The 144179-nt window shown below is 37.3% G+C and overlaps 1 long non-coding RNA gene across 1 annotated transcript; it reads left to right on the top strand.

Moving 5' to 3' along the window:
- Positions 1-37942: 37942 nt before the first annotated feature.
- On the top strand, positions 37943-39982 carry LOC117667193 (uncharacterized). Its single transcript, XR_004591985.2, has 2 exons — positions 37943-38068; positions 39781-39982. It is a non-coding gene; the product is annotated as an uncharacterized LOC117667193 (long non-coding RNA).
- The last annotated feature ends 104197 nt before the right edge of the window (positions 39983-144179 follow it).

Genomic DNA, 144179 nt, shown 5'->3' with positions numbered 1-144179 from the left:
ACTACCATTTGACCTATAAGACCAGCACTGTCTGACAGTTTTCACGTATCAAAGCAGCAGTAGTAGACCTCAAGCCAACTCTATCAGTCCTCAAGAAGGAAAAAATAAAATCTGACGGTTTTGAAAAGTAAACTCTTATTACTTAGTTGTGATTTTAGCTTGTTCAGAGGTTATTGGTGAACTAGTTCTTAATCATTACATGAGGCTGCTATGCTCAACAATAGGCATCAATAATCCTGGCATAATATTTTTATGTTGATAATTATAATGGCAGCTGATAGTATTTCCCTTTATTTCATTGTTATTATTATTTTTTTAATCAGAGTATCCTAGAAAAGTGTAAAAATATGACCCAGCATTTTCAAGCACTTTTATCACCAACACCTATTGCAATACTGACAAATCCTGTTTAGTGTTCCTTCATGGCACCTACAGAGCATCAAAGGTCATCCCAATTAATTATGTTATGAAAACCATTCTTTATATTTTTAATCTTTTGTTCTACTAAATGGCTAAATGGCTGACCTCTTCTAGTATATCATTAGATGATAACAATTCACATCGATTTTTATTATGTGCTTTCCCTTTTATTTATTTATTTTTTTAATGTAGGGGCAAAGAAAGTTCACTTCATGCCAATGGCAGTCTGCTTCCTCCTCAGCAAACATGTGGGGGTGCTTTGTCTGGACTTGCATATTGTTCATTTCACCCACATCTGATAACAGCATCATACATACAAAGAGATGTTTTCGAATGTACGTCAGTGGAAGTGAATGGACCCAAATTTAGAAGTTTCATGAATACATTGAACTAGACATAAAGCCACCTGAGAATTGGTGAATATTTTGCGATTCACATTTATCATAGCTGACAAAAACATTTTTGACAAAGCCTTCAAGGTTCTAGTGTCTACTTTCATTATGATCATTTAACACCACCATGATAAATTGAAGGAAGCAACAAGAAGCCCAGCGAAACCTGTGATCTAGCAAAGCTTATGTGTGCCCAAGAATTGTGCAGGCATGCCTCTGGCTTTTGCATTTTTTTTTGGTAGATGTACTTTTGTGACTTGAGTGTGTGAGAGCACAGGTGAATTACAGCAGAACACATTGTCGCAGGATTCATACCTAGTGTTAAGCTGAAGCTGAAAATGCAAAACTGTGGCTTAGTATGATGTCTGAAGTCTATTATTTATACGCCAAACCTAATAATTTGTTTAGACAAGTAGTAATTCCCTAGATCAATCTCATAATGCCTGAAGGAATGCTAGTGGAAGACCACAAGCAAATCCGTGTGTGCATGGGTGAAAGTCCAACTTCAGCCCGTTTTAAAAATAATCCTGTCCTTTTAATGAAGAACAGCTAGAAAAAGACGGATTAAACTCTCTAAAAACTCTGGACTTACTGGAGTCTAAACCAGGGGTGAAATGCTCCCGGTTTAGACCGGATCACCCGATCCGGTAGAGATCGTGGCAGGTGGTTCAGAGAACTGGTAGCGATCGTGGTGTGAGGCTCTGCCCACCCGCCCAGTTGTCATTTTAACCAGGAAGTAATGTGTTTTGTCCCCTCTGTATACATGCAGAAGGTTTTGCTTTTTTGCTTTTAAAAGTAAGAAAAAGGCTCTGACGATCATAGCTGAGCTGTGCAATCGTCAGAGCCTTTTTTTAACCTTTTAAAAGCATTTTTTTTACAACCGAAATAGGTTGTAAAAAAAATGCTTTTAAAAGTAAAAAAAAAGATCGCGCACCACAGCTGATCACCTCCCCATGCGGGCTTTTCTACTTACCCCATGCCACTGCGCACGCATGCACCTTGCATTTGGTGCATGGTGCGCATGCACATGCATGTGCACAGTACATGTTTGGTGTGCAGCGTGCATGCGCAGCCAGCAAACTGGTAGTAAACCAGTTCAGATTTCACCATTGGTCTGAACACTCTGCGGATAGCACCACTTGCATTTGCTTTGAGTTTGAAGATCGCTGGAGAGAGTCTAAGGAAGTGCCAAGGGTGGCAACTTACAATATTATTTGAGAAAAATTTGAATTTGTTGAGATAGGCAAGACCCCGAAACAAGATGCAGTAAGAATTCCAGGAAGAGAGTTTATTGTTTTCAAGTAGAATAATAGAATGTCAAGTAGCTGGCAGAGTTTCTGTCTGTTCCATCTTATATTACTCAAAAGGACATTAGAGTTTTTGAGCTTATTTTTAATGCTCTCTTTTCTATCAGTATTGAACTATCTGTCCTGAAAGTCACCCTTTAACAGACCTTTTAATCCTTCCCTGTGCCCATGGTCAGGTCTACATTCTTCACACTAGAAGCATGGCCAGGGGCCTTAATGAGAAGAGCCATGCCACCTCTAAGCTTGATCCCTACTTTACATGGCTTGTATATAAGGCCAGGGAATGGACAGGAGGTTTTTCATAGTATCATAGATCTGGAAGGGGCCTTGTAGGTCTTCTAGTCCAACCCCTTGCCCAAGGCAGATATTGAAAATGCAATCATTTTGAAAATGACTCACTGCAGGAGGAGAATTGTAGTTTAAGTTATGTTTAAAGAGCATATTGGTACACCCTTTAAAGTGACCAATCTTGGACCCAACAATATTAGACAACTATCTTGTTAGGAAAAGTCACTGAAAGATTTCCACTAAAGGACTTTGGAAGAAATAGATTACCGGAATTTTTTTTTTCATCGTTTCAGCCTTGGCAATGGGAAGAAATTACAGGTCCAATCACTGGCCTAGATAAAGCCTAGTTAGGTGGGGCATGAACTTATTATTTCTGCTATACCTCTGGACAGTCTTTTATACCACTGATCATATAACAAATTGATGTGGAATTTAGGAGTACTCCAGGATCCTCACCTCTCAGTGGGAACAGCAGGTAGAAGTGTGGCTAGATGGCCTTTGTCCATTGATGCCTGGTCTAACAGCTGCAGCCATTCCTGGAAAAGGGAGCATTAGCAACCATGTTCTTGTCATCTTATGCATGGTATCCTTTATCTTATGTATCCTTGGTTAGTAAATACAGACTTTACTTCAAAGATTTTTGGGACTTGATTCTGACTCACCATTTTACAGATGCAGAACATATCCTTTGAGTATTCATCCCTCCACCAATCAACCAGTGATCTCAGCCCTGATGTTTCTTCTGCACCTTCTGCTTTCCTTCCCACTTCTCACTAACTTGCTCAGCCCCAGTCAGTCTTCCTATTACACCCCTCCAATCTTTGGACCACCTTTTTGGTAATGTCCAAGATCCTAATTCTCCAATTATCATAGACTTAATGTCTCCCAACCTTTGTTGTAGGCTGGTGCAAAATCTCTTCAAATAATGAGGGCCACCTCTATTAGAGAAAAGCTGCACATCTGTACATTATTTTTTTCTACTTTACATTTACTTGATATACTTATAAGTGTATATCTCATGAAAAGCATGCATTTTGCAGTCCGCAGCCAAATTCAATATGAGAACTAGTTTTGATAAAGCCCAGTGAGAATCCCCCTTTTGAGTTTTTCTCAAGAAATATTGTTGTCTTTTTTTCTTGTTCTATAAATAAGTTACCTAATTGAGTCATATATTTTGGAGATCGTACCTAAGACGGTATATCTCACATGGTATACCATTCAACCATGTTGGAAAACAATGGTCTATTTTGGAATCATTTTGGGGTGTGGAAAGATAAAGAAGGATTAGAGGAACAATCAGTAAGAATGTTTATATGAACCAGATTAAACACACAACTGCTAATTTAATGATGTGATGATTTAGCAAACCCAGCAACTGTTGTTCGGTGCAGTTTAGACTGGAATGTTCACTCAGCTCCTTTCATTGTTGCTGCAGGCAGGATAAACTTGTTACTTATGACATTTCAAACTGCATTTGACCAGCTATTGCTTCCATTTTCCCCCTAGATCATTTTAGAGTATGGTATTTTATGGAAGGCACACTAGACAGCCTGGTGACAGTCACAGAAACAAGGGGTCATTCTAATGTGAATTGATCGAATGTGGTGTGAAAATGAGCTTGGAGATGTTTCATTATCAAACCAGGTAACATCATCAGTACACATCATCAGTGCAGTGATAATATTACCTAGTTTGGTAATGAAACATCTGCAAGAAAACAACCAAGTTCTGAGAGCATCAGGCAATCCTGACAAAACAGTGAGAATACACAGGTGAGTAAGATAGAGATATATCAAATAGCCTCAATCTAAAAATGAATAATTGAGCATCTATAAGCAGTATATGAGTACTGGGAAAGATGACTATCAAATTAGTTTCAAACTCCTTCTCCTGCAGTATACCCCTGCTTGATGTATATGAGCGATTTGCAAATTTCCAGGAAGTCAAGATAGATAGAATATGTGAAGGGAATTTAAATGCACATTTTTATTGTAGCACAAATCTGGAATGAAAGGGGAGTGGGTGGAAAGTTAAGTCAATGTAGGTTCTATGTGCTGCTTCATTTCTGGCATTTTAAGAAATGCTTCTGATATTAGCAGGAATGTCTTTTGACATGCCAACAGCACCTTTTAAAAGCTCCTTCTTGAAACACAGCATCACTGAACAGCTATCTGAAAACACCATTTGATCTGCTATAAATATAATACAGCACTATCTCTCAACTTTGGGAACTTTAAGATGCTACTGGGGAATTCTGGGAATTGAAGTCCACACATTTTAAACTTCCCATGGTTGAGAAACACTGCTCTACAATTTCTATGATCAATGATTTCAATTACTTCAAACTCACTGCTCTATAACTTCTATGGGCAATGACTTCAAAATGCTTTTGTCAACATTCAAGGACCACAGTACAATACATGACTTGTGCATGGAGGCTTTCAGAATCTCCTTGCTATCTACAGAGAAGGCTGAGAAATACCCTACTTGAAACCCTGGTAAGACTGAATGGCTTTGGGTACATGGGGGCTCCGGGATCTGGGACTTTGTCATCTTTGACTCTGGATCGGAGTCAAAGACCCAGAAAGACCCAGTCTGCAACTTGGGGGCTCTTCTGGACTTGTGACTCCTGTTTAAGGAACTGTTGGCAGTCGCAGCTAGGAGAGCCTTTCCACAACTTTGTATTGTGCAGCAGTTGCAGCCTTTCCTGGACCAGGATTCCCTGCATTCAGTTGTTCAGTCCCTAGTCATCTCACAAATGGACTACTATAATGAGCTCTATAGAGGGCTACTCTTGAAGAGCATTTAGAATCTATAGCTGGTGCAGAGTGCAGCAGTGTGGGTAGTTTTGGGGCCTCCAAAAATATTCCCTGTAACATCACTGCTCCACAAGCTGCACTGGTTACCAGTCTGCTTCCAGGTACAATTCAACGTGTTGGTGATCACCTTTAAAGCCCTTCATGGCATGGGTCCAGGTCAGGGGTGAAATCCAGCAGTTCTGACAGGTTCTGGAGAACTGGTAGCGGAAGTTTTGAGTAGTTCAGAGAACCGGTAGCGGAAATTTTGAATAGTCCGGAGAACCAGCAAATACCACTTCTGGCCCCAGAGAGGTGTGGGAATGGAGATTTTGCAATATCCTTCCCCTGGAATGGGGTCCGAATGGAGATTTTGCAGTATCCTTCCCCTGCCATGCCCATCAAGCCACACCACGCCCACCAAGCCACGCCCACAGAACCGGTAGTAAAAAAATTTGGATTTCACCATTGGTCATTTGATATTGAGGGACTAATGGAGGTGGTTGATTGAGTAATAACAGATCCTACCTCATGCCCACTCTGTTTCCAACCTCCCCATGTATCTTTGGTTTTAATATTTGTTTTTAACTTTTTATGTTTAGCTTATATATGATTGCAAGCCATCCCAAGTTACCCTATGATAAGATGAGCAGCTAAGATGAGATTGTTGGGGGCAATATGCTGACTCTGTAAACCGCTTAGAGAGGGCTGAAAAGCACCATGAAGCGGTATATAGTTTATTTTGATTTGTATACCGCCCTACTCCCGAAGGACTCAGGGCCATGAACACCCACAAGATAAAAACACATAAATACAAAATTTAAAAACAGAATAAAACCGAATTAAACAATTTGGCCGAAGACAGATTTAAAAACACCCCAATAAATTAAAAACAAATTAAAATTTGCATTTTAAAAGGGAAAAAGGGAAAAATTAGACCAGGCCAGCCTGATAGAATAAAAAGGTTTTAAGAGCGTGGCGGAAAGTGCGTAGATCCGGGATCCTCCGTATCTCCGGGGGAGCTCATTCCAGATAGTAGGTGCCCCCACAGAGAAGGCTCTCCCCCTGGGGGCCGCCAGTCAACATTGTTTGGCTGACGGCACCCGGAGGAGCCCCTCTCTATGAGAGCGTACCGGCCGGTGGGAGGCTACTGGTGGCAGCAGGCGGTCCTATATACAAGTCTAAATGCTATTGCTATTGCAATATGCCTTGTTGCAGATCTGGAGAGGGTGACATTCACAACCTGGGAATGAGGCTCTATTTAAAAATGGAAGGCTTCAGGCCTCTGTTGCTTCCATGCTTCTGCTACAGGCAGCATTCTAAGATGAAGAGTAAACTCCTAATTCTCAGGAAACCTCAGCATTGCAAATCCCCTTCAGTGAGCCCATGAGTGGAGCAGATGGCATGCTTTTTATTGAACTGGCAGCACTCGCAAACAAAAAGATTTAAGGTTCACCTTGGGGAGATGAATAATTTCAGGAAAAGACCTAGGATATTTTGATTGGGTCTAATGGGGACTCAGGGACGATATTCAGAACAGTTGGGAGAGAACAATGTAAAGGACAGAACTATAACCTATTGTGTCCTTTGACTTGTCTGTCTGCTTTTAAATAAATAAACACCTAGAAAGTATTAGGAATCGATGTTTTCCACACACGTTTGGAAATGAGATAGATTTACTCTAAGGCTACATGTATAGTAATATTTTCTAATCTGGTGCCCTAAAAATGCATCTGTGCCCCCATGGCAATTTTTTTTTAATTCCTATGGACTAGTAATATTGCTAATCTAACTTTTCTCTTACTACACTGTGTAAGAGTGAAGTGGAGACTACAGCTATTGACAGATACAAATTTTTGACTGATTTAAGTCATCTTCATATTCCTAATTCCAACCTGGAGACATGGGAGAACTTAATTACAATTTAATGCAAGCATGCATTTCACACTTTAAACTTTACACAAGAATCTGAACCTTCAGGAAAAGTGACAATCTAGGAACACAACTTTTATGCCAACCGTCCTCCAGCTCATGCTCTTCCAAACATGATTTGATAGTTGTGGAAGGAACTCCTCAGAACTCGGAACTAGTTTGATTTGTGCAAGACAGGGCATTTTGGATAAAGCAAGTCTGTTTTGAAGCCAGGATATTTCAAATCACTTCTAATTTAAATTTCATTCTGGAAACCACTGAAATATTTCTGGAATGATATGTTGCAGAGAGATTAAGTTCTCTGAAAAGACCTGTTTCCAAATTACCAAGTTTTGTATATCCTCTCATAGAACCATAGAATCAGAAAGGGACAGTAACCCACTGAATCCAGCTGCCTGGATTCAGTGGGTTACTGACCACAATTGAGCCCAAAATTCCTTTTGCTAAGTGAGGTAGTTGTTAAGTGAATTTTGCCCCATTTTAGATTTTTCTTCCCACAGTTGTTAAGTGAATCACTGCAGTTCTTAAGTTAGTATCAGAGTTGTTAAGTGAATCTGACTTTCCCATTGACTTTGCTTGTCAAAAGGTGATCACATGTCCCCAGGACACTGTAACCATCATAAATATGAGCCAGTTGTTTAGCATGCACATTTTGATCATGTGACCATGGGGATCCTGCAATGGTTGTGTGAAAAATTGTCATGTCATTTTTTTTCAGTAACCTTGTAACTTTGAATGATCACTAAATGAACTGTTGTAAGTCAAGGATTTCCTGCACAAATGTAAGTATTCCAGGCAGATAGGAATCTATGTCCCAGTGGAACATACTCACCATCTGTAAAATGGGAAAATTGCTCTCCCTGTAAAACTCTTGTTACTCTTAGGACTTTAAAAAACAAACAAACATTCACTCAGACTCTGACTTTATGAGCTCATGCTGGCAAATATTTATTAGAACTCTTTTTATCATTAATTATGATAAATTGCCATGACTCTTTTCTTTGACTTTGTATATGGTACAGTTACACATCTGAGATCAGCAAAAGTTTAGCCCGTATAATTGTAGACCGATGGTATCAATGGCTATAGAGCTCAACTGTTCTGTCTCCATTATTCAATCTTTCTTCTACTTTCTCTGAATTCTCAGAATCTTTTTTATCAGCATGGTATAAAATTTCCTCTGTGTCTCTTGATTCTGGTTGTCATTTTCACCCAGTGTGTTTTCTAATATGTTTGAATGTCTTTTTGAGTTGCTTCTGATGTCAGCTTCTGAAGTAGCACCTTCTAAATAAGGATTAATAAATCCTTATTCCTACTCATCGACTGATTTGTTACTCCAGTCTTTTGAATTTTTTCCAGCAAGGACTGCTGTGAGCTTACTTTTGCTGCATATATACTACAATTGTTTTTAAGTGGCTCACTACAGCAGAATCCTGTCTCTTAATCTTCATTTTTATTTCTTATATACAACAGTTAAAAGACTTTCATTTCCTCTTGTTCTCCTGAAAGGGAGTCATTAGCCAACAGTTCACTGTTGAATATTTTTCAGGAACTCTCCCTTAAATTCCTTTGCTAAAGTCCTTTGTTAACTTTCTCTGCTTGCTCACTCATGGAAGTTTCATCCTGAACTCTGACTGCCGTATATTCTTTTGACAATCTCTACTAACTCAGCAGGAAGATGTCACTAGTTACCAACACTGGGCAATTGGCAACTCTTAGAACACAGTCCTTGCAGTCAGTAGCTATTCAGAAGATGACTTTTTCATCTTTCTCATCATAGCACAAAATCCCTCAGAACCAAGTTGCTTTCTTATCTCTCCCCTCTTTTTTCCTGTTGACTTGCTCATGTTAATTCTATTTGCTCACTCAGCAGAAAACTGCCCATGTTGTGATGAATTTAAATTGCTGAGACCGGCATTGTAAAATGTAAAACATAGTATATAACATACATTATTTCACAGGTGTGCATTTGCTCCATTTTGTACAAGAAATAGGAAATAATTAAATTTTGGGAGAAATTCTAATATATATTGCCACATTAGAAATTATAGAAAATAATTGGTAGATGTTGGTGCTGGTTGATCTCCAAGCTTGCTGTTTAGCTTCCAAACATTTCATCACCGGGCTAGGTGACATCTTCAGCAGGACTTCAGTTGAAGCATCTTGTTTCAGTTCTTCACCGTTTTTATTGATCTCATGTTATCAGTGGGTCATATGACCAGCTAGTCATGCCATGTGACCTGTCATGTGTCCAGCTGATCATTGTGAGTGAAGGCTACCAAGTAAAGAGGTAGTTGGTGCCATCATTGGTTGGTCATTTGATTGATATGGCTGCTTATGTGTTCATATGCTGGCTCCAAATCAACATGTTTGTTGATAGATCTGTTGGTTGAATACCATGCTTCGATAAATTCATGTGTGTGGATATATTTTGACATTCCATAGAATAGCAAAAATGAGAAAATAGCAGCTACTGAATATAAAATGTATATAGTTTGTGGGGAGAGGAATGTGGCCCTTGTTCATTCTATCATCTCATTAATTTTTATGACATGCTAAACAGTTCCACACAACTTCAAAGTGTTCCCTACGGTATAGGTGAACAATTATTAATTCTTAAATTGTAGGCAATTAAAAAAAAGGACAAGGAAAATAGCCTATAAATAATGACAAATAAAGCCAAACTCTTTTTATTCTATTTCATTTCAGACTAGACTAGGTCACTGCACACTTGATATAAAACCTAATTATTCCCAGTTGAAAAGTTCAATGTCACTATTACATTCTGACCTACTTTTTTCTGCAGTCCTTGAAATTTTTGGCTGAGTTAATAGCTGGATCTGTTTAATATTGTCACTAGGCATTATGCCTGCAAATTGTTTCACATATACCCAATGTAATACAAAATGAGAAGTGTTTGTTTAAGTAAATTAAGAATAACTATTATTAGCCAGAATGATGGATCATCTCTGCTGAAGTTGTCCAATGAGGCCTTTTATATTTATCTCAGGTTACGTTGGATGCATACTCAGTATTACAATGAAATGTAAATGAAGTTGAACGGATAACATAAACCAGAAATAATATCTTTAAGGGGTTGAATTGATTATTCTAATGAAGTAAATGTGGCATTCACCATTAATTCTGTAAGCAGTATTTATGAAGTTTGCATTTCTTCATTGTGTTCCTAATGTTCTTACTCTTTTAAAATTTGATTTGGGCATGACTGCTTCCATTGCCCATTAGTTTTTTCTGAAAGTGAGAGTATGCCAGCATGTGAAAAATGAACATTATTAAGTGAGTTTGTTAGACTGTTCCAAATGGAGATTATAAAATTAAATTAACTATGTGGCAGTTTTGGGATTTATTTTGCTCCAATATTTTATCAGGAGAGACTATTATTGAAACACCTGCATCATTTCAGATACAAAAGGCTAGAAATTGGAAGGACCTGGAATAGTTCTGTTCTCATACTTCTTTTTGTGCAGGGACATGCCCTATTTTTTTGAAACAGAGTGATACTCTTGATACTCTCTAAATTTTAGAGACAGATGGAAGCAAGATATTTGTAGGCTGAGACAAGCAATTTATATCCCCATAGCATAATGGGTACGGTATTTAAATAGCTCAGATGAACATTTGATATAAAAAAGACTATGAATGTGTCTTCCAGATCTTGTTTTAAGTAATTAAGTGTTCATACATCCCCAAATACCATTAATACAGGCAGAGCTAGCTGATTTTGCAAGATACCCTAGCAAAAATTGCAAATGGCTGCTTCTGAAAATACCTGAAGAAATAACTGGTTCAGCAATATATATGTTTGTGAGTAAGGAACATAGAGGATGCTGCCATATTTATGAAACGTAATTTTTTCTTAGGGCTCGACATTGATTGGCTTCAAAGAGGACGATATAATTGTAAATACCTGTGGACATGAACATAACCCTTGTAAGGAACCAAAAAAGGAACCTTTCCTAAGGCCAGGTGTCAACTTGGAGGGCAGCTGTGCAAATTCAAGAAAATTTGTAGTTGCTTTATGGTGTTCCTTGCAAGTGATGTGTATATGCGTATGCAACGCCAAATCACCTTTTTATCCTTTTTGAATCAAGATCTCTCATAATTTTCTCAATCTCCAGAGAAATAGTCCATTTCTGGATCACAGAGAATGGATCAAATCCATTCTCCTAAAAGCATGTAGGCCACAGTCTCTTTTGGCCTGAAAGACTGAGAAAAAGATCAGTATGTAGGACCCTAAACTTAACGTAGGTATTAATATTATACTCTTTCCCACAGTGATAGTTAGCAAATGTATGTTTCTTGACAAACCAGGTAAGTTACTCCAGCAGATGTTCCATTAGTTTCATTCATTTAGAATCAACTCAAATTTGTAGATGCACCAAGGCTATGTAATTTACAGTGTTGCAGAAATAAAAAGCTATACAGACTTTACCCCTGAAAGGAACTAGTGTGGTTTTTTTTTTTTAAAATATATTCTCCTCTTACATTTTGAAAGGTATAATATAAGGATGGCAATGATATAGGGGAAAAAAAGGCTGCTTTGCTTTCTTAAAAGTTTATGTGCCAGAAAGAATCAATAAATGCTTAGTTTAACAGAGGTAGGCTTAGAATACTTTGGATACTTTTTGTTTCACCCAGATAGATTTGCCTGTTATTTGGGGAACCAATTTGGAGAATGGTTGCTGCTTTCCCTAAAAAGCAGACCCTTTGCATAAATCCATTTTATGCACCAGTTGGGCCTATTTCTGATCAAGAAGCTCACAAACAGTTATACCGTAGTTATGCCTAGTTTGGATTACTGCAATGCACTATACATGGGGCTGCTGTTTAAGATCATATGGAATATGCAACTGGTCCAGAATATGACCGTGTAGGCAATTTCACAACTGCAAAATGTTTGTGTAACACCTCTGCTATGCAAGCAACACTGGGTTCCCTATGCTTCTGGATGCAAATCAAGATGTTGGACATTTCCTATAAAACTCTACATGGCACAGAACCAAGATATTTGCAGGATTGCCTGTTTTTGACTCCTTCTGCAACCATATTTAACAGGATGTAGATTTCTTCTACGAAGTACTTACATTTAGCAGAAATCAGCAGAAGTTTCTCTGTTATGGGATCTGCCTTAGAGAACATTATTAACTCCAGGTTCTGAATGGCCTTAACCCGTTATCTTTCTTTAAAGCTTTAAAGACCTAGATTTCTCTCAATAACTACCCCTTGGTATTAGCAAACTGGATTTGCCTGTTTTTCTGGGCTATTAATTGATTTCTCCATGAAAATAAATGTTGACACCTTTGTATAGTCAGTTGAGTTTTAGTGATGGATCAGAGTTCATCTAGAGAACTTCATCATTTCCCTGTATTATAACCCATCTTAAAGAATCATGATGAGTCTACAATCATAGCTTCCATGCAAAGGAAACTACAATCATAATATGAAGAAGTTTAATATTAATTCTGGTCAGATATAAAGCAAATTGAAAGCCTGACAGTCTTCTTATAAGAGTGAGTGAGAAGAGGGTAGGTTGTAATCCTTATTTAATTTTAAAAAAACTTGCCTTAAGGTGCTTTCTATAAAAATGAATCACCCTATATATTTGACAGATTATGTAGTTAGCAAGGGAAAATGTTCTGCGATGAATTTTCAGCTTTTTGTGCAGTAATGATCCCATGCCTTTTATGTTATTATTGATCACAATCCAGTAAAAAAGGATTAACTTATTAACAAGGCGTGAGCGTGGAAATGTTTATGCGTGCATGTATGTTTGTACTGAAGTGTTTTCACCTTCTGCTTTAGTAGTTCTTTTTTTCTTCTCAACCATCCATTCTGAATTATCTCTCTAGCTAAGGACTGTCAATGACAGTTGAAGAAGGTGATCCTTGAACTGCAAACTAGAAAGATAAATTGGGTGTGTTGGATACAATTGGTGAGAACATAGAACTCTTAACTGATTGATACAGTGACTATTTAATCACCAGTAAAAACAAAGCAAAAGAGACACCCTATTCTTCTTCATTTCCACCAAAATGGATGCAATAACTCTTATCAGTTTGGTTAAGGGTTTGGCTTATTGAGGCCAAGGTGGTCTGAAATTATTACCACTGCTAACAGATTATGATTTTAATACCATAATTTTGTTTTCTAGATAAGCAACCCTGGTTTTGTGGTGGGAAAATGGGGCGGGTTGACCAATTACCCCAATCCCTTTAGATTTTTTTTTAATGGAATAGATTATGCTCATAAATCTGTCTGAAATACAGTATATGGTGTTGATTTGGAGAACTTTAATTTACTGAATATGAGTGTGCAATATTGAGATTTTTCATTGTAAAACTGTCTCAAATGATTTTATTTTGATTCATCTACAGATGGATGGTGATCTGGCAAAAGTGGAGATTATAAATATTTCTTTGTTATGGAAGATTAATCCTGAAAGCTTTTGATTTTGTAGGCTCTCTAAGTTTAGGTATGCAAGCACTTTTCCTTTCGCCCCCATACAGTCATGTCCAATTACCTAAATAAGTCCCTGCAGTTTTCTTGGCAAGGGTTTTTCAGAAGTGGTTTGCCATTGCATTCTTCTTAGGGCTGAGAGAAAGTCACCTAATTGACTTTAAGTCCAAAATGGGACTAGAACTCATGGTCTCCTGGTTTCAATCTTGATGCCTTAATTACTACACCAATTGCACTCCGATGCAAGAATTGGGAACCTATTAATCAGACTAATGTCCACTTTCTAGTGGCCATGAAATCTTCATTTACATGCCAGTGTAAGGACCAAGAGTTTCAACAGTGATAGACAAATAGTTTTATTATGTATACATGATGTGCATGTATACATACATACACTTTTCTAATGTAAAATAAGAATTGGACTTCTATCCTTAGATTCCAGTTTCCTGTAAATAAAAGTTTATTTGTAAGAGAGTAAAGTTCATAGAATGTTATCTCTAAACCAACAGTGAGCAGCATTCATTTTATCTCTTCCTTGAAAAAAGAATGAGTTTTTTAAAAATAAATTCTACATTTCACCCCTTTCTCTTACTTGTTGAATATGTTAAACAAATGTTAGACCTATAAATAGCACATAAAGCCAACCCAAACAAAGACTATGTAGGACAGCATCTAGTGAGAAAGGAAATGCCAAGTTTATCTGATATGTGGATAATGTATAATTTCCAGGGCTGGAAACAATTATTCTTCCATGATTTAAGTTGCTATGGTAAGACAAATCCTGCTGATCCCTTCTCTTTACCCTTTTTTACAGAAACAAAAGTGTTGGTTTTTATTTACTAGCGAATAGACAGAGAATATCTTCTGTAACTTCTGTTCGGAAAAATAAATACAGTTAAAGTATGCTATTGATAATTTTGTTTTTCTCTTTTTTTTATGTACTGCAGAATATACATTAGCAAACTGTATCCCAAGCTTCAATTCTGCCAGAAGAGTTAATGTAAGTCAGCCTTTTCCAAAATAAGTTGGACTTCATCACCTGTAATGCATAGACAACAGACACAGCAACTGAAGCTCAAGGCATGTAGAAAGAACCTTGAAAGAAGTTCAAAAAGACATTCCATAGTCTACATTCCCCTCCACCCACACACCATTTACCATTTATTAATATTCAAGTAATACTTAATATGTTAGTGATTATGGGTACACTCAATCGTCATCAAGGGGCTTTTTAAAAAATATGTATTATATTTCCAGATGACAGATTTCTTCTCTCTAGATCAGTAGCAATTTAGACTTGGCAACCTTAATATGTGTGGTCTTCAATTACCAGAATTCCTCAACTAGCACTGAGAAATTTCTTCATGAATTTATAATTTGTTCATGAGTTTATTCTGGCTTTGATCCAGAAATTATCAGTTGGAATTTATCACATAATGGGGCTTTCTACTTTCTGTTTTCATGGCAGTGCCAAAAAAAAAAAAAAAAAAAGGAGTGAGATTCTCTCCTCCCAGAGGGGAATCCTGAGAGATTTTCATTTTCTTCACTGTCAGCTACCTACCTTATTTTCCAAATTCTCAGGAGCAACTTTGTGTTATCACACTTTCTTCAGTTCACCAACGGTACAGAGGCTGCCAACACCTATCCTTGGTCTCATTCTTCATTACTGCAATTGCTTTTTTGAAGGAGGGGGAAAAAATGAAAGAATCTAACCTACCAGTCTGCTGGGCCTGGTGGCTCAGCAGACTAAAAGCATTGTGATTAACACCAGCTGTCTGCAATTACTGTAAGTTCGAATCTCACCAGGCTCAAGGTTGACTCAGCCTTCCATCCTTTCTAAGGGTAGGCAAAATGAGGAGCCAGTTTGTGGGGGCAATAAGCTGACTTTGTATAAATATACAAAAGTATGAAGGCTATTGCTTAATGCATTGTAAGCTGCCCTGAGTCTCCGGAGAAGGGCAGCATATAAATCAAATTAAAAAAAAACCAAAAACCATGCCAGTGTACGGATGGAGTAACTAAGACTTCTCTAAGAATGACTGGGGCAAGTCACCAAAGGACAAACTGTCTTTGCAGAGTTTCCTCTGAAGCAGAAATTATTCAGGACTTAAGTTCTGAAGTTCAGTTCATACAACATCATGAACCCAGACCTAGGATGTTCCTGATCTCAGATTGCACAGGCAATAGAAGAATCACTAAATAAGGTGCCTCTAGTGTTGTGACTAGCCTCTAGTGTTGTGACTTGCCACATGGTTGTGAGTCTTAATTTCGTTTGTAGGGCATGTTGAGGAAGAGGATTGGTGGATTCCTGCAGCTTTGTTTTCCTCCCCTGAAACAGGGCTTGTGCAGGAGAATGAGTTTTGATAAATGGTTAGACTAATTCTTGGCTGGATATAATTTATAAGCTAACTGGCAATATGGGCACAAAGAAATGGCACAGAGAGCTGGGTTTCATCTTGCACCAATCTGACATCCTTCCAATTCCAGTCAGCTGATATTGAATGGAATTTAGAACACATTGCAGAACTGGATGGAACTGTAAAGATCTTTCAGGGAATGGATGAATGGTGTGGATAATTACTTGAAACAATCCATTGACACCATGCTGATCCCATCCGTAATAGACACAAGCATGATGATAAGCGGAGCACACTACGTTTTATATACCTAAAAGAGCCAGGGCTCACTGTATGTTTAAGGGGGAAAACCCTATTTTAAAACAGAACTAAGAATGACTGAACAATCATTCAGATGTGGGTTGTGGTGAGATTAAAACAACTGTGTCATGAAGACATAGCACATAGAAGATGTTAAGAGCCGTGGTGGTACAGTGATTAGAATACAGTACTGCAGGCTACTTCTGCCTAATACCAGCTGCCAGCAGTTTGGCATTTTGATTCTCACTGGCTCAAGGTTGACTCAGCTCCCCATCCTTCCAAGGTCAGTAAAATGGGGACCCAGATTACTAGAGGCAATAGGCTGGCTCTGTAAAATCGTTTAGAGAGGGCTGCAAAGTACCGTGAAGCAGTATATAAGTCTAAGTGCTATTGCTATTATAGAGCCGTGTTGGTTCTGGACATGGCCTCAGGAGTATCAGGGATATATAAGCAATACGATCTGCTCATAATGAGGACCTTCTGTCATATTCTGTATTTGCACATAATTTCAAATACATCATCATCATCATCATCATCATTATTATTGTTATTATTATTTGTATTATTTGTTAAATTTATTTGCTACTTATCTCACTCTGGGGCTGCTCTATGCAGTTTACAACAATAAAAAGGAAGAAATAAAAGAGTGTAAACAGAAGTAAAATAATAAAAAAATAAAATAAACAGTGAAAAAGACACAATAGAAATACATCAATGTGATAACCAAAAACATGGTCAGGTGGAAAGTAGTGTGTGTGTGGGGGGAGGGGGAGCAGTCTGCCATCAATCCAGCAGCCACCTCCAGGGTGGAACTCCCTTATCTGGTCCCCAGGCCAACCAGTAGAGCCAGGTCTTCAGGCTCTTTTGGAAGGATAGGAGGGTGGGGGCAGATCTTATGATGTTCAAAAGGGTGCATACTACAGTAGAGAAGACTCTTCTTCTGGATTCTGATAGTTAGAATTCTTTTACTGATGGGATCCAAAGTAGATCCTTTCTGCAAAAATGACTCGGATGGGCTAGTTCTAGTGGAATGAGATGGTTCATCAGGTAGCCTGGACCTATGCCATTAAGAGTTTTAAAGGTCATAACTAACACCTTGAACTGTAGTCAGAAGCAGACTAGTTGCCAGTGAAGTTCATGGGACAGAGTTGTAATAGGGGTCTCCCTGCTGCACTTTGCTCCAGTTGAAGCTTCTGAATAGATTTCAAGATTTCAGCACATTGTAGAAGACGAGATGAAAGATGACTAAGACTTGAGTAACTGAGTGCAAGGAGTCACAATACAGGAAAAATTGCAGCTGGTGCACAAACCAAAGCTGTGCAAAAGATCTCCTAGTCATACCCACCACCTGCTTTTCAAGCAGAAGACACAAATCCAGGAGAACCTCTAGATTGTGAACTGGGTCTGAACAGGATAGTTCAACCCTGGCCAGAACTAAGGATGACAAAAACTCAGATCCCAAGGCTCCATGCACCCAAGGCCACTCAGTCTTGCCACATTCATGAAGTCTATTGTCCCTCATCTTTCCTACAGCTTCCAGGCACTTGAGTCACCATTATTGCAATGCTAGTGACAAATGACCTACTATACATTAAAAAAAAACCTGAACAAAGATTATAGACTACCTCAGTGATACATAAAACATGTATGTCATTCTCCCAAATCACATCAAGAATGCATTCCAACCTGTGAGGGCTGAAGAGGAAAGGGAATTCATTTTATCATTTCACTGGTAGATGAATATCCTTGGAAATATTACTCTACCCTACACTAAAGGTTGCAGTTTACTGATTTTCCTCTCCCACCTTATATTCATTTTGCATTGTCTTTTAGATTGTAACTCGATGGGGAGGAACAACTTATCTTAATCAGAGTACAGTGCTAAACAACAACATTTGATAAATGATTACATTAAAAAAAATCTGAATGGATTATCTTTATTGCACACAGCCTTTTGCAAGGCACAGGAGAGGGTACCAAATGTGTGAATTTTAGCTCTGTAGTAGGAATGTTTTATTACATTTATTTTCTTTGACATGAATTCTATAATAAGATGAGAGGGAGAGGGAGTAGAGGGATGGGCAATAAGGATTACTTGTTTATGTAGAATATAAAACAAAATACTAAACACTGAAGATAATAACATCTAAAATTCACAAGAGTCACTGAAGTTATTGTAAAAATAGATGCTAAATATTATGTTCTCTGCTGACAAAATTTTCTAGCTTTGCAGGGAGGACAATGCAGGACTTGGCTCATTGCTTTACATAATGTATTCACTGTTGGGGATAGGGAAGTTTTTGGTGTTTCAGCATATATTACAGAATTTCTAATTTGGCCTGGGGAAAAATAGCACAGTTGAGCTTATTACAATTGCTGCTGAAGAGACCTCATTGGTGATAAGATCCTCTAATTGCCTCAGATGCCTTTGTTTGGAAAGAATATATTTGTATCCATCATCTGAAAGGCTGGCCAAAGATGACTTGGACATCAGTAGCACTACTTTTGTGTACACTGGCTTTTGTAGCATTCTGTCAAGGTTCATGAGGTAACCGTGATATTTATCTTGAATATCTGTTGCTCTTTTAAGGATCCTAACCATTTTTAACTAGTGTGAATGGAAAGAGTGATCTGTTTTTGTGTTTGCATAATGCTGTTTGTGTTTGCATAATGCAAAGTCTGCCCCTGTAGTGAAATCATGAGACTTCCTCCATATTGATTCTGGTGGGCCTATTCATTCTGCCCATAGTGTCCAAGAGTGAACATTATGAGTCCTGTCAGGTGAAGGAGGTGGGTGCTTGGAGGCAAAACGTTTCTGTTGACATCCCAACACTTTGAAACAAGCTCCATCTTAAAATCCAGATGATTTCAGTTGCTCATGTTCAGGAAAGCTGTTAAAATTCATCTGGTCCAGCAAGCTTTTGCAGACTAATATCCTATAATGTGGTTGTTCTCTTTATTTTAATTTGATTTTTTCCCTTATTATTATACCCTGTTTTCCCCAAAATAAGACATCCCTTGATAATAAGCCCAATTGGGCTTTTGAGCGCATGGCAATAAGGCCAAGTGCTTATTTCAAGGTTCAAGAAAAATATATAAGACAGGGTCTTATTATCATGGAATCATGGTAGTTAATAAGAGGCTTTATTACTACATTTATGGTTGTTTTTAATGAAACATCTAATTTTTAAATAATGTGGCAGAATATAATTGCTGGAAATCAATAAACCACTAAACAATATTCTCAACTTTCACAATGAACAAGGATGTCAGTGTTTCTGCCCCAAACTTTGTATCCTCTGTATTGAATCACCCAACTCTGCTGCCTAATGGGAGGAAATGGGAATGACTGTGTTCACTTTGATTCAGCCTATCTGTTTTGAAGTGAGATGGTTGTTTCATAAAGAAATGTTCATAAGAATCTCAGTTGTTCTAATTAGTCCTTAAAATGGAAGATAAGAGACCCCATACATGGGAAAGTGTATAAGAATATTGGCAATATCCAAGTTCTGAATAATGCATTTCATTCATCTCTGATGAAATGATAAGAAGCTGAGAGTTTAAGTGCTTATGAAGTTGTGTTTCAGCTCTACCATGATTAGATCATGTAGCTCAACAGAAGCTACTTTATGTAAAATGAAAATCTGCATGTTAACTAGTAGTGTACAATTACCCAATCATAATTTCCCAAAGAGCTAGAATATTCGTCTGAGATTTTATTTTTCTGGATGATATGCACAAAGATGGTATCTGATTTTTATCTACCTACCTACCTGCCCAGCTATCTATCTATCTATCTATCTATCTATCTATCTATCTATCTATCTATCTATCTATCTATCTATCTATCTATCTATCTATCTATCTATCTATCTATCTATCTATCTATCTATCTATCTACCTACCTACCTACCTACCTACCTACCTACCTACCTACCTACCTACCTACCTATCTATCTATCTATCTATCTATCTATCTATCTATCTATCTATCTATCTATCTATCTATCTAATTTAGTTGTCTATACCATCTATTGTCTACAAGGGTAAAAGTTCTCCCTTTCCAGTTGTATCTGACTCTAGGGACCAGTGCTATTTGTCTATAGTGCTCAAAATAGGTCTCAAGATGTATCTTGGCCTCAAGACAAACTCTTGAGTTGCCAAGTAAGAGAATTTAAATTAGAACTGGTTGATGAAATGTGCAGCTAAGAAGAAATTGTGCAGTTCAAAGTATGGGTTATCATCCGTAAAGCCCTAAATGGCACAGGACCAGGTTACATCTGGAACTACCTGTGGCTGAGGGCATTTTGACATTCTACCAGGTTAGATAAGATTGGTGTGCTCCATGGTCCCCTTTCTTAAATGTTGATGACGGCATCTCAAAGATGTGCTTTTTTGGTAGCTTTTTGGAACAGCCTCCCATTTGAAATCTCTCCCCCCCCCACCCTTTAACTTTTCAGAGGTCTATGAAAACTTGGATCTTCCCTCAAGAGTTGGACTGGAATGGCAGATTGAACCAGATTGGGGGGAGTTTGGAATGGTGCCTGGGGGCACTAATGGGAAGGGTACTTTTATTTTTAGCCATGTTTTATGGTTTCCTGTGAGCCACCAGAATCATTATATGAAATAGATAGCCATGTAAGTCCTGTAAATAAATAAAATAGTCTTGTGCATACTCTTTCATTTCACAAAGAGGATACATTTCATTCGGTAGGACTTTTTATATACTTGGCTCTTTGTAAAGTCAATATTAAGTGCTAAACAAATAGCAAAATAGCCGCAAGAGTGACTAATAGTCTGCTTCAGTGAGAGATATTAATGCTATAAACCTAGATATAGATGCCAGCTCATTGTTTTAGCTTGAAGGATAGAGAGGTCAAATTTACGAGAAAGTATTTTATTCTTTCTTCAAAGAAAGATGAAGGGGGAAGCCCTTCAGCTACAAGGAAGGCAAAACAATATACTGAAGCTACAGCCTCACCCAAATGAATTGCCTTTCATTGTGAGTGCTAAACTTAGACATTAACTTTGTAAAGGATAATTGAGTTTATTAAGCTGAATAAATTAGCGTCAAATGAGACATTTGATGAGGTGACAACAGTTGCATCAATAGAAAAGAATGACCAGAGTGGTATCAGTTTTGTTCTCTGCCTTGTTATGAAGAGACCCTAAATTGCATTTCTGTGCTATAAGATTAAAACATCGTGTGACACAGAGGTGTTCAGTTTCTAATCTTGGTTTCCCTCATTGATTTATAATCTTTCCCTACTTGCATCTAACTGTGGCAGAAACATGGCCTGACAACCTCTTTTATCTGTTGTGTTCTCAAGAGGTTGCCTTTATTCGATTCCCAAGCCACACCTGAGATACTCTTAATCATCCTCAGCTTTACCAGTGTAAAAATAGTGTTTTCCCCTTTATTCCAATCTAGGCATTGCTATGGATACAATGAGATCCATTGTGTTGACAGTGGTGGAGTCAGATGATTCCTGGGGTGAAATCAATCAAAACAAGCTGGATACCTTATTGGTTTGGTTCCCTCTAATTCTTTGTCTCTATTTTCTAAGGCTGCAACCATAATCCTTAACATATCTTTTTATGTTATAATTAAGGGCAACACCAGTCCTTGGCATTGTGCCTGTTGCATGATAGAAAACAGCAAATTTTTGTTTCTACCTTATTGAGCTATTAGAAACTATTCAGCATTATAACTTCACTAGAACTTTAGTACTGTATTGGCTAATGAATCAAATGTCATGCTGATACTTTTCTACCATTGCATGTATTTAATTGTTTATTGTAGCAGCATAGAATACCCTATTTCAATAAAAATTACATAGTAAATTACATAGATAGTAAAAATGAAATTGAAAAAAAAAGATTTTTAAATAATAAAAATTACAAATAGTAGATAATTATGTCCTTAAAGATTAAAAAAAACCCTTATTTGCTGCAATATATGTAGGCTACTGCATGATCAATATCTCTCTTTATGTCTACCTGTATATGTACAGTATGTGTGTAGGTGTGTAAGGAGGTTCAGGATAATTACTTTTTTTTGAGGATAACTGCTTATAGTTATCAGTCCGATAGCTTCCTTCTATCATCTAGATCTGAATTTTATGCTGTCAAATTTATCATATCTGAAATTTCTGTGAAATTCTTATGTCTTCTTGCCAGTCAAGGTATTATTCATATAATTCAGGTGTGGGGGTTGTTCCTATAAGATACATGTTTTGCAACTTGGAAAATATCAGACAGAATTAATATTTAGGATGCCAGTCAAATTTGACTGGATTTTTATTTTTATAAATTACCGTTAAAATTTTGGAACTCTATTCAGACAACGCACATGTACAAAATGTAGGTGGATATCTTGTTTGATAAGCAATGGAACATGATGGCATTCAAGCCAGTAGCTTTTAATGGGAATTAAATACAGGCAATTTTTAGGTGGATTGGATTAATAATATATGTGAGTTAATATACAATACAGTTACAATAAAGACTATTATTTAATGTTGATTTAGTATTAATGTTTATAGTATTGGCCCAATATTTAAAGGTAAATGTCTTTAAAAGTTTGGACATATCCTTCCAATTTCAGTGCTACAGAATCAACAGCAAAGAGATGTCACTTTGATCATATTAGTACAGAGAGAGTGGGCAGGATTCTCGGGGCTATTAGTATAACCACCTATGTCTCAGTTTTATGTCCCTTCTGGTTGGTTAAAGCCTTCAGGGAGAGAGTGGGGTTGTCACTGGAAAGAATTTGGTATGAATTGAACCAAAGGGATGTTCAATTGCTTATCAATTTGGGTAACTTCAATACTTCTCTATGCATGACTATAACTTTTGGTCATCTATCTTTTATTTCTGTTTTCAGGTATGATGATTTTGGTCATTGACTGTAGAATACAATTAAATAAACTGTATCTAGGTTTGTGGAAGGGGACACTACTAAGCTCTCAATAAACTAAAGGAAAACAATAAGGAAAATGGGAATATATGTTCTTGTTGGCACCAGAAATCCATCAAGTTCATTCTCAGCTGCTCGACATGCTCTCACCGACATTTATTTCTCCTCCATCAGTGCTGTCATAAAGAAAGCCAGTGCAAACTAAATCAAACTTCTGCAGACTTGGAGAGGGATTTCTAGAATCTATCATGCACAGTTCACACCATTTGAAGATTTAGTAATAATTAGAATGGTCAATAATTAAAACAAAATTGAAATCCACAAAAGGAAGATATTTATTTTTCCATGAAGTCAAAATGAGCTTCTCTGCCTTTGTTGAAATCAGGATTTCAACTTTCAACTTTCAACTATATTATTATATGATCTATGTTTGCCTTCATGTATATGAGGAATCGCCATTTATTTAAATTATTGGAAAATCAACTGAAACTAAAAATGTATATTTGTAAGAACTAATATCCTCCAACCCAGTATGAAAAAAAGTTTTTCTTCTACCCAGTGAAATGATCTTACATAACTATTCAATGCATTTATTTATTGATAGATTCTGCATTTTTACTAACATGAGATACAAGTACAAATTAGGCAAAACCTGACTCAAAAAGACTAACTGTGAGAGTGTTGTGGCTCTGACCCCCGAGGCCGACTTATCGGAGGGAGAAGGCTCCGAACATGAAGGAGAGGAGTTGGCCAGGCATCCCTCTCCAGGACCCTCCTCTCTGACAATGCCTCAGGTGTCTCCCGTAGGAGAAGAGATTGGCCAGGAGCCAGATATCTCCTCACAGTTGGACAGTGAAGGAGATAAGTCTTGGCTGGATCCACACCAGCGTCGGAGAGACAAGCGCACGCAACAGAAAAGGAGGCGTGCCAGAGATTAAGCTGAGTCATTGGACCACACCCCACAGGGGATATAAGGGGGTGAGGTGGCCATTCAGACTCTGTGACGGACAAAACTAACTACTATCGAGTCACATTGCATCTTTGGAAACAACATTATCTGCCTTGGATTTAATTGTGGACTGGACTTGACAATTCTTGAACTGTGTGTATCTTGTTTATGAGTAAAGTTCTTGGCAAGCAGCTACTGGGTTGCTTCCAATCCTCTTATCGAAATAATTTGGTTGTCTACCAGTTTATTTAACCCCCGGCTGTCTGTTTGTGTGCGTGTGTGAGACGGGGACAGAACAGAGAGGTACCTTGGAATCCTAATGGATGATCACTGAAATATGTGCCAGCATGGCTAGTCTAGAGAAAAGAAAGACTAGAGGTGACATGATAGCAGTATTCCAGTATTTGAGGGGCTGCCACAAAGAAGATTTTCAAAAGCATCAGAAAGCAGGACAAGAAACAATGGATGGAAACTAATCAAGAAGAGAAGCGGCCTAGAACTAAGGAGAAATTTCCTGATGGTGAGAACAATTAATCAATGGAACCAGCTTGCCTTCATAAGTTTTTGGTACTCCATCATTGGAGTCCCCAAAGTGCTTTTTCAATAGGCAATTGGACTTTCTGGTTTTTCTTTGAAGATGTTTTGCTTCTCCTCCAACAAACTTCTTCAGCTCTAAAGCTTGCCTCCAGAAGGTGCGGGTGCTTAATCACTGGAGGTTTTTAAGAAGAGACTGGACAGCCACTTGTCTCAAATTGTATATGGTCTCCTGCTTGAGCTGGGGGTTGGACTAGAAGACCTCCAAGGTCCCTTCCAGCTCTATTCTCATTGATTGAGAGATTGATGGGCACAAGTATTATTTCACTCAGTTCAAAATAGAGGTAAGCCAACCTTGCTGTGAAGAGAAGCACTCTCACTTAGATTGCTGACTCTTGATGACTGCAACAGATCCTATTATAGAATAATGTTTGTCCTCACAAGAATCCAACAAACAATTGAGAATCAAGAATTCATTCTGCAACTCTTCAATTCCTTCACTGTCTCTATTTCTGGTTCCCTAACAGCATTAAACCTCCTAGTTTCTTCCAAATTCTGCTAACTTGAGATCATACTGTGTTTTTATGCCAGCTCTGTGCTTTGTGTGTGCCTCCAGAAACACACCTTGGAGATTTTTTCTCTTTTCTTCTCCTTTCTGTTTGCATCTTAGGTGAGGAGAAAGGTTTTCTTTTTCTGGCTCACAGTCAAGAAAATTGATGATCTAATTCATACATTTCACTTTTTTTCTACCAGAGATTTCATTTTTTTTGCCCAGTATTGGTTTTGAACAAATTGAACTTCTGCTACTTGCAGGTGCACCTACTTTGTACTACTGCCAAACAATTTTTGAGACATTTCTGGTGTCACTGTTGTATCAAATGAAAGAGCCCATGTACCTGTCTTTTTAACACATTGATTTGGATGTTATTACAGGTTGGAACTAGCTGCATGCTGAAGTTTTACTTAGATTTAGATTTAGATTTTAGATTTTATTGAACTTCTATACCGCCCTTCTCCCAAAGGACTCAAGGCGGTGTACAGCCATATTAAAACACATATAAACTTACAAAATTTAAAAAACAATTTAAAAACGAATATATAAAAATTTGGCCCACAAAATTAAAAACTAACATACACCCATTTTAAAATTCATATTAGGCCAGCCCGGCTTGTTGGAACAAAAGGGTATTCAGGGCGCGGCGAAAGGTACGCAGGTCGGGGATCATACGAACCTCTAGGGGCAGTTCATTCCAGAGGGCTGGTGCCCCCACAGAGAAGGCTTTCCCCCTGGGTGTCGCCAGTCGGCATTGTTTGGCCGATGGCACCCTGAGGAGCCCGTCTCTGTGGGAGCGTTCTTCTTTTATTTTATTTAAAAAAAGAGATGATATAACTGATAAGCAGTAATAAATAACTTAAAATTGAAGCAGTGTTTGAATCCAGGTTCATCAATGATAGGGTATGGATGGAAGGGATGGAAGAAAAGTAGTTTGTAGGGGAAGATCATGGGGAAGGATTCTTCCCCTTCCTGCTTTTCACCTTTGATATCTGTTTTGGCTTGGTGTTGGTATTAGTATACATTCATCTTTTTTAGTTTTTTATTAATAAGTCTATTACGAGCTGCCATAATTCATCCTCCACATGAATAACAGAATAATAGAGTTGGAAGGGACCTTGGAAGTCTTTTAGTTGAACCTCCAACTCAAGGAGACTCTATACTTTATCATTTTTGACAAATTGATTGTCTAGTCCCTTCTTAAAAGCCTCCAGTGTTGGAGCGCCTATTACTTCTGAAGGCAAGTTTTTCCACTGGTTGATTGTTCTTACTGTCAGGAAGTTTCTCCTTAGTTCTAGGTTATTTGTCTCTTAGTTCAGTTTCCATTCATCTTCTTGTCTTGCCTTCTGCAGCTTTGGGCAATTAATTGACTCCTTCTTTTTTGTGGCAGCCGCTCAAATATTGGAGCACTGCTATCATATCAATCCTAGTTCTTTTTTTTTTTTTCACTAGACCATACATATCCAATTCCTGCAAATTCTTCATATGTTTTAACTTTCAACCCCCCAATCAACTTGTCACTCTTTTCTGCACTCTTTCTAGAGTGTCAGCATCTTGGCATACAGTATGCCAAGTGTGATCTTACCAAGGCATTATAAAGCGGTAGTATCACTTCTCGTGATCTTGATTCTAGCCCTCTGTTAATTCAACCTAAGATTGTGTGGGCATTTATGACAGCTGTCTCATATTTAAGTGATTGTCAAATAGGACTCCAAAACTTGTCTTGCAGTTACTGTGGTTGAACCAAGTTTCACCTAGTCTGTACCTGGGTGAAATGCTCCCGGTTCAGACTGGATCACCCGATCCGGTAGCAATGGAGGCGGGTGGTTCGGAGAACGGGTAGCAGAAATCCCTGCCCCTTTTTAAAAGCATTTTTTCTACAACCTCTTTGGTCGAAAAAAATGCTTTTTTAAGTAAAAAAAAAAAGCCTCTGATGATTGCACAGCTCAGCTGGGATCATCAGAGGCTTTTTTTTAAAAAAAGAAAGCCTCTGCCGATCAGGCAAGTCAGCTGGGATCGTCAGAGGCTTTAAAAGCATTTTTTTTACAACTTATTCAGCCGAAGAGGTTGTAGAAAAAATGTTTTTAAAAGTTAAAAAAAAAAAGTTGGCCACGCCCACTCAGTCATATTAACACCCCCCCAACTAAGCCATGCCCACAGAACCAGTAGTAACAAATTTTACATATCACCACTGGTCTGTACCTGTACATTTGGTTTTCTTTGCCTAAGGGTAAAGCCTAACTTTCTTCTATATTTAATTACATTTTGTTAGATAGGGCCCCGTGTTCAAGCCTATTGAGATCCATCTAGATTTTTGATCTTATCTTATGGGGCTATTCCTGCTAGTTTGGTGTCATCTGCAAATTCGATGAGTTTTCCTTCTATACCCTCATCTAAATTGTTTACAATATTGAAGAGTTATTTAATAACATGAAACTATCCTTTTTTTTCACATGCAGGAGAAAGGTTCCCCCCTTCCCCAATCAAGCAGCATTAAAAGAATGCAGTCTATGTCATGGAAGACAAATTGGATGCCAGAAGTACTTTTAAATAAACAGCTCCTAAAACAACCACTCAGAAGCTATTTGATCTTGTCTTCCTTAATAGTTTTTTCCTGGGATTTGGAACAAATGATAAGAAGAACCTGGACAAGGTTCTGCACAAGATGTTGTAGTCCTGTTTCCCAGGAAAATTGTGTGCCTAAAATCTAATTCAATAATGAATAATTACTGATTGCTCAATAAACCCTTTTTAGATCACAGTTTTGGTAGCATTTGATAAGAAACATCCTATATAAGGTGGGACAATGTGACATTTGTGCTCTGACAGACTTAACTCTTCTAAATGATGTACAAAGAGATAAATGCGATGCTATCATTCGCACGCTAAAAAAAATTAGCTTTTGCAATGTTGTATTTAAAGTCTCATTTCAAGTGAGAAAAGGCAGACAGGTTCATTTTAGCATCTTTTCCATGCAAACATAACAGATAGAAAAATAGATAGAAGATCGGTAGATAGGTAGAGCATTATTTTATGTATAGTTTAAGAAGCTTTCTAGAGGAATGGAAGGATAGATTTATCTCTCAAAGTGCCAATTTCTGGAGAAATATTATTTTACACTAACATGCTATAATCATAATGCTTCTTTTACCTGAATTCTAGACTTGCTTTCTCAAAAGAAAAGTTCTCTGAATTCAATCTAGCTTATTCCTAGGTAAGTGGATGTAACACAGCCTTAGAAACTTTAATGTCTGACATTAAGACTTGGAATAAATTACTCTGGAAGGATTTGGTGTGCTATTGCTACTGGGGATATATAGCTGGCATTCTCTGTATGACTGAAGGGCAGACTGTCAGCTATGTTCTTAAATTTCTCATCATTAGCTGGCTCGTGACAAATATGAACAGCATTAAATGCCATTTTTATAGCTAGCATTTTTTTTCTAATGTGGCAGGGTTATACTTCCAAAATGTCAGCCTTCTTGATAAAACAATCCAGAGTTTTTAGAACACATTCTTCCAAATTAACTTACTAGAAGTTTTTTTTTTCTTTTTTTAAATCCTCCTCTATGTAACTTTGAAAATTTTCAACAGCCTCTTGCTATACCGTACTGCCTTTCTGACATTCTTGGGCAATGCAGTTAGATGTTTGATTTTTTTTTTTTTTTAATGTTGAGATTTTATTACCACTGGCCATTTATGGTGTTTATGACTTTGCATATATGTATTCGCATTAGTTGTTCTCTGATTAGGTAGATATCTTGTCTTTTTGATGTAAAGAAATATCTGATGCATTTTGAAATAATACATTAATTAATGATGCTAACATTTTAATTATAGTGTGAAAAACATACATTTCTTTGAACATTTCAGCTTTATAAATGGATCCCAGCCCACTGTATGTAATATGGTTAAGAATTTTTAGTTTTGTTCTTAAATCTTAGAAAGCAGACATACTAAACTCAGATGTGCCACTTTCTAATACTCTTTTATAGCAACCAAATTACCGTATTTTCCGGTGTATAAGACGACTGGGCGTATAAGACGACCCCCAACTTTTCCTGTTAAAATATAGGGTTTGGGCTATACTCGCCATATAAGACTACCCCTCTTCCAATGCACACCAAATAAAAATTAAAAAAAATCAACTGGCTCACCCACAATGTAAAAGCAGCTGTGCTAGACCCAAAATGGCCCCTGCAACAAGCAGGAACCTCACACAGCCACAAAAAGCCCCCCCAAAAAAACTTTCACACTCTAAACACACACAACACAACACAACTGGCTCACCCACAATGTAAAAGCAGCTGTGCTAGACCCAAAATGGCCCCTGCAACAAGCAGGAACCTCACACAGCCACAAAAAGTCCAAAAAACCAACTTTCACACTTTACACACACAAAATTCCACATACAGCTTTGTGAGATTTTGTGTGTTTGTGTAGTTAGAGTGAAACACTACAGAAACACACTAAATCTCAGAAAGCTGCACAAATATTATTTTATTTTATTTTATTTTTATTTTTATATGAAAGCTAAATTTAAAACTTCCTAAACTTTAAATGGCTAGGTCTAAAAAAGAACAAATAAAAAAACCCCAATTGACTATTTTTTTTAAAGTTCCCAAAGGGGAAAAAAACTTACCCAATAGAACAGGGGTCTCCAACCTTGGCAACTTTAAGACTTGTAGACTTCAACTCCCAGAATTCCTCAGCCTTTGCTGGCTGAGGAATTCTGGGAGTTGAAGTCCACAACTCCCTGCTTGCTTGATTGCAGGCAGGGAGTTGTTTCCTGATGGAATAGATTCAGGCAAGCGAAGCAAGGCAAGCGTTGCGACTAGCAGCTGAGGTAAGCAAGCTGGAGGAGGAAAACTTTTTTTACATGGCTCTGGCCATCCCAGCTGAGTTGCAGGGAACTCAGCTGGGATCGTCAGAGCTGGGATCGTCAGAGTAAAAGGGAAAAAAACTTTTTTTTCTTTTACATGGTTTCTGGCGATCCCAGCTGAGTTGCAGGGAACTCAGCTGGGATCGCCAGAGCCATTTAAGGCTTGTCAGAGCCTTTCGGGCTGGTCTGCCTGGTTACAGGAGAACGACACCCGGCGTATAAGACGACCCCCGACTTTTGAGAAGATTTTCATGTGTTGAAAAGTCGTCTTATACGCCAGAAAATACGGTAATAAATTGGTCATTCTCAAAAGGAGTAAAAAAGCTAAACTTCACATACATTTTGAATGTACAATACAAAGTGCAACATTTTATAATCATGTAGTGCAAACCAGTGGTGAAATCCAATTTTTTTTACTACCGGTTCTGTGGACATGGCTTGGTGAGCGTGATGTGGCTAGCTGGGTGTGGCTTGGTGGTGTGGCAGGGGAAGGATATTGCAAAATCTCCATTCCCAGCCCACTCCAGGGGAAGGATACTGCAAAATCCCCATTTCCTCCCTACTCCTGGGGAAGGTTATTGCAAAATCTTCATTCCCACCCCACTTTGGGGCCAGCCAGAGATGGCATTTGCCGGTTCTCCAAATTACTCAAAATTTCCGCTACCGGGAACCTGTCCAGAACCTGTCAGAACCTGCTGGATTTCACCCCTGGTGCAACCTCTAAATGATACCCTTTTAAAAATAAAAAATAAGCAAGCTGCCCTTCTAACTTCTGTTTTCAGAAATCCCCCCAAGCTATGAAAAACAGCACCTAATGCTTTTCTCTACATATTGGTTCTGTATCACGCTCCAATCTGTGATTTCACATTGCAGTACATTGATTTTTAATGTTCTTCTAATTTAAGCCAAAGATATAGAAGTCTTAGCTCTCTTACAATGCCTGCTGACCTGAATTTGAACTTCCTTCCAGTCCCTACTATGTCCTACAAGCAGTCTGTGTATGCGTGTTTAAAAAAAAAAAAAACACAGAAGAGGAGAAAAAGGGGGGAAGCCACAATAAGAAAAAGGAACTCAGAAAATGATAGGATCAACTGGCTTTAATTATGTTTTAATATTGTTGCATTGTCAGTGTACTTCAGAATTGGTGGGGTGGGCTTAAGCAGATGGAACAGTCTCACTCACCCCTGTCTCTTTCCCTCTTTAGATCTCTTACTGTTATCTGATTTACTTAGACACAGCAGCTGGTATGCCTTGATTGGGTGAGCTTTGCAAGATTAAATTCTGCCACCTTGACCTACCATACTGAGCAACCACAGAGCTCGGGCTCACCCTGTGTTCTGGTGCATGAAATTAGTACTAGAAAGGAGGATAATATAGTGCCATAACATGGTGTGTCAGTCAGGATCATTCTGGAATTCTGAAAAGGAGGAAAAGTTCAGCCCTGCTGCCATGCCCTATTTAATAGTATCCAAAGGGGATGGGAGAACGATTACATAGGCCAACTGTTTTGAGTAGATTGGGGTGGAGTGGGGGTGGAGAACATCAGGGCAGTGGGATTTCAAAATGTAGTCCTCTTTAAAAGATGAATAGTGTCCTTGTAAGTGTACTACACTCATCTTGCCTATGCCTCATTATGAATTTCTGTTTGTTCAATTAGCAAAGGAGACGCTGAATTAAAATACTCCCTACTGAGCTGCAGTGGTGAAGTGGAGACTCAAACTGGCAGCTTTTGTTCAACTAAGCTGTTCTGGATGTCAGCGGAAAGCCTGTCAAAGTACTAAATGCCAAATTGGAACCTGGCTTTTTGGACTACTGAACCCGATTTTACAAACCAGTGTATCTTTCTGAAGCTAAAATTATTTTGGAAACTTGTGGCAGAGTTATGATGGTTCCCCAGTAGAGCCTACAGATTCCTATTTAAAAATTAAAACAGTAATACACGATGAAATTTCTAGATAACAGGAATCTATAACCTTTATATAGAAATTTTTGGCTTTCTATACCCATAAATAATCAGTATGTATAAGTATCATATTTATAACGCAGAGCAGCTAAAGGTCTGGCCTATCTGGGTTTTTGGGATGCTGAGCAACCCACTTCCCAAACCCTGGAGCCACTCTTCGGTTTTTTTACTCTCTATTCATCTCTTCAAGAGATGAGAAAAGAAGGATACAGGTTCATCTGGCAAAAGCTAGTTCTGACTCCTATTTTTGCAGAGGTCCAAACAAGGTTACTTCCAATTCACCTGCTCCCATCCTTCTTGTGGGAGGTGAGATGTGGCAAAATTTTGGATCATCTAGGATTCAAAGTTTTCTCTGAGTGAGGACAACAAAGGGAAATTTCTCCACCTCATTTCATCACTAGGAAAAATCATTCATGAAAACAAACTGCATTAAGAGATGAGTCTTCCTTTCTTCACCAGGGGAAATTCCCTGGAGCCACAGTTGGTGCCTCTAATTTGCTTGACCTCCTCCGTAGGGAAAAGGTTCATTAGATGACCTGTCAATAGATATTGTTCTAAGCCTTATTCATAAGCAAAATCCTAAATTACGGCTCAAGAAATATTTTGTTTGTAAAGTCCATGTAGGATGCTAAGTTGGAGATTTGGTATCACAATACGTTTAAGAAATTCTCACTTGTTTACTTACAGTTCATGGATCATCCTGAAGTTATTCCTGGACATGTGATTTCCAAATACACTGTTTCTGTCTCATAAAAGACTGGAAACAACTTCCATATGCAGTTGGAAAGGGAAGTGACCCTTCTTTTATCTGCATATATTCACATAACTTGTGATTCAGGCAACAAGGTTACAAATTTTACAAGACGGGCTTGGTGTCATTAATTAATTGCATGTGTAAAGAATTCTCATATTACTTTTCTGTAGCCCACTGTAGTGAATTATTAAATGACATCGCAATCGGCATCTTCAGGATTAAGTCAATAAAACAAGGAATACTCCTTCTACTGTCCTTTGTTTTGCAACTTTTTTCCTTTGTGCTATATTACAGCGGTCACCAACTGGTGGTCCGCGGACAACTAGTGGTCCATGAGAAAATGTTGGTGGTCTGCAGAAAAATTATTTGCAATTTTTATATTGCACTAAATACTATTTTTTTTAAAAAAAACATATTAGTGGTCTTCAGGATTTAAAATTATGAATTTAGTGGTCCCTGAGGTTCGAAAGGTTGGCGACCCCTGCTATATAAGACCACAATAGTATAATGATGATGGTAATGATGATAGGGTAAACAGTTGAAGACATTTGACAATGTAAGACACATAAAACACTAGCTCAAATCTTTTATAATTGCAAAAATGTAAGCCATTATATAAATACTGGAATGTGATTGGAAAAAAATCAAAACAGGTTATGAAATAAAAATATGGTGATCAACCAGAATCTACAGTTTATGGGTGATCTGAAATTCTGAAGGAAACTATGTATCTAAAAAGGAAAAAAAAATCATCTGGTTGTACATGTATGTATTTTAAAGCCCATACATTAACAGATGCTCCAGCAGAACATATGGCTAGGAATTAAAAGATAACGTGTACATGAGAATGTCAGATAAATAAGATAATGGTTAAATTCCCTTCCTTTTCTGTCCTATTTGCTAAACACATGAAAGCAAGATGAACTGAACATAGCTCTGTATCTAGCAAAAATATTCAATATTATTCATTCAGTGCCATGCTGCAAAAATTAAATGTTAACCTACACTATGTACACTTTTCTACATTATCTTCAACTGAACTTAATTGTCCTTTAAATACTGAGTCATTTCATAGGTTACAGAATAGGACTTAGAACTCTGTATTCATTGCAGATTAATAGTCAGTTGTGTTTATGGTCACAGTTATTACGGTTAGTGAGAATGCTGCTGCCAATATTGCTTGGCTAACATAACCAGTGGTGGTTCAGCCTATGTTTCCAAGTTCTTGGCATCCACAAATAAGACTGGGGGAAAAAAAACTTACCTGAAACCTTAGGGAACTAGTCCTGTTTAAGACACCTTTTTATATCTCCAGTTATCTCATGTTCAGATAACTTCAGATGAGATTATTTATCCAATTATTATTCTTTATTCCGCCTGATTCAGGTTCTCCACTATGGGAGCAGCTGGATCCTTAAAAATAGCATAAAGAATATTCTCTGCAAAACTTTAAGTGTCCTCGCAATGCTGAGGAAGCTTCAGTGTAAATATCTAATTAATTTGATTCTTTTTCAAGGAGAATTGTTTTCAGAATATGAATATTGCTTTGGTAAGTATGTCTTATGCATCCCAACAGTCTTATTTTAGACTCAGAAGTTGCTTTCAAAATTGCTTTATTCAAAAGCTAATTTTTTTTTTAATTGAAATTCTCCTAAATGGGTATGTGGTTCTGCACTCACTTCTGTTGTGAGGTGAACAAAGAGAAGGAACGCATATTAGATCTGTTTTTCAAATCTCTCTGGATAAGCAGACTTCCTGGTTTCCCAGCTTCAGTTAAATCTCAAGGGAAGATGCCATGAGCTGCTTCCCATTTGGGTTTGTTAAGGTCAAGGAGTTCTAAGGGAATTGAGGAGAAATGAAAGATGGGCGGCAGGTATAAAAAAAGCAGCAGCAATTCTTCACTCTCTCACGAGAATTTAAAATAATAAGAGTAAGAATAACCTAATCATGGAGGTGACTCTTTCACAAGACAAAAAATGTTAGCGTATCAAATGTCAAATGTTAACATATTAGTAGTCATAGCTACAGTTGAAAGAGGAAACATTTTCAATTCCTTTGTTTAAATAAAAAGAATGTTCACCAACATTTTCACCCAATGTAAAAAATCCAACCAACATTTGTGAGTAGAGTTTTTGGTAAAATACCAGATGATTTGGAGACATGAACAAGGCTATCTGCATACTTTAGGATGTATCTCTACATCACTGGATATTGATGGTTTGGGTTTGAAATAAAAAGGAAAACTAATATTGCATTTTAAATGGCTTAACTCATGCAATAACATCAAAATAATTTATTTTTGGAAAGTCAGAGGAATTGCAATTAGATATTGAAGAACACTTTTAACAGGAACATCTTCAGAGAACAAGGAATTGTAAGTCTCTTTAGAAATATAAGGTATTTCTGAAATTAATTACAGTAAATCACTATCTCACATGAATCCAAGTTCAGAGGCACCTGGGGATGGGAGAGGAAGTAGGTCTGAGTTTAAAGAATCTTCCTTCCTGAAAAAAGTATCAGTAGCTGACATGTTTTGACTGATTCATTGTATTTCTAATCTAGCTAATTACAAGAGTTATAAATAACTCACAAAGTTATTTGGGGCACCTGAAATCAGCAGTTCAAAATAATACAGCACTAAACCATATTAATAAGCAGCATGTAAGGATATAAAACTTTCCAAAGACCATGGTTTAATTCATATTTCATTATTAATTGAACAATTCAATCAATATTTCAATTTCTGCCAGTGAAAAGCTATTGTCTCCGGTAATAATTGTAATTAAAAACCAAACCAAACCAGAATATTACAGAAGGTTTTGGAAACATGAGAAGGATTCTTATTCTTTGTTCCACCCCATCAGTTGGAGTCACTGAAAGACATGTAGCAGATTATGCAACCTATTGATTATTGACAATTAAAAATCCTATTCAATTTGGCTGACTTGCTGAGTCTCTATGAAAGATATTTCATAATATCTCAATGAAAATCAGTTTGGAGAAAGCTAGGAATGGGGAAACGGAGCACTGGGAGGGAAGGTGTGAGTCTGATCTCATCCTTAGTTCCATTTACTAAATTATTATACTGCCCAGCAGTATAATAAACAATCATGGGACCACTACTTTATACAAAAGCAGAAATCATCGCTGGGTCAACAGTGCCTATATGATTAAACTTGCAAATTAGTGTAAGAACATACTGCTGCTTTTGTGTGATGTATTGGGAAAAAATGATAGAGATGAAATACTGATTCACTTTCAGCGCTCAAATATCTGCACATGTTTACCATTTCTCAGAATATATTCAGAAATAAGACAAGAAGCTTACTGTTTGCAGCTCTCTGTTTTGGGATTCATACAATAACAGTACAATCAGTAGGGCACCTACTGAACTTAATAAAAGTTGTCAGTACTAAGGTTGTTTCCATATTTCTTCTTCTCAGATCATAAATTGATTATGAGTGGAAATGTATTCTCAAAGTATTTTTAGCTCAGGATATTACTTTGCATGAATACAGAACAGCAATGCAATATTCATACTTTGTTCTGCTAAAATAGGCAGCATTATTTTCTTTTTAAAAATAGTACATTCTTTATTTTAAATTGAGGCTTTGAATAATAATATTTGAATAATAATATTTATATTTGTCTCAATTAAAGAATATATTACAAGTAATCATAACAATAATAAAATTGAACATAATGAATATAATAAATATACAGTACAATACAATGTAATTTAATAAACATTATATAATATCCTTATTTGGTTCATAACCTGCAGAGAATTTTTTTGCATTTTTAATTTTAAAATAAGGTTATGAATTAGATTAAATTTATTTTTGCTGAATTTAGTTCCCATTTAAATCAATGGAACCATCATTAGTATTTGATTTTAAGGAGCCCAAATATAAATATAGTTGTATTGCTATATTGATTAATTTGACAGCAAATTCAGTTGAACATATAGTACATGTGTCATGTGTTCATATGTGCTTATGGACAAATATATAAACATGAAAATTTACTATATAGTATGGAATTTATTTTTTTAACCTGTTTAGAATAAACATAAAAAAATATTTTTTAGAAACAGTGTAGGTTATCCTATTAGAAAAAAAATCATATGAACTGTAAACGCATAAAAATGAAAATATGAGATCAAACTATACAGCGGCTGAAAAATGTGGCTTATTTATAGAATAATTTACAATTCTATCCAAGTTAGAATGTTTGGTCATATCACACATTTCTGAATAAGAATTGCTAATGAAAGTGATGTAGCTGGTTGCTTACAATATTTCTCAACATGTTTAATAAATTGGGGCATAGTTCAATGAGAGTGTTTCATTTTTCCCAGTTTAAAAAAAGACTAGGATTTTCAAGGGCTGATCTTTCAGGATATTAATCTCTTGAAAATTTGTTTTATTGGTGTTGCATATTATATGCTATTTTTCTGTCTAAAGTATTTTTGCTAAATGTTTCTGCTTGCGGCAATTAAAAGACTTGTTGGCTTAGAGTGCATTGAAAAAGACATTAAACCGTTCATGGCAAACGGATAATTATTATTTTTTAATTAATAATGATTTTAAAAAATCAAATAAAAGAATACATGAAAACTTCTGCAGTAATGAGAAAAAACAAATTGCACAATAAGTTGATGGAGATATTTCATATGTGAAATGTGCTTCTAAATAACTGTATTTTCAGTCATTTATCAAACAGTCATTTGTATTTTCAGCCTACCAATTATCTGAATTTCGGAGTGGGGGAGAGAGAGGGTTTTCCAAAGCACAAGCTCAGCAAGAGAAAATGGGTTTCTTCGTATATTTCAGGAAACAAGGAAATACAGGTCCTCTGATCTCCCTTAATAAATTCAGAATATTTTATCAGTAGCAATAGTTAGGAATTTGAGTTCGACCAACTCATTCTATATTCTCTCCTGAGCATCACTTCTTCGCTGTTGTCGTTTTTTTTTTTTTTTTTTTTTTACTTAATGTCTCTAATTGTAGATGTGAGAGATCTTTGTTTCTCAAAAGGAGAAAAGATGGGCAAAAGCTAAACTTAACTTGAAGGCTATCCAGGAGTCACATGCTATAATCCACAGTGTGAATGTTGGAGTTGAAGAGTTCATCGCAGGGCCTTGAGCAATGAATCATTCGTAGGTTGGAGAAAATAATCCATACATTTTGCACATTAAGGAGTTAACTTAAAATTTGATGGCCAATTCACGAAGCTGCAGAAAGGTAAGCATCTTTTATTTTTCATTCTGTGCTAGGGGCTTCAGTGAAAGTAATCAAATATCTAGACAATTGCTTCTGTTAGAGCTGTTAAAAGCAAACATCCTTTGTCGTAGCAGAGAAAACCTGAATGGATGCAGTATTTCCTTCGATGAAAGGCAGATAACAAAACACAATCTTTAACAAAACACAATAGACAAGACTAATAAAGGTGCCTGGATGAACTGCTGGGTTTGTCTTCCTCGAATGAACACAGAATAATGACTATCATCATCAGAAGCAATATCCAATATTCAACACGCATATTGTAGAAAATGTACCTTTGTTTTTCAGAGCATTTCCAGTGCAACTTCAATTTGACAATTTATTGAAATCAAATGAAATTATTTTTTAGTAAGGAGTGTTTATTTGCATGTGTTTGCACACGCATATGCAGTTTTACTATGTGCTAGAAATTATTGTTCCAAAAGTTTCCTGATTATAAGATCGTTTAGATATTACAGCAATATGTTGTATCAATTTTTAAACAAGCTGTGCATGAATTCCCTTCCAATAACTTTTCATATGATTTTAGCTATTGTTAATAAATCTATTCACTTCGGCTGAAGCACTGTGCTATTTTGATATTTACAAAACAAAGCAGAATAATCTGAAATCCTACTGATAGAACATCCATATGATATGCATTTTCCATTTTTTTTAAAAAAAACTGACTTTTCCTTTTCAAATATTAAATAAGTCAGTTGATATGATAAAGCTTTATTAGTATATTTCAAGACCAGTTACACAGATCTGAAAGAACTTATGTGATACAATATGAGGAATAAATTATAGTTTTTTAAGAATAAATCTTTCTGTAATTAAGTATTTAGCCTGATTTAATGTTCTCTCCACAGCTGTTTTGGAAGGGAAGTATAGGAAACCCCCTTATGAAATTTAATACTGACACAGGTGCTATAAAAACTACTTCCCCTATTATTTTGTACTGTCAGTTCTATAGGGACATTTGCCATCAATTGATTGCCCTTTTTTAATCTAAATTTCTGGGGCACTCTGATAATTTTTATTTGCATTGTTAGACAATCAAATCTATTTCTCTAAAAGTAGGCATCTGCTACATTATATATACTGTAAGCTTTGCCCCCAAATGGTTGCCAACAATCATTGATGTTTTGATTGTTTTACTGAATGTATTATTATTGATCAATCACTGAAATAAAGTTTCTGTTTGTCTGCCTGCCTGCCTGCTTGCTGTCTGAGAGAAAAGTGCATAATAGACAATGGTTGTTAGAACAATTGAAAGTCTATGATGCAGCATCACACCATAATATGACAAGCAGCTCATTTTATTAAGTCCAAATTATCTCTGTACTTGGATATATTTTTAAAACTGGATGTAAATATTTTAGGTTATTAGAACTGGAGATACTGTCTATGAACTGTACGCAGATACATCTGTTTCAGGATTTTAGGACTGATATAGAAGTTTAAAATGGATCCTATATGACTTCTTTTTCCTGTAAAACATTGATAAGAACGGATATTTATCTGTCTGTTAGAGGAAGATATTGTCACAAGAAGAAAATGACTTGAGAATTACCAAGGAAAGTGGTGGGTGGAAATCAGAGTCCAAAGTGCTCAAGACTATCCATTCTCCTTTGTTCTTACTCATTTTCTCTCTTTTTTTCCAGCAATCTCTTTCTCCTCTTCTTTTTCAGATAACAGGCTTCTGGATAATAGCCAGATTACTTTCCCCAAAGAAAGCCCTTAAGTCTTGGATATGTTGTCAGGCCTGGGTCTCACAGGCAACTGGAGATCTTTTCAGATGGCTCCATTGTTGAGGTTACCATTTTCATAATCCCTATCTTTTGGGTTGTAATTTTGCTTTTATGATATTTGTTAATAAAATATTGTATACTTTTTTGTTCTTATTGATTCTTGTTTATTGCTCAGAGTCATGTTGGATGAGATGAATGGGTCTATAAATTTGATTAACTAACTAACTAAATAAATAAATACTTTCCAATTAAACTGAGGCTACATGAGATTAATTGAAGGCTACATGAGAACAGGAAGAAAGGAGGAGAAATTTCAGAAAGTAAAATAAACAATGACAAAAGTGAATGGTTTATTTGTTTGCTTGTTTAGTGCCTTGAAGTAATTCTTGACTCCTACCAACTGTATGGACAAGTAATGCAGTTTTCTTAGCAAGTTTATTTACCATTGATTTTATTTATTCCTAGAGCTGAGGAATGGTTTAGCTGGCTTTATGGCAAAAGCTGAACTCAAATTCACAGTCTCCAAAGTTCTAATGTATTACCTTTAACCCGGACTATATCAAACCGGCCTTCAATGGTTTGCTTTAATACCCTCCTCCAGGTAAATGTATAGGTAAATATATATACCATTACTCACTAGATTATTTACTGGCTGTACACAATTTGAGATGTTTACTTGAGGGCTATTTAACATTATTTCCTTTTAATGTCTGTCCTGTTTGCTAATTCAACATATGGTATAATTATATATTTAACTTCATCGTTTTAAAAGGTGTAAAGATCCATGTAATGTACAACAGAATTATTAATGCATGATAGTTCAGTGAGGATGAAAAACTAAACCCATCAGAATTATTCTACCAGAAACGCAGCATATATTTGACAATGTACAATACTTAAAAGTTAACACCCAGGTATGGGGTTGGAATTAGGAACTGATCACTCCCCAGAACACTGTGTATTTTTCATTTTAGATTTGGAGGATAGCAGCAAATAGGAAGAGGCAGAATTGCGTCAATTTTTAGAACATAAACCCAATGGAACTGTGTCAGCACAAAAATGCTCCGATTGGCCCCAGTAATCATTTTATTCACTGAATGTGAATAATTTGCTGTGTCAGCAAATTTAAAAATGCAGATTTTATAATTATAACATCTACTAAAGATTAAAAAATAATGAATACGGTTTAATCATAACTACACAAAAGAGCTCTGGACAGGTGACTGCCTGTGTATATAATTCCTCTATGCAACTGAAAATATACCGTCCCATACAGTTGCCACGATTTTTAAAATATATTATATACTATTTGTTTAGTAATTTCTCTCTGTGTAGTAAACCTTAGCCTGGGGGCCTTCATGTCTATTGAGCCTCATCTCCCATAATCCCTAGCTTGGAAATTCATTATTCTTGATAGAGTTTACAGCCTTCAGCGTCTGATACATCTGCAGAACCCCAGGTTCTGGAAAGCTGCAATAAACCCTTCATTTTTCATTTGTTGGTGGTTCTTGTTTGCAATACGTTCTGTTACTGAAATTTATGCATATCTATGAATAATTATGCAAAATGCTTTTATTCACTCATTTGAAACTTTCTTTAGGATACAAAGCTCTATGCATCTCACAAACTGAATGTTCTGCCAAACGAGTTTTCTTCAGGATTTTTTATCCCCTATAGTAGCTGAAGATTTCAAAATATCTCCCATCATTGCAATGTAGCTATGGAAACCTGTGACTCTCCAGATGTTGATGCATTAGAGCTCTCAGTATCTCTCACCATTAGTTCAGTCTTCTGGGACTTTTGAATGTTGTATTTCAATAACACGTAGAGGCTGTAAATATCCTAATATCCTGTACAAATAGGAGAGAAAAAAGTGAATAGTAGAAAAAGAAGTGAGGATTTTTATTAATGACCGCTGAGCTGTGAAATAACACTGTTTTTTAAAAAATCCTATTGTTCTTTATGTTCTTCACTCTCAGCTTAGTAGAAATACTCCTTATCTTTCATTAACTCAGGTCAGACTTTGTAATTTCAAAAAGTCACTTGTTTTTCTTGTCCTAGTGAAGAGTGGGCTGATGTGTTCAGAAGTTGATTTTTCTCCTTATATCGTAGGAAATCTCACAAGAAATTTATTCAAGTTATTTTCTCTAAGCAAAATAGTTAATTTCACCATCTCAGTTATCTGAGATGGCGAAGTCTCAATTTCAAATTCTTCCATTCTTCAAATTTCATTCTTCCATTATAGGTATATTGTTCTGTTTCCCTCTTTAGGCATATAACAACCTTGCAGCCAGTGGTGGGATTCAACCAGTTCTCACCACTTCGGGAGAACCGATTGTTAATTTCTGAGCAGTTTGGCAAACTGGTTGTTGGAAGAAATCATTAGGGCAGAGAACTGGTTGTTAAATTACTTGAATCCCACCACTGCTTGCAGCCAATGCATATATAAAAACAAAGTCCCATATTTTCTTTCCAATTGTTCATCTGCCATCTCTAAAAGAAAGCTGAAGATTTGATTTTTATGTTCATTTTCAAACTTTTCAGAAAGTATTTTTCCAATTCCAGAATTTCTTAACTGTATTATATGCCCATCAAAGTAATTTCAGACAGATTATGTTTCCACTATTTATAATTTTTTAAATTATTTGAAATACCTTAAAGTGGACATCATTTCTAATATTTCTGTTTAAATTTTCCATAAATAGAATAAACAGCAGTGGTGATAGAGGACAATGTTGTCGTGTTCAATTCTGTGCCTCATAGGGTTTGGTTAACTCATCACTTACATGGTTCTGAGCTTTCTGTGGTGTATAAATCACCTATATCTCCTGGAATTTTTTCCCCCAAGTTCTGTTTTTTCTACCACTTAAAATATAAAGTCCCAGTTCAAATTGTCAAAAGCTTTCTCTGCTTCTAAAAAAGATATATACAGCTGGTTTTTCATTATGCTGTTGAAAGTATTCTATTATATCAACCATGTTGTCTGTTAACTGCTGACTTAACACAGATTGTTAAAAAAAAATCCACGTTGATCCTCATGTGTAAAGTTCTATAAAATCTTTTTTAGTCACTCAGTTAATATAATTGAAAACAATTTATAATCATTATTCCAAAGGGAAACCCGTCAATCGTTCTCAGCAGAGGTTGGATCTTGACCTTTTTTAGAATTATGTTTAGGTATAACAGATCCTTGCATAATTGAGTTCATCAAATTCTTAAATGGAATTAATAGTTGGTCTTCAACATTTTTATAGTAAGTATTTGGCCCAGATGCCTTCCCTATTTGGGTTTTTTAAAAAATAGCTTGAGATATTTTCATTTTGAAAGTTGTTATTGGACTTTTCACAAATTGCTTTTGTGCTTTTGTGAGATAGTTTTGGCACCTTCTGATCAACATGTGCATTCCAGCCACTCCTTGTATCGAACTGTTAAGAATTAAATTGGTAGCCGGCAGCATGTGCTTTGATTAAAAGTAATATATATTTCCAAGAAAATGAAATATATTTTTGTGTGTACTAAATAGGAAATATTGGTGTTTCTTTTCTCCTCAGCAAAATCATGGCTATTTTTTTAAAAACAGAAAAGCTTTTATGGTAATGTTATTAAATTCACTGGTTTTATCAGAAATATTTAAAATCAGCTTAAAGTCAACTGAACTGACTTTCTTAATATCATAATATCTTTCTTGCCTTTATGTGGACAGTACTAATTTTATTTATTTCGTATCCATAATCCATTTCTTACTATCAATAATGTTGGGTGTTTTGTTTAATAGCTTTTTGTATAGACCTTCAATATCTTTAGGAGAAAAAAATATGGCATCAAATTATAGTATAACAGGGAGTTGTATTAAGTCACTCAATCATCTTTCACTGATTTAGTCCATAACAATTGACTTCAGTCACTGACAATAAGAGAAATATATATCTTGACAAGAAGCATATGGAATTATTAATTATAAATTTTCTAGTGGTATAATTCTTGGTAGGACAATAATATTACCCTTCATAACCATTGTTTTAAACTTGGATTAAGGGCACTAGCTTTTCACTTAATACAGAATCTCTCTTGAATAGTTTGAGCTAATTGCTTTCTTGTTACCTCAGAAAGTTGCTGTGGATATAAAATATGAGGAAAATCTGAAAATCTGAGATATACATACATACACACACACACACGTGTGTGTGTGTGTGTGTGTGTGTGTGTGTAGGTCTTTGGTTATTCGGGTTTTCTCTCGCGTAGAATTGGAGACGTGTCTTGGCCACGTTTTGACGAAGTCTCATTTGTCATCTTCAGACTGGTGTTTTCAGCTTCGTGCTTCTAGGAGCAATGTGTGATCGCAGCTGTTTCTTCCTTTTAACTGCTAGTGGGGTGTGAACTGATTGGGTGGGAACTTGGCTGTGTTCTGATTGGGTGGAGGTGTGTTCTGATTGGTTGGGGGTTGGCTGTGCTCTGATTGGATGGGGGTGTGTTCTGTTTGGGTGGGGGCTTGGTTGTGCTCGGGTTAGTCTGAGTTGCAGGGGGATTTGAGCTGGTGAGCTGCGTTGCTGTTGTTTGGCTTCATGTTCGTGGTTGTGCCACATCTTCATGGTGGGTATCAGTCTGCTTCATGTATGGATTGGAGGGGTTTAAAGTGGCTAATGATGCAGCTGCTGTCTGGCTTCTGGTCCGTGGTCATGCCTCACCATCGGTGTGGGTTTGAGTCTGATTTCTGCGTGGATGTGTGGTGGTGACATCCTGTGTGGCCCTCGTGAGTGTGGGTCTGGTGTCATTCCTCGTGTTAGGGACTCGTTTGTCAATAAGGGCGGGTTTCCAAATGGCTGGTAGGCAGGAGGTATCATCTCATTTATTCATGCTGTGTGGGCATTTTTCTATCTCGATGGCTTCCCTGATTATTCTGTTGTTAAAGTGTTCAGTTTTGGTGATAGTTCTGGTCTTTTTAAAGTCAATTTCATGTCCTGTGGCTCTAAGGTGCTGGACCAGGGAAGAAGTTGGTTCCTCTTTTCTGACTGAGTTCTTGTGTTCTTCAATGCATCCACTTATTCTTCTGTTGGTTTGTCCGATGTATGTGGTGGGGCAGGCGGTGCATGGGATTTCATATACTCCTTGATTTTCTAACTCAATTTTGTCTTTGGGATTTCTTAGGATGGTGGATATTTTTCGGTTTGTGCAGAATGCTGTCTTGCTGATTCTGTCTGTGGTGCCTTTTATGTATGGGAGGAGGGCTTTGCCGTTCTCTTGTTCTCTGTCTTGGATTTAGTGGGGGGTTCTTTTTGGATTAGGTTGCTAATCTTATTTCTTTGGAATCCGTTGGATGTGAGTACGTTAGTGAGGGTGTGTAGTTCGGTTTTTAAGTGTTGTTCGTCACCTAAGCATTTTGTTCTGGAGATGAGTGTCTTGGCTATGGAGTTGATCTGGGCAGGGTGGTGGTGTGAGAGTGCGTGCAGATAGCGGTTTGTGTGTGTTTTCTTCTGGTAGATGGTGTGTCCTAGGGAGCCATTGGATTTCTTGTAGACTAAGACATCCAGGAAGGGAAGTTGGTTGTTCACTTCTGTTTCCATGGTGAACTGTATTTTGGGGTGTAGGCTGTTGAGGTGTGTGAGGAAGTTGTCCAGTTTTTCTTTCCCATGTGGCCAGATTATGAAGGTGTCATCTACGTATCTGAGCCAGAGTTTGGGTTTGTGATCAGATTTTTCTAGAGCTTGGGTTTCAAAGTGTTCCATGTAGAGGTTTGCAATGACAGGTGAGAGGGGTGATCCCATGGGTGCTCCTTCTGTTTGTTTGTATTTTTGTCCATTATAGATGAAGTATGTGTTGGATAGGCAGTGGTTGGTCAGATCTAGGATGTGCTTGGGGGGGTTATATTTGTTTTGGATAGCTGAAAAACTAAACACACAGCATGAATAAACGAGATGATACCTCCCGCCTACCAGCCATTTGGAAACCCGCCCTTATTGACAAACGAGTCCCTAACATGAGGAATGACACCAGATCCACACTCACGAGGGCCACACAGGATGTCACCACCACACATCCACGCAGAAAGCAGACTCAAACCCACACCGATGGTGAGGCACGACCACAGACCAGAAGCCAGACAGCAGCTGCATCATTAGCCACTTTAAACCCCTCCAATCCATACATGAAGCAGACTGGCACAACCACGAACACGAAGCCAAACAACAGCAACGCAGCTCACCAGCTCAAATCCCCCTGCAACTCAGACTAACCCAAGCACAACCAAGCCCCCACCCAAACAGAACACACTCCCATCCAATCAGAGCACAGCCAACCCCCATCCAATCAGAGCACAGCCAAGCCTCCAACCAATCAGAACACACTTCCACCCAATCAGAATACAGCAAAGCTCCCACCCAATTAGTTCACACCCCATTGTGAACACATTGTGTTCTGTCCCCAACCACATGCACACACACCAACAGACGTTCAAGAGTTAAAGACCAAACCAGCTGGCAAAATCCTTTTCCTTATGATAACAGAACTTGGCAACAACCTAGTGGCTGCCTGCCAAGAGTTTATTATTTACGAAGAGGAGAGATAACTTCTCCCAACTCCTGGTACATCAAAAGAAACAGTTCAATAATTACGGAATCAATCAAGTCCAGAGATAATCCAGCAAAGTCTATAGAAAAAAGTCCAGCAATGCAGAATGGCATGGAAGCTTTCAGCTTTGTTTGTCACAAGGTTTGACTGGCCACCACGCTCCTTTTATATCCTGTGGGGTGTGGTCCAGTGACTCAGCCTAATCTCGGGCACGTCTTTTCTTCTGTTGCACGTGCTTATCTCTGCGACACTGGCGTGGATCCAGCCAAGACTCATTACCCTCATCACTGTCCATCTGTGGCTGCGTGGACGTGCTTGGCCCTGGCCCTATCTCTTGCCCTTCGGCGGACACCGAAGGCATTGCCAGAGAGGAGGGTCCTGGAGAGGGAGGCCTTGCCAACTCCTCTCCTTCACTCTTGGAGTCCTCTCCTGCCGATGACACAGGCTCAGTTAATGGAGCCACAACACATTGCTCCTAGAAGCACGAAGCCGGAGAATAAGTGAATGGAAAAACAGTTGGAGGTAAATATGCATGAAATTTCTCATTACCCACATTCAAAAGTAAAATTGTCAACATTTGAATTTTTTGTTTTCTTTGACACCAGGATGTTTTTTGTTATAGAAAAATAAAATTATAAATTGTAATATTTTGAAGCCGATTCTTGACTGCTCAGTTGTAAAGATACTCAATTTAGACTTCTTCGTTGAGAATAGATTACTTATGGTAGTTATTAAAACCTCACAATATACTTTTACCCTACAAGATTATTGCTGAATTAATTAGCTAGAGAAATTTATCCATATATTCTTCCTCATTATAAATAATACTGGTCCATGGTCTTCTAAGCAATCAAATTACTTCATTCTATTTCAACTCCATCATTCTACATTTTAACGGAGCTGCAACCTTTGCTTCTTATAATTATTATTTTTATTACATTTATTATTAAGCAGCTGAAAATGGCCAGAATCTTAAAAAAGTGGGTTGAGAGGAGTGCAGAAGGGAAATGTTTTGAAAATTAGTAGTAAAGTTCAATGAATTTCTGGGGTAGGTTATATACATTCAGAATGGAATTGATGCCAAAGAAAGGAAAAAGTAAACTCCTGACTGGCTGAGAAGACTCATCATCAAGGTTTGGGAAGTATATCATTAATATCATGGGTTAATTTTTTTATACAGTGAACTTCTGCTTGTTTTCAACTGTTTTAAAAAAAATCTTCCTGCCATGTTTGGCAACTTGAAGAAAACATATGAACCGATTTAGTAATGCTATAAAAAATAATTTAAGGGAAAAATGTGAAAACTTCTATCCTCCTGAGCAGGGCCAGATTTTCCTATAGGCTAACTAGGCTTCAGCCTAGGACCTCAAGATCAAAAGGGACCTACATTCAAATTGTTAGCAAAATTAAAATTACACTTTCACTATAGGTGAAAGGGCCTCATAAGTGGAATAGCCTAGGGCCTCTTTTCATCTAAATCCGGCCCTGCTCCTGAGTTTAGATAAGCTTTCCATTAACCATTTCTGATCTCTCTCTCTCTCTCTCTCTCCCTCCCTCCCTTCCTCATCTCTTTTCCTATTTACCTGTGAGATGACCAAATGACAGATACATCATCACTACAGCAAAATCCATTTTACCCCAAGTTTAAAATGGATTTTGGAGGAGGCCACATTTATTTTTAAACAACAAAGAGCATTTCTTTTATTTCTTTTTCTTTTGTTTTAAAACATGTTTCTGTTATTTTTTTCTTTGCCCTCTTAAAGCAGTGCTTGAAGCAGATGTTAATATTTTATACACAGTTTTCCTTAACCCATAATTGGCAATAAAGACAAAATAATTTAATGTTTCAAGATTTCTTAGTGTTAACTAATTAAAGCAGCAGCAGGCCTGGAGCCTGGGACAATGGCAAACTTTCAGATGAATTAATTTTATGGAAGACCAGCTGAGTAATTGGACGCCAATTACAGGCTGTTTAGCTCCTTCATCACCTTCATATATAATTAAATTCAATTGGTTGATACAGCTTCTATTTTTATGAGGGCACTTACAAGCTTTTTGAACCCCACTGTGACTTTGGAGCTAAGCCAATCAATTATTACTCATTTTGCTTTCAAATGGAAATTCTCTAGATTAGTCATATCTTCCATAATGCATTGCTCACATTTAAAAGAACTGTATGTGATGCTCTGTACTGTACAACTGAGATAGAGATAAAAAGAAATATTTATCAATTGTTGTTATGACTACTCATGCTACATTCAGTACATGAAATATAATTTGCATGTGTTTTGGATATTAATGTAGACATTGAAGCTACAGGGCTCTTAATGCATTACCAAGGGGCAAAAATAGGACTTTAATATTAGAAGTTTGACGATTTTCTATTTTATTATATAATACCATGTGGAAATTATTAGCTAGTGATGAAGGTATTGTAATTGTTGCACACATTATTATAAGGGCATCATCAACTTACCTTCATGATTCATTTATTGCCTAAGCTTCTTTGTGAAAATTCATTTTAAATGAGAATTGAGCTACATAGTTGTGGGCAAATGACTTTTTACTGCTTTTTTTAATCTTTTGAGTAACTTAGGAAGGTTAGTAATTTCAGGTTCATTTTTAGAAGATTTCCAAGTTGTGCGGAGGGATTAAAAGGATCACTCTCTGCCTCAAGCACTGAAGGTTTTTAGCTGCTTTATTTGGCAAATGTGGATGCATTTCCATGTGCAAATTGACAATGAATTATTAATGTTGCTTAATGACCTCTTGCCCATTGATGATCCATGAAAAATGTAGAAAAAATCCACCTAAAATTCATATGGTACCAATAAAATATTCGTTCCCCAGTGTTTATATCCAAACACATAATCCTCTGTGGGCAAGCAGGAAGTGATGATGATACTATCAATAGATTTTTCGCCACCTGCACTATGAATAATCAATAAAAAGATTACAGCATGAGTCATTTTTTTCCCCTTAAGTGCACGTTTCACAAGGAGCAATTTTCTTTCACTTAAATGCATGTTTCACAGATAGACATAGGCTAATGGGAAGAGAAACATCAGAAAGTATCATTCTGGAGTGGAGAGGATGACAAATTTCATTTTTTTAAAAAAAAAAAGAAGATTGCACATCAAATTCTTTCTGTTTAGTAGTCAAGGCAGCACCTACTATATGCTTAAAATATTCATCTCACTCTTGCATGTGATTGTAGAATGGGATAATAAACATAGTTTTCCCTACTAGTACAGGGTCCAGTTCTGAATGTTATTAAAATACAGTGGAGTCACTGCTCCACTAGTGGCTTAAGGTACTTTCACTACCCAATTTCACAGCAATATAAAGTTGGCTATTTACTGAACCCCCTTTGACTCTGTAACTTCTGTAGGGATTGGATGCTCAATTGTGCTATCTTCCTTGGAGAGTGTGTCTAATATCCACTGTCTTTTTATAGACTTTCTAATATCCTTTTGCTTTTTGTAAGTGTCATCTACTTGTGAGAAACTTACACAAAATGAGATATATAATAGAGAAAAGGAAGACTACTCTATCTATTCTGACAGCATTTCCAAGATTTCAACTTTGTCTTTTGATTTTGTCCAAAATGTAACTCATTCACACTTCAGTTTAATTGTCCAGATAACTGTCTTCTGTTTTATTTTTGGGGTTTTGTCAGCCCAAAATTTTGAACATTCAACTGCTAATCAAAATTGACTAGATCATATGAAGGCAGGTGTTCTGCAACTCTGGGTAAGGAACCCCTACGAGGTCACAAATGAATTTGCAAATGGAAAGAACTTATGCATATAAAGTAGGATCACTGTTAGAAACTGCTCCCATTCTTTCTAGGGAAGATGATGTCATCCTGTCAAGTACAATCCAAAGTGAATTCTTGCAAGGATGGGGTTAGAATTCTCCCGCTGTCCATAGAATACGAGATTAGAAAGATTGAGTTAGAGTGAAAATGCAGAATCTTTAATTTCACTTCATTCATGATTTTTCCTAAACTTGAGTCATCATTTATTGTGTGCTGATTATAGTAGATGGATTGCATCACATTATATTTTTTTCTGTATGGATTATGTGTGTCTGTATGGATTAAATTGTGTGTGCAGTAGTTGAAAGCATTAAATATTGAGTGGTTATTGTCTACTATAGGTATAATGTGGTCATTGTACCGTGTTTCCCTGAAAATAAGACCCTGTCTTATTTTTTTAAACTCTGAAATAAGGGCTTGGCTTTATTGCCATGTGCTCAAAAGCCCGATTGGGTTTATTATCAGGGGATGTCTTATTTTGGAGGAAATAGTGTAAGCAGATGAGGTAGTCTGTTTGTTACAAGAGAGGAACAGAAGGATGAACTGTGGTGGTTTCCTCCCTTTTTTCCTTTGTGAGAGTAGACATCTTAATCTAAATGTGGTGCTATTGACTGCCAAGTCTGTTAATGAAAAAAAAATGGCCTGAGAATTAGATCCCAGATGAGGAAATTGATCTGAGGTATACAATAGAGAAGTAGCCAGAGGAAGGAATAGGGCAGTGCCTTCCTTATGTTTTGGACTGCTTTCCATAAATTACCATATTTACAATCCAAAGGACTATAAGGAACAAGGAAAAATCTTGTTCTGATATGATTGTTTCCCATGTAAAGGTGGATATTACAGGGTCAATGTAGAGGTAGAATTAATGGTTTTATCAGTTTCATCAATACAGAAGTCTAAGTCATTTGATTGGCTAGAATATACACCCTATCAATTATTACTGAGGTTCATACAAATACTTAAATACAAACTGGAAAGCCCTCATTTGTATGAAATATTGATAGAAACAAAAAGAGTTTTGTAAACCTGACAATTCTATTTATTATTCATATTTCTATGCCGGCCACTCTCCAAGGACTCTGGGTGGCTTACACCAAAGACAGTATACTAAATAGCATATTAACAATCTGGGTCCTCATTTTACTCACCTCGGAAGGATGAAAAACTGAGTCAACCTTGAGCCAGTGAGATTTGATCTGCTGATCTGTTGAACTAGCAGTCAGCTGAAGTAGCTGCAGTACTGCACCCTAACCACTGCGCCACCTCGGCTCTTCTAAGCATCCTTGATAGTGATGGAATAAAAATACTTCTCTCAAAGCTGTTTAATTTCGAATAGCATGACAAATAATTTAGCTCATGCCATATATTAGATGTTATAATGATATTTATATCCCTGGACAAGTTAGTGGAGGTACTTTTATAAAGAAGACATTTCCCATATAAACAACTTGGGTCTGCCCACTTGCATATAGCTCCTTCATAGTTGGAATGTCACATTCACAGAAGATGGAATATTTTTTTCCCCATGAGTTTTAAGATGAGGAGGCTGAAATAGCTGTCATCCCAGAAAAGAGTTTTAGATCTCATTCTGCCACTGGTGTTAGTTTCAACAATTGCCAAATTGACTGATCAGTTCAAATCTGGAGATGTAGTAGAAATAGATTTGATCTGGATTGGTAGATCTCAATTTTGGCCTTATTATTTACTTTTATAGATCAAACAGCCAGACTTCCAAAATATTGGTAACCTTTTAAAGGAGGCAAGAAAGGTTTGTCTAATACTGATCAATCATCAGTTTATTAAATTTACACTTAAATTGAAAAGTTGCAGACTGGATTGAGGCAGAAAATACTTTTGCATCCATCAAGTAGACATTAGAAAACAGAACTGGATTAAGTTATTTGGTGTAGAAATACATTGCAATCAGGGGTAGGTCTACTTACCTTTACTACCAGTTTGCAGAAGCAATAGAAGCTTCTGCACATGCGCAGATCATCTATTATAATGTCCGGATGGGTGGGCGGAGCCTCCTGCCGCTTTTACTACCGGTTCGCAAGAACCGGACAGAACCGGGAGCAACCCACCACTGATTGCAATGTGGGCATCTGTCCTATATGTTACATTCCTGGATTACAAGAAATGATATTGGTAGAATGAAATTATGACAAAACTCAGAGATGTATCAGTTGTGCTTTCTCTCTCTCTCAACTATTTCTTGAGCAACAAGGGTTCTACATAAGCTCTACTTTTAATTATCTCAAAAGCAATTAAAATATGGCATTTTCAGCACAGTTGAGAATATGAATGGGATGGTTCTACTGTGAAGTCAATTCATATGAAGGGGAAGAAGGAGAAGACAGAAAAACGTTCATGCTTCAATGATCTGTTTAAATACATACTCATCTAACATGGAAACTGTCAGGCTTTCCCAGTTTCTATCATTATTTTGTAAGTAGATTTAAAAGCACACTTAGTCCCATGAGAAATAGTGAAAAGAGGGACATTTCACAAGGAACTAGATTTCTTTTATTTCAGTCTTGTTATTGATTCAAGATCCTGTGAGATACAGCTGGTCATAGTCACTATATATTTCAGTGATTGGCAGTTGTAATAGTAAGTTTTGCTATACAAAGAATATACCAATCTCCTAAAAAACAAAATGATGAAAGAAAGGCCAGTAAATATTTTTTGTTTGCATGGACATGCTTTCATGTGTACATTTATATAATTTGCATGTATTAACTTTTACTAGTGATTTGGGAAGCAAGAACATGTTGATAACTTTATGAGCTGCTTACCATTTCCATTAACTAATACAACACTAAACCTCTAAGCAGCAATACACACTTTCCTGAAGGTTCAAAAACACAATGAAGCATGCAAAATGACAACATAACATTGTAGGCACTAGGTACATATTATGCATTATAGCTTCGTTTTTTATTTTCACAAATTAAAATCCTCTAGCAAAATGTATCATGGATTGCGACTTCACTTATGCATAGTGGATATTTCTCAAGACATTTTCTTGGAAACATTTTTTTGAGATTTCTTTCTTTTTCTCTATGCATACTCCAAGGTAAAAAGGGAAAAGAAAAGAAGAAAAGGAAAAAGAAAACAGTTTGGAACAATATATTCCAAAATGTGTCTCTCAATGGTTGACCATTCCCCATGATGCTGTGGAATGATGGAAACATGGGACAGAATGGAAAAAGTTATACATTTCACAGACTTCTGAGAAAGATTGATTTCAGCCCTACATTTAGAGTGGCATGCAATTGCATCCCCAAACTGAAAAAGATGTTTTGGATTACTTAAAATTTGATTTTTTTTTTAAAAAAAATATATAAATATTTTTAAAAATGATTTTTTTTGGTCTTTCCTGAGTTGCCTGCCCATAGGTCAAAATTTGTTACAGAGTGTCTGAAGAAAGTTTAAGGTTCAGGGAGAAAAATGAGGCCAGGAGTGATTCTTTGGGTGGAAGTCTGCCCCAAATGTAGCCTGAAAGCTTAAAACAAGTTTGATCGGTCACCTTGGACAAGCTCGGAGTGGGTTGCATATAAAAACAATCGCCATCATTCATAGGCTTCAACTTTCACTAATTCAATCCTGTTGTGAGAAAATGAGCTAACTGCCTTTTTATAGAATTATTCATTATTGTCCCCCTGTCGATAAGAGCTGCATCAACGTGAGAAAGTAACAAGCAATAATTAAAATAAATGGGAAGGCTTCCAGGGGGATAAAATGGCTAAAGCTCACACTAAATAGCTCTCTTGCAGAGCTAGTTTTCCAGAGAAGGTCTTTATTGGTTTCTCACAAATTATATTGGTTGAGAACAGGGGTGAAATCCAAAATTTTTCCCTACCGGTTCTGTGGGTGTGGCTTGGTGCGCGTGGCAGTGGAAGGATACTGCAAAATCTCCATTCCCTCCCCTCCTGGGGGAAGATATTGCAAAATCTCCATTCCCACCCCACTTTGGGTCCAGCCAGAGGTGGTATTTGCTGGTTCTCTGAACTACTCAAAATTTCCGCTACCGGTTCTCCAGAACCTGTTAGAACCTGCTGGATTTCACCCCTGGTCGAGAAAGGATTGTTATACCTTTAAAAGGAAAGATCCATCTGGTTCTTCCTTTTTTCTCATTATACACTAGTGGCTCACAGCCTTAAATCTCATGTCATCTGCTTACATGGACTGTTGAATATTGCCTAAATAGGAAGCCTATTTTTCCACATCAACCCAAAAAGCTGTTCTGCCTTCTACTAAGTGTGGCAGAAGAAGAAAAGGAGTGGGAGAGAGAAAAGAAAATTCATCCCATTTCCAATATTCTTTTCTCTCCATGTCAAAACTCTAGAGGGAGAGTTTGTGTATTGAAATTTTTACGCATTACAATTATTTTTGCAATTTGCACTTCTGCTGCGCACTGAAACAGCATGACCAAGCATGTTTGTTTTAAGGGTGAAGAAATGATCATCACAAAGTTGCTACATCGGACTTGCAGAGGAAACAGAAACGGGAGACTGGCATTCAGTTATGAGCTTTGCAGTGCACTCTTCCAGCACAGGTAGAAAGATGGCAGGTTTGTGCAATGTTTCCCCTTCCATTTTATTTCTATTTCAACTACTTCTTGAATTCTGTTCAAATGGTGGCAAGTCATTCTTATACTTAGAGGGGATTTCCAAAGAAACTGGGGCACTTTTTAAAAGCTGCTACAGTCAATGCCATGGAAGCTTTCACTGTTTTCTTGGAAATTTGTCCAGTAAAACTCCTGGCAATGCATTTCTGGGAAAACACACGGATTGAGCTATTATATTGGTCAAAGAAGAATGCCCACACAGGGACATTTTATAAATCCAGTTCCCTGCTATCCTTGCTTAAATCATAATGGTCTCCAAAAACTGTCCATTCATATGATTCAAGTGGCTTCAAGGTAGACATTTTGCAGGGATAATAGGGGTTCCAGATTTGGTTTGCAAAAGTCCAGATGACCAGTAGAGACAAATGACAGAAATGCCAAAAAATTGCTCCTTTCCCCACTTTCTTGTTATTTTTCAGACTCTTGCATTCCAGATACAATAGCCTTAAAATATGATCACACATTAATCAGCTTGTAGGACTATGCACTCTTTTAAAAAGATTTCAAAAAAATATACTTCAAACCATGCATGCTTTGTTATTCTTCAAAGCAACTTTTTTAGATTTCTGTGCGGGCTCAAAAAAATGCTGCTGCTTTAATAAACATGCTAACTTCAATGAATAATTCCTTAAAACCCTTTCTGTAGAGTTTCTCAATCATCCAGGTCATGGTTGTCCCAAAGGTGCTTTTCAAAAGGCATCTTCAAGGGAAAAAAAATCAAGAAAGTCCAGCTGCATTTTGCAAAGCACCTTTGGGACATCCTTAAAACATTGGCATCCCTTCTTCACCCCCGAACTTGCATAGAACCTGGAAAAACTATAGGCTGCTTTAATGAAGAGCAGAAAATAGTTATACTCTTGTGATGTCTGAAGGAATTCTTCCAAACCGACCCAGATTATTAGACTTGGGCAGTCAATATATTTAAATGAAATAATAATAATAATAATAATAATAATAATAATAATAATAATAATAATAATAATGCATAATAAAGTCAAGGAATTAACTTCAGCCAAATACATTTGGCGAATTCGTAAGATATTAATGTCCAAATTGAGTGGAGGAAACATCATAAAAGCCATAAATACCTGGGCTATACCTGTGATTAGATACTCTGCAGGAATAATTGACTGGACCCAGATGGAGTTAGACAATTTGGACAGAAAAACAAGGAAGCTTATGACAATGAATCATGCCTTGCACCCTAAAAGTGATGTTGACCGATTATATTTACCAAGAGCAGAGGGTGGTCGAGGACTCCTACAAGTAAAGCAGACTGTGGAAGAAGAAAAATGCAGCTTGAATGATTACATCCAGAAAAGTGAAGAACCAATGATTAAGGAAGTAAATAAAGGAGGCCTTTTAAAGACAACTAAAACAAAAGCAGAATATAAGAAAGAAGTAATTGAGCAGCGAACTGAAAATTGGAAACACAAAGCTCTGCATGGCCAATACTTGAAAAGTATTGAAGACAAAGCTGACCAGAAACTAACTTGGAACTGGTTAAGATCAGGAGTACTGAAAAAAGAAACAGAAAGCTTTATTTTGGCAGCTCAAGAACAAGCCCTAGCCACAAACTGCATGAAGGCAAAAATTCAACATGTTACCACCAACAGCAAATGCCGCCTCTGCAATGAGAAAGAGGAGACAGTTGACCACCTGATCAGTGGGTGCAGCAAAATTTCACAAACTGACTACCTACAACGCCATGACCGTATTGCTAAGATCATTCACTGGAAATTGTGCCAGAAGTTTGGATTTGAGTACAGCAAAAACCACAGGGAACATCAGGTTGAGAAAGTTTTAGAGAATGAGAAACTCTAGATCTTGTGGGACTTTAGGATTCAGACTGACAGGCACTTGGTCCACAACACACCTGACATAACAATAGTTGAAAAGAAAAAAGTATGGTTCATTGACATTGCAATACCTGGTGATGCACAGATTGAAGATAAGCAGCAAGAAAAAATCACAAAGTACCAGGATTTGCAAATTGAAGTTGAGCGACTGTGGAAAAAGAAATCGTGTGTTGTCCCGATTATAATTGGAGCCCTTGGAGCAATACCCAAAGGGCTACCCCGCTATTTAGAAATTCTAAATTTGCCGGACTTGAACATTTTGACTCTACAAAAAACCACCCTACTCGGAACAGCTTACATCCTCCGATGATACCTTAACAGTTCCTAGGTCCTTGGTTAGGACTCGAGCTGCTGAGCTATTAACCAGCCTCAAAGGCTGTGAATCTCACTAAAGATTAACTAATAATAATAATAATAATAATAATAATAATAATAATAATAATAATAATAATAATAATAAACTTGAAACATGCACAGTGTAGCTGGCTTACCCACAAACAAGAATCCCACCGTATAGGAATCTTGATGTATGAGTGTGCTTAGGTTGTATTTCTAATGGGGGCTTATTTTGGGTGGCCATGTGCTTCTGGCTCTTAACTGCCAGAACAGAAATGATCTGCTTTCAGATTAATTCCTGGTTCAAACACAACCCACATATAAGCAGAACTTCAAGAGAATGTATTCTTAGAGGCCTTTCATATCTTTAATTTAATTTAATTTAATTAACCCACTAACTTTGCCTCCTAAAGTTGCTTTACTACGTACAGTAGTACAGTACCTTCAACAAAATCCCTCTTAGCTAGCCAGTCCTGGGCAATGATTAAAGCCCCCAGCCCACCCCCACAGGCAAACAATTATTTATACTGAAATTAATACACATACACACACACCAGTTCAGAGCATCAAGAAACTATGAAGGGAAGCACCGCAGTTTCACAGTGGAGTGGTTCCTTGTGGGAAAGAGAAATCCAGGGCACCAGAAAGGAGGATGAGGTGATGGTTTTATCCAATAAGAAATCACCTCCCTTAGAGCTCCAGAAGAAAGGTTCTAAAAAATCTTACTGCAGTGTTCCTTTTGAAACTAAAGCCAAAGCTGACGAACTTGTAGCAACGCACAATCTTTAATTGTGCTGGTCTTAAATATCTTGTTTCTTGTTTGGGGAAGGACATCTGACTCAGTTACTCTATCCTTTATTCTGTAGCTTTCTAACAGATTTAATTTCATTTATTGTTTAATGGCCATGTTCTTTAAGTACAGGTTTTGCATAAGGAAAAAGAGGCAGTATAATTGAAAATTAAGAGTTGCAAGAAAATTAATGCAGCTCCACTGACAATTTCTGGTGGGGTAGCAAGGATGCTGACAGAGGATAGTTCTTCTCCAGGGACTGACAGTTCCAACTTCCAAGTTGGAATTGATTCTGTGTGAGTGATTTCTATTCAGGAGAACGTCCACATGCAGGAATATTGAACTAAAATATATAATGCTTAACTTAAAAAAGAAGATCCATATTCATTTGGATCAATGCCAGTTGACCATCTGGGGTTAGGAGCACAATGATGAGAAAGGCTAGCATCACCACCTGCGCTCTGGATCCTTGCCTATCCTAGCTTGGAAAAAGCTGGTGCAGAAGATTTACAACATGACTTATTGTATTATTTATCTAAAAGATAGAAGTAAAACTTCTTTTGCTATCTTCTTTCCTCTGTGAAAGGGAATAATTTGTCTGGGCATGGTCTTTTTCAGCCTGGGCCATGACGTGACAATGAAAAAGAACAGAACAATTGCACATTTTTCTCCTCATTAGGGGCGTTGGAGTTTGATATCCATTCACTGACTTTTCCTTCCAGGCAGCTCCTCAGCATACTATTATTTGATTTGGCAGCCGTGTCTTAAAAGAAGCAGATTAAACAATGTGTTTAGAGGAAGTCAGCCTATTTGAAAAGTTACATAAGCAGCAAGGTGCTGCAACTAACATGTGCAAGCTGTTGGATGATCTAAGAGTTGGCCCGAGCAAGGAATGGCTTGCTAACTGAAGTCTAAAAGCCGAGTCAGCCTGAGTTGGTATCACCTGGAATATCACACTGGATTCTTTTCCATATGTAAAATTGGTCAGAGAAAAAAACAACAACCCAAAAACATAATTGGTAAAATGTGGAAGCATGAATAAATAACCCAAACTGAATCTGTCTTTTCTTATAAGGCTTATGCCATCTGAACCTGTCAACTCCAAGCCTCTGTAACTTTTCTTTTGCTAAACAATCTGGAGATGGTCTAACCTGCAGATGGGACAGACATTAGCATTGACAAACAGTATGCAGCATATTTACACTGGTTTACATTTAAACAAGTTGTCATTGCTGCAGCGTTTTCAAATTAGCCATTTGTGAAAGCAGGGAAGAGAAGTAAGAACTCCGAGTTGTATTAACTATCAATTCTGAAATTCTGTTTCCATCCAAAATCTACAACAGTTATTAAAATTATTTTGTTCCATTGAGTCCAATGGCTTTCTCATCTCAGCCTCCCTCATCTCACAAAAACAGGACACTTTCAGATGCTTCCCTGGGAGGAGCTCTTTGAATGGATAATCACTGGTTGAGTAAGTGGTTATACAAGTGCCTTGAACCCATGTATTAGAATCCATAATAAATCAAAACTACTCCTCTGAATTGCAGCCAAATCCTATTAGGAATAGTGCAAAACCAACAAGATTAGACTAATGTCATCATAGCATCTAGTGCCAATCAACAAATGAGCCGCTATATTTTTTACTTTTGCTTATTTTTATTTCTATTTCAGGGCCACCTAACTCCACAAGGATTCAAGGCAGCTTACACATAAAAAATAAAACTAAAAACAAGAGAACCAGAAGACAAAACCCAAAATACCTAAGAACAAAAAACCAAATCAAAGGAGCTTAACCACCATCCTAATCCAAGGCATGAGAGAACAACCAAATTTTATGCAGTTTGTTCAATGTTGAGTGGGAGTGTTATAAATTTATAGGGGGCATTTTTCCTCAAGGCAAGAGCCATGACCGAGAAGGCACTGTTCCTAAATCATGCAACATGTGCCCAGAAAATAGCCAGCAACTGGGATGCTGTAATTTTGTCTCTTTAAACCAGGGTCCCAAATGCGAGTCGTTGCAGCAGCGTCACCAGAGATGGGTTTCAGCAGGTTCTGATCAGTTCTGGAGAACCGGTAGCAGAAATTTTGAGTAGTTCGGAGAACCGGTAGTAAAAATTCTGACTGGCCCCACCTCCATCTATTCTCTGCCTCCCAAGTCCCATCTGATTGGGAGAAAATGGGGATTTCGCAGTAACCTTCCCCTGGAGTGGGGTGGGAATGGAGATTTTACAGTATCCTTCCCCTGCCATGCCCACCAAGCCACGCCCACCAAGCCATGCCACATCCACCAAGCCACACCCACAGAATCAGTAGTAAAAAATTTTGAAACCCACCACTGAGCATCACGTGACATATCGGTACTTTTCCCCCCTTCACTAAACTGGCATGGGCATGGCCAGCACATGATGGATCCACCCCGTGGGCCGCGAGTTTGACAGCCCTGCTTTAAACCCTCTCCGCATCCAGCATGGCAATGCTGTGCGGGGTGGGGGTGGAGAAGAAGGTGTATCAGTGGTGGGTTGCTACTGGTTCACCCTGGATCAGGCAAACTGGTAGTGGCAGCAGCGGGAGGCTCCACTCACCCGCTCAGATGTTTCTGTGCATGCGCAGAAGTGTTGCACGCACCCACGAGCAAACCGGTAGCGGCCAAAATTGAAACCCATTACTGAGATGCATGTTTGTGTGTAGGAATAAAGCAGCCAGAAAGTGTTAATTTTCTCTAGCAGCACTCACAAAGAGTAGGAGTAATGGGACTCATAAGGAGTAGTAGAAGCAGCATTGAGGAAGAGTAAAGTAGTGCGGAATAATTATCTCACCTCTGTCCCAGATCATTAAGAAATGTGATAAAAACTGCTTCTATACCAAAACCTATCCTGAAATAATCTGTTTTCTCTAGGGTCCTCTGGGACTGAAGCCAAATTAACTTCTCTACCATCTTCCCCAGAAAATTGGAAAATTGGAAACTGGAAGGAAATTGTTCAGGATAGTTGGGTCCATTTTGCAGTACCTATAGTTTCTAGATGGTCTGCAAAGACAGCCTCAAGTAGGCCAAGAACTTTCACAAGAGCATGCGTCACTGTAGTCAAAGCTCCCACTCCAGAAATGGCCACAACTGACAAATCAAATGAAACCAGAGGGAAATCCTCCTGATCACCTCCACTTGTCCATTCACAGTAGCACAGATCCAGAAGGATATCAATTTGTGGATGGACAAGTGCCATTCCTTCACTGGACACCATTGGAGGAATGTGATTAGCCGACAGTTATTCTATTTTCCTTCAATTTAGCTTTAGCCTGTTTTGACCCATAGAAATCCTGACAGCCTCTAGGCACCAGGGCAGCACTTTAACAGCATTCTAGCTGGGACTGAGTATCACCATTATAGAGATGCTCAATATGATCTGATGACTTCAGCAGCACCTTAACCTGGGAGTCGTTACTGATCTGATCTCTGCAGCACTAACTGGAACTGCTCACTGAAATAGGAATGGAAACATTGCAGTCTGGGTGGCTATTGTGGTCCCTGTTATTGCTGGATTTCCAACACCTGCTCAACAGATTCCCCAGATTTGTTTAGATGGATCACATCCTTTTTCACACTGAGGTTTGCACACAGAGTTGTACTTCAGGTAGATTTATCCAGGAGATAAAAATAAAATTAAGCTAAGAATTCCTCTGAGTCCCACTGAAGTCCTACAGATTTCACGAGCACCTCAATTTAATTTTTTTAAGTAATAAGGGTATGCCATAGCCTTGAGCTCTCATTCCTTTTTTGCCAGCTGAAAGTTCTTGCCCACCAATCAATGGCATCTGTTTATTTTGGCTGCCTTGTGTTCCCCTTACACACCAAATAGGTTAAAGTTAGCTTTATTGATTGATGATTGAGAGTGACCTCCTAAAATTTATGCACTAGTACTAGATTTTACCATGCCACAATCATAAAGGACACTAGTAACTGGTTATGTTTTTGCTGGGCCAAAAATGATAGACATAAGATTTTAACACAGGTGACAGACAAAAAAATAAGTCCCCAACTTTCTTCTGGATTTTTTTTTTTAAACTGCCAGATTTTGCTTATAGTTGTGAGATTTCCTGGTGATCCTCGTTTACCTCCTCAAGAACATCCAAGGGAGCTAAATGTTTCCACCCAGCTAAGGGAAAATTCATTTCATTTCATGATGGTTACTCTGATTACTGCCATGCATCACATAATTTTCTCCTAAAAGAACAATTCAACAGCCACTTTTGTAGAGGCTTTTGGAGGCTATTCAAACTGTGAGTTTCTTATTTAAATGAAATGGCTGTTAAAGGCATGTGAACAAGGTCATTGAAATGAACTCCATTGATGAAATGCCACTCAAACTCATATCATGTACTAGTCACTCTTCTGTTTAAATAGTAATATGAAATAGTAATATGAAAATATTCATATGCTTTTGATGCATATTATCCAATCCTTCCATTATGTACTATGAGCTTGAAGCAAAGAACTGTTATGTATGCTACTGTTTAACCAAAATATCCATGTACTTTTGGGTAACAGCTTTTATGCAATAGAACAAGTTATTTTAAATTTAAGTAAGGTGTAAAGTGAGTACTTCATTTCAACACTTTTCTTATTAACTAAAACTCTAAAAGAGCTTGTCTTTCAATGGTGAGTAATTATTAGCAGTGTGCTTCAGCATTGCTTGGAGCACGGACATATAGTTTGAGAAAGCTGGATAGCTTGATTTGCTATTATTGGTTTACTTGCCCAAGAAGTGCTTTCTGCATTGTTTTGCTCTGATTCCATGCCAAATAACAGTACCAGGCTACTATGTTTGTTAATTCCCACTCTCAGGATACTCGTTAGCTGGTGTCATACTTGCTCAAGTGAAACATTGAGGTTTAATTAGGTCTACATTCTCCTTAGTTTCATTTTGCAATATAGCTTGGTTTATACAGGTAAACCTTTTATTTCTGTAAAAATTTTACATTAGTCAAGTAACATTTCACCTATCTGATGTGCAGATCCAATGGAGTCATGCTGCTAGGACATGACATCTGTCCAAAGCCTCTGGAGGCCCTGCTTCAGTTCCCTACAGCTTCTAAAAAGAGAAATTTATTTAGCAGTAGTAGTCCTTTTCTGCCCCACTTCTTTTTCACCCCTCTAGAGTCTAGAAATCCTTTGGAGAAACTAAAATGCCGAGAATAACCATGGCTTTGATCTAAATCACATCTCAGAATTCTTCAAAATAAATCAGTTTGGCTGATTTGTACGAGAAAAAAACGGAGGGAGAGAAAAAGTGAAAGGTATTTTAGTTGGTGAGAGAAAGACAAAAGTAAGAAGACAAAAGAAGGAAACCAGGAGAGAGAGAAAGTGGGAGGCGTGTCTTTGCCTGTAGCATCCAGAAATAGACTCTTGAGGGCAAGCAACCTGTAATCACTTATCCAGTAAAAGCTTTACATTTTGACCCATGTTCTGCTTTAAATCTGACACTGTAGAGCAAACCAGGTGGTGTGATTTCCCTAATGTGGCCAGAGAGGCCAATAACAATCATCCTTAACTATTTGCAAAGTAAGTTCATTTTCAATTAAGTAAAAGCCAAGACAGTGTAGACATTGTTTGTGGAAAACCCACCAGGGATCCTACACAATGTCAGAAGAAAAGCAGAGTTAACCACTGAAACAAACGAACAAAAGAACAGGAGTGGCTTCCGGCATCTGGCATGTACCCCCTATGGACTTTGATAATGAGAATATTGGTGAGAATTGAGCTCAGCAGAGGAAGCTCATTGAGCTAATATTTGTAGGCCCAGAGGCAAATAAGAGAAGAACAAAAGGTAGCATTGTTCCAAATCCTCACTGGGTAGAAAGGCAGGGGTAGCTACAGAACCTGGGGTGTTGATGGCAAGCTATCTATCTGCAAAAACACAGAAGGAGAACCATAGTAACATTAGGAATGCTTGAAATGTATTATTTCCCCAGGATGAGAAATTCTCTCTATGGCACAGAACCGTTCATGAACGCGACGGGTGCAGAATCAGTGGATGGTTGGATAACATAACACTAATTATCTTGCCATGCAATCCTGCGTGACTCAAGTAGCAAACAAAATAAGCTACCCAATACCTCAATATTGATCTCTGGGGCTCCATAAATACAACTGTACACAATTAATTTCCAATAGTGTATAAGTACATCTTTACAAGTATCAAATTACCATCTTTATTTCTCAAGGAAAAGACAATAGACTCAAAGGACATCGTCTTGCTTTCACCAGCATGGTTTATTTGTGGAACTGAAGGCACATAATGCTCTCCAGGTTGTGTTCATGACAACTGGCATTTTCCCCCTGCCAAAATACAATCAATAGAATCTTTATTTACAATAAAGAAAAGTAATTCACAATGGTATATTAAAGATCAACCTGTTATGCAAGAAAATAATAAATCCTAATCAGATAGCGATGCTGCTGGAGGGGGCACCAATTATTTGAAGAGGATATCATAATCTAGATGCTACCTTGCAAAAGGTCCTCTTCATTTTTCATCATATAGAGTGGAAGAAGTGGTTTAGAAGCTGGATATGGTTCCAGCATAGATTCAGACTAGAGTAGTTGCTTCTTTAGTTGGCTTTCTGCCAAAGCTAAAATCCTGAAATCAATGCAGAAACAAATTAATAACAAGTGGAGGTGGCACCCACTGTACATATAGAAAGTGAATGAATGAATGAATGAATATTATTAGCTCTTTCAAATACTGGAGATTTGAGGTCTTACAAAATAACAGAGCTGGAAGGGTCTGTGTCTTTAGTCCAACCCATTGCTCAAGCAGGAGATCCTATGCCATTTCAGACAAATTGCTGTCCAATCTCTTCTTAAAAATCTCCAGTGTTGGAGCACCCACAACCTCTGAAGACAAGCCGTTCCACTGATTGATTGTTCTGACTGTCAGTAAACCTTATTTCTAGGCTGGTTCTCTCCTTGATTGTTCCCATTCATTGCTTCTTGTCCTTCAGGTAATTTAGAAAATTGGTTGGCCTCCTTTTCTTTATGGCAGTCCCTCAAATATTGAAACACTACTACCATGTCACTCTCTAGTGTTTCTTTTAATTAGACTAGTTAAATTCCTGTAACCATTCTTCATATACTTTAGTCTCCAGTCCCTCAATATCTTTTTTATATTGTGGCAACCAAAACTGGATGCAATATTCCAAGTGTGGTCTTAACCAAGGCATTATAAAGTTGTACTAATGCTTTGTGTGATCTTGATTCTATCCCTCTCTTAATGCAGATTAGTATTGCTGGTTCATATTTAAGTGGTTGCTCACTAGGACTCCTAGATTTCTCTTCCAGTTACTGCTTGTTGAGCCAGATATTTACCTTCTCTATCCTTGTGCATTTGTTTTTTCTTGCCTAATTGTAAAACTTGACTCTTCTCACTATTGAATTTCATTTGGTTGGATAGAGCTCAGTGTTCAGGTCTACCAAGATCCTCCTGGATCTTGAGCCTATCTTCTGGAGTGTTGGCTATTCCTGCCAGCATGGTGTTGTCTGCAAATTTGATGAGTTTCCCTTTTATCCCCTCATGTAAATAATTTATGAAGATGTTGAAGAGTATTGGGCCTAAGAAAGAATCTTGGGGTACCTCACTGCATGCTTTCCTCCATATAGCGGTAGTTCCATTAAGGACTACACATTGAGTGCAGTTGGTCAGCCAGTTACTAATCCATCTGGTGGTGATGCTATCTAATCCAGATTTTGAAATTCCTTGAAATTTCCTAGCCTAGTGTGCATTCTAATATTCTAGCACGAAGTAACCACAAGACAAATTACATTTTTTAAAAAATCAGTGCACATATCAAAGAAGTGCAAAAGTACTTAATATTTACAGGCAATCTTTCAAATTCTTTTATTCGTCATCTCATCAAAGAAGATAAAGGAGTACCTGCTTCAGAAGGAGAAAAAAATGACCAGGGCTAACGTAATTGCAAACAGAAAAAGGACATCTCAGTCGCCAGGTAAGGGTTGAAGAGCATCAGATTAAAAAGCAGAGGAGTAAAACGTCATCCTGTAAATAGCCTGAAGCAAATAAATGATTCAAAAACCCTTTATCTGTGAAGGAGATGAATAAATAGAAAATCATACAAAATGGAATGCAGAGGGTGACCAATATGGGGAAAGATTAGTTACAGCCCCAACCAGACAAATCCATATTGAAATGGGATTTTGTATTCCTTCATAGTGCAGCTATGCATTCTATGCAAAGTATTCAGTAACACCTGTACAATAGTGCTTACTACTAATAGTGCCTTTGGGAATTTTGGGGAAGTTAATTCAGATGAGGAGCAGAGCTCTCTGGTGCAAAACTGCAGTGCTTGCAAAGGGATATAATTTTTCAGGAATTTTTGTGGACATAGAAGGCCAATTACTCTATAGACAGACTATTTTGCCTTTTCTTTGGGGAAAAATGTTTCATTTCTAAGTATTTATATATTCCACTTTAAAAATGCAAAGCATTAAAGAACAGAATTAAAAACCCAGCCAAGAAATCTAAGAGATGAGCATAAAAGAAGAAAATCTAATATTACTATTGTATTCTGACCTGCTAAAATGAAAATCAGTGCAGTGTAACACATTTTTGTTTGTCGCTAATGGAGAAAACAATCATATTTAATCACAAAGAGGACCTGAGCACCTGGAATTCTATCATATACTCTCTTGCATATTTAATTAAATAAACACTAGGATGTAAATTGATCTACATAGCTATGGTTGCTGAATAATCTGTTACATAAGCAATGTTTCAAAAACATTCATTTACTCCCAGCATCTGCATATCTACACAAGATTTTTTTTTTTGCTTTCCAAACAGTTTTCTTAAGATTTCCTTACTACTATCTCAGTATTCTGTATAAGATGTTTCAATTTATGTATAGTTATAACCTGATGCACCTATCTGGGTTCTAAAAGAAGTGTAAAGTCTTTCCTCACGGGTGGGAAATTTGCCTGAGACCTTGGTTGTAGTCTGATCCAAGATGCACCTGGTTTTCTGAGGAGCTCTGGAACATGAAGTAGAAGAAGAGATGCCTAGAATACACTTGGAAGAAGAGAAAAAGTAAATAGAACTGGACAAGAATAAAAGCCTATATTCAGTTCTACACTGTGGTGATAAAAAGTAATGTATTTTATTATCTGTGTCAATAGAATGGATTGGAACAGAAGGAAAGGAAAGGAAAGGGAAGGGAAGGGAAGGGAAGGGAAGGGAAGGGAAGGGAAGGGAAGGGAAGGGAAGGGAAGATTCTAAGTACTTTTATTGCAGTTTACTTTAAATGATCACTGTGATTTCCCTAAACTCAACAATCTAAATTATCTGTAATATAAAATTTGTTCTCAAGATTGATGTGTCTGCCTGCCGTCCATCCATCCATCCATCCATCCATCCATCCATCCATCCATCTATCTATCTATCTATCTATCTATCTATCTATCTATCTATCTATCTATCTTTCTATCTTTCTATCTTTCTATCTTTCTATCTTTCTATCTATCATCACCAATAAATAAATATTGTTTCTCATTGAATTCACAAGAAGCTTTGTGCTTACAAATGCAGTCTAATGCAATAGCATGAATTTGCTCCTGCAGAAATCCTGTGTGATTGTGTTTTTGTACATAACAATGAAATGTTATAATACACATCAGAGAGAAGACAGAGTTCTTCAGTTTTCATTTTTTAAACTTGTCAACAAATGTCTGAACCCTCCTAACAATATATCCAGCTTCTAAGTAGATTAGTAAATATCATCATAATCAAATGAGAGTAAAGAGCCACTGTTTGCTTTAGTACTTCCTGTTTCCTCATTGTGTGATAATGTAAATCACTTTAAATGAGAGTGGCAAACTAACTCTGCCTCTTGTTGAAATGTCTTTTTCAAGCAGCTATGACAACTGCAACTTATTAGACACATATGAGAATATCCAGATTTAGGCAATTCTTCACTGACTCACTGTGATGTTTTACCTAGCAGAAGAAAAATTCAAGGAGACTCTTAGAAGAATTGATTATGACCTTGATGTAGGAGAAGAAGAGGCAGAGCCTGAGGGGGTGGAGTCAAGAGAGGCTCTGCCTAGAACTGTTAAGTGTCCAAAAATATTCCAAATCCAGCTCCTCTTGAATTCCATTGACTCTTACCTAGTGCCAATTTAGTGCTGTTGGTTAGTTGACTAGATTCTAGTGCCAATTTAGTGCTGTTGGTTAGTTGACTAAATCTTCTTTATTGCTTAATGTATGCTCCTGATTCTTTGTGCCTGACATGCAGAGGTACCCTTAAACCAGGGGTGAAATCCAGCAGGTTCTGGCAGGTTCTGGAGAACTGGTAGCGGAAATTTTGAGTAGGTTGGAGAACCGGCAAATACCACCTCTGGCTGGCCCCAGAGTGGGGTGGGAATGGAGATTTTACAGTATCCTTCCCCTGGAGTGGGGTGGGAATGGAGATTTTGCAGTCTCCTCCCTGCCATACCCACCAAGCCACACCATGCCCACCAAGCCATGCTGACAGAACCAGTAGTAAAAAAAATTGGATTTCACCACTGCCTTAATTTCACCAATGCTTTAATATATTGTCTCTCTTTAGTCTATAAATTAACTAAACAAAACAAACTGTGATTCAGTGTCATATTCAATGTTTTGTTCATTTCTAATATAAGTGGAATAAGTGGAATATAGTTAAATTCATGGTTGAGATGACTGGAATATTTTTTTTGAGGGAAATAGCATATTCGGTTAGAGGGAACCTTTCCTTACCTTAAAATTCAACTTAATCAACATGGTTGTTTTTCTACCTATCATACATTTTATTGTACTATGTGAATTTTCCCCTATTTCTTTTCTAAAATAGTTCACTTCAGAATATTGAACTAATAATGTTTTATTAGACAGATAACATTTGACTAGTTTGATGGTATATAGACACAAACATTTTTCAACTTAGCTTGATGAAATTTATACACTGATTGGCCTGCTAAAGAAAACCTCTTCATTTGAAGAGCATCTAGGGATATATTTTGAGATGAACTTTAAATATCAGCCTTTCTTCTGCCAGCCATATCCAGAGGAGTATGCACAAAATGGCTCCAACCATATAAAATGAAAATAAACTTTAGTATTCAGATACAGTACACATGATCATAAATAGCCATCAAAGAAATCTGTGAGCATATCATAGCCATAATGATTTAGACATTGACTAAAATAATGTAGATCATCATCATTGAATATCATATACAGGAAAGATAATAAAGCCTAAAAACAAAGATGATAAATAAGTTTCATGTCAGGCCAAATAGATTTGTCTGCTAGGCAGACCAATTGTTCTGCAGTTTTCTCTATCAGTTCTCATTCTCAGAAAGGAAATAATTTGGAAGTAATGTTTCTTGCAATGTTTTGCAGTTAATTAATTTAGAGGAGAATGAGAGAGAGATGTGTATGAATCTCCAGGTTTTTTTTTTCTCCAAAATCATTTCTCCAGCAATCTGTAATCCCCCTGTTTTTCAGGGTTCAGTGAAATCCCAAGGGAAAACTTGCTGAGAGAACATTTTCCATTGTCTTCTGAATCCAACAGGAGAACTCTGTCCTGGCAAGAACTTTGAAGAGGTTCTCCTGGAGAAGTTCAGGAAAATCATTCACCCAACCCAGTGAACAGAAATTTGTTAAAGTTATATACATTTCTATGCACAAACTGGGAATATAGTACTTTTAGTTCCCAGTGGAATTTTCTGGCATTTTCAGGGGAAATGATGGCAAGCTCTGTTTCCATGAAGCCTGATACTTAATTAACAACATTCCAAGGAACTGGAGGAATCCTTAGAATATGATTTGTAAAATTCTGACATTATAACATTCAAAATTTTAAATTCAAAATAAATTACTCATGGATTTTTTTTTTATGCCTAGCACAATATTTGACATAAAGTGTTACAAACTATACATATTTTAGACCAAAGCTTTATACAGACTACAGCAAAATAGATAATTGCCTGCTTAGTAAATATATAAATGATGGTTTGGTTCTTGTTTGACTAGATCATAATGAGTCTGGATGTTTTGTGAGTCCTCTTTGATTGTTCTAATTCTTTGAATCACTTCTGATACAATTGTTTAGCATATTTTGTTGATTACTATTGGTTATTTCTTTTAAGAATGGTTTTCATGTCAAATGAACAGCCATATAAGTAGAATTTATTTATTTATTTATCCAATTTATATAGCCCACCCATTTTGCCAAAACTGACTCTGGGTGACATGCAACAGAGCTAAAAACAATGAATAAGTATCTAAAAATTCCAATAAAAACATTTTTTTTAAAAAAAAAATAAAGAACAAACAAGGGAATAATAGACAAAGGGATGCCAATAATAATGGAGCCGCCTCACAAGTTCACCTATCACCCAAATAAATGAATAAATAAAGTTACAGGAAAAGATTATAAACATTTTGTCAAATTAAAACACCAATGAAATCAGTGGCCTATTTCAGAGTTCCCCAACGTTGTCGGCTTTGCAGACCGGCGTGTGTGTGTGTGAGAGAGAGAGAAAGAGAGAGAGAGAGATAGAGGGAGAGGGAGGGAGGGAGGGTGGGAGGGAGGGGATGGTTCCACATGAGTAGCTGATGAGCGCATGTGCACACAGCTCCATTTGCACAAGTGGCATGTATAAGCACTTGCCGCTCACATAAATAGAGCACACGCACATGTGCTTACCCGCTGGTCACGCAAGTGAGGATGCGCATGTATGCGTGGTTGATGGCCATTTCCATGGCCTGGTTGCAATCCCCTGACAGCCCACTAGTGGTCTGCGGCCCATAGGTTGGGAACCCCTGGCCTATTTCATCCTAGACTTCTCAAGGATTGTAGCATTTTGGGATTTATCTCTTCTGAATGTTTAATAGAGTTGGTTGTGCACTTTGTGACTCTGCAGGGTCATCTGCAGAAGGGGGTCAAAAATATCAAGATGGTAACCGCAAACATATGATGAAAATCCCATCAAATTGTAAGTGCTTCATGACGCACTATACAAAAATAGTCAGGGCTTTTGCCATTTTGACTTTTTTTTTTACCCTTTTTGCAGATGCCTCATGTTTATGCTTAAAATATATGCACATTCCCTGATGAACGGCTTGTCTAGAAATGCTGACTAAATCATGCAAATCTATGCATAAATTCCAGGCAGGAGAAATAGATCCTAAGGCATTTGACTCATTGCTGCAACTTTTACAAAATAGTATCATAAGAGAATAAAGACCTACAACACAAGAATGTTTCTTTATACTCAGCAGTTCAGGACTCAAGTGAACAACTGCTCTAAAACAGTTGTTATCCTGAGACATAATCTTTCAAGATTTTTCAGAACTGCTTTTTTTTCCTTGCTCACAACTATTTTTTTTTATTTGCTCATATCTTTTGCTTCCTACCAGAATTGCATCAGACTTGCAAGTAAAATCTTATTATCTTTACCATCTATCATTTATCTACTATATCTGTTCTCTCTCTCTCTCTCTTTCTCATCTCTCTATCATTTATCTATGGGTTTCCAATTAAACGTCTCCTTTACGTACATTTGCATTGTCCCCTGGTTTATGTATTACTGATTCAGGGTCAATTTCCTTGCTAAAATGCAGCTTTGTCTTTGCTGCAGGCATCCACACTCCATTTTAATGAATGATAAAATAAATTACATACATGTAAGCTTAATTAAAACATTGGCATCTTTATTATAATTTTGTAGAGGTCTTCATTTGAGGATTATTTTCTCTGCCATTAATAGTAATGCACAAAGTAATTTCCAAGCTTCCTACATGAAAAATGAGACAGATAACCTTATTACTCTTAGGTCTTTAACCTCAAAAGTAAAGATACCAATCTGTGTTGTCCTATTCTGACATTTTAAGATTTCCCTTTACTACTTAAAAACCTTCTCTAACATTTCATCAGCTCTGTTTGCCATATCATTTGTCTGGGGAAATCATAGATTCAACACGCTAGAGAAAATAGCATCATAACAGTAGCACTTTTTTGCAGACATTTTGGCCTCTGACAAAATGTTGTTGACACACTTTCAATTTCGTCCAGTGAATTATATCATATGAATACAGAACATCTTTGACCTGAGGTGCCCTTTACTTTGATAATGTACAATTATATGTCCTTTTAAAAAAAGTATTTTTCCATTTTTCCATTATAAAAGACCAACTTGTTTTTTGTTCTTGCTCTTCAGTTCCTTAACTGGAGCCTGGATAGCTCTGCAGACAAGGCACTGTAATTTAACACTTTAATTTACTTTGTAATTTAAAGTAAGTTCGAATCTTGCCAGGCTCAAGGTTGACTCAGTCTTCCATCCTTTCTAAGGTAGGTAAATTGAGGACCCAGTTTGTGGGGGCAATAATCTGACTTTGTATACAATATACAAAAGTATGAAGGCTATTGCTTAATGCACTGTAAGCCGCCCTGAGTCTCTGGAGAAGGGCGGCATATAAATCAAATTTAAAAAAAAACAAAAACTGCTATACTGTTTAGAGCAATGCATCAAATTGTGATAAAAGCTACAGATGGTGTACCAAATACTGTTCTGCTTGATCTGTAATGAAATTATCTACCTAATGAAAAAGGTATTATTATGATTATTACTAGCATTATTTGCAAAAACAAAGACTTGCAAATAGAAACAGAACAATTATGGCAAAAGAAAGCAAAGATAGTGCCAATAGTAATAGGCACTTTGGGTGCAATCCAAAAACAACTGGAACACCCCATTTGAATAGCACCGGCATTGATAGCATCACCACCGATCAATTGAAAAGATAGCTTTACTTGGTTGGAACAATTGTTATTATGACATGTGGATAATCTATAGTTAGATTTACAGAGTAAGACTGGTGAAAACATAACAATTCAAGTTCTAACCAAAGATCAAAGAATAATTACTGTTATTATTATTTATATCTCATTTTTCTCAGACAGATCCCAAGTTTCATTTCTTCACTGTGACCATTAAGGTTTCAAATTACAAATAAAAAAAATATGATTCTCTACATAACTACATCTAAAAAACAAATAAATTGGAACTTGAACCTTTATAATATCCTTTAGAAACCCTCCTTTATTTGATTTCTGAACCAGATATCCAGCTTGGCTCATTTTGGAAGTAGAGATGCAAATCTAGAAATGATTATCCTATTTTAAACAGAACTTCAACACTGACATAGGGAAGGTCAGTGTCAGATGATCTAGATGCCAATTTGATGGGTATGTGCAGGTACTCAACTTGCCAGTCTAGAATTGGGAACAAAATCTTAGTTATTGAGAGCAGCGATTGTTAAGCAAGACGGCTTCAGGTTTGCTTTATACAATGTCTGTAATCCTGGTATTCCCAACTGAGATGGTTAAGCAATCTCATGAGTCATTAATTAGATGAAGTGAAAGGGCTGCCTGCCAAAGGAATCTCAGCTCCATCTGAGTTTCCTTCCCAGCAGGCAGCACTTTCACTCCCCTTTTGAGTTTTCTATTAAGTATTTTAAGTGTTCTATTCTGTTCTGTTCTGCTGTGTTCTGTTCTATTCTATTCTTTCAGCTCCAACTTTTCTCCTTTCACTCCCCTTTCAGCTCAGAGATTCCCTTCTGGCAGGCAGCCATTTCAGCCAGCTCCCAGAGATGAGAGGGAGTTGATTTTCTGGGAAAAGTGGCAGAGAAGATTGCAAATGATAATCATATGATTGTGTGGCACTTGACAACTGATTGTAAGAGTGTACAGGTTGCCAAGCACCCAGATCAAGATCATGTGACAACAGGAGGTGGTGGATTAATGTTTTCCAACAGCTACAAGTGTTTTATGGGCCATAAAGGAAACTTTCCAAGACCGTCATAATTTAAGACTATTGTTAAACAAATGGTTGTAAGTTGAGGACTACCTGTAACATTTAGAATACAGTCATAGGTCCTATACATAATATTTTTAGTTTCTCTTCTGATGTCACATCACAGTTACTTCTACAAAGTTTGGAAAATCAAAGAACGGTTGCGCCAAACTTTATTAAAAATTCCATAATTGATGCCACATATAAGCATCACAGAACCACAATTCTCTGTGCATTCACTTGTGGTATACAGTATTTGAGTCCCTAGTTTAATTATAGATCTGCTTCCCACATATGTATGGGTAAGACCAACAAAAGAAAACAAATAATTAAATTTTCCTCAAACAGCACTCTGTTTGAAATGTACTAATTTAAATCTACCGAGCAAATAATTGTTAGTGTTTAGTAACCTAATAAAGAAGCAATCCGCCTGCTAAAGTTAATGTTGCAATTTATTTGAGATAAGCAATAGGATATCTGCTGTGACTTACCTAGGAATACAGGTTCATTCAAAAGTTATAAATCTTGTCTCCTGCTGAAAATCAATGAAATTTTAAATTGCTTAACTTTGTTCATAGTATTAAACCCAACAAAAGGATTAACATTTTAAAAGTTTAAATTCCCAGTCTAGCCCACAGTCTAGAGACCTTGTGTTTCCTAACCAAGCATTTACCATGTCTTATTTTATTTTGCATTTCTGAGATCAGCTAATGTTGACTGGATATTGTCACCTGTTATAATATGCTTTAAATTGGTTTGCCGTATATTTCAGAATATTTGTTGCTTTATGCTATTTCTTTCTTTTCCATACAGTATACTTTATATGCCTATTCATATGAATCCATGGCTCCAGTTAGAAGATCCATCCATCCCTCAAAGATACAACTGCCCTGTACTACCAATTGTAACATTCTACTGAAGTTTTTAAACAATGCACAGATTATGGAACATCTCATTGGAAGAATCCTGCTAAGGCAAAACTGATCTTCAAATGTGAATTCTACCAAATCATAATGTTTGAACAAAATAGCAAAAGTTGCTATCAAAAGTCGGCCGAAGAGGTTGTAGAAAAAAAAATACCTTAAAAAGCCTCTGACGATCCCAGCTGAGTTGCCTGATCATCAGAGGCTTTTAAAAGCATTTTTTTCTGCAACCTCTTAAGGTTGTAGAAAAAATGTTTTTAAAAGTAAAAAAAAAAAAAAAAAAAAAAAAAGTTGGCTACGGCCACCCAGTCACATTACCCCCACCACCACCAAGCCATGCCCACAAAACCGGTAGTAACAAATTTTACATTTCACCACTGATTTTATTTTACTATTATTGAACACGCTTAGTTTAAGGAAGCTAGAAATAGATAAAAAAAAATCCAGTTGCAAAGTTCAGGTAAGATATATTGCACAATATTTTCATCTAGGAGTAGTAATCTTTCTCTTTTACTTGTCTGTCTGACTTTAGTGGCCAGTGATTTCATATCCCCAATCACCTCCCTCTTCCTGCACATGTATCTAGCTGCATGACAATATTACTGTAATAACATCAGCATTTCTCATTCTCATGAGCTACAACCATCACAACAACAGTAGCTTTCAAAACAGGAAGATTTAGAGCATGACAATTGCAGGGATAATATTCTATGGCTAGTTAAGCACACAATGTGCCAGAAATCTTCAGACACAGGGCTAAAAGCATTTATGTGCAGCAATCTATTTTACAACCTGAAAGAAGTGAGGAATGTTTCAGAAATACATGCTAGACCTTTTTTGCACAGAAAGTAGAACCGTCAACATCCATGAAATGCAATTACTTATTTAATCAACTAGGTAACCTATTCCTTGTATTTCCGGTCTTCCTTCAGTGCTTCAGACTATGATACCTTGGCATTTGAATCATGAAGTGTAACAGTTGATCTTGAAATAATCAGGATATGTAGTGCAATACCATGATTCGTCAGATTTGTAAGGTTTTGCATTCTCTAGAAATCTTCAAGAAGAATGGTAAATGTAAAAAGATGGTTGGGGGGTTAGGAGAATTATTGTAGAGAGTGTTGGAGTATCTACTCATACATTCAAGATTTAATTACAGTCTTAATCCTACTGCATTCTCTGTTTCTTGATATGAATTTTTATTCAATTTCTTTGAATATCAAAATATGCCCGAATGCCTACTGAGAACAGAATAAGAGCAAGTGAAATAATATAGGATAAAGCGGGTTAAAAATTTTGATTACAATATGGAGGTTGAACAATAGAAAATATGCGGTTGAAAAGATTTAAATTTATATTATATATAATCTTAAATAACTTTTATGAAACAAGGTGCCTTTAGTATATGACACTAGTGAAACTGTCTAAAATGTATAAAGCTACTTTAGATCTATGTTGGAAATGTGAAGAATAAGAAGGGTCCTTTTATCATGCTTGGTGAATGTGTAAAAGAAGCTAGAAAAAAATTGGGTTCAAATTCACATACCAATTCAGAAGTTTTAAAACTCTTCCTCTTAGGATCTCTTTGGTCCTCGCTGATGGACCAAAACTTGGAAAAAAGTTAAAGATCTTTGTTTTTGTATATGACAACAGAGGCAAGATTATTGTATGCATAAAGATAGTTTTGGCAGTGAAGAATGGAATTGGTAATAGAACTTGTTGAGGTGGCCGAATTAACTTGTTTTACCAAGAAAAAGGCAATATCAATATTTACTGCTGACTGGAAAGTCCTTATGGACTTTTATTGGTAAAACAGGGGGAAAAAATGAACTTATGGTTTTAATGATTAGTAAGGTTAGGTTAGACAAAGAAGAGAGTCAAAATTTAGCTTTTAAAAAGAGGTAAATTAATAATTGTACTCATAAGTGCTCTAAAGAAGATTAGATTACTTCTTTGTATTTTTTAAAATTTCTTTTCTATTTTTTTAAACTTTTTTTCTTTCTTGCACTTTTAGTCCTTCCTTTGATTTCTTTCTGGGTTTTTTTCTTCCTTACTCTGTATTAGTTTGTACTAATTTTTGCATTTTTAAAAAATACTTTAATTTGGCCTTCTATGTACTGTATAATGCCTATTGAGGATACAGCTCTGTAAATTGCCTATATATTTTTCTTACAGAGAAAGAGACAAAAATGCTTCCATTTAGCACTTTAGGCACTTCAGAGAGCAAAGGAAATTAAACACTATAGGAGAAGTTTAATTAACGGACAGAAAGTATCATTTTATTTTTGCTTATTGTTATTGTAGGTCAGTGTTTCTTAAACTTGGCAACTTTAAGATGCATAGACTTCAACTCCCAGAAGTCCCCGTCCAGTTTCTGCCTAGGGAATTCTGGGAATGGACGTCCACACAGCTTAAAGTTATCAAGTTTGAGAAACATGCATGGAGGTATATTTAATAAGCCAAATCTTTTCTCAAATTTCATTTTATGAAGATGTGTAGGCATAGTTCATTACACAAAATATACACTAAGAGACATGCAAACAGTCAAGTTAATATTAATAGAATAACAAAGACTATTCTCTGTGGAAAGTGTGGGAATCCTTTTTCCATATGATTGCCGTAACCTTCGATAGTTGACCTGTAATTTTACAGCTATTCTGGCAAAAGAAACCATATTGAGTGATCTGAGGTACATGATAGCAAAAATCATAATTTTGTCCTCATCAGAACCTAGAAGACTGGGTTTCAATAATTTAAGAATATTTTCTCATAAAAATAAAGTGAAAGAAATAATGAGGCAAATTTTCACATGGCAGTATACACAGAACATTTGCACCAGGAAATTGATCCTATTTTCCATTCATTATTTATTTGGCATAGTTTGGAAAGAAAGAAAGAAAGAAAGAAAGAAAGAAAGAAAGAAAGAAAGAAAGAAAGAAAGAAAGAAAGAGAGAGAGAGAGAGAGAGAGATTGAGAGAGAGAGAGAGAGAGAGAGAGAAAGAAAGAAAGAAAGAAAGAAAGAAAGAAAGAAAGAAAGAAAGAAATGTCAGCTAGGTAACTTTAAGCCAGTCACTCACTCTCTCTGTGTCTCTCTCTCTCTTTCTCTGTCTGCCCCCCTCTCCCTCCTCTCTCTGTCTCCCTCTGTCTCTCTCAACATTTTTTTAAAGTTATGAATTCAAGTTCTCACTGAAAATAAGCTAAACTGTGGACCTTTCCCTATTTAAGCAAATCGTGGTACAAACATCCCCAGAATTTCTTTCTTTGGGTTCCTTTGAATCATCTACAACTAATAATTGAGGAAGTTTAAAGATATCCTCAACTGTCCTAGTGTTAAAATAGTGTTTTCTCTCTAAGGAGGCAATAAGCTATGGAGGCTTGTTTGGGGGATCTATAACATATATCCTTTTCTGTTTTTCTAATGATCTATATGATTTGAACTGATTCTTTTAGGTGAGCTGCCTGAAGTCGGTGGAATCAGGTAGAATATCTCTACATCTCCCTATCATTTATCTTTATTGGGGTTTGAAATTAGATCTATAAATTGCATCTATTTTGCATATGACATTTTAAACATACCCTTAGACACTCCAATTTTTGAGATCTAGTGGAGGGAGGAAAGAATTCGGTGGAGTAGGACAGAATTCAGAGATATTATAAATAATAATATTGATGATGATTATTCAGATTTTATTTATTTCTCAACCATTACCTAAAAGTGCTTTAGACTGACATTATTCTAATTTGTTTTATGTAGCGATTTTACATGAACAGGAATTTCCAGTTATTAGAGGAAGTCATGTTATATACTGATGGTTGAAATAGAAATGCTTACAAAACGTGATGTTTTTGTTTCTTCGTGACCATTTCACCAGAAAAGATATCAATTGTAGTTATAACTCATTTACTCATAAAGGTTACAACAGCTTGCAAAGGGTACAGAAATGATTTTGGTTGCAAAGTAGAAGTGCAACTACATAGAGAAACATCTCTACTTCAGAGAAATGTTTTCCTGCAATTCCTACCATGTTTGAATGCTCTTTTTGCTTACAGTAATTGGAATGTAGCTGTTGCAATATTTTGCATGTAAAAATAAATTGTACTACTTAAATTAATGTAAATAAAATCAATAAGACTTACTTCAGAGAAAATATGTTCACAGTGGGAGTATTAGTATGAAAGAGTCTGCTATATCTCTTTGGGAAATAAACTTGGGAATATGTATAAACAACATTTTTTGGCATCACCAATGAAGGTTTTTTGGGGATAAATTTATTCAGTAGTTAAGAACTGACAAAGTCATTTTTTTCTATATTGGTTTATGAAAACGGAACCTGTGCTTGACTCAGAGAGTTGTAACCGATTAGGGTGGTCCATAAATCTCATAAAAAAATAAAATGTTTAATTTGTTTTAGTTTCCAAACTGTCAAACTGAAAGTCCATGCTGTTTCTGAATAAAGATGGAAATATAATATAATACTGTAGCATGACACAACATAAAACATTGAATTACTTTATGTAAAAACATTATCTAACTATTCTGTATTTTTAAATGAATTAAGTGATTAATATTCATTAAATGTACAATTACATAATGCACATCAATTTTATGAAAATCCTTTTCATTGGTACTGAAAATAAGAATTCCTGAGAGTTATAAGTCCTGGATGATTTGCTACCTTAGAGAAAACAACTTCTTGCTAATGACTCTGTTTGTAACTAATGTTCCTAAATACAGTATGGATTCAATTTGCAGTACAAGATTGTGAACTAATTTGTACTGCATATATTGATATGCACCACACACCACAAAGCCGAAAAGATTTGAGAGGGAAAATAGTTCTCATAATTATATACAGTTTGTCATCACATGCAGGAGTGCACAGTTTAGCCAGCATTGCAAATTATAAAGTGCAGTGAAGTGGTGAGCTACTAATTACATAGAAATTGTTATTTTCTGTCAAGGCACATTCTTATTTGCCATAAAGGATGACCAGGGCAGTGAGAGAGGAAAATGTTGGATAACATAGGAAAGAGGGAGGAAAAAAGCTTAGATTTTGTCTCAAGGACCTCATTATAATTAAGACCTTTTTCTTTTGCCACAAAATTTTAGAATAATAAGCTTACATGTATACCTAACAGATAATCGAAGACTACATTAAAATATGAAACATTCATCCATTCTGTTTAGACACTGAGCTTGTCGATCGAAAGGTCGGCAGTTCAGCGGTTCAAATCCCTAGTGCCGCGTAATGGGGTGAGCTCCCATTATTTGTCCCAGCTTCTGCCAACCTAGCAGTTCGAAAGCATGTAAAAAATGCAAGTAGAAAAATAGGGACCCCCTTTGGAGGGAAGGTAATAGCGTTCAGTGCGCCTTTGGCATTTAGTCATGCTGGCCACATGACCACAGAGATGTCTTCGGACAGCGCTGGCTCTTCGGCTTTGAAACGGAGATGACCACCGCCCCCTAGAGTCAGGAATGACTAGCACATATGTGCGACGGGAACCTTTACCTTTACCTTTATCTTTTGGAACTCGGGCTGAGTCTACAGGGAGACTTTCAGTGGGCCAGGACTTGGTTTATGATAAGATGAATAAATATTATAGAAGAATCATTTATTTTGTTTTACCTACCTGATGGGTCCAAATGATCAAACATTGAGTTTCATGTCCTCATTTGCCTCATGTACGAATATGTTCCTGTCCTCCCATTTTAGACTCTGAGACTGTGTTTTGCTTCAGATTTTATAAACCTTAAGATTTTTTCAGTTAGGAGTGTTCAGATTGGATGGAGCACATGGTCAAGATAGTAAAGCAACAATGCCATTGAAGACCATCTATTTGTCCATGCATGCCACATGATTGCATGGAAAAAGGGTGGAACTTGATCATCCAATTCAAATCACCATCTTGGCTTTTGCTCTGTCTGGAGACATCACTATTATCACTTAGTACAGCCTTCCTTTTTATAATAAAAACCCAGCTGAGATCATTTAATATTAACATCATGAGTCCAGTGCCCTCTTCCATGTAGGACCCTAAATGAAAGCTTCTTAACCTGTGCATGAACATATCCAAAGAGAAACCCATTGCCTCTCTGGGAAGTGGTTCTTCCCTTGAACTACCCTACTGTTTGACAAGGTTTTTTTAAAATATTCAGCCCATCTTCCTGATCTATCTACTACATAATTTCATTCTGTCAACATTAACAACAGCTGTAGCAGGAGGACTAGAAATGCAGGAAGCAGTGGCAAAAAGAAAATTGGGGATAAATCCATATACAATAATCTAGTCTACTATTTTCTCCTGTTAGTCTTCTATTTTCTCAGTGTCGTTTTTTTCTTTATTTTTTTGTTTTTTAGGAAGAATGAGGAACAAAGGATTCCTTTCTTACTTCTTTTGAAATTGGGGGGGGGGAAAGTAGTTCTACTTATTCCCAGTGTTTTACTTCTTACTTTCTAATCAAAACAAGATGATTTTCTGTGCAGGTCGTCTGATTTTTATTGCCAGTCGTTTATTCTTTTGTCCTACCAAAAATATATATATTTATAGTTATCACATACATTCTAAGGTACACTGACAAGCCAGAAATAGATGAAAAACTCAAGCTATATTCTTGCTCTTGAGGAGGAGGAGGAGAGAGAGATGGATTGGGAGAGAGAAATGGAGAGAAAGGAAGATGCTTGTGCAATAATACTTTTTCAGAGAAAATTTTAAAAAGGTGCTTTATTATCATTAATGAATTACAGAGAACTTGTAGGTTTCAAATGTGTGTGTATACATACATACATACATACATACATACATACATACGTGCGTGCGTGCGTGTGTGTGTGTGTGTGTGTGTGTGTGTGTTTTCTTTCCTTTTCATAGGCTTTATGTGTATTTCTCTTTAGCCAGGTTCTTCCTATGTAAACCAAGATTTTTATGCAGCCCTAGTTCAGTGAAATCACAATCCACTAGTTTCTAGGCTTTTTTTTCTGGCAGCCACAAACACTCTGCTGCCCATTGGGAGACTAAGGAGACTAAGATAGATCTATTTTGGACTTATAAATCCTCATCAGTTAAACACACTCTCATCCCATGTATCCTTCCTGTAAAGGTACAGTATTTGTTTTCTTTCCTTTTCGTAGGCTTTACGTGTATTTCTCTTTAGCCAGGTTCTTCCTATGTGAACCAAGATATTTATGCAGCCCTAGTTCAGTGAAATCACAATCCACTAGTTTCTAGGCTTTTTTTTCTGGCAGCCAGCAAAGTACCTTTACAAGGAGTGATTTCACTGAACTAGGGCTGCATAAAAATCTTTATATGTGGTGGCTCAGTGGCTAAGATGCTGAGCTTGTCAATCAAAAGGTCGGCAGTTCAAATCCCGAGTGCTGTGTAATGGAGTGAGCTCCCATTACTTGTCCAAGCTTCTGCCAACCTAGCAGTTCGAAAGCACGTAAAAAATGCCAGTAGAAAAATAGGGACCACATTTGGTGGGAAGGTAACAGCATTCTGTGCACCTTTGGTGTTTAGTCATTCCAGCTACATGACCATGGAGACGTCTTCGGACAGCGTTGGCTCTTCGGCTTTGAAATGGAGATGAGCACCGCCCCTAGCGTTGGGAATGACTAGCACATATATGTGAGGGGAACCTTTACCTTTATACATATACACAAATGTATGTGTATATATACACACACACGTGTGTGTGTGTGTGTGTGTGTATGTATGTGTGTGTGTGTGTGTGTGTATGTGTGTGTGTCATAAAAAATTTGAGCAGTGCAAGATGTGCCTCAAAATTTTTGCTTCCATATTGGCAACTGTGGCTATATTAGGGCATGCAGTCCTTAGCTTTCAGTACTCATTTGGGACATTGTGATGTTAAAAGTGTGGAATACTGAGAATTGTTTGTTAATAAATTGCTTATTTATTTGATTAATTTCACAAGTTTAACAATATAGACACAACCACATTGTAGAGACTAAAGGTCATATTGAAAGAAGATGAAAATTCCATGTCCAAAGCAATGAGGAGGGAAACAAAACCAGTTCAATAATATGTTTAAAATGCTTAAAAAGTTCTGTAGAGAATCCACCAATTAAAGATTTCAAAATGATGTGACACTTTACACAATAATATGTACAATAGGCTAGGCCCTTCCTATTACTTTTACTCAAACTTTATCCTTTAATAAGTAATGAAGGTTTTAATAGCGTTGAAAAATACTACAATATTCCATCAAATCATTTCAGTACACCCAGTTTATTTTTAAAACTGAGGTTCTATTTCATGCATTTTATTCAGTTCAATGCTTCCCACCAATATATTTTCTTAAAAAATTACAGCATCTATAGGTCTTAATTTGAAGAAAGCTTTCACAGCCTAAGTACATGTCAAGTATTAGATAATTATCAAATGTATAATTATTGTTGCTTCCTACTGTTGGATGAAATTATTCAAAAATATAGAAGTAACTAGAAAAACAGAATTCTAAGTAGACCTGATAAAAATGGCATCAATGATGGAAAACAATGTTTTCTCCTCACTGGATCTGAAGTATATTTGTTTGAATGTGTACAATACCTATACATTTTCAAAGCAGGATTCCATGACCATAAGATCTCATCAAGGTGGACAGGTTCCTTTTGAATCACCTTTCACAAAAGATGAAAACCAGTTGCCCTGAGTCAGCTGAGATCTTCTGGTACTTAAGGGATCATTTATTGAAGCAAAGAAAACTGAAGATAGTAGATCTAGAGAACACCTGAGAGAAACTTTTGAGGTACTCATCCTCAATCAGTTACAAAATGGAACCTCCAACTAGCAAGAGGAGATGATTATTATTTTTTTTTGGTCTTTATTTCTTAAAAAAGTATTGAAAAATGGGAATGTTCCAATTTACTTTTCTGAGAGAAAAGGAATAGGCTTTGGTAGGCAGGTATGATGAATGGAACATCTAAATCCCTAAAGCTTGTGCAAAGCTCCTCAGTCAAACCTCTCTTGCTAAAGCTCTGTTCTGAAAGTGGCTTCACTTGCATCAATGATCTAAGCTCTCCTCTGTAATAACTTGAGAGTTAGCTTTCCTGTCCAAGCCTGCCAGTCTCTATAGAACTCCTAATTGTAGAACATACAGAGAGAAGATTAATTTCTAATCTCAAAGGAGTGCATGCAATTCAGACCCTTTGCTACATTGGAAAATTTAGGTATAAAGCTGTCTCTTTCGTTCCTGCATTTTCAAATCCAAATATGCAGTTCCAGAGTGATGGATAACTGTCCAGATATGCTTGTATATTTGTAGGCTATGGAAATGAAAAGTTAGGTTTTAAATATAGCTTTATTTTCTTGTTTGTTTATTTGTCAAACCAAGTTTTAAACATAAAAGGTAAAAGTAAAGGTTCCCCTTGCACATATGTGCTAGTCGTTCCTGACTCAAAGGGGCGGTGCTCATCTCCATTTCAAAGCCGAAGAGCCAGCGCTGTCCAAAGACGTCTCCGTGTTCATGTGGCCAGCATGACTAAATGCTAAAGGCACATGGAACGCTGTTACCTTCCCATCAAAGGTGGTCCCTATTTTTCTACTTGCATTTTTTATGTGCTTTCGAACTTCTAGTTGGCAGAAGCTGGGACAATTAACAGGAGCTCACCCCGTTACACGGCACTAGGGATTCGAACCACTGAACTGCCGACCTTTTGATCGACAAGCTCAGCGTCTTAGCCATCACGTCTCTCTCATTTTAAACATAGGGAGATTTTATTTGTTTGTTTATTGGTCAATTTGTATGTCACCTCTATCAGGGGGACTTTATCAGGGTAACTCTAGGAGATTTCCACCATGGGGTTAATATCAAACAAATAATAGCTCACAACCAAAAAAGTCGATGATATTCACCAAGGAGGAGAATGACTCAAACATATTTACCACCAAAAACATATTCCATTCTAGCCCAAAATCTGTTGAGAGTCAGATTCCAATTTTCCAACAGTATTTTTTTTTAAATCTCCAAATGCATACAAAAATAGAAAAGGAGCAGAAACTTCCCCTTCTACCTCTCTTCCAGATATGGCAGGTATTACAATTCTTAACATATTGCACTATTGACCGCACTATTTAAGGCCATTAGGAACTGAAGTTCAGGAACATGTCTTCCATTTGTAGTATAACACAGTAATTGGGGTGAACTTATTTTTCACCCTAAATCTTTAGGGAAGGGCGGCTGCTTATATAACTTGTAATTTAACTGTGCAGTCTTTATGGATATTTTAAACCTGAAAAATTCATTGTATGAGTTGCATGATCCTTATGGTGTATCTTTAAACCTGCACTGATATGGCATGGCAACAGAAGCAATCGCTGGTTTTTCATGGCATTGTTTTTGCTTTTTAAACTGTGAGCTACACAGAGTCATTGAGAGTCAGGCAGCTTCTAAGTAAGTAAGCCAAACTCTCTTATGCTGTCCATGAAGAAAAGCAAATAAATACGTTATCTCTGAATAGTGCAGCACTACATTTCTACAGAGTCAAGGACAAATTCAACTTTCTTAACTAGATCAATTGGTCTTTGGACTTCACCAGACATCTGTATATCGAACCTGAGAAAGAAGTGGGGGGGGGATGTAATTACCATTCAAGCCTTCATTCATTTGACATTCATAAAGTTTCCTAGCAACAAAATCTAAGGACAATGTTATTGCCAAAATAGGATAAAAATGGTTTGATTTTGCTAGTCTAGATATATTTAGACCTCAGGGAATGTTTGTGTGTGTGTACATACAACACACACACACATCTACAATATAGATATATACACACACATATATACATATAGTATATACTGTATGTGTGTGTTATTCATTTTATATGTTTTCTTTGCATGCTTTTTTCAAAATCTACAGAACTCTTGGAATTTGATTTATATTTGTTGTGTTTTGAGTATATTTTAAAAATTTTTTTGGAAAAATTCATTGAACCTAGTTTTCAAAATACAGTAATACATCTGGGACATTTAGATGATTTAATGAAGAAAAATATCCTTCCTTCTGTGATCCCACTTTGGATCATACATTGCAATGCTTTATTTTCTGGTATAAATAATTCCTTTCCATTTTATACTCTCAGTATGCTGGAATAGATGTGGCATTTTAGGGTTATTTACATCCGCATTATGAAGTAGCTATGCAATAGATGGAACATATAGTTAATTGGTCTTATTACAAAAGGTTATCAGTTGAATACAATGCAAATTTATGGCCTCTGCAATTTTAACAATATTTCCAAATAAAGTGCTAGGAGTAGATCTAGAGGTTTTCATAAATCCAATGAAATGTAGCAGATCCAAATCAGATATCATTTCAGTGAGTCTTCTTGGATATGAAAATATAGTCTCTACACATATTTAGAAGAGACTTATATTCCAGATGCAGATGGCATATTCTAGATCTGTAGAGATTACAATTAGAGTTCCCTGGATACTTTGGATTCGCAGACCCTACACATTTATAAAATAGCACACTGAGAAATGCTACTTTTATACTTATTATAAATAATATGAAATATCATCAGTGTCATAATCATGATAGTTTATTGGCTCATGGGATATTCTTGTTGCAAGAACATCCCATGACAATTTTTCTTTCGAATCCCTTTTTATTTCCAGCTATCTCCTGTTGAACAGATTCTGTAACAATAACAAAAATGGCATGAGAGGTTGTGAGTGAAGAGCAAATCAGTAAATATAATCTCTCTATTGCTTCTTTAGGGTGGCCTCCATTGGATCTCAACCTTCCCGAAAAACAAATCCTACAAGATGAAATGAGAAGCTGAAGATTTAACTAGATATTCTTGTAACTTCTGATATGACATTTTATGTTTACTTGACAATGTCCTTTAATCATGGTCTTTGTTTTGTATGGCATACATGCACTTCTGGCTAAATCACTATCCAAGTGAATGTGACTATTTTTCCAACATTTCCTGTATATAAAACCTAGAATTAATGCAGTTTTAAAATACGTCCTAGATAGTTTTTTCTCCTCTGTTACATATCTCTCCCGCTTTTTGCAATTTCTTTGGCTGCCTATGCTTTCCATATTTTATTTAATTTGAGGATTCTGAAATAATATTAGGGAATTCCAAATTAATCATAACTGAAGATTTCTGCATTAGAATAGTAGTAGATTATCCAAAACTACTTTATGTTTGTCTGAATTGAAAGAGGGATTGTTGTTTACACATCTTGAAATTGTTGTCTGGTTTTCCTGGTGTATAAGTGGACTCTCTCTTGAGAACTAGCCACAGAAACATCTGCTTAATATTTCTTATTTCACAGGCACAAAAAGCCCTTGAGCTTTAGTAATAAATGGACCATGTTTTGAAGCAATTTAATATATCCAAAATATGTCATTTACTTGTTTCAGCGAAACAAACAAAAAACTCTATACAACAGTGGTTCTCAACCTGTGGGTCGCGACCCCTTTGGGGGTCGAACAACCCTTTCACAGAGGTCACCTAAGACCATCGGAAAACACATATTTTCAATGGTTTTAGGAATAATTATATGGTTGGGGGTCACCACAACATGAGGAACTGTATTAAAGGGTTGCGGCATTAGGAAAGTTGAGAACCACTGCTATACAAGAAGAAACAACAACAACAACAACAACAAAAGTATACAAACATCAAGTATGAGACAACCACCAAGGAATCTTGCTGCTCTCTATTGCAGAAAAAAGCTTGCAAGAATTCAAATCATCTGGTTGCTCATCTGGAGCTGGGCTTGCTGCCAGAGTCACAGTGTGGTTTCTATACTGACTGTTTTTGCTTTGTGCCAATTGGAGGAGAATTGTTAGGAGCAGAATCCTGAACAATTTTGTTGACCTTGTGAAAGCCTTTGATACTATCAGCCAGTAAAGCCTGTGGAGGATCATGTCAAAGTTTGGTTGCCCTGTCCAATTCATTCAAATGGTGTGCCAGTTTCATGCCGGCATAATGTCCAAAGTCCTGGACATTGGCGAAACCTCTAAGGTATTCCCAGTCACCAATAGTGTTGAACAAGGTGATATGCTTGCGCTGTTCCGCAAGATGCTTATTGGCAACTGGAATCAGCATCAAGGACAGGCTTCCTTAACTAAGGTTAAGACTATTGAAATGAAGGCAGCCAAAATTTAATCCTTCAAGCAATGAATTAATGCCACGAAGAAGAAAAATGAAAATACACAGCCTGTTCTGTCAGTCATTTACAGTAATATAAATTCTGCAATCATTGGATAATGTGTTTTGCAACCACTAAGTCTGCATAGCAAGCTACAGAGTGGTATTGGTTCAAATAAGTTCTGTCTGTGTATGTATATGTGTCTGTGAATAGATTTGTAAGACAGGATTTAATAGCTTATGCTAGAGGGACTTGTAAAATAAGGGGGAAAAAAATCACAAGAGAATGTTGTATTTGCCAGGCTGACCAATCCATCACCATTAGCTGCCATTATTGATGGCCAACAAATTTTCTTTGCTGTTTTTCTTTAAGATTACACGTCTGAAATAAATTGTAGAAGTAATCCCTGGGGCCAATGCAAGAAATCATATCATATATCTCCAGTGTCTTGCACAATTATGCAAAAACTTAATCACATACAATATCTTTGCCAAGGTAATAGAATATTTGATTTTTTTAAATATTACTTTTCCAACAGAAATACTCTGTTATTAGTCATGTCTAAAGAGCTGGGGTAACATTGAGGACAGGACAGGCCTTCCAAGATTTTAAAAACAGATTGGATACCCCAAACTCCTTCTCTGTGACTCCTAGGGAGCCCTCTATTATATTACTGAATTTAAGCAAAACTGTAAGCCCTAAATATGCCAAATATTTTTGTTTAAATAAAAAAAAATCATATCTCTCCAAACCCCTGAATGGCTCGCCTACTTTTCATTATTTCCTTGCACAAAATTGGAGGCTCAATTACAGTCGTAAATCAAGGATTACCTGCAAAATACAGACTCTGTCCAAAATATTCACTATGTTCCCCAGCTTTGTCACATTTGTTTAACAGACTACATTGAAATTTTGTCACTGTTCAGGAATTAGCTTCCTAAGACAAAGATATTAAGCCCTTCAGGAGTTAACTTCTACTTGGTAGAAAAAATACCAGAAACAAACAAACATTTTTTTTCTTTATTATGAGCCTGCAATCTCTTTTTATCGGGGTGGAGTCGGGGCAACTGAATAGAGCTGAGTGTTTACTGCCAATCTACGACTCTGTCTCAAATATAAATACTTATCTATTTCTGTACCTTGACTAGATCTGAGCAGAACATTATACTGCCTGCTGATACTTTTAAATGAAAAAGGAACAATTTAGTGAATCTGTCATTGTCTGGGAGCTGTTTTAATACACCGACTATAGAATGGCTCTATTGTAACTGCATTCAGGAAGGAAATAAATCCTTGTACAATTTTGTATTGTGGCCTTTTCCTTATTCTCTTAGTGTTAAAGCTAAATAGGCCTGTGGGAAATATAAGGCGACTTGGTTACAAATTATTTCTTCGGTGGAGAAACATTTAGTCCGCACTTTGTGGGAAGCCAAACTTCACGTCTTATTGAACCTTGGATTAATGAGGCACTGATTTTTGGCAGCACAGAAGAAGATCTTTATTAGAGAATGACAATTGTGTTTGAAAAACTGGAGCTAATTTGACAGTTCTTTGGAATAGCATGCCCTATTGTAGATACATGTTAGGTATGATTGGGATGACCTGCTTGAACAACTGTTTTTTGCCTTATCCTATTTCTGCTTTTGTTTTCACTATGGTGGATATTTTATACTATCCTCCCACTGAAAATTAGGGTGCTGGGTGGCAAAAGAAATGGAAACATAATAGAATAATTAAGAAACATGAAGCTATTAGAATGTACAGGTGATATCATGAACCTTCATTTGAAAAGTAATACACACAATGATCTACTATATTTATAAGTGGAAATATAAAGCTGGAAAGATATTGTAAAAAAAGATTAGAAAAGTTGTTTGGATTTTCAGTAGTTATCAGCTTCAAGGAGCACAAATAGGCAACGTATTGTGGGACCTGGTTCAGGGGTGGGTTCTACTTACCTTTACTACCAGTTTGCAATGGAGCTGCGCATGTGTGTTTGTTTTACTCGCACGTGCGCACTCTTCTGCGCATGCGCAGAAGCATTCTGATGACATCGGGGTCAGTGGGCAGAGCCTCCCGCCGGTTTTACTACCGGTTCTATAGAACTGGTGCGAACTGGGGGCAACCCACCACTGGCCTGGGGGCATTTCATGTGAAGGATCTTACCCAGTGGTGAAATCTGAACCAGTTTGCTACCAGTTTGCTGGCCGCAATGTGCACTGTGCTCCAGCTGTGGCGCGCAATTTAACTTCGCTAGAAAGCAGGATTTCCTGCTTTCTAACAAAGCTAACAAAGCTGCACAGCTGTTTCTCCCCCTTGCTGTTCTACTTACCTTCTCAAGCCTCCTTTTGGTGCATACTGCACATGCATGCGCGCACAGCACATGCCAAAAGGAGGCTTGGGAAGGTAAGTAGAACAGCGGGAGGGGGGGAATCAGCTGTGCAGCGCAGTTTAGCTTTGCTAGAAAGGAGGAAATCCTAGCAAAGGTGAACCCCGCTGCACAGTTGATCGTCGGAAATATTGGTTTGGAGGAACTGGTAGCTTTTTTAAACTACTGGTTCACCTGAACCACTAGCTTTTTAAACTGCCAGTTCAATCAAACTGGTAGCTAACTACCGGTTCATCCGAACTGGTAGCTTTATTTTTTTACTACTGGTTTGCCCGAACTGGTAGTTTTTATCACTACCGGTTCACCTGAACCAGAGCGAACTGGTAGCATTTCACCCCTGATCCTCTCCCTAATTTAGAAAAAGTGAAGAAGGAAGAAGGAAAGAGAACACAATACATTTTTACATAATGGGTAGTTGAAAAAGGAACAGAATGGAGAGGTTTAGGTTTGTGATTTTTCATGATAACCAGGAGTAACATTAAAATAATCTTGAGAGAATTAAAAACTGACACCAGACAACATGTAACAACAAACTGACAAATACAGCAGAATTTTTATGCTTTGTTTTCTAACAAATTGTCTTCAGATATTCAAGAAATCATTCTACCATAACGACTAGTAGCCCCTCATTTTATAGGGATATACAGTAGTATGGTCAATTTCTCGTAGTATGTTGTCCTGGTGTTTATTTAGGTTTGTTCTGTTAGGGATGGCCAATCGATTCATTTTGATGTTTTGTATTTCAAACTTTTGTTACATTCTATTCCATTTTTCCATCAATTTTGTGTTTTGTTTTTAATCAGTATGAGACTCTTTTTACATATTTTAATGCATATTTTGTTAACATTTTATACATTTTTCTCTATATTTGCAACTGTTGCCAAAAGTCTTCCTTAATCTACTGGTGGTGCATTATTTTCATAAACAAATGTAACTTTGGGTAACCAATTCTCCTGCATGAATATTTGTCTATGTGTTTAAAACACAATTTTGTGCAAACTTTGGAGAAACATGAATTAGGAAGGCCAGTTCATCTCAATTCACATCTCAATTCATATATTTGTGTGAGACATGAAAGTTAGATAAATAAGTTTTTCCCTTTAATCTCTTGGCATGAGAAACAGACCAAAGGACTGGGGACAAAAAAAAAGGTCATTGCGAAGGACTGATTTTGGTTCACGAATATGGCAAACTTGGGAAATCACAGCTTAGATCTTTTAGACACAATCTTGTCACCTTGGGCAGATACATTATACAGTTTAAATCCCATAATATTTACTTGTAGGAAGTTTTCTCTTCGGTTCTATAGCTAGTCTCCATTGTTTGGTTGCTGATGGTATCATTTAACCAATGGCTATCCAAACCATAATGATGGGCCTGGCTTCGGAAAATTTGGTCAATGGAATAAAACTATGACACTTGTCCAAACAAAGCAACTGTCAAATCGTATCACAAGCTGCCTTTAAATAAAGACTTGCAGGGCTCCAAATTTGTTTTTCTTGAATGAACCTAAGCTTTTCCACTGTCATTACTCATTCCTTTTAAAAACAGTGAAAAATGCAATACATTACTCAACTGTGACCCAGCATGTCCTAAGGTGCATATTTTATTGATGTAAATAAATGAGATCCTAGCTTACCTAAATAGCAATGTTTTGATTTTATAGAAATTCTGTGTATTTTAAAAGCCGCTATTAGAGAAATGATTATTTTCCCTTGAGGTTGGCCCTCTTTTTCTGTCTCTTTCTAATCTTGCAAGAGAACTGCTAAGAGTCTGCTTAGTTTAAGCAGATAGGAACCCCTGGATACAGTTTGATTGGAGATAAAACTGGGAAAGTACATGGTTAAAACAGCTGCAATATTTATTGCTCTCCAAATCCATTTTTTTAAAATGTACAAAATGAAAAAATATTTTGGAAGTATATAAGTTTCATGATTGTGCAACTAGAAAATCCCTGCTGTAGAAAATGTGGAGTTGAAACTCTAGTATAGCTGAATATGAAATTAAATAGAGGGCCACAGTGGGATTCTACTGTTGTTATAAACTTACCAGAAGCAAATTAAATTGTGCTTTTTACAAGACTCAGAACCATAAAAAGTTATTGCTGCCTCCTTAAGCTCCTGAGGTGAGCTGTCCTTCTTTCCTTGTTCCTCAAATAGCAATCTCAGAAGCCAAGGCACAAGTAAATTCTATTCCCTCTACTCCAGCCTTAAGGTAGTGATTTTGTTTTGTCGACCAGCATTCATTTTAAAAGGTCACTGACTTAATGAACTACTTTCTAATTCATATGACTATTACTACTTGAGGAAAAATAGATCTATTTTAGTCATTTGTGCACATTAGTAGGGGGTCATTATACAAGCAAGAAAAATTAAAGAGAAAATTAAATGGTAGTTGGCAGGTTACTTATTAAGAGACAATACGCTTAGTGGGATAAGTGTGTAAGTTGGCCTGTCCAGTTTTGCATCTTCCAGTTGTTTCACACTGTCATCTTAACAGCTTCAGCTAGTATGATCTATGCTCAGGGTCAATGGGATTAGTAATGCTATTCTTCAGGGTGTGAAGTTCAGAAAGATTGACTAATCTTGTTCTCATTTGTTTCCAGACCACAAACAACAGAACAGACTTATGTACCACAACATTCTCCAGAAATGTGGTTTATCTCTAAAGATAGACACTTATATAAATCAGCAAACAGATGAAGAGGAAATGGCCTGCCTTGATCTTTGTGTCTCACCACAGCAGCTTGATAGGCTGAAATTAGAAGATGATATATTTTACAGCACAAAGTTAAATGCATTTCTCAATTTATGCAAGTCCAACCACTTCAGGTCCCAAGACTTGAGTAGTTGTACTGCGCCCTGCGGAAATCTAGGCTCCAAAAATTTGTTAATTGTCACAAGGCTTCTTCCTTATAGGTGTCATATACAATCTAGCTAGAACAAGCAAATTCACACAATGATTTCCCAGAGGTTGGCTCTTTAAGACCCTTGAATTACCCCATCATTTTAATGCAAACCTGAACTGCTACCATGAAGGCAGTCATGTAATAAATGATGTAAATGATATAAAATTGTGATCGATGATCAACCTCCAAGTACCACAATCCCAACTTCTTAGGCTAAGGCCACAAAAGGAGGGTTATCTTAAATATCTATATTATGAGACATATATTTTGAGGATGATAATGTATTTTATAGCATAATAAATTCATTTCAATGATTATGTTGTACATTTTTTTTAGCCAAAAAGGAAAATGAGAAAGGAAGATAAATAAGTGATTCCTTTGTGAAGGGACCCATTTTTTCCCCACTGCAAAGGATGTTAAGGAATATAAAACTAGTTTATTATAGCACAATGGCTGAATGGCTCCTGATATCTTCTTGTGGAGGAAAATAGCATCACTGGTAAAGTTCCATATGATAGCATATTTAAAAATGCCTACTAGAAAAGTGCTATGACACAGCAGTTCCTCCCCAAACTTAATATGTTAGTTGAATTAAATGTGCCCTTACTTTTTAATTATATATTTTATATATTAATATACTGTATGTTATATTAATTTTATATTCATGCAGTCAAATTTTTTTTAAAAATAACTAACTCACTAGTAGCTGACTTTTCAATAAAGAAGGTTTGCACTTCATGATTTTGTTTGTGTGACAGTGTCAATTGTCATTAATTCATATTATAATGAAAAGTTAATGGGCAATTTAGATGTAAAGTGGAATGGTGGAATCCAGCTAGAATGGTTTATAGGATATTGTAGCTTTGATGTTTTCTTTTTCCCCCAGCTCTGCACAATCAAAAATACTGGCTCTTTGTGATCATTTTTTCTATTATTATTTATTTGTTTTTGCAAATAACTCAAGGTGACAAACATATCCAACACACCTTTCTCTTCCTATTTTCCACACAAGGGCAACACTGTGAGATGAGAGAGTGACTGGTTGAAGGGCAACCTGTTAGATTTCATGGTTAACGCAGGACCAGAACTCATAGTTCCCTGCTTGCTAGTCTGGTGCCTTAACCAATAGACAAAACTGTATCAATTACCTCATTTGTCCAAGTTCTTGGGCTTTGGCCCTGGAATCTTGTACAGTACTAGTCTTGCCCCATTGAGCTCTGTAATTGAGGACTTGAGCTTGGTTTTCCAACAGCCTAACCACTGCACTACTTTCAACCTCATTCTGCATGAAAATCCTCCTCCCTCTATGTAAACTTTATCCTCAATGTCCATACTGTTTCTTCAAACTGGGGGTGGGTGGAACAAATCTTTCCTTTCATTCTGGTATCCTGGAAATTTTTTTTAAAAAAAAGTATGATTCATAACATCTTCAGCTTTTAAGGGCATTCTGCATTATGTAAAAACAGCAATGTTTTTCAGTTTACAGAGCTCTTTATGAGGCTCTAGGTCTGTGTAAGAGTTCAAAATTGCAGGGTGCTGAAACCAAGAATATCCTGGCTCCATCCTTTCAAATTCTGTCCTTATGCGGTCATAAGCAGTTGGTAGGTGGGATGTTGGAGCCACAAAGCAGTCATGGCAGCCACAAAGCATCTATGCCTCCAAATTCAATATGAACAGCTTTCAGACCACAGAGCATCTTCCTGCAAAACTCCATTTGGCAATAAAGTTTCCAGAAAAGGATTATGAGTCTTATTGCTGACATTTGCAGAGATGAGTCTATATTTAATGTACAACTCAAATGAGGAACATATTCCTTGTGGGTTAAAAGACATATTTGTGGGGAGTTCTGGATAATAAATTTCAATTGAAGTTGTTGGTTTTCTGGGTAGTCTGTGAATATAATATTAACTATTTGCAATAGAAGGATTGTTGCATAAAACAGATGTTTTCATTTTTCTAGAAGTTATATATTTATTAACTTCCTTCTGGGAATCTGGTTAGAAAAAGAAACAGGTTCCTACAAATTCTTTAGAAATCAGTTCTTTTCTAGATTAGATGTTGAAAAAACCCAATATTTTGACAGAAATTGATTGTTATGGTTCTTATGTTTTGCAAATAGATTTCTATGCTTTCCTTTTCTTAGGAAATACAAGCTTCCTTAACCTTTTAAATAAGTAAAATTTGCTTAGGGATGGGATTTCCATCTGCTGAAAGACCAGTGGGCTTCCTTGTGCAATTGGTTGGCCTCTGTGAGAACAGACCATTAGAGTAGATGGGCCAAGAATCCAATTCAGCAGGGCATTGCTTATATTCTTTGGATATGTTATGCTTTCAATAAGTGCTTAAAATTATAAAGATTTATAGCAAAAGTTGGACCTGTGAGACTCAGTGAAAATTGAATGAGAATTTATGGAAGGAGGGACTGAATAGTAGCTATAAGAGAAAGAGAAGGATCTAGTATGGTTGTCATATGCATGCAGCTGAGCCAGCTGAAAAGTTTTAATTTATCACGCAGCATCAGTTTGGATTCCCCTCCCAAGACTTGTTTTTCAGATAGTTGCAATATCCACTAGTCTGTCAACTAAACTACCTGTGCTTTCTTTGCTACAAATTTGTTTTAACAAGCAAAGAGATATAAGGAAGTTTCAAGCACAGTTGTTATTATTGTGTAGTGGGCTTCAGGAGGGAAGAAGCAGACCAGCATAGCTACAACATTTATTGACTCAAAACTGGGACTGAGGAACAGCAGGCAAATGCCTGTAATTTATACTCTAGGCCCACAGGGCCTTAACCAATCATAATACTTGAAAAGGCCTGCCCAAATGTTCTAAGTTTCCCTCCAAAACAGTTGGAGTTAACAGTTGGGGTCATCTAAAGGTTAGTTTCACTTTAGCAGTGCTTAACAGAACTATATACATTCAATGTATAACAGTTATAATTTATAATTATAACAGTTATAATTTTCACAAGTTTATTGGATGTAAAAGAGTGTGTGTATCTATATAAACAATACAGATTCTCAAACCAAATCTCATTTGAAGCTCATACCACAACCATAAAAATACCCACGGGGGACTTACCACTTTTGATTCTATAGCGTTAAGAATGAGATTATGAGACCAAGGTAACTTGGCATCTTCTGTTTATAGCCATGGTACATGGAAAGGACTGCTTCTATATTTAAGGAAGTATCTTGTTTGCTAATATACCTCAATGTTTGGTAGTTGCCCCTGTCCATAAGTAACATTTGGAGCAATAGTCTGCTAAGTGCTGCCTATTTCAACCAGTAAAGCAGAAGTTCCCAATGAGATCATTAAATCTGGAATAAGATTTCTCTACCACAGCAGTGGAGATGTCTAATAGTTCATCATCACTGCTAGCCAAGCTCTGCTTTATGTAGAAGCCCAAAGAGTGACTGTGAGAGGCATCTTGGAGTCTTAGTGGACAACTGTATTTTTTTAACTGTTTAACTGTTTTAACTGTATTTTAATATTTGTATTTGATGTTTTTATTTGGCTGTTCACCGCCCTGAGTCCTCAGGGAGAAGGGCGGTATACAAATTCAAAAATAAAAAAAATAAACCAGTTAATTATGAGCCAACAGTGTGCAGCGGCACCCAAAAAAGCCAATGCAATCCTAAATTGCATTAACAGACAGATACAATCAAGATCAAGTGAGATACTAATACCACTCTATAAAACCCTAGTAAGACCACACCTAGAGTATTGCATACAGTTTTGGTCACCACACTATACAAAAGATGTTGAGACTCTAGAAAAAGTGCAGAGGAAATCAACCAGGATGATTAGGGGATTGGAGACTAAAACATATGAAGAACTGGGCATGGCTAGTCTAGTGAAGAGAAGGACCAGGGGAAACATGATTTTTTTTAATTTTAATTTTAAATTTGATTTATATGCCGCCCTTCTCCGGAGACTCAGGGCGGCTTACAGTGCGTTCAGCAATAGCCTTCATACTTTTGTATATTTATACAAAGTCAGCTTATTGCCCCCACAAACTGGGTCCTCATTTAACCTACCTTAGAAAGGATGGAAGGCTGAGTCAACCTTGAGCCTTGGAGAGATTCGAACCAGCAGTAAATTGCAGGCAGCTGTGTTAATAACAGGGTGCTTTAAACCACTGTAGTACCAAGGCTCTTGGTACTAGCTCTTGATAGCAGTGTTCCAATATTTGAGAGGCTGCCACAGAGAGGAGGGGGTCAAGTTATTTTCCAAAGCACCTGAGGGCCAGACAAGGAATAATGGATGGAAACTGATCAAGGAGAGATTCAACCTAGAAATGAGGAAGAACTTTCTGGCAGTGAGAACAATCAACCAATAGAACAGCTTGCCTTCGGAAGTTGTGGGAGCTTCATCACTTGAGACTTTCAAGAAGAGATTGGACTGCCATTTGTCAGAAATGGTGTAGGGTCTCCTCCTTGAGCGGGAGGTTGGACTAGATGACCTACAAAGTCTTTTCCAACTCTGTTAATCTGTTAACCTACAGATTTAAACATTATGACATGTACTTTGTTTTCTGCCCTAAAATTTTAAATCTCTTTTCTGATAATTTATGTGCCACCAAATCTTTTTGACTGCCAAGGGCCACTTAGACACATTTCCTTCATGTCCCTAACCTAATCATTCAGGTTTTCTTCTACCCATCACCACTGTAACTGACTCCATCCACCTTGCTGCTATTCATCCTCTTCTCTTTCCATCCTAGTGGAATTTTCTAGAATTAGCACAGCTCTAGAAAAACATGCTTCATTACTGGGAAGTATTTTTATTCATATTCTGGTAGCTCCCCTCCCCCCTAGTGTAGTTACAGAGAACTGTGTGTTTGAGGATTTGTTAAACAAGGATAAAAGAAAGGAAAGAAGAAAAGTGACATTGGAGGTAATCAAGTGAAGACTCTAACAGTGATGAAGTAAAGTTATATGGGACTTTCTACTGGCCATAGCAGCGTTGCTACTGTCATCCAGAAGCTTCCCACTATACAAAGACCAGTGAAACTGGTTTCTACTATGGAATGGATGAAATGTTTGTGTGATCAAACAACACACACTGCTACATTCTCCATCAGACTTTTCATTTTCTGGGGAAGCAATGTTATGTAAAGAGAAAAAAGATGGGAAAAATAATAAGCCAAGGAAATAAAGTTCTGGGATAACAGAAGGAAAGTAAATATGGCTAAATCTACTTCACATCAACAACAATCATTATAGCTCTTTATAGGTTTTTGACCATCTTTGTTTCCATCATGTTTCTATAGTACCCATTTTCTTTTGCTCTTTATAGAATCAATCTCCTTTTGTAGAAAAAAACATCATGGATGTTAAGTGAGCAGAAATATTTTCTTTCTTATATTTATGTTCAAGCAGATGAAAAATGAAATGTAATCTAATAAAGGGAATTGTAAATAAGACAGAATTGAGGGGTGTTGATTTAAGGCAGAAATCAAATTTAATCATTTTCATGATCCATCCTTCAATTTAATTTTTTTGGGTACATGAAACAATTTTGTGGTGCTTTTGTCTAGGGAGGCTTTGAGATTATATTGTTAGATATAAAGTTCTAAAGATGAAACATAACTCTTCAATAAATATAGGGAGATGAGGGGTTGCTCTTTCCAAACATTTGCTTTTTGTATGATTCAATATAAAATTTCATATGGGTTGAAATGTTGGCTTATTTCTTTTTGTAAATTCCTAAGCTTACATTTTATTATCCACTTTAATAAAAATCTCATCTCGAAGTACAAGTGAATATTTCATAACAATAATTAGCTAGAAGAATAGGCAAGATCCTTATGTGCTTAAAACATGTCTGGCAGTCCCTTATTTATGATTTGAGCCAATGAATGATTGTCTGTTTAAAATTTGCTTTCCAAACATTTTCCTTCATTACCCAAAACTGCTTATCAAAAAGTCTTTTTTACCCAATGCAGGCAAAACACTTTAATGTAAATGTCCCTGTTATGATTGGGTAATAGCTTTGTGTGTTTTTATCCAAAGAAAAACCACTTTTACCCAATTTTAGGTAATTTACCTAGGTTTGGAAGCACTTATTTATTTATTTAGTGCATGGCATACACTGTCAGGGAAATCTACATGTGCTAGAAGCACAATGCAGTTCTGACAGACTAGGTTTCTAGTTCATTTTGTTTGGCACTTGCACATCTATCCTTGGTGCATCACGGAGGGTGAACTAGCTTTACATCAATTAACTAGCAATGCTCAGATTGCTGGCTCTTCCACACTATTCTGCTAGTCTCGCTTCACTTTGCCTGGTGTCACTATACCTCGCATCTCTATGTAACATCTGTCCAGCATCCCTACACAACATCTGTCCAGCATCTGTTTCCGTTTTCAGCATGAATACAACTCGGTTTTCCCCACCAAAATGGTACCCATTTATCTACTCGCAATATTGCATGCTTTCAAACTGCTGGATAGGCAGGAGCTAGGGACCAAGCAAAGGGAGCTCACTCTGATTTATGGAGCCAGGCTTGAACTGCCAGAGTGCAGAACATTTATGGCTGCACATTACCACATCCCACTGGAAGCACTGGTCTAAAGGGACAAGAGTCAGGAACCTTGTCTTGTATGGGATAAGGTACAAGTGCAATAAATGGAATTCATGAGAGAAGAATCATATGTTAGTTCTAAGACAAGTAAAAAGAAAAAGATGATAAGATCTTTCAAACTATTCTCAGACCAATGTATCTTTCCTTTGTCATAGGGTATATATCTTTGAAGGAATGAATGACAGACTTCTCTATCTATAGATCAGGAGAACAAAATAGCTTATTGGTCAATTAAAGAACCAGAAAGTGCTGTTTTTCACCACTTCAGCCTAGGAAAATTAGCCAGGAAAGTGAAACAGGGTCTACGCAATATCTCTTCTGGCTTCTGGCAGGTAAGATGGTTTCCTCCTTTCAGTGATGTTCATCTCATTGGCAGAAGTTATAGCCCTCCATCCAAAGAGTTTTGATCTCTTGGGCAATGAAAGAGATTGGAGAATAATTCCTTCAGCTCTTCATTACAGAGCCATTCAGGCTTTGTTTTTGTTTTTTGCTGGAAGAAGTAAATCAAGTTTTGTACAGGAACTTTATCTCCAGCAGAAATAAGGGATTAGATTGAGTTCCATTTAGATTATTTTTTTCTATCTTAGAGCTGGATGAGGGAAATATCCAGTCCTTCTGGATTTTCTGGGCAATAGATAAGATCCAGATGCAGTGGCATTCTACTTCACAATCTCAGAGCAATCAAGAGCTTTATTCTTATGTCAAGATAATGTGATTAGTTAAGTAATAGAAATGGTTTCATCTGGAGTTTAAATTTTTTATTCTAGTTGAATATATATGTGTGTGTATACATATACATGCAGGGATGTGCTGGCTCAGTGGCTAAGACACTGAGCTTATCAATCAAAAGGTTGGCAGTTCAGCGGTTCGAATCCCTAGTGCCGTGTAATGAGATGAGCTCCCTTTACTTGTCCAAGCTTCTGCTAACCTAGCAATTCGAAAGCATGTAAAAAATGCAAGTAGAAAAATAGGGACCACCTTTGGTGGGAAGGTAAAAGCATTCTGTGCACCTCTGGCATTTAGTCATGCTGGCCACATGACCACAGAGACGTCTTCGGACAGTGCTAGCTCTTCGGCTTTGAAATGGAGATGAGCACTGCTCCCTAGAGTCGGGAATGACTAGTACATATGTGCGAGGGGATCCTTTACCTTTACACACACACACACACACATTTGAAACTCATAACCAGATGTCTAACCTTTTGTCATCTTTCTTTTCTATTTTTTTAGAAATATATAATTATTATATTCAAATATATTCATATCTGAAGCCCATAGCCAAATGTCTTGCCTTTTATCAACATTTAGTTCAATTATGTTATTTAATTCTTTATTTTCCATTCCATCATTCTCCTATTTTTTTCTTCAGAAATTCATCTGAACTTCTGAAGGTGTCATCAAAATAATCCAAATGGGGAAAAGGGCATGTTGTATTCATGGATGGCAACAGATGGACTTGAAACATGGCACATTGGTGGTCCCATAGCTTTGTGAGTCCAGAAAATGGAGAGATAAAATGCAGAAAATCCAATGCAAGCTGGCACACTATAGAATTGGACTGACAGCACAAATACCCCTTGCTTCAAGTAATGAACATTACTGAAAGAAAACAATGAAGTATCGAAGTAAATTTCATTTCTCCTTCTTCTGCATGACAGCAAGACAAAAGTGACCTGCAAGCAATCCATTCCTCCTACTGAAAATCTGACATCTTGCATAGCAGTTCATTTCCTATTACAACTGCCAAGAGTATTTTAGTCTTCCAGAGCAATGCAATGTAGTATATAAAGCCCTTTTCCTCAAAAGCATTGATCACATGTGTCATACTTAAACTGTTATAATGAAAACTTCTTCAAAAAATATCTCTCCACCAGCAACACATCTAATGATATTCAGGTATTTTAAAATGTGCACTATTGAATATTATACAGAAATTACTAAGTTCTGAGAAATGTGGCAACTGTGGCATTATTACTGAATACATTTTACTTGTTCTGAAGCTGTGAGACATGCGATCAATTTCTAAAGAACTCTTAACAGTGGGAAGACAAATGGGTTGTAAGAAATAGCAGTGTTATATTTAACCACAAAAGAAAATACAAATGCTGGAGTTTTCATATATACAATAAAACACCCATCAGATATGAAAATTCTTCAGGATAGAGCAATAGAAATGTTAAATTGGATAGTAAAGTTATTGTCTAAAGAGCTGTGCGGTACACTAGGAAACACTAGGATCTAGAATTCTAATAGATGTAATATAACAAAGAAAAGTGGACTTGCAAAAGAATTGGGGAATCTTTGTTGTATGAACAGCATTTAAGTCAACGGCCGATTTAATAAAGATTTGGAAATTATTGTGAGCATGGGATATCACTTGTATGTTCAGTTTGAGTCTGCTAAAGAATGAATTTTCTTTAGGCTCAAGACTAAAGTATATTTCGTTTTGCAGTAGCTTCTGAAAAATGTTAGTAACAACTTACCCAAAGAAACCCACATGATAACATCTTTTACTGTAATTTATTGCACAGGGACATATCACATAGATACGTACATTACAAAATAATAATAAAACAATGGTATGCTGTTTAAGGCTATCAATGGTATCAATCAAAACAATAGATAAAACCAACCAGCCAAACCTTCACACTCTTCCTAGATATTTTTCCCCATTGCAACAGTTGAATAACCAAGATATATCCATTTATATTTGAATAACAAACTAAGCCTTTGCTCTGACTGTAATATACAATAATGTCATTCTAAATTAAGATTCTTTGTGATGTTAGCAGAAAGATATAAATACTAAACATGCAGAGCTTACCAGATTCCTTGGAGATGGCAACTGGTTGATAGCAGTGGTGGGTTGTCCCCGGTTCGCACTGGTTCGCAAGAACTGGTAGTAAAGCTGGCGAGAGGCCCTGCCAACTGCCCTGGATGTCATCATCGGCGATCTGCGCATGCACGATCCCATTGCAAACCAGTAGTAAAGGTAAATAGAATCCACCCCTGGTTGAAATGTATTTGAATGGCAACTGGTTTTAGAAATTTTTGCAGCCATTATTTTTCTGAGTGTTATAATAAAAGTATGACATCTGGAAGACTTTAAAACATGTTCATTAATTGTTATAATTTATGTAAAAAAATTACTTATAAAACAAAAGCATAAAAGACAGAGCCATAATTCCAAAGGAAAAAAATTGGAAGCCAAATCATTTTAACATTAGACCTTCATCTCCAACTCTGGAGTGATGGAATACAGGTATGTATTTCATTTTTCTAGAATCTTACTATCCCCAAGTAATATTTTTTCCTATTGTAGTGTCTTACATTAGTAGCTCTACCATAACAAAGTCTGCAAAATATCCTCAGGCAATACGTGATTACTATCTCTTAAAAATCTTAATATTTTTTTTTAATTTGATTTATATGCCGCCCTTTTCCGGAGATTCAGGGCGGCTTACAGTGCGTTAAGCAATAGCCTTCATACTTTTGTATATTTTATACAAAGTCAGCTTATTGCCCCCACAAACTGGGTCCTCAATTTACCTACCTTAGAAAGGATGGAAGGCTGAGTCAACCTTGAGCCTGGCAAGATTTAAACTTACTTTAATTGCAGACAGCTGGTGTTAAATTACAGTGCCTTGTCTGCAGAGCTATCCAGGCTCCTATTAACTCTCCAAAATCTTTTGAATTGGCATAGTTTTGAAAAGAACTATATCCCAATTTATTTTATGAAATTTAATTTGGGAAAGGAATAATTGAATTGTTATAATGTCTGAATGATGTAATAAAACATCTGTCAAAAGGATTTCTTGCGTTGGTCTTCCAAATATCACATATATTGATGTGCTACATTGTATGTATGTTATATCTTTTTTGTTGACCTTCTTAAGAGAGTTCATAAATGTTTATCAAAGGGCTACCATATTTGAACTAACTAATAAAGAAACCTCTAACTCTTTCCTGCACTCTGTATCTCATCTGAATGCTTGTAGCCCAAATATAGTAAACCTATTATACTCCTACTTTATCCCCCAACATTCCTAGGAAATAAATCAGGAAATAGGGACACATATGATCACAAAATGGACTTGGAGAGTTATATTCCAACACCAACTTGATTGACTGAAAATACATGAGTATGCGATTCACTACTATGGGAAGCATCTTCAGCAGTTCCTTAGTGGCTAATGGGATGCGTGCTGAGTTTCAGAAGAGAGCCAAAACAATATGTGTTTTGGAAATGCATCCACTATAAATGTAATGATAAAAGTGGTAGACTTTTTACTTTTGTCTTTTCTCCTCAAAGTAGACTTGCCTCAAGCCTAGGTCTACTTCAACTCCCATTATATTAGCCTTTTGACATGAAATATGGATGAGATGGAAATTATAATCTCTCAAGCTCTTATAAACAGCATATTCGGAGTGGGGTGGGAGGGTGGGGGCTGCCTTCAAGTAATTATTGATCTTGGTGACTGCCAAGACAAGTCCTTGGAATTATTTTTGCAAGATTTTGTAAGTGGTTTGCCATTGCCTGCTTCTTAGGATTGAGAAAGAAGGACTGATCGAAGGTCACTCAGCTAGCTTTGTGCTTTAGGTGGAACTAGAATTCACAGTCTCCCTGTTCCGAGCCTGATGTGTGAACTGCTACACCAAACTAGCTCTTGATAAACACTCTAATTATATTATTTAAAATATCAACTAATGGACACCTCTTGTTTTGATTGACATTACAATGTAACTAAAAGCAACCCATTCTGGATCGACTTGGAGCACCAGTTTCCGTTCTCTCTGTGGACTCTATAGCCATATCCAGTTAGAAAAGTTGGAACTGTTTCAGGCATTAGTGTAAAGAATTTATTTGATCAAGTCAGTCACCAACTGGGAAATTATATTTGTGAGCATATCTAGCACATCTAGTACTTTTCAATTTATGTAGCTTCTCTTGTGATAGTAGGTTAAGATAATTGTAAATTTCACAATTACAAATAATTTAATGTATATTACATTATATATCAATTATATAATTTATAATGTACAATTTATAATGTGTAAATAGTGGTATCAAAGAGGGTTGCAGTTCAAGTAAGACAATTAAATGAAAAATAATCTTGTGTTGTATCCAAATGACATTCAAATTTGTGCTTGTCGGAAGAAAGGAATTTCAGCCAGAAGGTTTGGAAAAAATCTGATTTTGCATCCTAGGGGAGGCACTAGGTCTGACACATTGCTTTGACTTAGATAAAATGGAACTAGTCAAATTATGAAATTAAAGTTCCTTTGAAAAAATTATTAAATAATAAATGCTAATATTAATAACAATCTGTTGATATAAAATTATCATTTTATCACTAAAATAAATAAATAAATATTTCTTCACTATACAACTACCCAATTGGGTCTGAGTTAACAATATAGTAACATATGATCTAAAGTTTTTAAAAGGATATGTGCAGACGTACAAACACATCAAAACATATGCACCAACAACTCAGGAAACTCTGACTAGATTCTGTAAAATGAAAACTTGTTGCTCCTTTCTTAATAGTTGAAATGATATTTGAGGAAAGATCATCTCTTCTGACAAAGGGATTTTAAATGGGTAAAAATAGTTGGGAGTGGTCTGTAAATGATTTTCCCCTGAATTGAGTCCTGCTGTTGAAAGAAAAAAAAAAAGGTGAGAATCAGAAGGATCAGAAGATCTCACGAGGATGTTTCCTAAATCTTCAAGAAGCACTTCTTTGGTTTTAAAACGATCCTTTCTTGCTTTAAAACAACCCTTTTCTAACTAAAGCAAATTTGCACAGCTGTTATGTCATGGCTGGACAACTTTCCCAGAGTTGGAATTGCCAATCATTGGATAATGATGATACAGGAAGAGCAAGGCCATTTTAAAAGGTTTTTGGTGGAGGAGAAGATTAAGGGTTGAAATTGGAGTAGGAAGCCTCCAAGGAGCAAATTGTTCCCATTTCCAGCTTTAAAAATCCTCTGCAGCCCACAATGGTCTGAACCTGTATCATCAAGTTACAGCAGCAAACAGTCAATCCTGACCATGGAATTTGAGACTATTGGCAGAGAGATTTTTTAAAAATATAGACTTTAATGCACTTTGCCTTCTAGGGGCCTCTTGCTTCCCCTTCCTTCCTTCCTTCCTTCCTTCCTTCCTTCCTTCCTTCCTTCCTCCCTCCCTCCCTCCCTCCCTCCCTCCCTGCCTGCCTGCCTGCCTGCCTGCCTGCCTGCCTCCCTCCCTCCCCATCACTAATATGTTTATTTTTACTAAATGATGATGGTATAATTTTGAGATGCTCCTGACTGCAGGCAGCCCACACACTGATCACAGTGTTACAATAGTTTTCCATCATAAAGGTCTAATCTCCATAAATTAACAACAAAAGCTTTTTAGTTTCATTTGCTACTGCCTCTTGCTTGTTCTTAGAACTCTTTTGGGAAAAAAATTAAGATGATACTTTGTTAAATGAATTAAAAGTCATTTGTTCTCTTTCATTGTGTGCGTTTCTTTGGGAGTTTTAAGTCACTTTAGGTTTAAAGTCTGGGTTCCAACTAAATCATGGCATATCCCTTACTCTAGAGCTGGGCTGTCAAACTCATGGCCCGCAGGCTGGATGCGCCCACACCCGGTTTAGTGAAGGGGAAAAAAGTCCTGATACGTCAGGTGACTCCGCCGTGATGACGCAAGTTTGACCCCCCCGCTCTAGAGCATTCAGTGGATTTTTATTTTAACAATTGATTTATATCTCACCTTTATTATCTTTATAGATAAATCAAAGTGGTGAACCTACAGAAAACTTCCTCCTCCTCCTCCCATTTTCCCACAACAGCAACAACCCTGTGAGGTGAGCTGAGGTGAGTGAAAGAGACTGCTCCAAAGTCATCCAGCTGCCTTTCATGGATAAAGCGGGACTAGAATTCACATCTACCCTGGTACCTTAACCACTAGGCCAAACTGACCTACGATAGGCAGTTAGACAAAGAATTGTTAGACAAAGAATTTGTCTAACAATTCCAATAAGTCCTGTGGAAAACACCAAACCTGAATATACCTATTGAGGCACTTAGGGGCTCATGGGTTTAAAGCAGCAGTGAAATCCAGCAGGTTCTGACAGTTCTGGAGAACTGGTAGCGGAAATTTTGAGTAGTTCAGACAACCAGCAAATACCACCTCTGGCTGGCCCCAGGAGTGGGGAGGGAATGGGGATTTTGCAGTATCCTTCCCCTGGAGTGGGGTGGGAATGGAGATTTTGCAGTATCCTTCCCCTGCCATGCCCACCAAGCCACACCACACCCATCAAGCCACGCCCACAGAACTGGTAGTAAAAAAAAATGGATTTCACCACTGGTTTAAAGCGCTTCCTGGAATTGTACCTGCAACATTGTGAGCAATCATCAGAAACAGTGGATTGATACCATGGTATACTCTTTATGACCAATCCTTCTTCTGAAAAGACTGCCCTGGATATAGCATAGCTTTTAAACAGAAAGCACGCTTCTTAGGATAACAGTCCAGAAAGCTCATTTTTGTAAAGGCCTATTAATGTCAGCATTCTGTGCTGACCTTTCAAGTTACCTTGAAGCTAAATAAAAGTTCGTTGTGGTCTGTCTAGGTGGCCTTTCACTTGTTTGAATTTCATGCCACAATTATGTCTCCAGGACATTATTATTTTTTTCTTCTAGGCATATTGTAATTGTTAACAGCATAGTCTTACTGTAGAGTGACTTAACTTCAGGAAAATAAACCAAAGCACAGTTTCACCTTTATGTGAAAGAGAGATTAATGGTCTTGAAGAGGAAGACATTCTAGTGTAAGACTTTCAATAAATCATTGTAAGCCGTTTGTTGTTTTTCAGCCAATTGCAATTCGTTATTTAGCAGTTATTTAGCAATGACTCAAAGCTTCACCAGCTTCATTATATAAGATAAAAATACTGCAGACACTAATAGGCTGCGTTTTCTCAGAAGACTCTCAAAAGATTGCATCTTGACCCCTTTTTTCATACAAGGTATCTGTGCTGGCAGTGAATTATGGTTTTTCTTAAGAATTTTCTGGGCCTTAAATGGACAGGAAATGTTTGCAGAAATATATGAGCTTCTGGTGACTTAGACAGTATTAGTATATCTAGTTTTATTTGTATGGATTCAAAGTTTTCAGGTTCTTAGATTTCAAATTATCAGTAAAAACTGACTCTCTAGCACACTTCAGATGACCATAATATAGAAGGTATGGGAATTCTTCGAATTATAATTCAATGCACTTGGAAGATGTAATGAAGCTTAGATCCACATATACCATATATAACCTGAGGGATGTGGTGGCCACTCTAACTTCCTAAATAGAATTCTTGAAGCTTTTCTTCTACAACAGACATGTCAAACTCAAGGCCTGTGGGCCATATGTGGCCCGCGATGTGATTAGATCTGGCCTGTGGGCCTTGAGTTTGACCTATCTGTTTTACAGAATATAGAGTTATTTCCACTATACTTTTCTACAGTAAAGCCCACTTGAAAGGGAATTTTCCTGCTCCTGATTATCGTTTCTTCACAGTTTGATTTTCTCTGGCTATTCTTTAGATTGACAAATCCAATCTGTGTTTCTTTTAACGTTTTATATTTGAACCTTTGTGATAAGATTATCCCACCCTTCCAAAGAGATAGGGGAAGAAAGTTTTTTTTATGCTCATAGCCTAATTTATGTTCTTCCATTTTCTACCTACTCTTCTAATGTTTGTTTTGTCTGAAGTATTCTGAATATTACCAGTGTATCTACAATATGGATTCAATACCCAGTTTTAAACAGTTTTAGACATTATTTAGAAGACTAGCTTATTTGGGAAAATAATTATATTTCCTGAAAGTAATCAAGCAGAAACTCATGAGATGTTTACATGGCTTCATGCTCTGATCCCCATCTGTGGAGGTAAAATCTCAACAGCTGCAGAACATGCTTTAAATCTTTGAATATCACACATAAATTCATCATCATATTTTACTGAAATATCAGTAGCATGGCCAAAATAATCTTATACATAATACGTATGACTGACATGGAGTCATATTAGATGCTCTTATTACGGGTTTGGGTACAAACTGAAAACAGACCATTTTTACCAGAAAGAATGGCAAAGTTGGCTCATATTCGGTGTGTTTGGGCATTTTTATACTAAAAGCTTATGGTTTTGTGTTATTTTAATGTGAAATGAGTTAAATTCTGTGGTTTGCACTGTGGAAATAACAACAACAACAATGAAATCTATAAACCACTGAAGATGTGAATTAAGTCCATTGAATTGATTGGATCCTTGTGAAACATCTCAGTTCATTTTTTCACTCTTTGAGAGATGCCAATTCCAAATTATAAGCAAAATAAAAGAATGAAAAATCAAAACTTCAGACCTAAAATTATAAGTTAGATTTGAGAACCATAAAAATGCTTGTAGATTTAGAGATATTTTGGCTTCTAGATAAGTATTATGTTTTCAAAGTTTCCTCTATAAATGTGTACAGTTCAAAAGTATTTTTTTTTTCATCTTGAAAGTTGATATTTCCACATGAGTTACTATAGTATTTGCAAGAAACTTATGGGTTAGTGACTCTACAGTCAACTGGGAATGGAAGATGCAGCTGATAGGTCCCCACTGGGACCTGTAAGGAACATATGCATGTATAGTAATGAAAATTTATAGTGATGAGAAAATTATCTCTATTAGCACTGGGAACTGGGGAAATTTCTGGTTTCATTGAAAAAAATAGCCAAAGCAATTTGTTATGAGCTTTTGATCCTGAATTTTGTCAATAATTCTGTGTTTAGGTCTAATATTTTTACTTGGTATCTTTAAGAGGAAGTATGAAATGCTACTCTCCCAGTAGAATTCCAGAGGGAAAAAATAAAAAAAACTGGAAAATACCATGACATTACTAAGAATGGGGAAAGCAACAGCCAAGGAAAAAATCAGACAGGTGGGAATGAAATAGACAAATATTATGGATTTATTTCATTTAATATTTGTATAAACTAAAAATGTAAACAAACAGCAAACAGATACTTTAGGAAAGGTTAGGAGAAAAGTAATTATTCTGTCTTGGTGGGAAAAGGTAGAATTTGGAAAGGAACATAAAACCCAGATGCACAGGACAGTATCAGAATCCTATTACAGAAAAATAGTTTTTATTTTCCATTGTTCTCCCAGACTTAATCAAAACAAATTCACTAAGTTTTTGAGGTCCTGGGTCAAAAGGAAAATGAAAACACTTTTTGGTATATCCGACCTTCCAGATTAGGCTATAAGCCTGCTGTTCTAGGTGGACCTCAATGTTCCTTTCATTATCAGTGTATTGCCTTCTTATATAAGCTATGGACCTGATTGTAGCCATGGTACTGATTAGACCTTATAATATCACCTTATGCATTATATAATCTCTGATTTTTGCCACATTTTCAGTAGTTGGTAAGTTTCTATATTTTAAATTCCAGCTTTCCAGACCTAAATTCACTCACTTATCTTTCAGTTGTGAATAAAATGAAGCCAAAGATTGTGAGCACGTACATGTATTACAGATCCACTGGACAGATACTTTGAAATATTTGGCAATGAGAAAGATTATGCATATTCCAAAGGGTCACATTGTTCCTGAATTGCTCACATTTTTAATGTTGCTGGCTATTAGATATCTGAAATATTAAGAATGATTGAAACCACTTCCCAAGACAATTATAGTTTGCATCAATATTTCAGGAACAATACATGCAGAACTGTTCAAAAATAGAAAATGATTTTGACTTTGTTAAGAATTATGCAAGCATATTTTCCCTTCCCTTTCTGCAAATTAATCTAAGAATCAAGAACAATTTTGATTATATATATATACACACATATATACAGTATATATATACAGTATATATACATACATATATATGTGTTTGTGTGTGTGTGTGTCTCTGTGTGTGTGTTCTTAAGTTTTCGCGGGTGTGCACATGCAAAAAATTAAAATCTCAGGTGTTTTCCCGCGTCATTTTAAATAAGTTGGTTAAAATATTTAAAATCCTGGTTAAAATCCCAGCTTAAAAACTTCTAAAAATCCTTACAGAGCACTCTGCAAGATCCTTTAAAACATCAGCTAATATCCTACCAGTGACTTTAAAAGTTTTTCTTAAAGCAACGTTTCGACAGGCTCACAACTGTCATCTTCAGGCTCTGTTTCATTTAGAAGCTATGGGTTCTCTGTTGCGAGGTCGGAGCTGTCGCTTATCTATATTTGCTGCTGCTGACTTATGCTGGCTAGCCTGCAACTCTGTTTCCCGATTGGAGGACAACAGTTTTTCTTCCTGCTTCCTCATCCTAGCTGCTTGGCTTCGTGTTACAGGCCCAGCTTTCTCAGATTCTCTATTATTATCTGTCTGCTGTAGAGGGGAAAGGATTCTGGTAGGCATCACAGCACCCTTGATTGTTAGTTGAGATCTCAGCCTGTCTTCTGGCTCGATCCTCTCTCTCTTCTTATTGCTAGCCACCCTCTGCAGAATTCTTCCCGGGTGGCTTTCTGATTGAGTTCTTGTGTTCTGCAATGTGTACATTTATTCTCCTATTAGTTTGTCTAATGTATGTGGCTAGGCAGATTTTGCATGGTATTTCATAGACTCCTTGGTTTTCTAGCTGGGATCTTGTCTTTGGGGTTTCTTAAGATGTTGGCTATTTTTTGGTCAGTGCAGAAGGCTGTCTTGTTATTGTGTTTGTGGAGAATTTTGCTGATTTTATCTGTGGTGCCTTTGATGTAAGGGAGGAGGACAATGCCGTTGTCCTGTTCTGTGTCTCGGTTCTTGGGGGATGTCTCCCTTTGGATTAGGTTGGTAATTGTGTTTCTTTAGAGATTAACAGAATAAAGCCAGCACCCCACACCTCCCCACCAGTATTTATAGAGAGATGGCAGCTCCAATCACGCTTTGCTTGCACAGACACGAAGCTGAAGGCACCAGCCTGAAGATGACGAGTGGGACCTCATCGAAACGTTGCCAAGATACTCTCAATCTTACACGGGAAAAGACCCAAATACACCAAAACTTGCATATGTGTGTGTGTGTGTGTGTGTGTGTGTGTGTGTGTGTTTGTGTGTGTTTTCTCAGGTTTTCGCAGGTGTTTGTATGTAGGTCTTTGGTTATTCTGGTCTTCTCCCACGTAAAATTGGAAGTGTCTTGGCGACGTTTCGACGAAGTCTCATTCGTCATCTTCAGGCTGGTGTTCTCGGCTTCGTGCTTCCAGGAGCTCCTGGAATTACCAAAGACATATATATATTGTCTATATTTTCTTCTTCTTTTCTTCTAGCCAGGTTTTCCCTACGTAGCCAAGGTTTATATATATAAACCTTATATAACCTTAAATATATATATATATTTCAAAAATTAAAAGCTATAGATTTTGCAAAGTAAATTGTTCAGTTCTATAATTATTTTTTTAAAGGAAATTGTGACAAAATAGAATTAGCTTATCTTGAAAAGTAAGGTTATTATCAGCATGTCATTGTTTATCTCATTCAAATTCTCATTTGCATGCAAATTATTCTAATTAGGTCACCGTTGAACAATATTTATGTAGTCACTTTCTAAAATTTAGCATAAAGATTTCCCAAATCAACTTAGCCTAATGGGTATTCCATTAAACCTGTAATAGTTCATTATCATTTCCTCAAGAAAAGGGAAAGGTGTATTTTTTCAGATACCTTGCAAGTTTGGTATTTGGCTTATACGTAGGATATAAGTATCATATTTTAATGGGAAATGTTTAAATATTTCATATGTTTTCATATACATCTCACATCCATCTCATACTCAATGCCTTTGCTTCCTTATTTTTCAGTCCATTTTCTAACGTTGAACTGAAAAGTTAAAATATAAATATGATCTAATAATCCCAAATTATGGCACAAAAGAAATGCAATTTTAAATAATTATTTACGTCCTTTTCACCTGAACCTTAATTGAAGATAACAAAAATATGTATAGTGCCTCAAATCATTTGCGGTATTGTACCATCAACATTGGGCAAATTGTTTTAACACAAATTTTCTTTATGTTGCATGGACGTCAAGTCATCATGTTGTGATTATTCTTTTTTTTTTTTTTAATGAGAAAAGCTTGTGAGGCAGAACCTTGCTGTCTACTCCAGCCCGCTCCAATGAAGCTCCTCTGGTACTGAACAATTGTTTTCACAGCCTCTCCCTGGAAGAAATTATGTAAACACCTAAAAAAGAAGCATCATCAGATCCTTCTAGAAAAGAGGCACCATCCAACACGCTTATGATAGGTAGAAAAGTATCTCAGACCTCCTAAAGGAAAAAAGTACTGGTTATAGGAGATTCAATTTTTAGGGGAACAGGATCTGTAGTCAGCAAACCAGTCATTCAGTCTAGGGAGGCATATTATCTCCCTGGTACAAAAAAAATGTGATAGAGATCCTTACTAAAATAATCAATTCCACAGATTACTACCCCTTTCTTCTCCTTCATATGGGGACTAATGACATGGCAATGAACCCCAAAACAACTAAAGTAAAAGAAAAGGTTCCGCTTGCACATATGTGCTAGTCGTTCCCAACTCTAGGGGGCAGTGCTCATCTCCATTTCAAAGCCAAAGAGCCAGCGCTGTCTCCGAGGTCATGTGGCCAGCATGACCAAATGCCAAAGGTGCACGGGATGCTATTACCTTCCCACCAAACGTGGCCCCTATTTTTCTACTTGCATTTTTTATGTGCTTTCGAACTGCTAGGTTGGCAGAAGCTGGGACAAGTAATGAGAGCTCACCCCGTTACACAGCGCTAGGGATTCGAACTCCTGACAGGCTCAACTTCTTAGCCACTGAGCCACTGCATCCCATCCCAAAACAATTACAAGAGATTAAAACAGCTAGATAAGAAAGGATTTAGGAGCACAAGTGGTATTTTCATCTATACTTCCAATAAAAGGCTAACATCCTATGAGGTAGCAAAAGTTTAGAAATGAACTACTGGTTTAAAAATTGGTCAAGAAAACTTTAGATTCCTTGACCATGATCTGTATTATCTACAAGAAGGGATGGCTTGCATCTCGGAAGAACAGGGAAGCCTTAGTAAGAACACATTGGAAATACTGTATTCAGTTTTTGTCACAACAATATAAAAAAGATGTTGAGACTTTGGAAAAAGTGCAAACAGCAACTAAGGTGGTTAAAGGCATGGAGACAAAAACATATGAAGAACAGTTGCAGGAAATAGGTTTATCTAGTCTAATGAAAAGTAGGACTAGGGGAAACAGGATAGCAGTGTTCCAATATTTGAGGAACTACCACAAAGATGAGGGGGTCAACCTGTTTTCCAAAGTCCCAGAAGGCAAGACAAGAAACAATGGATGGAAACTAATCAAGGAGAGAATGTAGAACTAAGGAGAAATTTCCTTACAGTGAGAACTGTTAAATCGTGGGCGATTGAAGGAAGACTCGAAACAATGTAACTGTAACTCTTTTATTTAACTCCAGAAACAGCAAAGGCAATTCAACCCCCGGGCAACCCTTTATATAGGAAGGGGCTGTCCCCGGCTGCAACCACTGACGTGCCTTCTAGTTTCCCGCTCTCAGGACTAATTCCTGATTGGCTCATTTGAACTGTACTTGATATCTAACACTCCTCCCCCCTAGTTCAGTGTCCGCCCGTCCGGGGTCTCTATGCTACGTAGTCGCGTAAGTAGGCGGGTCGCTTGGAGGTTCGACTGGACCTGCGCAGTTCAGTCGTTCCGGTGCCTTCGGGTTGAGAGGTTGAGGTCCGCTGCTCTCTCTGTGTGGGTTCCGGAACTCTCTCGAACTCGGTCTCCGGCATGGATTCGCCTCCTTCTCCACTTTACTTGGCTGTCCCTGCCGGCTCCTTTCGGTGCCTGTCGCCTCCTCCGTGGACTCAGGTACGTGCTCGCTGTTATCTTCTTCCGGGCTGGTGTTAGGCGTGTCCAGAACTGGCGTTTGTGTATTGGCCCGCTCTGGTACCGCTTGCGTGTCTTTTCCTTCCCCCTGGTTGTTGTGCTGGGTTTCCCTCTCGACTCTCGTTAATCTTCCCCTGAGCTGGTCGATGTGCCTTTTCCAGTGCTGGCCGTCTGTTGTCTGGACCCGGTAGGACAGGGGCCCCGTCACCTGGGTTATTGTTGCTGGTACCCAGAGTGGGTTTCCGCTCAGGTTTTTTGCGTAGACTCTGTCCCCTGGCTGGAATTCTCGGATTCTGCTCGTGGAGTCGGTTGGCTTCTCTGTGCTGTACTGCGGGTGCAGTCTGTCCAGAGGGGATCTCAGCTTACGGCCCATTAATAATTCTGCTGGGCTTCAGTGGGTCGTGGCGCTTGGTGTAATGTGCTGGATGGCTAATAGTTTATCTAATTTGGCCTGAATGTCCCCTGGGCCTAATCTCATAAGCGTCTCCTTTGTAGATCTCACCATCCGTTCCGCCAAACCGTTTGTCGAAGGTTTTTTGGGGGCCGATAAGGCGTGCCTTATTCCTTGGTCAGCGAGGAATATCTCGAAGTTGTTTGATGTGAACGGCGGCCTGTTGTCGGAGACTATGAGGTTGGGAATCCCATGTGTGGCGAATAGGCGTCTCAATACTTTAATCACTGTGTCTGCTGTGGTCGTCGACATGAGCACTACTTCGAGCCACTTTGAAAATGCGTCCACGATGACTAGGAACGTATTCCCTTTGCACGGCCCTGTGAAGTCGATGTGCAATCTGGCCCATGGTGTTCCCGGGTTTTCCCAGTCATGGACGGGGGCTGAGTTTGGTGCCGCCCTCGACTCTTGGCAGTTTGTGCAGGAGGACACCCACGTCTCGATTTCCTTGTCCATCCCGGGCCACCACACGTAGCTTCTGGCCAGGGCTTTCATCCTCACGATCCCCGGGTGCCCGCCGTGGAGTAATCTGAGTGTCTGTTGTCTTAGTGTGTTTGGAACAATGACTCTTTCCCCCCACAACACGCACCCCCTTAGTCCTGACAGTTCATTTTGCCTCCATTTGTATGGCAGGAACTCTGTGCTTATGTCTTTTTCCTCCGGCCACCCCTTCCAGATCCAATTTAAAATTCACGCCAGTATTTTGTCCTTTGAGGTGGCCCTCGCGATGTCGGCTGCAGAAATTCGGGCTTCCTCCATCATCTCGATTAGCAGGGTGGTCATCACTGGCGCTGGATCCTCCCCCGTTTCTGGAAGTGGGCACCTGCTGAGGGCGTCTGCATGGTCGATTGATTTTCCCGGGTGGTGGAGCAGTGTGTAGTTGTAGGCCGCCAGAAACTCCACCCATCTTAGTATTCTGGGTGACAAAACGGGGGGGTGTTGGTTTGTCTCCTGCTATGATGCCTAACAATGGCTTGTGGTCGGTTATTAGTTCAAAACTCCGACCATAGAGATACTCATGGAACCTTTTTATTCTGGCTACTGCGGCTAATGCCTCTTTGTCCAATTGGCTATAGTTCCGTTCGGGTTTTGACAAAGTCCGGGAGAAAAATGCAATGGGGGCCTCTGTTCCGTTAGGCATTTTGTGGCTCAATACAGCTCCGATGCCGAAGGGGGATGCATCGCAAGTTAGTCTTATGGGTAATGTCCCGCTGTATTGCACTAAAACTCTGTCTGATGTTAAAAGGTTCTTTATGTCTTTGAACGCTTTCCTCTCTCGCTCCCCCCATTTCCATTCTGCCTTCCTGTCCAGTAGCCGGTGGAGTGGTTCAGCAGTGGTAGCTTTCTGCGGTAGGAAGATATTATAAAAGTTAAGCAACCCCAAAAATGCCTGCAGTTCGGTTTTATTTTTTTTGGGGGGGGTGCTTCCTTGATCGCTCTCAGCTTCCTGGGGGTAGGTCTAATTCCCGACTCATCTATCAAGTATCCCAGGAACTCGACCTGAGTCTCTGCTAGTTGGCACTTGTCCCTTTTAACTTTGAGTCCCACTTTCTGGAACCTTGTCAGCACCTCCCTCAGCCGCTGCTTCAATTGAGCCATGTCCCTTGCTGATATTAATACATCGTCGAAATATGGGACGACTCCCTCGATTCCCTGTAGGAGTCGTTCCATCAGGCTTTGGAACAGCCCGGGCGCTACGCTCACCCCAAATTGCAGTCTCTTACATTTGAATGCGCCCCTGTGTGTAACAATGGTTTGTGCTTCCGCGGTGGCTTCATCTACGGGCAGCTGCTGGTATGCTTGTGCTAAATCCAATTTTGCGAAGATTCTTCCCCTCCCCAAGGAATGCAAGAGATGTTGGACTACTGGTACAGGGTATGCGCTTTGTTGGAGCGCCTTATTTAATGTACTTTTATAGTCTCCGCACAAGCGTACTGACCCGTCTGGTTTAATCGGTGTCACGATGGGGGTTTCCCATCTCGCATGGTCTATTGGCTCTAACACTCCCTGCGCGACCAGTTTATCTAATTGTTCGTCTATTTTTGGCCGTAGCGCAAAAGGGACTCTCCGGGGTTTGATTCGGATTGGGGCTACCTGGGGGTCTAAATTGAATGAGATTGGGGACCCTTTGTACTTGCCTAGCTCGTTGTTAAAGACCTCTGCGAACTCCCTCATCAGGTCCTCCTCCCAGGTGTCGTTTCCGATGTGATCGACGCCGGTGATGGCTAGCCCCAATGGCTCGACCCACTCCATGCCCAGCAGGCTGGGCTGGTCTCTGTCCACAATCGTGAGGGGTAGCGTGGCTTTGAATGTCTTGTAGGCTACGTTGAACTTGCCAATGCCTACCACAGGAATTCGGTTCCCTTGGTAGTCGATGAGGGTGAGGCGCTGTCGTTTGAGGTCGCGGGCTGTGATGTGTGGCAGGAGCTTCTTGATTGTTGTCCAGGATACCATCGATAGGCTGGATCCCGAGTCCACCTCCATTCTGCAGGGTCTCCCCTCGATCAAGACTGTTGCCACCATCTTATTTACCCTTCCCGCGCTGGCATGGCCAATCACGATGGTTTGATGGGTCTCGCCTCGATCCACCCGATGGTCATCGTTTCTTTGTCCTCGCCCAAATGGTTGTCTCTTCCCACTTGTCTGGAATTTTCTGTTGTTTGTTGGCGATCGGGGGGTCTGGTCCTCCTTGAGGCTGGCTGGGATGCCCTGTAGACCCTCGCTATGTGCCCTTTCTTTTCGCATCTTTGGCAGATAGCGTCCCGGAATCTGCATTCGGCTCTCGGGTGGTTCCCTTCGCATCCCGAGCACCAGGCTTCTCTCTTCCCCTGTTGTCTCTCCTTGCGATCGGCTCGGAGGTGATGGACTTCATCCTCCTCGTCCTCTTCCTCCGAACCGGATTCCACTCTTTCATAGTGCACGGCCGCCTCCTCCTTTACGGGCGGCCCGCTTTTCATTTTCTTCATAGCCGCCGCCGATTTCTGGGAAGCTTCGGTTGCGGATGCTTCTTCCAAGGCCTCCTTGAATGTAATTTGAGGCCGGGCCAGCAACCTACTCTGTAACGTGAGGTCCCTCAGTCCCAGTACTAGACAGTCCCTCATGGCCTCTTCTAGATTCAGGAAATCGCATGCAGCAGCTATTTCCCGCAAGGTCGCCACGAACGCACTGATTGTCTCTCCCTCTCTTTGGTCCCTCCGATAAAACTCATGCCTTCTTACCAGGGATGATGCTTGCGGTGCGTAGTGTGCCTTGAGTATTTCTTGCAACGTTGTCCAGGTCATGGCCTTCAGATCGGCTGGGGCGACAAGCGCTTTTGCCATTTTAAACACTGCCGGGCTGCAATGGGTGAGGAAAAGGGCCCTCTTCCTCTGCTCTGATAAGCTCAGCAGATCGTTCGCCTCCATGAACATATAGAATCGCTCCATGTAAGCTTCCCAATCTTCCCCGGTTGGGTTGAATGGAGCGGGCGGTGTGATTGCAGACATCACGATAGCCGATGATCTGACCGGTGTTTTGGTGGATCGGATGGGTGGCTGATGATTGCTTGGAGATTGATGTGCAGTCCTGTTCCTTCAGATCCCACCTTCGTCGCCAATGTTAAATCGTGGGCGATTGAAGGAAGACTCGAAACAATGTAACTGTAACTCTTTTATTTAACTCCAGAAATAGCAAAGGCAATTCAACCCCCGGTCAACCCTTTATATAGGAAGGGGCTGTCCCCGGCTGCAACCACTGACGTGCCTTCTAGTTTCCCGCTCTCAGGACTAATTCCTGATTGGCTCATTTGAACTGTACTTGATATCTAACAAGAACAATCAACCAGTGGAGTGTCTTGCCTTCAGAAGTTGTGGGTGCTCCATCACTGGAAGCTTTTAAGAAAAGACTGGACAACCACCTTTCTGAAATAGTATAGGGCAGGGGTGAAATGCTCCCGGTTTGGACCAGATTGCCCGATCCGGTAGCAATGGCGGCGGGTGGTTCGGTGAACTGGTAGCAAAAATCCCTGCTCCCCCCCACATGCCCAGCTGAACCGAGCGATCATCAGAGGCGTTTTTTTAATTTTTAAAAGCATTTTTTCTACAACCTCTTTAGCCGAAAAAATGCTTTTAAAAGTTAAAAAAAAAAAAAGCCTCTGATGATCACGTGGCTCAGCTGGGATCATCAGAGGCTTTTAAAAGCATTTTTTGTACAACCTCTTCAGTCGAAGAGGTTGTAGAAAAATGTTTTTAAAAGAAAAAAAAGCCTCTGACGATCAGGCAACTCAGCTGGGATTGTCAGAAGCTTTTAAAAGCATTTTTTTAACAACCTCTTCGGCTTAAGAGGTTGTAGAAAAAATGGTTTTAAAAGTAAAAAAAAGAGTTGGCCACGCCCACTCAGTCACATTACCCCCCCAAGCCACACCCACAGAACCAATAGTAACAAATTTTACATTTCACCACTGGTATAGGGTCTCCTGCTTCAGCAGGGGGTTGGACTAGAAGACCTCCAAGGTCACTTCCAACTCTGTTTTTCTATAAGATAAGAATAGTGGATGTTTCTGCCTTTGCTTATTCTGTCTGTTGTCCTGTATGTAGCAGCTCACAAATTGGCAATAAGTCTGTTGTAAATGATGTGGTGAGTTAATGGTGAAATTACAGAGAACCGTTTTCATATTATGTTACAGTTTAGGATAGAAGGAAAAAAAAATACTTGTTTCCTCTCATGAGGGCCCCATGTTATTTCTCACCTCCTGTCTTTCCTATCCATCATGCGATAGCAAGGTAGCTATTTTAAATGATGTTTGAATAGGAAACATCATCACTCTCCCAAGTTCAGCTGGAGTTCTCTTTCTTCAGCTCCTCCTCCAGAAGAAGTTTTGAAATTGAATTCTTATGCGGAATTTCTTCACAACTCTTTCATCCAAAAAAGACCAAGAAGAAAAGTAGTGTACCACTTTAGTGGAATTAGAATATATATAATTAGAATTAATTTAATGTCATAAAACACAGCCATTTTCATTTTAATTCTGTAGTTAGAAATTCTTCATACTTAATCGTTTATTCTTTCTCCAATAAAGGTTGACAGCATCGTTTAGTGATTTATATACTGTAAGTAACATGGACTTCATTTTTCTTCCTTTCCAATGTTATTATCTGATTGTTATTATTATTATTTTTTTTACAAAAGTTCTGAATGTTAAGGGCTCTGACTATGAGCAAAGATTGTAGGGAAGTTAATTGACTATTTATATGTGTCAATACACACTAGCCAACTCTGGTTTTAAAGACAGAAAGACATTGTACAGTGTAAAATCTCTCAACTTAAGATATTTTCCCTCCATTCAGAATGGACACATTTCTGATAGACTGGATGTTCACAATACATCTGATTTCTGAATTCAGTTTTTTAATCCCTAAGGCAGAGACTTTTTAAAATCATCATTATTATTCACATGCTTATCTTGCTCTATTACTTGTCCACTTGGCCTTTCACTGGTGGCTGCCCCTGTAAAGAGAGAAACGGTTCCATCTGGGTGGGGGGAAATTGTGCAGACTTTTGATTTCAGGAAAGGGCTACTAGAGATGCAAGGAATCCAGTCTAGGGGAAAAAGAAAATTAACATTAATAAGACTAGACCACCAGGAGGAGAAGGAAGGGTGAAGAGTGAGTGGATTTTAAACCCCGGGAGACAATTATGCAGTGATAATAACAGTGATAATTGAAAGAACACAAAAGTAGCACAGAGTATAGTATGGGGAAGAAGCAAACAGGGAGCTTAAGCAGCTGGAATTGAAGGGATAAGGTAATAGATGAGTGGTTTTATTTTGCTTTGTTTAGGATTAGATAGATGGTCGTTTGAGATGAATCGGAAGACATTTTCAGTTGCATGCTTTTTGTTTATGTAATATGGGAAATAGTTTATCTTAAGGAGAGAGAGAGAGAGAGAGAGAGAGAGAGAGAGAGAGAGAGAGAGAGAGAGAAGTGCTTTCTATGCCAAATGTATAATGTCTTCTTTTTCCCAATAAATCTTATACATTACTTTTGCATATAATTCCTGCAAGGGTCAGATCTTGTGCACTGAAAGAAGACATAGACTGTTTCATATTCTTAATAATTTGCCTTGCTGAATGATTGAAATCAGAAGCAGATAAGGAAGTGCTTTCTTCATTTCATTAAAAAAAAACACCACCCGGCAATCATCACATCATAACTTTTGCAAGTGTGGGAGACACACTAATGTTGGCATTTCTGTGCAGTCTCCATGAGGACAGAGCTGGATTTTGGTAAATTGCCATTTTTATGTCACAGAGGAGGGTTTGCACACAATACAGATAATTGCACATTATAAATTATATACACATTACACATTACAGTTACACGATATAAAAGGCTGAGCTTGAACATTTGCTCAGCTGTATTGGGGGCTCTTTGTACGGTTAGTTCAAACATTGTACAGCTCTCTGGAGGCAGGGGGAAAAACCCCCCAATGGAACTTTTTCCCAGCTGTTCTGGGAGTCTATAAATTGAACAAAGCAAAAAAACAGAATGCAATAATTTTTTGCACAACTCTGTTCTGTCTCTGTGGTGAACAGTCTATTTCTGAACTGTGTGTATATCACAAAGCATTTAATGAAATCAGTGGGCCTTACTTTGCATAAAAACCCACCGCTGCCACAAACCCCAATCCCACCCTACCAACAATAAACTGGGAGCTATTTTTTTAAAGTTGTTATTGGTCAAAGTAGAGAAACACAAAAGAAAAGAGTCTACATTAAATTGTGATTATGAAGAACAGTTTTTCTGAGTCAAATAGCAAACGTATATATTTGTTCCACTGTTTAAAATAAGCACTTTTCCTCCTCAGTTATTTAGGCTTATCTTCTTTGCTATACCCAAACCCTTCCACAGTCAAAGTTACTATTTGTTGCTCTAAGTAAGAGATTCCATGTTTTAGGAAAATAATTCAATGTCAAACTGAGATAAATAAATGTAATATTTTCTCAAATTATATTAACATACTTATTGTTTTAAAACTAGAACAACTGTAGGGTTGCCAGGTCTGCTTCCAAAAAATAGGGAACAAGCGGGGGTGGGGTGGGTTAAGTAGTAAAAAAATTAAAAAAAATACAATTAAATTATATATTTTCTTACAAACATTTTAACACATATTAAAATAATCACTTCAAAACTTTACTTAAAATTCAAAACATCAAATATATTATAATAATATGTAAAATATTAAATTACATTTTAGTTTGCTGTCGTGTGTATTTTTTATTTGACTGCGCAACTTTGATCAATTCTTTGTGTTTAAGGAATAATTCTTTAATTTCAGTACAATGTTGAGAAATATAAAAAAATATACAAAGTTCACTTCGAACTGATGGTACAAGCAGTTGGTTACGTTAGTCAGTCCACAAATTTCCCATGACGCTGAAAATTCGTTCAACATTTGCATTTGATACTGGAATTGATGCACAATACTGGAACAGTTTCAGTAAACTTGGAGCTGGCTCTTTCTTGAAAAAGTATGTCCACTTATCAAGGGATGAATTGCCCTGCAGATGAATATAAACTTCTTCTAAGGCAGAAATTTCATTGAAGAGAGTGTTGGGTGGAAGTTCTTCTTGCCATGGTGATAATAACCAGTTGTTCGTCATCTGGTTGGAGAATTATTGCGATCAATTAGATTGAAACAACTTAGCGTCTCATATACTGAATCGGTGAAATTATACCACTTTTCTAGGTACGCAATGGCTCTTTGAAACACGTTGATAGCTTCTTTCTTGAACTTTTGCACAGCATTCTCAGGCAAATGTTTTTTACGTAAGGCAAATAAAACTTTCATTCCAAAAAACTGCTCATCGTATTTTTTTTGCAAAGAATCACGCAGTTTACACATGATAATGTGAAGATCACATGCAACAATTTTCTTGCTTTCCAGCTTCAGTAGGGTGTCTTGCATTATTGACATGAAGAAGTGCATGAAATATAAATATAATTCTGAAATTGTTGGTTCATCGTCCTTTGCGAGTTCATTTTCCTGATCCGAAATAAGGTTCCAGATAACCTTATGGCACTCATCAGATCCAAGAGAAATAAAATACGATTTTAGAGGTATCCAGTTTAAAAGAAGTCTTTCGACTGCTTTAAACAAACTTAACCAACGTATTGGAACATGGCGCAAAACTTCATGGAATTCTGACTCGCAAAACTCAAAAAATGATTTCAACTCTTCTGGTTTCTTCGCAGAATTCGAAAATTCGGCAAAAACCTTCAGCACTACATTTTCGATATCAAAAGATAACTGCTTTAATGCATTTTTTGCGCTGTTGTGTAAAATGTGATTATTGCAATGAGCAGCTACAATATTGTCATTTTCCAGCAATAATTTTTGGTAAACAGATTTGGTCACTCCATAATTGACCAATGCATTATCTGCTGAGTAAGCTGAAACATTATTTATTTCCAATTCGTTATCACTAAGAACTCGACACAGCTGATTTTTTATTGATGTAGAATCTTGGAAATAATCCTCATAAAAGTCTAAAATATTCATACACAGTCCTTCACAAGTAAATATTGTGCAACAACTTTGCGATTTCCCTTGTTTGACGCGTCAGTGGAGAGAGAAAATGGAATTCCAGTTTTAAGATCATTGAGAACCAACTCAATAGAAAAAGGATACAAAACCTCATTGACAATAGCAGATGATTTGGTTCTTTTTTACAATTTCTGAATCATCAAAAATTTGTTTCATTAACTTAATACCACAATCTTGAGCCAGGAAAGAAATATGGTGTTTGATCCCATGGTAAGTTTCAGCCATTTCAGCAACAGTCACTTTCTCACTGAAAGAGGAGTCTTTAACAATGAAAAACGAATTGATTCACTTGTTGCTGGAAACTATTTTCTCCTTATCTAAATGATTTTTTGTGCTTGCATGCTGTGTGACAGCTTTTATACCATTATATTCAATTGTGAAAGATTTCTGACACAATTTACAGTAGGCCATCATATTTGTTCTGTCGGTTTCATTGTTGGTAATCCATGCAAAAGTAGCTTCCCAGTCTTTGGTGTATTTGCACACTCCTCTCTTTCGTTTTAAAAAATTTGAAATCTCGCCGCTGTCACTCTCATCACTTGACACCATTTTAGGTCAGTCGACACAAGCTACAATACATTTTAAAAATGTGAACTTTATATAATTTTATAATATATTTTTATTTTAATCTCATCATTAATTTTTTCAGAGAATCGAGTTCAATGGATATTCGATCTTTGTCTCATTCTAACTTATGAAAAAAAACACAAAACGCAATTATCCTATCCTTATTTTCTTAGACTGTACAGCTTTATATTACGTACCATTTCATCATAAAGCTTTTGAATTAAAAAAATGTCCACTATTTTGTGGAAAAAAATAGTGAACATAATGTGAAAAAAGCGGACTATCCGCTCAAATAGTGGACACCTGGCAAGGGTAAGAACAAGACTAAATTGTGAGACTTAAAGAACCTTCTAACTTCTTACATTGCCAACATAAGAAATCTAATGTGCCATTAGATTTGTTAAACCTTATTTGAAGGGTTCCATAGTACAGAGATACTATGAATTAATTTCATCCTTAAATTACAATCCGTATTACAGATTAACAGAGTTGGAAGGGACCTTGTAGGTCATCTAGTTCAACCCCCTCCCAAGCAGGAGACCCTACACCATTTCTGACAAATGGCAGTCCAATCTCTTCTTGAAAGTCTCAAGTGATGAAGCTCCCACAACTTCTGAATGCAAGCTGTTCCATTGGTTGATTGTTCTCACTGTCAGAAAATTTCTCCTTATTTCCAGGTTAAATCTCTCCTTGTTCAGTTTCCATCAATTATTCCTTGTCTAGCCTATAGGTGCTTTGAAAAATAACTTGACCCCTTCCTCTCTGTGGCAGCCCCTCAAATATTGGAACACTGCTATCATGTCTCCCCTGGTCCTTCTCTTTACTAGATTAGCCATGCCCAGTTCTTGTAACCGTTCTTCATATGTTTTAGTCTCCAGTCCCCTAATCATCCTGGTTGATCTTCTCTGCACTTTTTCTGGAGTCTCAACATCTTTTTTATAGTGTGGTGACCAAAACTGGATGCAGTACTCTAGGTGTGGTCTTACTAAGGCTTTATAGAGTGGTATTAGTACCTCATTTGATCTTGTATCAACATTAGTATTGCATTGGCTTTTTTGGCTGTTGCTGCACACTACTGGCTCATATTTAGCTGGTTGTCCACTAAGATTCCAAGATCCCTCTCACAGTTACTGCTATTAAACCTGGTTTCACTCAGTCTATATGTGTACTTTTGGTTTTTCTTGTTTAAGTGTAGGACTTTACTTTTCTCTACATTGAATTTCATTTTGTTAGGGCCCAGTGTTCAAGTCTGTTAAGATCAATTTGGATCATGAGCCTTTCTTCCAGGGTGTTAGCTATTCCTGCCAGCTTAGTATCATCTGCAAATTTTGTAAATTCCCCTTCTATTCCCTCATCTAAGTCGTTTATGAAGAGATTGAAGAGTACTGGGCCTAAGACAGAACGTTGTGGTACCCCACTGCTTACTTTCCTCCATGTAGACTTAGACCCATTAAGGACTACTCATTGAGTACGGTTTGTCAGCCAGTTGTGAATCCAATTGGTGGTGATGCTATCCCACATTTTTCTAGCTTACTAAGAAGTATGTTGTGGTCTACTTTGTCAAATGCCTTGATGAAGTCTAAGTATATTATGTCCACAGTATTTCACTGGTCTACTAATTTCATCACTATGTTGAAGAATGAAATATAAGGTTGGTTTGGCATGATCTGTTTTTAACAAACCTGTGTTGACTGCTAGTTATTGTTTACTTGTTTCTAGATGTTGACAGATCTGGGTTTTTATTATCTTTTCCAGTATCTTCCTGGGTATTGACGTTAGGCTGATTGGTCTATAGTTTCCTGGGTCTGTTTTTTCCCCTTTTTTTGAAGATGGAAACTACATCAGCTCTTTCCCAGTCCTCTGGTAGTTCGCCGGTGCGCCAGGATTTTTGAAAGATGTGGTGCAGTGGTTCTGAGATGACCTCTGCCAGCTCCTTTAGAACTCTGGGATGTAATCCATCAGGTCCTGGTGATTTGTATTCATCAAGATCAGACAGGTGTTCTTTTACTATTCTTTTGCTTATTTTTATTAAAATAAGCAGTCTGCCTTTTACAGTTATGTTTTTGGTAGATTGGGCTATATTTTCTTTTTGCGTGAAGACCAATGTAAAGAATGAGTTAAGCAGCTCTGCTTTCTCTCTTTTGCCTGTTACTTCCTTACCGTCTTCTCTCTTTAGTGGGCCAACTGTTTCCTTGATTTTTTTCTTGTTATTTATATGTTGGAAGAAACTTTTTTTTTATTATCTTTGACTTTTGTTGCAAGTCTTTGTTCATTCTGAGCCTTTGCTTTCCTGACTTCAACAGATTCTGGCTATCTGCTAATATTCTGCCTTAGTTGTGTGTCCCTCTTTCCATTTTTTGTACTTGTCCTTTTTGTCTTTCAATTTGTCAGAGAGATATTTGTGCAGCCATGCTGGTTTCTTCTTGGATTTCTTGTCACTCTCATCTAAGGTTCCTGCAGTTTCAACTCCCTCTATCACTTCTTTTCTGTTTGTAAGAATTAAGTCCAGTATGGCTGTCCCTCTACCTTTTGGACAACAAAGTTGTCAGCTAGGTTGGTTAGGAACCTATTTGATTTCTCACTTGGTGCAGAATTAGTTTTCCAATTGATATCACGGTAATTGAAGTTGCCCATTACTATTGTACTGTATTTCCTACATACATTGTTAGATGGTTGGCAAAAAGAACATGCATTTTTTCTGCTTGATTGGGTGGCCTATACACTTATAGCCATGTCATTTTTTTAATATTGACCCATATGTATTCTAGGAGGTTTTAGTCTTTGGTTTCATGCATTTCTGTAGCAATATAGTGGTCCTTTACATACAATGCAACTCCACTCCTCTTTTATGAGCCTGATTTTTTTGAACAGTTTGTATCCTTCTATCAGTATGTTCCAGTCATGGGTTTCATTCCTGAAACTAAATAACAGCTTCTCTTATTCCAATATATCCATCTTCACGTATTAATAGTTCTAGTTCACCCTGTTTGTTCCCCAGACTTTGTACATTTGTATATAGGCACTTGAGATCTTTGTGTCTGATGCTGGGTATGCTTTCTATGTCTCTTATTTGGTGTTTGAGTTTGTCTTCCTTCCCATCCCTCTTTACTTCGTTATTTGACTTGCTTTCTAGTCAAATAACATAGAATTAGGTCCTAGAGATCCTAAAGATTGGTCACTCTCCCCCCTCAATTAAAGCCCTCCTGTATAGCTGCCCATTTAGCACATGAGTCAAGGCGTTTTTTAAAAACCCAATAAATTCAATCAAAAACACAATTAAAAAATATGAACCAAAAGTACCGGGGGAAAAAAACTAATCTAAGATCCAATGTCTAAGGAAAAACATTTACCTGTATTTTAAAAAAACCTGCTGAAAACTCTCCTTATTAAACAAATTCTGGCCTAGCCATTGAAGAAGAGTCTGTTCTGGATTCCTCCCAGGGTAGGTGGAGGAGCAAAGGCTAGGAGGTAGGTCTTCTGCTTTCCAGATTATAGATGACATGGCTTCCTGTCATCTGCAATATCTGCCCTTCACCTTCTTGTGAAGGCCCTTACAACTTTTTGTTTCAGAAAACTTCAGCTTTGAAGATGTTCTTTCAGTAACATTCCATTTCATGTATTCCTTTTATTTATTATATTGCTGAGTTTTTAATTACAGGTAGTCCTCACAATTATGGGGATCAGGAATCCATTGCTAAGTCATAAGACTTGACATCATGTGACCATGCTGATTTAGAATGGCGATGCTGGCAGTTGCCATACTTAGGCAAGTCTCTTATGGTTGCTGCACTCTGCAGTCACATGATCATCATTTGCAACTTCTTGTTGGCTTCTCCACTGAATTTGTTTGTCTAAAGCTAGCAGTGAATTTTGCAAAGCCATATAACAGTTTAAGTGCCTAATCATACTAAGCACCCAAATTACTATTACTAACTGCAGAGACCCTGCAATGGCTGCTACTATGAAGACCAATCATATCTCTTGTTCACTGCTTTCATAACTTCAAATGATCACTGAATAAGTGGTCATTAAATGAGGACTACCTGTATTCCTATGCTCTAACAGACAGACAAAAACTCAATTTCAATCATTAATCAATAAAAATATACTCAGTAAAACAAGGAAAGTTAATCCCTAACGTCAAAGACTGTTGGCAACTATGCTGTGCACAATACCCAGAATGTTAGGGCGATATAAAAATGCTATGGAATAGCCAACAACATAGGACATTAGGAGAATATAACTCAAGAATTGTAGAAATAGATACATGAGATGAGCCGTAGGACTGTATAAATAAATGGTTAATATGATTGTAGAAAGATACTGCTGAACTTCAATGAATGTATTAAGGTATAAGCAAGTAAATTTGTAAATAGTATGATTAAGGAAAATTGGTTAAATGGACATTAATCACCAATGCGAAGATTTTCTAGAAGTTAGTCGATTGACTCTTTGTTAATGTATAAGTGTTTACATGTATTTGTGTTTTACGTTTGTTTATGTTAATAAAATTTAATTTAAAAAAAATGCTATGGAATATCATGAAAGAAAAATAATGTTTTGTTGTAAAACACTTCAAGTCTCCTCCATAAGGAAGAGCGGTACAGAAATAAATAAATAACCTGGAGTAGCTGTTACCACCAATAGTAGGAATAAAAGCAGCACTTTTTTTCCCCCTTTTGCATCTGCAAAAGTGTTCCATTTATTTTCGGGAAACATTCCAGAAATTCAGTGGAAGTCGAAGAGCTTTGCCAGGGAATATCCCACTATATTTCATGCCATGCACATTACAATTACTGTAGCAAAGTTGATCCGTTAAGGCAAACATGATGAGATTGCAAAGATTGCTCCGGTGTCTCATTCATTACCTATTTCCAAAAACTGAAAGTGGGTGCAGTGTCAGTGAAGAGAAATGGCAACAATAACAACAACAATAAATCTAGTTTATCTTTTGAAGATAAGCAGAGAAGGATTTTTGGGTGATTTGAATATCCAGCAATTTATTCTGTCAGCGATGCAACACAGACACACACACACACACACACACACACAGGGGGAGGGGAAGAGAGAGGGGGGAGGGGGGAGAGAGGGAGGGAGGGAGAGAGAGAGGGAGGGAGGGAGGGGAGAGAGAGAGACTATCTAACTGTGAACAAGAGTCTCCTGTGTGCAGTAACCAACCAGCCATGAAGGAAGCTCAATAGATTGGCTTACTTGGAGATAATCCAACCGCCTCTTCTCTACGTGAAAGCACTAAATAACAGATGGGAATAGGATGACTGATTTAATTAGAATACTTTAATAGAGGAATGGCTAAGCCTTTCACAGGTCTATCAGTCAGATAGGGGAGGGAGAATATTCCATTAAATCTTCCAAATTAATTGTTCCTTGGGGACAGTATGTCAAATAAAACAGATCTTGAAATAACAATAATTACAGCAATAACAGTAACAATAATATTGATTTTACTGGTTCATCTTGGAAGTAAGTTGTTATAAAAATGCTATATGATAAATGAGTCTTTACTGATAGTCAAATATTTATCTAGGCCTATTAATTGAAATTAAACCTCTGCTTAAGTTATATATTCATCATAATGGTAAGTGCTTGGAACTTTTTTCAGAGAGGAAACTAATTATTATAATTTGTGAAATATATAACCTTTGTCCTGTTCAAAATTTATGCAGTCAAGGTCTAATGTGTAGTGGTAGCAACTACACTACCACTACCAATGGTAGCAGCTGATACAAAGTTAGCTTCTGTGGCTGACAAAACAGGTTCCTAGACCATCATTTCAACAATTATACAATAAAAGCTGGTTTATGAGCCAAGCTGGATTCAGAGATTTGAAGCTCACACACCCAAACTGGCAAGATAAACTAGTATGTATAAACAGGCAGCCAGTCTCTTACTCACTTGACCAATGATGTCACCTAGTTGGGTAATGAAACTTCTGCAAGCAAACAACCAAGCTCAGAAGTCACCAAGATTTTGTATTAGAATACAAATTCAAGCTGTTCAAAATTACTTAATAACATAGCCTTTTTAGCTACCTAAAAAGCTACCAAGAGCCTGGTGGTGCAGTGGACTAAACTACTGTTAAAGTAGTATTTAGCTGCCACCTGCCTGCAATTACTGCGAGTTCAATTCTCACCAGGCTCAAGGTTGACTCAGCCTTCCATCCTTCCGAGGTAGGTAAAATGAGGACCCAGATTGTGGGGGCCATAAACTGACTTTGTATAAAATAGAACACCGCTTGGGGGGGGGGGCAAAAAGCCCTACTAAGCAGATATATACAAAAGTATGAAGGCTATTGCTTAAAAGCATTGTAAGCCGCCCTGAGTCTCCGGAGAAGGGCGGCATATAAATCAAACTAATAAATAATAAATAAATAAATACCTTATTTACTTTATTTATTTAAATACCTTATTTATTTAAAAATTTGGCAACATCTTTAATTTTACCTCATTGATGTTTTTCTCCCTGATAATCTGTAGTATAGATACTAGAAAAAAGTAAATAGCTGTGATGGTTCAGAGTGATAAATATTATTTATTTTCTGTACCCTGAAACAAAATGGAATGAAGAAGAAAGAAAAGAAAAGATAATTATTTGAATATTTTTTTAAAAAAAATAATTATAACTAGCTGAAGGATGGCCTACTGTTCATTTTCATGCTGACGTTTCAAGAGTGCATTGTTTATCTTACTATTTGGATCAGCTCTGATTGCAAGGAGAGTCCTATTTCCAAAGAGTAAGTAAACACAATTTATCAATTGTTAAATGCTGCCATTAATGTTTAGATAGATACCTGCAGAAAGAGGTCATTTTTTTAAAAAAAGGCAAACGACATTTTGTCTTCAAGGGCATTTCTATTAAATACTACATTCCGATTGGTTTGTAAATTTATGACAAATATTCTATATTTTGAAATATATTATTGCTCTCCAGAATTGCCTTGGAGCTGAGAAGATGAAGTGAGGGTGGAGATGTTTGCACGTTGCAATTTATAGTTATGGGGAAAAAAGGATTGGGGTTTCAATATATTTGGGGAAATATTGGTTGATTCATTGAGTTTCATTATTCTTTTTTTTCCATTTTCCTGACACTTGGTACAGATTTTTAGAAAGTGGTAGGCAATACTAAAATGTCGTTTTAAAATAAATATTTGTCTTGCATCGGTTGGTTTTATTTATTGTTTGATGGAGCCTTTTTATTCTTGTTTGTGCTTTTTGTAATAATGTGTTTTTATGTATATCCGCATGTATCTATGAAAGCAATATATACCAGCATAGCATCTCAATATCCCTGCAGCCAACTGATATATTAAGGCTATTTTAAATTGTGTGTTGGAGCTCTTCCACAAATTCAATACATGCGTAAATTCAAATGTTCTGGGGCTATTTTAACTGGAAATTTTTAGCTTGCTCCTTGTCCAAGAAAATTATTTTAACTCATCATCTGAAGAAAAAAACCACTACCACCACCCATCTCCTTCTTTCTTACTGTTGGAAATATGATTGCAACCCTTTTATTTGGTTGAGATTGGTTTAAAAATCTAGGTGAAGATAGTCCATCAGGCAAAATAAATTGTTCATGCAGTCATATTTAGAAATACAAAATTTATTATTCAGGAATGGAGATTTCAGAAATAGTTTCTCCCTTTTCCAGTTTCAAGGCCCTCAAACAATTTTATTTAATTTGGGAGGCATACAGATTAAATTAATTCTTAAATTTATATGCCTCCTAACTCCCAGTGACTCTGAAGGCTTATAATTAAAAGAGAAAAATGACATATATACAAATATCACAACCAACCAGAAGGTTATGCATAACCAATAAAATCCAAAACCATGGGGACTTCTAAGGCCTGGGAGAATAACCAAGTTTTAATTATTTCCTGATCATATATCAATATATGGTTATATTTAAGTAATTTTGGTAAACCAGAGTGATATTATATTGTACAGAATACAGTAAGACAGCTTTAAGTGATACCACCAAAAAATGGCAAACATTTTATAATTACTCCATAAAGTTGCCATCCTATTGTGCAATCTCGGTCCTCTTGTAAAATGGAGATATCCTTGAATGAAATCTCAAGAGACTTTGATGGTTTTGATTGAGAACGTATGAAATCTTATATCAGGTATCCAATATTTAGCTATCATTCAGGGTTTAGGAGTCAGTGTTCTTCTATTAATAAGGGCTTCAAGTGTAGGTGTGTCAAGTCAGGGTCTTGTGATGGGTCAGCTGTGAGTCATCAGTGAGTCTTGTGATAGGTCTTGTGCAGGGATGAAATCCAGCAGGTTTCTGGAGAACCGGTAGCAGAAATTTTGAGCAGTTCCGAGAACCGGTAGCGGAAATTTTGAGTAGTTTGGAGAACCCGCAAATACCACCTTTGGCTGGCCCTAGAGTGGGGTGGGAATTGAGATTTTGCAATATCCTTTCCCGAGGAGTGGGGAGGGAATGGGGATTTTGCAGTATCCTTCCCCTGGAGTGGGGTGGGAATGGAGATTTTGCAGTATCCTTCCCCTGCCATGCCCACCAAGCCATGCTCACCAAGCCACACCACACCCACCAAGCCACGCCCACAAAACCAGTAGTAAAGAAATTTTGATTTCACCACTGGTCTTGTGATAAGGAGATTACATCAGGTCAGGGTCCTTGGGAGGTGAAGTGCTAGTGTGAGAGAGTTGCATGGGTTGGTTGAGGGTCGGTGCTGTTTCTGGTTGTCTGTGTGGTTGATTTGGATTCTAAGGGGTTCATCTCACTTGACACACCCACACCTGAAGCCCTTATAAACAGAACTACAATGACACTGATATCCCCTAAATTCCATTGAAGATATTACCTAGCTGGTAACGAAACGTTCAGAAACCAACCCACAAACTTGGAGAATGCACCCTCATCCTACACCTGAGTTACAGATAGTCACTACTATTTAGTATCACCTCTAAAACAAATGAAGAAACATCCATAGCAGGGGTGGGTTCTACTTACCTTTACTGCACAACGGGGCCACGTGCAAGCACATTTTCATGACATCAGGGTCAGTGGGCGGGGCCTCCCGCTGATTTTACTACCGGTTCTATAGAACTGGTGCAAACCGGGGGCAACCCACCACTGATCCATGGGGCTCCTTTTAGCTTCATTGTTAGTCAGAAAGTTGCTGAGGTTGAGAAACTCTGCCCTAGATTACAGGCTTGGCAGCTGAATTGACATCTGATTGAGCAGATAAAATCTTTGTGTATTTGTGGATAATGTTTCATTCCTCCAGTAAGGACAGGGCCTATCAGGGTAATATTGTTCAAAATGTCAGCTCAACCTTTAGCTTTTTCCATTATTCCAGGGAAGCACTATTGATCCACTATGTATCCCACTATTTATTTTATCTCCCGTTTTAATTTATGTCTTGTTAGAATTGAAGTTGTGCGAAATTCCATGAATGAGTTCTGTGGGAAACTTTCCTGTGACAAAACAAACCATTTATATCTTTATGCTTTTAAATAATACTTTACTCCCAGCTTGTTGGCTGTTTTTTTATTTGTTTACTCGGATGTCTAGACTTATATTTTCCTCCTTTGTTATTATATGAAAAATGTTTAAAATGTGTAATAAGAGTTATACATGATTACACAGATGTTGAAATATTAACCATGCCATGATCCTGTTGTTATAGCAAATAATAGCTAAATAATCAACCCAAATTTGCATGCACAAACACAGGAGTAGGTTTGCTCCTAAAATAATCCATCTTGAAATATAATTTCTATCAGGATTTCTGCAATGAGCTAACTACCATATTCCATTGTTCTGAATGGGAAAATTAAATCTGCCAAATATTAAATTAGGGAATTGACAAAAGTAAAAGTGTCCTCAGGGAGGGAGTCAAAAGATCAATACGGTCACCACAAATATGTGATTGGAATCCTTTCATGTTGCAACCCACATAAAAAAGGGGACGACCTCCCTGGTCAAAAGCAAAACATCATTCTAAACAGCAACTTGGCCATGAAGAAATAAACCACCATGTCTAATATTTGTGGTAGACCTATTGATTGAAATTCTTAAAAAAAAAATATTTGCATGCTGTCTTGTTGTTCTTATAATCTTTTCTATAGTTTTTCATTTTAAAGTACTATTGACACAGTGTTTCCCTGAAAATAAGACCCTGTCTTATATTTTTTTTGAACCCTGAAATAAGTGCTTGGCCTTATTGCCATGCGCTCAAAAGCCCGATTGGGCTTATTATCAGGGGATGTCTTATTTTGGGGGAAACAGGGTAGCATATGCAATGGAAGGTTACATTTCAAATCTTGCTTGTCAGAAACTGATTAGGAAAATCACAAATGGAGATTACATGACCCTGGGATGCTGCAACTATTGTAAATATGTGCCGATTGCCAAGCACCCGGATTTTGTTCACGTGATTGTGAGGATTCTATGACAGTCGTACGTGTGAAAACAGTCCTAAATTACTTGTTTCAGTGCCTCCTGAACACTTGCGATGTAGCAACACATGCTACAAATGGTTGTAAGTTGAGGGCTATCTGTACTTGATGCCATGTACTCCTGTTTAAGAATACTTTGGGAGAAAATAGCTTGAGAAGAAAGTAAAAGAATGATGCCTGTATCTACACTGTGTAGATGGTGAAGGAAGGGAATAATTTTTGAATGAGTTGAAATGAAAGAAGTTTGCATCTTCCTCTAAGGAATCAAATCAATTGCCAGTGTTTTTTCTCATCAATCTTGCCCTCCTCCCATTTTTTCCTTCCCACCTTTAATTCTTTACTCATGATACAATATTTATTTAAGCACACTTTATTTGCTTCGCTGTCAGTGAATTCTAGCCACAGCAATTTCAATAGAGTATTTCAGTGCTGATTATTTTAATTATTTCAAACACACAGCATGATTGGCCTGAGAAAGTAGAAGCCATTAAAACATTTTTTTTGAGCAGCCTTTCCTGTTTAAAGATTTATTAATCAAAGAGAAATGAATTGTTGGCAAATGTACTAAAGAAGGAATGCATGAGAGTGAGATCTAATGTATTTACTTTAATAAATGTTACAAGGGCAGAAAGTTTCAGATATCTCCAGCATGGGGGTTATTGCTGATTGCTCTGCAAAGGGCATCTTCACTCTTCTGAAGGAAAGGACTATTGTATTACTATGAGGTTTAGTCATTTTCTGCTGATACAGGAATATGAGATGACAGACACCTGAGATAATAGAATCATACAGTTGTGGAGTTGGAAAGGACCACAAAGTTCAACTCTTGCAATTTGCAGGAAAGTCAATTAAACTATCCTTGAGAGGTGGCTCTCTAGATTCTTAAAAACTCATAGAGGTCCCACAACTTCTGTAGTTACTGTTGACTGTTTCACTGTTGTACATGTCAGGAAGTTTATTTCCCCCCCCCCTATATTTCAGTGAAATGTAGGTAGCTGCATCTTATAACATTATTACTGGATTTAGTAACTTTGGCAATAGAAAATAATTCCTGATCGTCTTCTCTTTTATGGATCTGCACACTCATGTTGTGTCTCTCCTAAATCTCTGAAGTTTATTTAACCTGTCCTCAAAGGGCATGTCCCTGTATCATCTTTGTCGAACTCTTCTGACCTATTCTAGCTTGTCAGTGTTCTTCTAGAAATGGAGTGACACCACTAATGTAAAGTAGAAGGTATAAAGGACTTTATACTTATTTGATAAATGCTTCATCTCATGCAGCCCAGGTCAGAGTTTTGTTAGTCCTTCTAGCAGTTGTTTCACCCAGCTGGTTCATGTTCTGTTTGTTGTCAATGGTTACAGACAAGTCCTTCTCTGATTTAATGCTTCCAAGCCATGAATTCCTATCTTTCATCTTTTTTCTTATATCTATCTATCTATCTATCTTTCTTTCTTTCCTTCCTTCCTTCCTTCCTTCCTTCCTTCCTTCCTTCCTTCCTTCCTTCCTTCCTTCCTTCCTTCCTTCCTTCTTTCTTTCTTTCTTTCTTTCTTTCTTTCTTTCTTTCTCTCTTTCTGTATTGTTCTTTGTTTTTACATGTTTTAACAATTGTAAAACTCTTAGAGTTGCTGGCAGTCAGATTGCATATAAATTTAATAAATTATTATTATATTCACAACAATGTGAAATCAAAGCTGCCAGTTCTTTAGTTGGTTTTGGCCTTCATATATGTCAAGTTCTTCCCAACAATCTAGGATATTGTAATGTAATTGGTATCATACATGTGCAGATGTAAGCAGTGTGACCTTTTGTAAGTGACAGATGGAAATTTTGCCAATGTGCAGATTTTCTAAATGCTGTCCAGTGCTTTATGGAATGGTAATGTGTGCCAATAACCACTGGGATCACCACAGTCAGTTTATGCTAAAATCTTTCAACTTCACTTTGTGATTTCCCCCCCTCAATTCTTTGTCTTCTGTTCCATTATTCCCTGGTACTGTCACATCAATTATCCACACTTTCTTGTTTTCAACCACAGTTAAATCTGGTGTGCTATGTGCCAAGACTTTATCAGTTTGTATTCAGAAATCCCACAATATTTTAACCTGTTCATTTTTTACTTCTTTGTCAACTATATGTTCCCACCAATTTTTCATTACTGGCACATTATAATTTTTATCGATGCTCCAGTGAATCATTTTGGCAACTGTGTTATGGTATGTCATTGTTTATAATCTACTCATATGATCTTACATTTTTATGTTTTGTTGTTTGTCAGCCAGATGTTTAGATTGGATTTGCAATATCCACCTATTAAGTCCTTCTCAGGAACATGGGATGGGCAGATGTTGTTATTTAATGGTGTGAAAGTATCAACACAACATATAAGCTGTTTCAAGAAAAGCTGCCTTTTACTAGTGATTTTGTCAATGCCAATGTTGTTTGAATTGTGCTTCAGATGTTTTGGGATTGCACCTCTACTTCTGATCCTATCTTTGCTTTCTTTTACCACAAAAACTTGTACCACAGTTTTTTTTACTGGAATTTCCAGGATATCTTCCATCTAAGTTCTAACTGGGCCAAACTTTCTTAACCTCTGAGATTGTTCTAAATTGGCTAAATAATAGTTTTTTAGTACCCTAAAAGTAAAATTATCCTGATTTTTTTTCAAGAAACTTTTCCCTTGGTTTTATGAAACTTAAATGTATTATTTTTCTTAGTGAAAAGTGAAATTCTTAGAGTTACAAAATTACAAAAGTCTTAGAGTTACAAAGGTACAAAATTATAACCTTACACTTATTTATTTACCAGGTGGCCAATGACCTAAAATGATCATAACATCTCTTCCAATGCAACTTCATAAATTTCTCATTCATTAATTAAATCTCAAACTATGACATTCTAAAGGAACTTTTTTTTAAAAAATGGGGACTGCAGGTAGCCAGAGGATTTGAAGACTAAGAATGATGACCTTGATGATGGAGATATGCAGGAGTTGTTACCTAGGCAAAAGGACTAGAGCATTTATTAAGTCCGATACAATAAGATAACATTCAGAAGTAGGTCAGGCAAATGCTTCCTTAATTGACTGAACTATAAGAAGGAGGAGGACATACAGTTCACCATCATACTTGCAAGATTCTGTAATTATATCCAATCTCAGTAAAAGTAGTTTTAGCCTTCCTATGGAATTGATTTCTTGGTTTGGTCTACTTAATGGGCAACAAACCCTATGTCAAGTCTGCCATAAAACTCAGGGGAGGGAAGGAGGGAGGAATTTGAGATGGTAAAGTTCAGGCATGGGGAGAAGAAGACAAACAATAGAGAAAAAAGAACCAGAGGTGCCAAATCGGAATAAAGCAGCTGCTAAGGACACCTGTCCTTGGAAAAGAATGTGAAACTGCCTCAAGAGGCTCCATGCATCTAAGCAGTTCCCCAAACATCAAATTGGCATGCTATTGGACACTGATGGACTGGTCAAGGAGGGAGGGTCAAGGGACCAGGAAAAAGTGTATGTGCGGGAATACTCAGATCTAACTTTACTTTCACTACAACCATGTAACTTTAGTAAAAGAACTTCACTTCACTTCAACCAAATGGAGTCGAGGATCTTTCTTTCCTAGATACCTAAATTGGGGCAAGTCCGATACCCAACCAGGAGATTTTTTTAAAAAAATATTCAAGCATTTTTTCTCTAAAAATAGAAAAATGTAAGCATTTTTCACAGGTTTTTTTCCCCCTTTTCCTTAACAAATTACTTGGTCATTTTTTTTTTTAATTTACACATTTTCTCTTTTTTTTTTTTTTTTTTTTTGAATTTGATTTTATTATAACATATAGTAATACAATCGGTACATTTTCGGTTCATTGGTGCAGTTATATACATATATACATCTGCATACATTATTGCTTGTCTTTTGTTGATATTGTTTCTTGGAGCTAGATTTAATTTCAAACATTTAAAAATAATAGTGCTCAACTCCCTAAGACTAAATCTAATACTATTCATATAGATTTTGTTAATTAGTTAAAATTTAATCTCTATTACCTTCTTTATTTCTTTCCCCCATCCATTCGTACCACATGTCCCACACGCTATAAAATTCTGAATCTTCTCTGTCATTAATTTCTGAAGTCAATTTGTTCATTTCGGCGCACTCCAATATTTTTCCAATAACATGTTCTTGAGGTGGTATTTGTTTTTCTTTCCAATACTGGGCAAAGGAAATTCTAGCGGCTGTCAGAATATGTATAATTAAATACTTTTTCTTTTTTGCATATTCAGTTTTCAAAATTCCCAGGAGAGAAGCTTTTGGGTCAAAATCAAAATTTTCTTTTATTATTTCTCTAATCCATACCCATATCCTCCTCCAGAATTTTTGTGCCTGATTACATGTCCACCAGCAATGATAAAAAGTACCCTGCTGATGGTCACATTTCCAACATTTAGGGCTCGAATTGGGGTAGATCTTCGCTATCCTGGCTGGGGCCATATGCCATCTATAAAACAGCTTGTATTGGTTTTCCTTATAAGCCGTCGCCTTTGTCATTTTAAGGTTGTTATTCCATATTGAATCCCATTCGTTCAAATTTATATTCTGTCCTATATTTTTGGCCCATGCTAACATCGGTTCTTTAACTACTTCCTCTGCCATATCATACTCCAATAAATAATTATATAATTTAGCTAAAATTTTGTCGTCCGTACCCATCCATATCTTATCAAATCCATTTATGCTCATTTCAATGCCGAATTCCTCCTTATCTTTTTTATATCTGGATTTAATTTGGTTATATGGCCACCAGTCTATAGAAATACCTTGTTCCATCAATTCTTCCCTTGTTTTAAGGTTCCCTCCCCCATCTAATAATTCATTGTATCTAAACGTTTTACCCATTTCTAATACATTTGGATATATTATAGCCTCCATGGTGGAAAGCCATCTCGGAATTTTCCTATAGTGCTTCTGTCTCATCTCTCCCCATATTTGTATCAAGATCTCCCTTATTTTATGTCTATGGAAGTAAGTTTTTATCTTCTTCCCAGTATCCCAGAGATATGCATGCCACCCCTTCTGGAGATCATACCCTTCTAGAGTTAACAGTCTTTTATTTCTTAGGGTTGCCCATTCTTTCAGCCATACTAGGTTTGCAGCTTTTTGATATAACTCCCATTTAGGTAATCCGAAACCCCCTCTTTCCTTCTTGTCCTGTAAATTCCTAATCGCTATCCTTGGTTTCTTTCCCTCCCAAATAAATTTCCTGATGATGCTATTGAGCTCCAGAAAGAATTTTTTATCTAATTTAACAGGGACCGTTCGGAATAGATACAATAACTTGGGTAATATGCTCATTTTTATTGCCGCGATTCTGCCTAATAATGATATCTGTAGTCTTCCCCACTTTTCCAGATCCTGTTTAATATTTCTAATTAATGGTAAATAATTATCCTCTCTGAGGGCCGAGCACCTTGATGAAATCCAGACCCCCAGGTATTTTACCTTCTTGGCGATTTGGATCTCCATTGTTTCTTCCAGTACTTTTTTCCTTGCCTCCGTCATATTTTTTGTTAATAATTTAGTTTTGGATTTATTTAATTTAAGGCCTGCTACCTCCCCGTAATTGCCCAATTCTTCCAGAATTTTAGTGCCTGATTCTAATGGTTCTTCCATGATTAATACCACATCATCTGCAAATGCCTGTGTCTTATATATCTCTTTTCTGATTGTCAGACCCTTTATTTCATTATTGTTCCTAATCTTTCTCAAGAATACTTCTAGTGCTAAGATAAATAGAAGTGGGGATAGAGGGCACCCTTGTCGGACCCCTTTTCTAATTTGAAAAGCCTTAGTTAGTTCTCCATTCAGTAATATATTAGCCTTTTGTTTTTGATAGATTGTGGATATCGTATTGACAAAATTTGATCCGAATTCCATTTGGATAATTTGTTGTTTCATAAATTGCCAATTAAGATTGTCAAATGCCTTTTGGGCGTCGACAAAGACCAATGCCATTTCTTTGTTCGGGTGTTCCTCATAGTATTCCAATATGTCTATTATCATCCTTGTATTATTCCTGATTTGCCTCCCAGGGAGGAATCCATTTTGGTCACTGTGTATTAATTTATTCAAAATTATTTTTAGCCTTCCTGCTAAAATACCCATATAGATTTTGTAGTCCGTATTCAGGAGGGATATCGGTCTGTAATTTTTAATTAATTTTGGGTCTTCTCCTTCTTTTTTTACTCTGGTTTCTCTTCAGATCGTATAAATCTTTCGCCTTTTAATTTACACATTTTCTCATGGTAGGGAATTTCTAAGATAGGGTATATTCTAAATTGTTAATTCCTTATATTCATTGAAATGATTTACTCCATTTTGCCCATCTCTTTCTGCAACATGGGTAAAGCTGTGATTCCACCAACATCTGGAAGTTCAGCTATATTTCTATAAATAAAACAAATAGCTATGGAAGAATTCTCTTCAGATTTGCTAATAGACTGTGCTGGCAAACTGGTATGTTATCTTGGCTGTCTTCATGCATTTTTATTGATCATGGAGTTTAGTATCGAAATAACCATAAAACCTAGGAAACTATGGATAAGTTATTATACTGTGTTTTATAGGAAAGATCTTCTGGACATTTTTCACAAATGCAAATAGGGTTGGTTGACTGAAGCATTTGTAATTAATTTTTTGGATGGCTTATAATTTATTATTTCTCTGTGAGTTATATATGAGCAGATGGCAATTTGTAGAAATGTTTATTCAGAAATTTTCTAATTTTAGCATCTAGCTTGCTCATCCTTTAGTATCTGCTCAGAAAATGTCCATACTAACTTAAATGAGAACATATTTCCACACCCTTTTTTCTATTCATTCTTTACCCTTCAGACCTTTTATGGTTAAAAAAAGGAGACAAAAATGCAACTAAAAATAACATGAAGGAAAAAAAAACTTTAATAATAATGCAATTCTGTGGAATTCAATAGCAGATGGTACCAAGCAGCTTCATGTCCATATCATATCATATCAGACTAAAAGGGTGTGTGTGTGTGACATTTTAGTAAATATTTTGAATCTTAGTGCTTTTTTAAAACAATTATGGATGGTATAAGGTCCCAGATTATGTCTTTTGTACAAGTATCATTGAAATTAATTCATAAGATAGTTTCTGAAGATAGTTTGTGATGAATCTTATTGAATTTTGGCTCATTAACCTAAGCATTTTTATTCATTCAACTCATTGACATACTATATATGGTCCTAAATTATCAGAAATGATTCAGATTCCCTACTATCACTCTTTCTCCATCTCTCCTGATTATATGCTTTTTCTGTCTTTAAAATTGTTACATTTAAAAAGTAAAATTATATAGACATTTTGTGTTGATTTCCCTTCTATCACCCACAATAATTGTTCATTCAGTGTGTTGAGAATGTCATGTTATCACAAGGGGATGAAAACATTGTTGAATATGACTATTGTTCAGCACATAATCATTGTGAGCCATCCTAAACTCCCACAATATCTCATATCATTCCCAAATAAGGACATAGAAATCCATTTCCCTAGGGATATCATTCACCATATCTTTCAGTGCATATCAGCCATTTTCTTCGCTATCGAATACATTTTAGTTGATTTTTTGTTTAAAAAAAGGCTATATTCAGATTACAGTTACATGTATGCATCAGCTTGATATGGGTACCTCTAGAGATACATGGAATTAAGGGAATTTAATAAACATGAGACAGCTGTAACAGGAAAAAAGTGACACATTCAAAGCTGAAAAGCCTGAAAGAAGGCTGCAAGTCTACATTAAATTTCAGGACTTTCTGAATTGAGCTTCTGATGCTGGAAGACTGACATGAATTTGACCATTGGGGTTATTGTCAGTGGTGAAATCCAATTTTTTTTACTACCTGTTCTGTGGGCGTGGCTTGGTGGGTGTGGTGTAGCTTGCTAGGCATGGCTTGGTGGGCATGGCAGGGGAAGGATACTGCAAAATCTCCATTCCCACCCCACTCCAGGGGATGGATACTGCAAAATCTCCATTCCCACCCCACTGTGGGGCCAGACAGAAATGGTATTTGCCGGTTCTCTGAACTACTCAGAATTTCTGTTACCGGTTCTTTGAACTACTCAAAATTTCCGCTACCGGTTCTGCAGAACGTGTCAGAAGCTGCTGGATTTCACTCCTGCTTTAGAGATACATGGAATTAAGGGAACTTAATAAACATGAGACAGAATGGGAAAAAAGTGACACATTCAAAGCTGAAAAGCCTCAAAGAAGATTGCAAGTCTATATTAAATTTCAGGACTTTCTGAATTGAGCTTCTGATGTTGGAAGTCTGATATGAATTTGACCATTGGGGTTATTGTGGCTATCTGAAAAGTTTCAGGCTGTGAAATGGAGCTTGCTATGCCTTCATTGGGCCTGGGAAGAAAGCAAACCAACGCTTCCATCTGAAATATTGGTAAGAGTGGCATTGAAATTTGAAATAATGGGTGGCTCTTTTTGCACTGAATTGGCTTTTTTGTTCTCCATGCTGTCAGCTTTGTGTCTTTGGAAAGTAGAATCCTTCAGCTTTAATTTATGGCTGTTTTTCACTTACCATGACACAATAAAATCTTTCTCCTTCCCCCCCCCTTTTTTTTTGTTTCTCACTTCTGAAAAGCCAAAACCAAATATTAACCATCTGGTTTGGGTCTTTGCAAGATAATTCTCCCATTATCTCTGCACCTCTGATTTTGCCCCTGCTGATGAACTTAAGTTATAGCATTTAGCTTTTTATGTCGTGCTTTCAAATTTAAGGACGTGGCTTTGATTAGCATTTGAGAGAGCGGGTCTAGGTAACAGGTGTCACCAACCTTTCGGACCTCAGGGACCACTAAATTCATAATTTTAAATCCCGTGGACCACTAATATGATCTGCCTAATGACTGGCTGGGTGGGTGTGGCTAGGTGGTCATGTGACTGGGTGGGAATAGCCAACTCGATGTCACATTGAGGGGTGCCTAGTTGGCCTCTATTCACCCCTCGCCTCCCAGCACTCCTCGCCTCCTCAGTTCAAATTGGATCTGACCGAGAAGGAGACTCATCAGAAGTACCTGACTGAGGACTACGAGCATAGGCTTTCCAAGCAGAGGGAAGATCTGTGGGAGTGCAAGGTCAGGTACTGGCGCCTGGAGGCTCAGCAGGCTGAGATGGTCAGCCAGTTCCAGGCCATGATGCAGTCCCACTGGAGCAAGGCCCTCCAGCTCTTTGCCACCAGTGGCACTTCCCTCCAGCCTTCGCCCAAAGCCCTGCACTAGGTAGGAGGCTGAAGCAAACCCCAAGTCGGAATTTCTCCCACCCTCCAACTGCACAAAAAGACCTCAAAGGGGGAGACTCTTTGTAGCAACACAAACGTTCACTGCATGTATCCCGCCCAGGGGCTGTAGTTTGAGGACTCCTGTTTTAGTGCAATATAAAAAATGCAAATAATTGTTCTGCGGACCACCAAATTT

This window comes from Pantherophis guttatus, chromosome 5 (genome assembly GCF_059756535.1).
Source record: "Pantherophis guttatus breed Tessera chromosome 5, ASM5975653v1, whole genome shotgun sequence".
NCBI lineage: Eukaryota > Metazoa > Chordata > Lepidosauria > Squamata > Colubridae > Pantherophis > Pantherophis guttatus.
This window is presented reverse-complemented; position numbering and strand designations above follow the sequence as displayed.